This window comes from Corylus avellana, chromosome 5, assembly GCF_965113065.1.
Source record: "Corylus avellana chromosome 5, dhCorAvel1.hap1.2, whole genome shotgun sequence".
Classification (NCBI taxonomy): domain Eukaryota; kingdom Viridiplantae; phylum Streptophyta; class Magnoliopsida; order Fagales; family Betulaceae; genus Corylus; species Corylus avellana.
In genome coordinates this window covers 10,369,573-10,513,751 of record NC_142494.1, presented here as the reverse complement: position 1 = coordinate 10,513,751, position 144,179 = coordinate 10,369,573, and the positions used below count along the sequence as shown (strand labels likewise).

Genomic DNA, 144,179 nt, shown 5'->3' with positions numbered 1-144,179 from the left:
TTTGTTTCAATCATAAGTGGTTATTTTAATTGATTATGCCTATGTAATTGAACTCCCCTTGTGAATGTGTCTCACCATTATTTGCTTGTGATTGGAATCTGTTAAATAGGTCAATTTAGATGATTGAATCTTGGGCTTAATAAAGTGACAAAGAATCTCATCACAGGTTCTTGGCTTAATCAACATGGGAAATAAGAGTAGATACCATGCCCTAGGACTCATGTGTTTGTTGATCTCCATAGAATTATGTTTCCTTAAAGAACAACTTAGTAGATACCATGCTAAATCCTTTGGGGAAGAAAAGAATTAGAGTAGATACCATGCCTAATTCGTTGCTTAGGGAGATTAATAGCTTAAGGAGTAGATACCATGACCTTAGGTTGACAAGCATTAAATATACCTTATGATTGGAACATTGGCCTAGTATTTTCTTAATTAGTCTGATTTGTGGTGGATATCAAAACCCTAACCCTTACATTATCTTTATATCTTTTCAACATTGCAAATCTGTGACAATTTAGCAATATAATTTGGAAAATCAATTCTAAATAAAAACAACAATCCTCATGGGAATGATCTCGTACTTGAACACTATACTCATGTTTTGATCTCGTGCACTTGCGAGTAAAAAGTACTAAGTATTTGCCTATTAATTTAGGTAGGTATTTGGTATAACAGAAAGCTCCACACTGCCATTCTCTTAGCTGGCTCGGCTCCTCCTGCAGAAGTACCAGGTCCTTGAGCCCTCATCTTCTGATCCGTATACTCCGTTGCGTTCTCCTTCAGACTCTCCTCGTTGATTGAAGCCCGATCCCCCAGCTGGGAGAAATCGCGAATGTCAAAGCAACTAATCAAAATCCAAATATGAGAGTTCAGACCTAGCTCAAACTTCTTCACCTTCTTCTCCTCATTCAGAATGAGGTACAAGCCAAATTGTGACAATTACAGAAACTTCGTGGTGTATTCAATCACCGACATCCCTCCCTGAACTAAGTCTAGAAATTCTCACGCCTTCACCTCCTGCACGACTCTAGGGAAAAAGTGCCGATTGAGCTCAGGCTTGAAGATGTCCCGAGTGATGGTAGTCTCTGAACCCAAATCAGCGACTAGCACGACCTTCTTGTCTGGCCACCAACGCTTCCTCTCCAGTTATCTTATAAGTAGTGTAAGCCACCTTTTGCTCATTGGTGCACCCAGTAGTAGCTAACACCTTCTTTACATCATTCAGCCAGTTCTCCGCACTGATATGATCACCTCTCCCATCGAAGCTCTCCGAATGATGACAACATAAGTCCTTCAAAGAACAACTAGATCCTTCAGCTAGCTGCCTTGCAATCCTATCTTGATCTAAAGCTGACATTAGCTGGCCAATCGCATCCATCACTCAATCTCTTCCCAGGGGCACTGCCTCGTAGACTAGGATGTCCACAGGTTTGGTGTGAACATCGTTTGTAGGGCTCCTGATTTCTAGTGTGTTAGGTCCAGTTGCAGGGTTCCTTCGGGGTGGTATTCTCTGCAACAAAGAGCAGAGTTAGAACCGACTCGCCTAGAAACGAGTGACTAACCTAGAGGTTAAGTCCTAACAACATATCTATCCAATACTCAGGTGTGATCATAGCCTAGGTTCTTTTTTCCTTTTATCCCATAGTCCTTTTAGAGCATAAGGCTTCGATACCAACTGTAACGACCTGATGGGCAAATAACCTAACTAGTAATTGACCCCATGGTTCGTTTCCTAACTTTATCCCTTACGGGAGAAGACTCAGGGATCACAACCTCTCATAAGTGAGAGACCTTGGTGGAAGACTTTCTAAACTATAGGAATAGAGATTAATACTAAAGCAATCACACATTCATACACCAGAGTAAACATAATTCCTCATAATATAAAAGTGTTAAGTGCTAAAATATTCATATTTTCAGCCCTTAACTTACATGTTTTAGTCCTTTGGTTCTAGTTAATTAGCCATTTTAATTCCTTTTTGTGTTTTCCATACTTTTGTAGGCTTTTGAAAGAAAATGAGGTAAAATTGGAAGATTTGGGCTCAAAGAGAGAAATTGGGAAAAGTTGGAGCCCCTGACACTGCGATCGAGCGCATACCAGAGAAGACAAAGCATGAAGCGGCCATCTGCGATCAAGTGCCACACACACAGGATTGATCGCAGACTTGCGATCGAGCGCACCCGTGCGCAGGAGACACATTAAAAGCTGCGGCCAGAATGTTAGTATTTCTATATTTGGGTTTTCCAACTCCCAATTGTAATAGGTTTAAAACCCTATGAAAATTCCAAGGTTTACTAGTTTGTCTGATAAGCGCTAAAATATTCATATTTTCAGCCCTTATCTTACATGTTTTAATCCTTTGGTTGTCATTAATTAGGCCATTTTAATTCCTTTTTGTGTTTTTGATGTTTTTACAGGCTTTTGGAAGAAAGTGAAGTAAAACTGGGTGATTTAGGCTCAAAAAGAGAATATGGGAAAATTGGAGCTCCCTGGTACTGCAATCAATCCCAGGGTACCTGCGATCGAGCACAATACCAGAGAAGATGCTGCATGAGCCAGGCCAGGAGCGATCGAGTGCAGGCAAAAGAAGGATCGATCGCAGACATGCAATCGAGCGCACCCGTGCGCAGGAGGCATTCCAAGTGGCGGCTACAATGTCCCTATTTCCATATTAGGGTTTTTCAAACTACAAATTGTAATAGGACTAAAACCCTACGAAAACCCTAGGGTTTACTACTTTTCCAAGGACTTCTAAAGCGTATAAATAGACTCCTAAGCCTTTATAATAGGTAGGCTTGGAAAAGGGAGAAGAATAGGAGCTCTCAAGTCAAGTCTCGGGTTTATTCTTTCTTTTCTTTTCTTTTATTTTATGAAGATGTTTAACATCAACTCTATGTGTAGCTAATTTATTTAGTAGGGCTAGATTGAATCCCTATGTATGTTAAATTAATATTTCAATATTGGCGCTTTGTGATGATCATGTTGTGCTATTTAACTTGATTAATACCTGCTTGCATGAATTCCTCATATGTGTATGCCTGATCAACATGTGCATGTGGTATGGGCTTGTTAGTTAGATCAATTTGGATGGCCGAGTCCTGGGTTTAACTTAAGTAACAACAGAATTTACACCACGATTCTTGGGTTAATCAACATGGGGAACCGGGAGTATACACCCATGCCCTAGGCCCTGTGTGTTTGTCGATTTCCATAGAACATATGCTTTTCTAAAGAACAACTTAGTATATACCATGCTAAATCCCATAGGAAAGAAAAGAGTTAGAGTATACACCCATGCCTAACTCGTTGCTTAGGGAAATCAATAGCTTAAGGAGTTAGAGTTTAACCCTTAGGTTGGCAAACATTAAATATGCATAACTTGATCAAAGCATTGGCATATTGATATACTAGTTTAACATAATTAGTGGTGGATATCAAAGCCCTACCCTTTGTTATCATCACATGAACAATCAATCTTTAAGTTGCTTTTGCTTAAGGAATCTATTTTTTAAACATAAATTCAGCAATCCTCATGGGAATGATCCTGTACTTGCACCATATACTACCATGTTGACCTTGTGCACTTGCAGGTAAAACATAGAATTATTTACCTATTAATTTAGGTATATTTTTGCACAACATTGTCAAGGACTTCTAAAGCCTATAAATAGATCCTTAAGCCTTTAGAATAAGGAGGCTTGGGAAGGAGAAGAATTGGAGCTCTCAAGTTCCAAGTTTCGGGTTTATTATTTTCCTTTATGTTATTTTATTTTATGAAGATGTTTAACATCAACTTCATGTGTAACTAATTTAATTAGTAGGGCTAGATTGAAGCCCTAGTTATGTTTAGTTGATATTCAATATTAGCGCCCTTGTGATGATCTTGTTGTGATATCTAAATTGATTAATTCATGATTTCATGAATTCCTCATATGTGTGTGCCTGATCAACATGTGCATGTGGTATAGACTAGTTAGTTAAATCAATTTGGATGTCCGAGTCATGGGTTTAACATAAGTAACAAAAGAAATCCACACCGGGTTCTTGGGTCAATCAACATGGGGAACCGAGAGTAGACACCCATGCCCTAGGCCTCATGTGTTTGTCGATTTTCACAGTTTTATGCTTTCTTAAAGAACAACTTAGTAGACACCCATGCCTAATTCGTTGCTTAGCGAAATCAATAGCTTAAAGAGTAGACACCAATGCCCTTAGGTTAACAAACATTAGATATTCATAACATGATCAAAACATTGGCATATTGATATATTAGCTAAATATAATTAGTGGTGGATATCAAAGCCCTACCTTTTTATCATTATCAACTTAAATCCAATCTCTTGTTTTATTTTGCTTTAGGAATTGATTGTAGACAAGATTCAACAATCCTCATGGGAATGATCCCGTATTTGCACACTATACTACTATGTTGACCTCGTGCACTTGTGAGTAAAACATCCAATTATTTGCCTATTAATTTAGGTAGGTAATTGTGAACAACAAGTTTTTGGCGCTGTTGCCTGGAGTTGTGGCGAATTTTGTTTAAAATTATTTTCCTTTAGTTTTGTTATTTTAATTTTCAATTTTCAATTTTCAATTTTGTTTTGTTTTTCTTTTTATCAAAAATATTTTCTGTTGATTCTTAATTTTTATTTTATTTTATTTTATATTTTTTTTAGCATTCTGTGATTGCGATCGAACGTCAGCTGAGTGCGATCGAGCGCACAAACATGCGATCGAGCGCAGGTCCAGGGAGCATTCGGACCCGCAGCACTGAAGTTGCTTTGACTGAAGAAGCAACTCAATTGATGCAAGGTCGTCGATCTCAAGATTCAACCGTCGTTCCACTTGATCCTGAAATTGAGTGGACACTTCGACAAAGACCTAGAGACAAAGAAGAAATGGAAGAAATTGAGATGGAAGATTTGCAAGAGAATCCAATTGGGCCAAGACCACTAGAGGCAAATCCACCACCGGTGCGGAGACCGATGAAGCAGGCATTTGTTCCAGCAAACCTCCATCAACCCTCATGCATAGCATATGAACCGGAGGTGGAAGGCAGTTATTATATTTCTCCTCAAATCCTCAATGCATTGACTCACTTCAGAGGCACAGCTACTGAGGATCCCAACTTGCATCTTAAAGAATTTTTTGATTTATGCAAGTTGCAACATGTCCAAGGCCTAACTCCAGAAAGACTCAGGTTAGTTCTCTTTCATTTCTCTTTGAAAGATAATTCTAAATTGTGGTATAATTCTTTGCTTGCAAATTCTATCCATACTTGGGAAGAATTAGCCACCAATGCAGCTGTTTGAAACATTAAGTGAGCATTCCTAGCAATTCTGCTCTAGAGGAAGGAGAGGAGAGAAGAGCAAGGGCATGTATGAAGTAAACTTCAATGGGGGATCGCCCAATAAGATGACCGCTATGGAAAAGAAGTTGGACATGATTGTCAAGGCCATGACAGCTCAGAAAATTTCACCTCTGCAATAGGACACACCAATCCAGGTATGTGCTATTTGTTCCCATCTAGATCACACTACTGAGACGTGTCCTTTATTTCCATTTGTGTTGTGCCAAATACTACCTAAATTAACAGATAATATTTAGTACGTTTTAACTCGCAAGTGTACAAGATCAAAACAATAGTATAGTGTAGCAAGTACGAGATCATGCCCACGAGGATTGGTAAATTATGTTTAGAAGTAGTTTCCTATTTAATTAAAAGATAAAATTCAATTGTCACGATTGAATTTAATAAAAAGAAATAAAATAAAAGATAAATGAAAGCTAAAAAGGATTAGGGTTTTGATATCCACCACTAATTATATTCAGCTAATATAACAATATGCTAGTGCTTTGATCATGTTATGCATATCTAATGTTTGTCAACCTAAGGGCATGGGTGTCTACTCTAATTCTTTTTTTTCTTAAAGGATTTAGCATGGGTGTCTACTAAGTTGTTCTTTAAAAAAACATAAAACTGTGGAAATTGACAAACACATGAGGCCTAGGGCATGGGTGTCTACTCCCGGTTCCCCATGTTGATTAACCCAAGTATGGCGATGTGGATTTCTTTTGTTACTTATGTTAAGCCCATGACTCGGTCAACCAAATTGATTTAACTAACTAGTCTATACCACATGCATATGTTGGCCAGATAGACACATATGAGGAATTCATGAAAGCAGGTATTAATCAAGTTAAATAGCACAACAAGATCATCACAAAGGTGCCAATATTGAAATATTAATTAAACATAACTAGGGCTTCAATCTAGCCCTAAATAAAATATAAACTACATAATAAAAATATAATGTGGAAGAGAAGAAAACACGAACTCCTTTTGATTTAGCCTTCAGTTCCTTTCCACAGCTTGTGCCTCTTTTCTCCACACCTATTCCTAGAGGCTAAGAAGTTTATTTATAGGGCTTAGGAGAGTCCTAGAAGCCCTAGTAATCCTAGGAATTTTGGAGATTTAAGTCCAAGTCCAATTAGGATAAAGAAACCTAAGTCCAAATCGGAATAGGATTCGCCCAGAATTGTGGTCCCATCTTGCGGGGCGATTTTGGCCTTGCAGCGCTCCGAATTGGGGGGATGGATATTCCGGGAAAGGATTGAATCACAGAGACTGGGATGCCTATCATTTCACTATGATTTTTAGCATTTTGAGTTAGCTTTCCAATGCCGCTTGAATCACTTCAATCGGATATTTGAGCTGAAAGTTATGGTCAAAATACCGAGAGGTATGCATAATCCAATTTTGCCTCCAATCCGATTTTGACTCCAATTTGAGAAATTCCGATTTACTCCTTTCCTTTATTTGATTAAACTTAACCGTGATTGGCCAAGCTTAACCATATCTTCTTGGTCTTCCCAATTTGCCCTTTAAGCTTCGAATTTTTTCAGAAACACTTTCTTTTCTTCCAAAAACCTGTAAAACAAAGAAAATACAGAAAAGAAGTAAAATGACATAAATTAACCAAACTAAAGGATTAAAACATGTAAGTTAAGGGCTTAAAATATGAATATTTTAGCACTTAACAATTTACAGAGCAAGAAGAGGTGAATTATGTGGGTCAAAACAATTACCCCCACAAGAACAATCCGTACTCCAACACTTACAATCCAGGATGGCGCAACTATCCCAATTTTTCTTGGAGTAACAATCGAGGATAGCAGAAGGGGTCCCAACAAGGAAACCAACCAACTCAAGAGTCAAAGTTTAACCAACTGGAGAATATGATACACAACTTGGTGACCTCACAACAGCAATTCACGGCTGATAAAAAACAATTCAATACAAAGATTGATCAAGCCATTCAAAGACTGGAAGTGCAAATGGGGCAGATAGCAAAGAGGCTTAGTGAAAGGAAGTAGGGAGAATCCCAGCCCAAACAATACCTAACTTAGGGAGTCACCAGCAGCTAAAAGCAATCACTATGCTCAGGAATGGCAAAGTCATTGGAACTAAAGAGCCAGCCAAGCAACTCCAGATGAACCATCAACCTCTAAGGTAAACAAAATGGAGAAGGTAAATGCACCCCCCTTTCCTCAAAGGTTAGTCAAACCAAAGAAAGAAAAGCAACTCATGGATATCTTTGAGACTTTGAGGAAAGTAGAAATCAATATTCCCTTGTTAGATACAATTAAACAGATTCCTTCTTATGCCAAATTTTTAAAAGATTGTTGCACTAACAAAAGGAGATTTCAGGAGCCCGAGATTGTGGCCCTAACAGAAGAGGTAAGTGTAGTTTTGTTGAGAAAATTACCACCTAAGCTAACAGATCTGGGTAGTTTTACCATGCCTTGTAGGATAGGAGACCACCTTTTTGAGCATGCATTGCTGGATTTGGGAGCAGGGGTCAATTTGCTGCCTTACATGGTATATGAAAAGCTGGGTTTGGGGGAGCTTCAACCAACCTCAGTCCCCTTGCAATTGGCAGACAGAATCATCAAAAGACTAAGAGGTATACTTGAGGATGCATTGGTAAAGGTAGGTACATTTATTTTACCTGTTGACTTCATTGTGTTAGATGTGGAAGAATCTCCTATACCATCACCCTTGCCTATCATCTTAGAAAGACCCTTTATGAGAACTACTGATACTACAATAGGTGTGAAAAAGGACACTGTAAGTATGAAGGTGAATGGTGAGACAATAGAATTTAAAATATTTGATGCAATGAAGTTACCTCATGATGATTTATAATGTTTTGATGCTTGTATGATCCAAAGTGTTAGTGAGTCAGTTTTGTAGAATTCACAGGAAGATCCAATAAGGACCCCCCTCACTCATAAGTCCATAAGTCAGGACACTAGGCCAGTCTATGCATATGTTGCTGAAGATATCAATGGAGCAAAGCAACCTCTTCAAGCTAGTCCACCATACCCAAGTACCAAAAGACAGCTGCAACTGGATGAATGGGATGATAATAAGCTCCACAAGAAAAGACCCAAGGACCATTATCACAGAAAGCATATCAAGAAGGCGTCCTATGTGGAATTAATATTATCAACCTATAAAGAAAGTCCTGTTCCTGCACCACCAAGGGCACTTGAGCCACATTCTGTGGAGCTCGAGTGCAGTTCTCCACACTAGAGACAGTTCAGCTACAAGTAGAAGCATTTGAGTAGTCTAGGAACTCAGGCGCATCTACTCAAAACAGTGGTATTGAGGCCATTGAAGGCGGTACACTTTTTTTCCCTTTTTTTTTTTTTCATCATATCAATTTCTTTACTTTACAGGTATCTCACTTATCCTTTGTGTTTCTTTTTCATTGTTGTCAATTATGCAGCCAAAAAAAAAAAAAAAAAATTTTACATTTTGTTACTACGATCGATTGCAGAAACTATGCAATCGAGCATAGTAACCGAATGTTGGTCTTAAACATTCTGTTAGTGCGATCGAACACACCTTGGGTGCGATCGAGCGCACATCACCCACACACGCACACCCCTGGCCGAATGCGATCGAGCGCACTCGGACAGCAGGGCACGTGACCTATTTTAGGTCACTTTCCCCCTATTCTCTCTCACACTTTCCTGCACCGTACTAGTCCCCATCACTTGAACTCAAACGTCATCGGAGCACCACCACTTTCCCTCACCTTCATCGGCCTTGAACCACCACCACCACACCACATCTACAATTGTACGGCCCCATTCTACCCTCCGGCCACCACCATAACCACACAACCCATTCCCCATTCCCATCAACACCACATCTTTGATCACTCCCCCAACCTCCAATTTTTCTCATTCTTTTTGCAATTGTGGGTGTTCATCCACCCACATTGCCTCTGTGTTGGGAATTTCTTTTCTTTGCAGGGGTTTTGAGCGGTGTTGGCTTGTGTTGCAAGTTTGGCCATTTCCAGCGCACACTAGGTGTTTGACAAAAGTCCCCAATCAAGCACAAAATGCCAAGAACCCGTGCTTCATCATCCCGGGGGTCCAAGGCCCAAGCCATTTCTCCCCCGCCTACTTTTGGAGAGCGGGAGCTGCTGTTTGAGACCACCTTCGCCATTCGCGAAGACTTTCAAAACCATGAGGCGACTCAATGGGTGGTCGCCGAGTTCAAGCAAAGGGGGTTAAAAAAATTTTTCAAGCCGGTCACCTCGACTACCTACTGGAAGCTGGTGATCGAGTTCTGTGCCCGCCTATCCTATGATTGCGACAGGTTGGCAGTCCTCTCTTCCAAGGTGCAAGGCCAAGTTGTTGACGTGACACGAGCCGACATTACTGCTGCCCTTCAATGCAATGATGAGCATCCTCCAGAAACCGTACATCTTGTCGAGCAACCGCCCCGATACTATGTGGCGGAAATCATTGAGGACATGTACCAAGGGCAATATGCCGATGCCCATCATAATACCGGTAGCCGATCCAAGCTACCTCAACGGCTTTGGTTCGTGGACTCCGTATTGCACCGTAATGCCTTCCCTTTGGGACACAAAACTCAGAGGCGTGATCAATTTCTCCAGACCCTCTATGCCTTCCACAAAGATGCATGGTACCCCATTCCTGACATCATTTGGAACGAAATTCATAAATTTTGGAATGGAGTGCACATTGGAGGAGCAGAGTCCACTCACTCAAGGGGGTTGCCTTTCCCATACTTAATCATGTACATTCTTCGAAAAAAGGGCATCAAGGGCACCGCAGCTAATGAGCCAGTCACTACGACTCCAATATTTGGCATTCGCCAATGCAACAAGAGTTGCTCCTATATGCCCCGGGTACCCCCAGTGCCAGTAGCTGGTGAAGAAGAGAGATGCCGAGCTAATGGCCGAAGATGAACTGGCAGCTGAGCTGGCAGCAGCAGAGGAGGAGGAGGCCTCGATCATTTTTTGAGCCGCACAGTACCACTCACTTAGTGAAGAAATTGCGAGCCTTCGGAGAGAGTTGGGTGACCAAAGAAAGGAGGCTCAGGAAAATAAAGAATTGATGGACAAACGCCTCGGCGCCTTGGAAGAATTGATGCAGTCCATTCTCAGCCGGTTGCCACCACCATCAGCATGAGCATCTTCTTTAGGGCAGCATTGAGCAGGGACCACCGTCTGGCTGAAGACGTTAAACTTAGCGCTCATGGGAGGCACCCCATAGTCTATTATTTTATTTTGTTTTGTTTAAGTGTGTTTTCAGTTAATCTTTTTATTTATCTTTAGTTTTGTTTCTTTTTACTTATTTTTGTGTTTTCTTATTTTGCAGGGACAAGTGTGCTTCACTTCAAGTTTGGGGGTGTGCTAGGAGCCATGCTTTCCAAGATAATGTTGACCATCTCCCGGGTACACTGTTTCCTTTACTTAGACACATTAGGGACAATGTGTCATTTAAGTTTGGGGGTATGGGCACACATGTTTTGGGCACACATGATTGTTCACACACTTTGTCCCAATTTCAAGTTATTTGTTTGTGTGTTTGTTTATTAAAAAAAAAATAGAAATAAAAAATAAAAAACAATTGTATGCATGATCATGTTTGCCTTAAAATTTTAAGTTGATATAAAAAAATTGGGGCTTGAATTCATCAGCGAGCTTAAAATTTTGAACACATGATCTGATGAGTGAATTTGTCACTTTGGTTACTTGTTTAGGACAGTTGAAAAATCACATGTTTGATCTGGTCACACAATCACATTAGCACATAATCTATGGGGTATGACATGAGGTCTGATATGTGTGTTTCTGCATCTTGGATGAAATTGGATGACTTATTAGATGACACTGTGGCACATATATTGTGAAAAAAAAAATAAAATATAAAATAAGTGATCATTGATGGGCTTTTCACTGAGTAATTGGACCTCTTGCCCCAAAGCATTGAGTGTTCACGTCAAAAGGTGAAAATTTTGATTTCATCAATGTCTTGGTTAGTTTGGTTTTGTAGCCTCTTTGACTCGAGTTAGTAGGTCCTTAGGGGTGTCTCTACACCTAATGCCCTGAAACCATTTGGTTTGGGAGTCATTGACTTAACACTCGCTACAAGTGTCAATTAGAAAGCTTAAAGAACCAAACATTGCATAACCTGATGGAAAAAAAAAAAAAAAAAAGAAGAAGAAGAAAGAAGAAAAAGAAATATGCCATGGTTGTTCATTCTAATAGGGATTCTAGTGAGTATTGAAAGATGGAGACACTACATGTTGGAAAGATTTGGAAGTCATAATTTTGTGCTAATTCACTGTACACAAATTTCAAACTTGTGATGATTTAGCATGTCCTTTGTAAGTAATTGAACTTTGAGATTCCAATTCATTGTGGAGATGGAGTTTATCATTTTAAGCTTGCTAATGAATGAAAATCATGATCTTGAAGTGATACTTAATTTTTGGGGATAACATGAACTGTGCATGATGTTTGTGGGTAACATTTCTACAAAACCTTTACGAGACTTCACTCATCCTCTAGGGAATTCCTTGAGGTTTAAAAGGTTTGTTGCATATGCTACATGCAATCGTACATCCCACGAAAGATGGATTTATCTTTTTGTTCTCTATTTTTTACTTCTGGTTTTTAGTTGTCTATTGTTAAGGCACGAGCAATATGTAAGTTTGGGGGTGTGTTAAGTGCTAAAATATTCATATTTTCAGCCCTTAACTTACATGTTTTAATCCTTTGGTTTTACTTAATTAGGCCATTTTAATTCATTTTTGTGTTTTCCATACTTTTGTTGGCTTTTGGAAGAAAATGAAGTAAAACAGGAAGATTTGGGCTCAAAGAGAGAAATTGGGAAAAGTTGGAGCCCCTGACACTGCGATCAATTGCAGGCTCCCTGCGATCGAGCACAATACCAGAGAAGACAAAGCATGAAGCGGCCATTTGCGATCGAGCGCCACACACAAAGGATCGATTGCATACCTGGGATTGAGCGCACATGGGTTGTGATCGAGCGTACCCGTGCGCAGGAGGCACATCAAAAGCCGTGGCCAGAATGCTAGAATTTCCATATTAGGGTTTTCCAACTCCCAATTGTAATAGGTTTAAAACCCTATGAAAATTCTTAGGTTTACTAGTTTGTTAAAGACTTCTAAAGCCTATAAATTGATCCTTAAGCCTTTAGAATAAGGAGGCTTGGGAAGGAGAAGAATATGAGCTCTCAAGTTCAAGTTTCGGGTTTATTCATTTCGTTTCTTTTCTTTTCTTTTATGAAGATGTTTAACATCAACTTGATGTGTAACTAATTTAATTAGTAGGGCTAGATTGAAGCCCTAGTTATGTTTAGTTGATATTCAATATTGGCGCCATTGTGATGATCTTGTTATGATATCTAAATTGATTAATTCCTGATTTCATGAATTCCTCATATGTGTGTGCCTGATCAACATGTGCATGTGGTATGGACTAGTTAATTAAATCAATTTGGATGACCGAATCCTGGGTTTAACATAAGTAATAAAAGAAATCCACACCGGGTTCTTGGGTTAATCAATATGGGGAACCGGGAGTAGACACCCATGCCCTTGGCCTCATGTGTTTGTCGATTTCCACAGTTTTATGCTTTCTTAAAGAACAACTTAGTAGACATCGATGCTAAATTCTTTAAGAAAGAAAAGAATTAGAGTAGACACCCATGCCTAATTCGTTGCTTAGGGAAATCAATAGCTTAAGGAGCAGACACCAATGCCCTTAGGTTGACAAACATTAGATATTCATAACATGATCAAAACATTGGCATATTGATATATTAGCTAAATATAATTAGTGGTGGATATCAAAGCCCTACCTTTTTATTATTATCAACTTAAATCCAATCTCTTGTTTTATTTTGCTTCGGGAGTTGATTTTAGACAAGATTCAGTAATCCTCATGGGAATGACCCCGTATTTGCACACTATACTACTATGTTGACCTCGTGCACTTGCGGGTAAAACATCCAATTATTTGCCTATTAATTTAGGTAGGTAATTGTGAACAACAAAAAGTAATCACTAGATGTATCGGTCATCTGACCATCATCAAAATAAAAGATTACATTTGATAACATAATTGAAGTACAAAAGATCAATAGATCAAATCCTAAGTTTAAGCAATGCTAAAGAGATAATAATCTCGATCATCTCTGCCCGGGTGGTTCCTCCGTCATCCCAAGTGGACTTCAACCAAATTGAGTCCATATCCTCAAAAACAACTTGGAATAGGTCCTGCGCAATCACTCATGTCTAGTCTGAATGCATCCTCGTCTAAGCTAGCTAAATTGCGCAATTATTTGTATTGGAGGGGGAAAAACATAAAATAAGGGGAGTAAGTCTAAAGACTTAGTGAATGTTAATGCAGATAATACCCATGCTAGTTTAGTGATGAAATCTATTTTTATAAGGTATGCAATAGTTTAATCATGACAGCTTTCCATAGACGTGATATAGACATATGATATACGCATATGATTTAGAGTAACAATGATAGTTCAGCAGTATAGTCTACCGAAGATATTACATCTTCTTAGTAGGGTTGGCGTTGTCTCGAGGGACCTGTAATACAACACCGGTGCCTCGGATATTGGACGCTACTGTCCATAACACTAGCAGCGCGACCGAGTCCAACCTCGGGTGTCCCACGCAACTAATGGTGTATGTTGATGAGTGCAAAATATTGCATATTTGGACCCCTGTTAAGTGACAAAATATTCATATTTTATCCCTTAAACTTATATGTGTTAATTCCTTAGTGTTGTTAGTTTATGCCATTTTATTTCCTTTTTGTATTTTCTGTGCTTTTGTATGCCTTTGGAAGAAAAGGAAGCAAATCTGGAAGTATTGGGCATAAAGAGCAAATTTGGGACAAGCTGAAGGCTTTGGTAGTGCGATCGATCGCAAGGGACCTGCGATTGAGCTTACTACAAGTGGAATGACTAGACGAGTGGAAGGCATGTGCTCGTGTGCACACAAGGAGATTCGATCGCAAACCTATGATCGAGCACACACGGGCTGCGATCGATCGCACCCGTGCGAAGGAGAACAGTCAGCTGCGGCCAAAATTCCCATTTGTTCCATATTAGGGTATTCCAAGTCCCACTTGTAATAGGACAAAAACCTAAAATTTTTCTAGGTTTACTAGGGGTTCTAGGAGTTCTTTAGGCCTATAAATAGACCTCTTAGCTTCTAGGAAAAAGTGTTGTGAAAGAGGCACAAGCTCTGAAAAGGAACTGAAGGCTAGATCAAAAGGAATTTGGGTTTTTCTTCTCTTCCACCTTTTATTTTAGTTATGTAGTTTATATTTTAATTACGGCTAGATTGAAGCCCTAGTCATGTCTATTTATGATTTCAATATTGGCGCCTTTGCTACAATTATATTTTGGTGTATTTAACTTGATTAATTCTTTCTTTCTTGAATTCCTCATATGTGTTTGCCTGATCAACATATGCATGTGGTATGGATTACTTAATTAAATCAATTTGGATGTCTGAGTCCTGGGTTTAATAAGAGTAACAAAAGAAATTCACACCAAGTTCTTGGGTTAATCACCATGGAAAACCGGGAGTATACACCCATGCCCTAGGTTCTATGTGTTTGTCCATTTTGATAGATTTATGATTTCTTAAAGAACAACTTAGTATACACCCATGCTAAATCCTTTAAGAAAGAAAAGATTTAGAGTATACACCCATGTCTAATTCGTTGCTTAGGGAAATCTATAGCTTAAGGAGTATACACCCATGCGCTTAGGTTGGCAAACTTTAATTATACTGGTATGATTGCCGCATTGACATATTGTTATCTTAATTAGTTTGATTAGTGGTGGATATCAAAACCCTAATCCTTTTTAGTTTTAGTTTATCTTTTATTTTATTTCTTTATATTAAATTCAATCGTGACAATTAAATTTTGTCTTTTAATTAAATAGGAAATTACTTCTAAACAAAATTTAGCAATACTTGTGGGAATGATCTCGTATTTGCCTGGTATACTATCGTTTGATTTTGTGCACTTGCGAGTAAAATGTACAATTATTTGCTTATTAATTTAAGTAGATATTTGCACAACAACCCCTTAATTTGCATTTGCTAAGCCTTTAGCTTTATTATTTTATGATGTTTTGGTGTTTTAGTTTTTAGTCTTTTGTAGGTTGCCAAGGAAAAGCTGTGCCTTTAAAGAGAAAATCCATTAATTCTGGGGTTTAAGACACTTCAAGGAGCATTGGCAGTAAATTTGGATCGAGCGATGATTCGCACCTGACGACTCCCAATGAGTGATAGTAGCAACCCTTTCTTCACCAAGAACCTCCAGGCTCAAAGAAGCATAAATGGAAATGGAGAGGTTCAAAAAGTTCTACAGAAATAATACAGGTATTTATAGATCTGTAGCTTTACTTCTTTCTGTCTTAATGGGGATTTTCTTTCGTTTGGACGGGAAGGCCAAAATCTGATATTTTGAGCCATTCCCATCATAACGGGGGTTAATCTAGGATGCAAAGAGTAAAAAAGTAGATCTAGATACCCGTCACAAGCCTATAATAATGCATCAGCTAACGGGAAACCAGGGAGTCCAATTTTGGTCCCGTTACATGTCCCGTCCTAACGGGGTTGTTGATGAGAAAACAGAGGCTTCAATTTTGTTCTTATCACTTGTCCCGTTCTGACGAGCTTTTCTAAGGACAAATGCTCTCAGCACTTGTCCCATTCTAATGTTGTTCTTGATGAGAAATGATCTCATCATTTGTCCCATTCTAACAAGGTTCTTAACGAGAAGTGTTCTAGTCACTTGTCTTGCTCTTACGAGGTTCCTGACGAGAAATGCTCTCGTCACTTGTCCCGTTCTAACGAGGTTCCTAACGAGGAACCAGTAGCCTCTCGTTACATGTCCCGTTTTGACAAGGAAACAATAACTTCCCGTTACATGTCTTGTCCTGATGGGGTTCTTGACGGGAAACTAGAGAGCACTCCTTCAGTGCTATCACGAGCTGGTTTGATGCCCCATCTGACGGGGAAGGTAAAGAACTCTAACAAACATCCAATCTTCACCTCGACACTTGGGGAAGAATGGGAAAATACGAACAAATGTTTTGATCATTAAATAAGGCCAAACTAAACCTAACAAAAATATATACAATGTAACTAGAGAAAAGTCTAAGATAATAGCCCTAAGAGTGGGACGTTGAATGGGGGTCCCATCAAATGCCTTTAGATATTCAGGATCATGGTGTGATTTGTCACCGATACCACCTGGATTTCCCTGAACTATCGTCGTCAAACTCCCCATTGCCATGGTAAGGCTACCCACGGACTACTGGAGCTTGCTAAGCATACCCTGGATGCGCTTGAAAGTAGGGTGGCTCGCCTATGTGGATGAGGAGGCTCCACCTATCGCGCATCCTCTGGGTGCCACCCGAAACCTTGCCTCGGCTTTGCGAAGATCTGACTTTCTCGCATTGAGGAATCGGAAGGTGAACGGTCCTCTAGGCTTCCTCTAGGCTCTAGCAGTGTCTGGCTCTCCATGGATATTCTAGTGCACTCTAATATCTGGGTGACTAAAGCTCTATACGGTAGGAGGTGACCTGGTTGGCCAATCGTACTCCCATCAACGTCGAGAGCACGAAGGCGTTGAAGTCGATGGGGGTCCATGTTAGGATGGTGTAAAGGCAAAGAGCTCTCTCTTGTGTGACGGTGGCAAGGCTCTTGATCGGAAGAACCTGGCTAATCATGATGTGGTAGATGAGCCGATTGTTGTCCTTGAGGGTGTTAATCTAGAAGCCCCCCTCCCCCTCAATCTCCATCTGGTGGGGCGTCGGCAAAGCACTCGACCATCTGCCTGCGGTTGGGAGTATTGTCAACCGACCACAAAAATCCTTGGTTAGCCACCCTTGGCACCCCGATGATGCGCCTGATGAGGTCGGGAGTCACTATGATAGGCCTGCCTCTAAACCAGGTCATGAAGGAATCGCCTTTTTGGCTGTGAAAGTTTGCGTAGACCTAGTGAACTAAGTTCGGTGGCAGTTGACTGGTGGTCCTCAACCATCGAAAACCAACCCTGGGCATCAAGCAGCTCTCTTACCCTAGGAGTGTGGTTAGCCATGTCGAGCACATTCATCCCTTTCTCAACCACAATGTTTTGACGATCGTAGATGGGTCAGAATTGGTGCTTTGCCATGGCGATAGCGGTCGTAGAGGCGGTCAGCGTTGTTAGGTTTTAGTTTGGCCTTATTCAATGATATTTCTTGTATTTTTTTTTTGTTTAAAACTTTGGGGAATAACATTTCGGCTTTCAAGGGTTGTTTGAAGAGCTTACTATTTTCCCGCTAGGAGTGTTGTTAGAATGGAACATGTAAGGTGGAGTTATTGTTTCCTCGTCAGGAATGCCATCAGAATGAGACAAGTAACGGGGAATTACTATTTTCTCGCCAGGAGTTGCGTCAGGATGGAACATGTAACGAGGAGTTACTGTTTCCTGTTGTTCACAATTACCCACCTAAATTAATAGGCAAATAATTGGATGTTTTACCCGCAAGTGCACGAGGTCAACATAGTAGTATACTGTGCAAATACGGGATCATTCCCACGAAGATTGCTGAATCTTGTCTAAAATCAATTCCCATAGTAAAATAAAACAAGAGATTGGATTTAAGTTGATGATGATAAAAAGGTAGGGCTTTGCTATCGACCACTAATTATATTTAGCTAATATATTAATATGCCAATGTTTTGATCATGTTATGAATATCTAATGTTTGTCAACCTAAGGGCATTGGTGTCTGCTCCTTAAGCTATTGATTTCCCTAAGCAACAAATTAGGCATGGGTGTCTACTCTAATTCTTTTCTTTCTTAAAGAATTTAGCATGGGTGTCTACTAAGTTGTTCTTTAAGAAAGCATAAAACTGTGGAAATCGACAAACACATGAGGCCTAGGGCATGGGTGTCTACTCCCGGTTCCCCATGTTGATTAACCCAAGAACCCGGTGTGGATTTCTTTTGTTACTTATGTTAAACCCAGAACTCGGTCATCCAAATTGATTTAACTAACTAGTCTATACCACATGCATATGTTGATCAGGCACACACATATGAGGAATTCATGAAATCAGGAATTAATCAATTTAGATATCACAACAAGATTATCACAAGGGCGCCAATATTAAATATCAACTAAACATAACTAGGGCTTCAATTAGTAGGGCTAATTAAATTAGTTACACATGAAGTTGATGTTAAACATCTTCATAAAAGAAAAGAAAAGAAAAGAAAAGAATAAACTCAAAACTTGAACTTGAGAGCTCCAATTCTTCTCCTTCCCAAGCTTCCTTATTCTAAAGGCTTAAGGATCTATTTATAGGCTTTAGAAGTCCTTGACAAACTAGTAAAACCAAGGAATTTTCGTAGGGTTTTAAGCCTATTACAATTGGGAGTTGGAAAACCCTAATATGGAAATACTAGCATTCTGGCTGCAACTTTGATGTGTCTCTGGCACACGGGTGCGATTGATTGCAACCTGTGTGCGCTCGATCGCACGTCTGCGATCGAGCCTCTTTTGTTGTGCGCTCAATCGCTCGTGGCTGCTTCATGCTTTGTCTTCTCTGGTACTGCGCTCGATCGCAGGGAACCTGTGATCTATCGCAGTGTCAGGGGCTCCAACTTTTCCCATTTTCTCTCTTTGAGCCCAAATCTTCCAGTTTTACTTTATTTTCTTCCAAAAGCCTACAAAAGTATGGGAAACACAAAAAAGAATTAAAATGGCCTAATTAACTAGAACTAAAGGATTAAAACATGTAAGTTAATGGCTGAGAATATGAATATTTTAGCACTTAACACACCCCCAATCTTACATATTTTTAAACCTCTAGGAATTTCCTAGAGGATGAGTGAAGTTTCGTAAGGGTTTTCCAGAAATGTTACCCTCAAATATCAGGCACAGTTCATGTTATCCCAAAAATTAAGTATCACTTCAAGATTATGATTTTCATTCATAAGCAAGCTTAAAAAGATGAACTCTATCTTCACAATGAATTGGAACCTCAAAGTGCAATTACTTACAAAGGACATACTCAATCATCACAAGTTTGAAATTTGTGTACAGTGGATTAAAACATGTAAGTTAAGGGCTGAAAATATGAATATTTTAGCACTTAACAAACCCCCAAACTTACATATTTTTAAACCTCTAGGAATTCCCTAGAGGACGAGTGAAGTCTCATAAGGGTTTTCCATAAATTTTACCCACAAATATCATGCACAGTTGATGTTATCCCAAAAATTAAGTATCACTTTAAGATTATGATTTTCATTTATAAGCAAGCTTAGAAAGATGAACTCCATCTTCACAATGAATTGGAACCTCAAAGTGCAATTACTTACAAAGGACATACTCAATCATCACAAGTTTGAAATTTGTGTACAGTGAATTAGCACAAAATTATGAGGCTTCCAAATCTTTCCAACATGTAATGTCTCCATCTCTCAAAATTTACTAGAATCCCTATTAGAATGAACAACCATGGCATATTTCTTTTTTTTTGGTCAAGTTGTGCAATGTTTGGTTCCTTTAAGCTTTCCAATTGACTCTTGTAGCGAGTGTTAAGTCAATGACTCCCAAACCAGATGGTTCAGGGCTTTAGGTGTAGAGACACCCTTAAGGACCTACTAACTCGAGTCAAAGAGGCTATAAAACCAAACTAACCATGACATTGATGAAATCAAAATTTTTCACCTTTTGACGTGAACACTCAATGCTTTGGGGCAACAGGTCCAGTTACTCAGTGAAAAGCCCAGCAATGATCATTTATTATTATTATTATTATATATATATATATTCACAATATATATGCCACTGTGTCATCTAATAATTCATCCAATTTCATCCAAGATGTAGAAACACACATATTAGACCTCATGTCATACCCCACAAATTATGTGCTAATGTGCTTGTGTGATCAGATCATACAAGTGATTTTTTCAATTGTCCTCAACAAGTAACCAAACTAACAGATTCACTCATCATATCATGTGTTCAAAATTTTAAGCTCACTGATGAATTCAAGCCACAATTTTTTTAGATCAGCTTAAAATTTTAGGGCAAACATGAACATGCATATTTTTTTTTTTTGGCAAATAAAAAAACAAACACACAAACACACAAACAAATAACTTGAAATTGGGACAAAGTGTGTGAACAATCATGTGTGCCCATACCACCAAACTTAAATGACACATTGTCCCTAATGTGTCTAAGTAAAGGAAAGAGTGTACCCGTGAGATGGTCGACATCATCTTGGAAAGCATGGCTCATAGCACACCCCCAAACTTGATGTGAAGCCCACTTGTCCCTGATAAATAAGAAAACACAAAAACAAGTAAAAAGGAACAAAACTAAAGATAAAATATTAACTTAAACAAAATAAAAGGATAGAGTATGGGGCGCCTCCCATGAGCGCTAAGTTTTACATCTTCAGCTAGACGGTGGTCCTATCTATGTGCTGTCCAGAAGCAGATGCTCCAGATGGTGGTGGCAAACAGCTAAGTATGGACCGCATCAATTCTTCCAAGGCAGCTAATCGTTGATCCATCAATGTTTTATCTTCCCTAGCCTCCCTTCTTTGATCAGCTAGCTCTTTCCGAAGGCCCGACATCTCTTCACTAAGGGAGCGGTACTGTGCGGCTCAAAAAATGATCGGGGCCTCCACCTCCTCTGCTACTGCTAGCTCAGTTGCCAGTTTGTCTTTGGCGATTGGCTCGGCCTCACTCTCTTCTTCACCAGCTGCTGGTGCTGGGGGTACCCGGGGCATATGGGAGCAGCTCTTATTCCATTGGCAAATGCCAAATATGGGAGTAGTAGTGACTGGCTCATCAGTTGTGGTGCCCTTGAGGCCCTTTTTCTGAAGAATGTACGTGATTAGGTATGGGAAAGGCAATCCCCATGAGTGAGTGGACTCCGCTCCTCCAATGTGCACTCCATTCCAGAATTTGTGAATTTGGATCCAAATAATGTTGGGAAAGGAGTACCAGGCATCCTTGTGGAAGGCGTAAATGGTTTGGAGAAATTGATCATGCCTCTGAGTGTTGTGTCCCAAGGGGAAGGCATTGCAGTGCAATATGGAGTCCACAAACCAAAGCCGTTGAGGTAGGTTGGATCGGCTGTTGGCATTATGGTGGGCACCAGCATATTGCCATTGGCACATGTCCTCAATGATTTCCGCGACATAGTATTGGGGTGGTTGCTTGGCAAGATGTGCGGTTTCTAGAGGATGCTCATCATTGCATTGAAGGGCAGCGGCAATGTCGGCCCCATTTCACGTGAACAACTTGGCCTTGCACCTTGGAAGAGAGGACAGCCGGCCTGTCGCAATCATGGGATAGGCGGGCATAGAACTCGATCACCAGCTTCCGGTAGGCAGTGGAGGTGACTGGCTTGAACAGCTTCTTGAGCCCCCGACACTTCCACTTGGTGACCGCCCATTGAGTCGCCTTATGGTTTTGAAAGTCTTCGCAAATGGCGAAGGTGGTCTCAAATAGCAGCTCCCGCTCTTCAAAAGTGGGCGGGGGAGAACTAGCTTGGGCCTCGGACCCCCGGAAGGATGAATCACGGGTTCTTTGCATTTTGTGCTTGATTAGGGACTTTTGTCAAACACCTGGTGTGTGTTGGAGATGGCCAAACTTGCAACACAAGGCAACACCGCTCAAAACCCCTTGCAAAAATACGAAAATCAAACACAGAGCGACAATGTGGGTGGATAAACACCCACACTGTGCTAAAAAAATGAGAAGAAAAGTGAAGGTGGGAGGGGCGTCGGAGTTGAGGAGATCGATGGGAATGGAGAATGTGATATGTGATGAAGGTGGTGGCCGTAGGGTAGAATGGGGCCGTACAAGTGCAGATGTGGTGTGGTGGTGGTGGTTCGAGGCTGGTGGAGGTGAGGGAATGTGGTGGTGCTCCGGTGACGTGTGAGTGCAGGTGATGGGGACTTGTATGGTACAGGAGAGTGTGAGGGAAAATAGAGGGAAAGTGACCTAAAATAGGTCACGTACCCTGTTTTCTGAGTGTGCTCAATCGCACACATGGTGCACTCGATCGTACTTGTGCAAGAATGTGCGTGAGTGGGTGAGGTGCGCTCGAACGCACCCAAGGTGCATTTGATCGCACTAACAGAATGCAATGAAACCACACGTAGAGAACTGTGCTCGATTGCACGCAGGTTGCGATCGATCGCAGTAACAAAATGTAAAAAAAGCATGACAAAAGACTTGAAACACTAAAACATCAAAGTAAAATAAAACACAAAGGAAAACCAAAACAAAATATAAGTAAAACAAAACAAAACAAAACAAATAACAAAACAAAAAGGATATGCTATGGGGTGCCTCCCATGAGCGCTAAGTTTAACGTCTTCAACCAGACGTTGGTACTTTAAACTTGAATCACCTATCTTTCCTTCTCTTGCACCAAAGGGAATGAATCTTTTCTGCTGCAAGGTGATTCCAAATGTCTATAGATCAGGGAGGACCACTTTGAGTTTTTTCAAATAGTTTCTCGTTGTTGTTTCATAATTACCCACCTAAATTAATAGGCAAATAGCTGGATATTTTACCCGCAAGTGCACAAGGTCAACATAGTAGTATAGTGTGCAAATATAGGGTCATTCCCACGAGGACTCCTGAATCTTGTTTTAAAATCAATTCCCAAAGTAAAATAAAGCAAGAGATTGAATTAAATTGATAATGATAAAAAGGTAGGGCTTTGATATCCACCACCAATTATATTTAGCTAATATATCAATATACCAATGTTTTGATCATGTTATGAATATCTAATGTTTGTCAACCTAAGGGCATTGGTGTCTACTATATAAGCTATTGAATTCCCTAAGCAACGAATTAGGCACGGATGTCTACTCTAATTCTTTTCCTTCTTAAAGGATTTAGCATGGGTATTTACTAAGTTGTTTTTTAAGAAAGCATAAAACTGTGGAAATTGACAAACACTTGAGGCCTAGGGCATGGGTGTCTACTCCTGGTTCCCCATGTTGAGTAACACAAGAATCTGGTGTGGATATCTTTTGTTACTTATGTTAAACCCAGGATTCGGTCATCCAAATTGATTTAACTAACTAGTCCATACCATATGCACATGTTGATCAGGCACACACATAAGGAATTCATGAAACTAGGTATTAATCAAGTTAGACATCATAACAAGGTCATCACAAAGGCGCTAATATTGAATATTAACAAAACATCACTAGGGCTTCAATCTAGCCCTACTAAATAAATTAGCTGCACATAGAGTTGATGTTAAATATCTTCATAAAATAAAAGAAAAGAAAGGAAAAGAATAAACCCGAGACTTGAACTTGAAGGGCTCCAATTCTTCTCCTTGCAAAAGTCTCCCTATTTTAGAGACTTAAGGGTCTATTTATAGGCTTGAGAAGTCCTTGACAAACTAGTAATTCTAGGAATTTCGTAGGGTTTCAAAACTTATTACAATTGGAAGTTGGAAAACCCTAATATGGAAAGAATGACACTCTGGCCGCCACTTGATATGTCTCTTGCGGACGGGTGGGATCAATCGCAACTCGTGTGTACTCGATCGCAGGTCTGGGATCGAGCTTCTTCTGTTTTGCGCTCGAAGGCTGATTGCCTGCTTCGTGCTGTGTCTTCTCTAGTCCTGCGCTCGATCGCAGGGAACCCGTGATCGATCGCAATGTCAGGGGCTCCCATTTTTCCCATCTTCTCTCTTTGAGCCCAAATCTACCAGATTTACTTTATTTTCTTCCAAAAGCCTACAAAAGTGTGGAAAACACAAAAATGAATTAAAATGACCTAATTAAGTAAAACCAAAGGATTAATACATGTAAGTTAAGGGCTTAAAATATGAATATTTTAGCACTTAACACACCCCCAAACTTACTTATTGCTAGTCCCTTAGCAATACAAAGCTAAAAACAAAACGGAAAAATAGAAAACAAAAAGATAAATCCATCTTTCGTGGGATGTACGATTGCATTTAACATATGCAACAAGCCTTTTAAACTCCTAGGAATTCCCGAGTGGACGAGTGAAGTCTCGTGAGGGTTTTCTAGGAAAGTTATCTACAAACATCACGCAAGAGTTCATGTTATTCCAAAAATTAAAGCATCACTTCAAGATTATGATTTTCATTCATAAGCAAGCTTGAAAAGATGAACTCCATCTTCACATTGAATTGGAATCTCAAAGTTCAATTACTTACAAAGGACAAAGGACATGCTAAAACATCACAAGTTTCAAAACAGTGTAAAGTGAATTAGCACAAAATTATGAGGCTTCCAAATCTTTCCAATATGTAATGTCTCCATATCTCAAATTTCATTGAAATCCCTATTAGAATGACACATTGGCATTTTTTTTTTCCTGGCCAGGTTGTGCAATGTTGGTTCCCTTAAGCTTTCTAATTGACCCTTGTAGCGAGTGTTAAGTCAATGACTCCCAAACGGGGTGGTTTTAGGGGATTAGGTGTAGAGACACCCCTAAGGACCTACTAACTCGAGTACAAAAGGCTACAAAACCAACTAACCATAACATTGATGAAATCAACATTTTTCACCTTTTGACGTGAACACTCAATGCTTTGAGGCAAGAGGTCCAGTTACTCAGTGAAAAGCCATCAATGATCATTTATTTTGCATCTTTTTTTTTTAATTAATTTATTTTTATTAACAATATATGCCATAGTGTCATCTAATAAGTCATCCAAATTCATCCAAGATGCATAAACACGCATATCAGACCTCATGTCATACCTCACAGATTATATGTTAATGTGCTTATGTGATTAGATCAAATATGTGATTTTTCAACTGTCTTTAACGAGTAATTAAACTAATAGATTCACTCATCAGATCATGTGTTCAAAATTTTAAACTCACTGATGAATTCAAACCAAAATTCTTGTAGATCAACTTAAAATTTTAGGGCACATGAACATGCAAATTTTTTTTTTTCAAACAAACACACGAAACAAACAAATAACATAAAATTGGGACAAAGTGTGTGTAAACAACACGTGTGCCCATACTCCCAAACTTAAATGACACATTGTCCCCAATATGTCTAAATAAAGGAAAGAATGTACCCGGGAGATGGTCGGCATGATATTGGGAGGCATGGCTCATAGCACACCCCCAAACTTGAAGTGAAGCACACTTGTCCTTGCAAAATAAGAAAACACATAAACAAGTAAAAAGAAACAAAACTAAAAATTGAACTTAAAACACACTAAACAAAATAAAAGGATAAACTATGGGGTGCCTCCCATGAGCGCTAAGTTTTACGTCTTTAGCCAGACGGTGGTCCCTGTTCAGTGCTGCTCAGAAGCAGATGCTCTATAAGGTGGTGCTATAGATTTGACAGATTGAAGTGCCAAATCTTGCGATGCCAAATCTTGTTCTCTTGGTGCAAAGTTTGTTTCAATGTATGGCTTGACTCTGTGTCCATTGACTTTGAATAATTGGTCGGTTTGGGGGTTGTGAACCTCCAAAGCTCCATGAGGGAATACTTGTGTAGCAATGCAGGGCCCAGACCATCTTGACTTAAGCTTCCCAGGGAAGATTTTCAATCTTGAGTTATAGATCAATACCTTTTGTCCTACTTGAAACTCCTTCCTGACCAGTTGCTTGTCATGGTATGCTTTGGTTCTGTCTTTGTAGAGCTTGGCATTCTCATATGCATCACGCCTCAGTTCCTCCAGTTAATTTTGTTGGAGCTTCCTTTTGTCACCAGCTTGCTTCATATCGAAGTTAAACTTCTTGATGGCCTAGTACGCTTTGTGTTCCAATTCCACTGGTAGATGACATGCCTTCCCAAAAACCAAACGATATGGAGACATATCGATAGGTGTCTTGTAAGCAGTCCTATAAGCCCATAGTGCATCATTCAAGCGTAGTGACAATCCTTCCTATTGGGGTTCACTGTCTTTTTAAGGATACCTTTGATCTTTCTGTTGCTGATCTCAACTTGGCCACTGGTTTGAGGATGGTATGGAGTGCCAACCTTATGAGTGATGCCATACTTCTTTATCACAGAGGCAAAGGCATAGTTGTTGAAGTGGCTCCCTCCATCATTAATGATTGCCCTAGGTGTCACAAATCTTGCAAAGATGTTTTCCTGCAAAAACTTCACAACCACTTTATGATCATTAGTCCTTGAAGGGATAGCCTCGACCCATTTAGACAGATAACCCACACCCACAAGAATATATAGATAACCGAATGAGTTAGGAAATGGTCCCATGAAGTCAATACCACAGACATCAAAGAGCTCTACAACTTGAATATTTCGCAGTGGCATTTGGTTTCTGGATGAGATGTTACCTGTCCTTTGGCATCTATCACAAGAACTGTAAAACAAGAAAGCATCTTTAAACACATTAGGCCAATAAAAACCAGATTGTAATATCTTAAGTGCTGTTCTCTTGGCCCCAAAGTGTCCACCACAAGCAAACTGATGACAGTGCTGCAAAATACTCAAGTGCACTTCATTTGAGACACACCTTCGAATGATTTGATCATGGCAGAATTTGAAGAAATTGGGTCATCCCAATGGTATTGTCTAGATATGGCTATTAACTTCTTACTTTCTTGGCTAGACATACCAGGAGGAAACACATTGGTAGTGATATAATTCACTATATCTGCATACCATGGGAGTTGGATATCAACTCCAAACAACTCCTCATCTGGAAAATTTTCATTCAATTGGAGCTCATCTCCTTCCTCCTCGTGGAGTAATATGGATAAGTGATCCGCCACTACATTCTCACTTCCCTTCTTGTCTCTAATCTCAAGGTCAAACTCTTGTAGTAATAATACCCATCTGATCAATCTAGGTTTGGCATCTTTCTTGGCAAAGAAATATCTCAATGCAGCATGATCAGTGAATACAATCACCTTAGAACCAATTAGGTACGACCTAAACTTCTCCGAAGCAAATATGACAGCTAATAATTCTTTCTTAGTGGTAGAATAATTTAGTTGGGCATCATTCAATGTTCTAGAAGCATAATAAATGGCATGAGGTACCTTCTTGATTCGTTGACCCAACACAGCTCCTATGGCAAAGTCACTGGCATCACACATGAGCTCAAAGAGTAGACTCCAATCAGGTGCCCACATGATTGGTGCAGATGTGAGCAGCTTTTTCAGTGTGTTGAAAGCAATCATGCATTCTTTAGTCCATTCAAACTTGGCCTCCTTCCCTAGTAATGCACAGAGGGGTCTAGAGATCTTGGAGAAATCCTTGATGAACCTTCTATAGAATCTGGGATGTCCAAGAAAACTCCTCACTCCCTTTACTGTCAAAGGTGGGGGAAGTTTGGAGATGATATCTATCTTGGCCTTATCCACCTCAATGCCCTTGCTTGAAATAGCATGACCTAATACAATGCCTTGATGAACCATGAAATGGCATTTTTCCCAATTGAGCGCTATGTTGCATTCTTCACACTTCTTGAGAACATTCTTCAAATGGTGGAGGCATTCATCAAAACTAGACCTAAAAACACTAAAGTCATCCATAAATACCTCAATGGTTTTCTCCACCATGTCTGAAAAAATGCACATCATGCATCTCTGGAATGTGGTTTGGGCATTGCATAAGCCAAATGGCATCCTTCTATAGGCGAATGTGCCAAAAGGACATGTGAAGCTGGTCTTCTCTTGATCTTCTGGTGCTATTGTAATTTGATTATAGCCACTGTACCCATCCAAGAAACAGTAGTGGCTATGGCCAGCTAGCCTCTTTAGCATTCGATTAATGAAGGGTAATGGAAAATGGTGTTTTCTGGTTACCATGTTCAGTCTTTTGTAATCGATGCATACCCTCCACCCAGTGGTTACTCTTGTGGGTATCAGCTCATCATATTCATTCTTTACCACTATGATCCCACTCTTTTTGGGCACTACTTGGACTAGACTGACCCATTTACTGTCGGAGATGGGATGGATGATGCCCACATCTAGCAGTTTTGAGACCTATACCTTAACTACCTCCTTCATGTGAGGATTGAGTCTTCTCTGTGCATCCTTGGTTGGCTTTGCTTCGTCTTCAAGGAAGATCTGACGCAAGCACTTAGCTGGACATATTCCTTTGATATCGGCAATGGTCCACCCCAAATCGTTTTTATGTTCTCTAAGAGTTCTCAACAACTTTTCTTCTTCCCCACAACTCAGATTTGCAGCATTGATGACTGGTAGTGTCTTGTTTTTTCCTAAGTATGCATATTTTAGGTGATCTGGCAATTGCTTCAATTCCAGCTTGGGTGCCTAGACAATAGAAGGAACAAGAGAGGTATTAGTAGGCTCAAGAATCTCAAAGGGAGGAGTATACTTGAGTATTTTGGAGAAGCCTCAAGGTGATGCACTGTTTCAATCATGTCATTAGTAACATCTTCAGGTTCTGGCTCAATGTCCTGCCTTGTGAAACTATGGGTGAGGGTGGCCTCCAATGGATCTTTATGTTGGTCCTACAAAACTGTCTCACTAACATCTTGGATCATACAAACATCAAAACATTCTAAATCTTCTTGAGGTAATTTCAATGCATCGAATATTTTGAATTCTATTGTCTCACCATTTATCTTCATGCTCACAATACCCTTTTTCGCACCTATTGTAGTGTCAGCAGTTCTCATAAAGTGTCTTCCTAAGATAATAGGTAAAGGTGATGGCATAGGAGATTCTTCTACATCCAATACAATGAAATTAGCAGGTAAAATGAATGTACCTACCTTTACCAAAACATCCTCAAGTATACCTCTTGGTCTTTTGATGCTTTTGTCTGCCAATTGCAAGGTGATTGAGGTGGGTTGAAGCTCCCCCAAACCCAGCTTTTCATATACAGTGTAAGGTAGCAAATTAACCCCTGCTTCTAGATCTAGCAGCGCCTTTTCAAAAGAATGGTCTCCTATCCTGCAAGGAATGGTAAAACTGCCTGGGTTTGTTAGCTTTGGTGGTAATTTTCTTAACAAGACTACACATACCTCTTCTGTTAAGGCCACTATCTCATACTCCTGAAACATTCTAATAAAGGAATGTTGATTTCTACTTTCCTCAAGGTCTCAAAGATATCCATGAGTTGCATTTCTTTCTTTGGTTTGACTAACCTTTGAGGGAAGGGAGGTGCATTTACCTTCTCCATTTTACTTACCTTGGAAGTTGAAGCTTCATCTAGAGATGCTTGAGGTGGCTCTTCTGTTCCAATGACCTTGCCATTTCTGAGAACTGTGACTGCTTTCAACTGTTGGTGACGCCCTGGATTGGGTATTGTTTGGGCTGGAAATTCTTCCTACTTTCTTTCACTCAGCTCCCTTGCCATCTACCCCATTTGCACGTCCAGTCTTTGGACAACTTGCTCGGTCTTTTGAATGGACTGCTCATGCTTGGCATTTGTTTGTTTTTGATCAGTCATGAACTGCTGTTGAGAAGTCACCAGGGTGTGTATCATATTCTCCAGTTGGTTCAATTTTGACTCTTGAGTTGGCTGGCTTGCTTGTTGGGGATCCTTTTGTTGTCCTTGATTGTTATTCCATGAGAAATCAGAGTGGTTTTGCCACCCTGGCTTGTAGGTGTTGGAGTATGGATTGTTCTTGTAGGGGTAATTGTTTTGTCCCACATAATGTGCTTGCTCTTGATCTGCAGATGAATATAAAGGGCAAGTTTCAGTAGTATGACCTACTTGAGAACATATGGCATATACCTGGAATTGGGTGGCTGGCTGATTGGGAGAGATGTTCTGAGTAGTCATGGCGTTTACAAGCATAAGGAATGCCTTCTGCATAGCAGCCATCTAATTTTGCACTCCGCTATTTTCTTCATTCCTGCCTTTGCTCCTTACAACTTGCCTCCTTCTGGATGGGAATTGTTGGGTGTGTTCACTCAACATCTCTAAGATCCTTATGGCTTCCTCACTACTCTTTTCCATCAGCATACCTCCACAAGCTGTATCCACAATACCCTTGTTAGTATCATCTAAACCTTCATAGAAAATTTGTACCTGATCATCTTGAGGGATGTTGTGATGTGGGCACTTTAGAAGCAATGAATTGAAGTGATCCCATGCCTCGAAGAACAGATCTCCATCTCGTTGTTGGAACATTTGAAGTTCGCTTTTAAGTTGTCTTGTCTTCTGGGCTGGGAAAAACTTCTTCAGAAACTTGGTGGTTAATTCTTCCCAAGTATGGATAGAATCTGCAGGCAAGGAATTGTACCACAGTTTAGCATTATCGTTCAAAGAGAAAGGGAAGAGGACTAACCTGAGTCTCTCTGGAGTTAGGCCATGGATATGTTGCAACTTGCATAAATCAAAGAATTCTTTAAGATGCAAGTTGGGATCCTCAGTAGCTGTGCCTCTGAAGTGAGTCAATGCATTAAGGATTTGAGGAGAAATATAATAGTTGCCTTCCACCTCCGGTTGATATGCTATGCATGAAGGTTGATGGAGGTTTGCTGGAACGAATGCCTGCTTCATCGGTCTCCTCACCCATGGTGGATTTGCCTCTAATGGTCTTGGCCCAATTGGATTCTCTTGCAAATCTTCCATCTCAATTTCTTCCTCTTCTTCTTTGTTTCTAGGTCGTTGTTGAATTGTCTGCTCAGTTTCAGGATCAAGTGGAATAACGGTTGAGGCTTGAGATCGACGACCTTGCATCAACTGAATTGCTTCTTCAGTTAGGCAGCTTCAGTGCTGCTGGTCTGGAAGCTTCCTAGAATTGCGCTCGATTGTAGGTTGGTGAGTTCGATTGCACTGCGTTCGATCACACTTGGCTAACGATGGATTGCAAGCACAGAATGCTAATTTGCAACCTAAAACGGAAAACAGAAAACAAAAAAGTTAGGAAAAACGAAAAATCTTTTTGATTTTTGATAACAACTAAATTTAAAATTGAAAATTAAAATAACACAACTAAAGAAAAATAATTCTAAACAAAAATTCGCTGCAGTCCCCGGCAATGGCGCCAAAAACTTGTTGTTCCACAATTACCCACCTGAATTAATAGGCACATAACTAGACGTTTTACCTGCAAGTGCACGAGGTCAACATAGTAGTATAGTGTGCAAATACTGGGTCATTCCCATGAGGACTGGTGAATCTTGTTTTAAAATCAATTCCCAAAGTAAAATAAAGCAAGAGATTGAATTTAAATTGATAATGATAAAAAGGTAGGGCTTTAATATCCACCACCAATTATATTTAGCGAATATATCAATATGCCAATGTTTTGATCATGTTATGAATATCTAATGTTTGTCAACCTAAGGGCATTGGTGTCTACTCCTTAAACTATTGATTTCTCTAAGCAACGAATTAGGTATGGGTGTCTACTCTAATTCTATTCTTTCTCAAAGGATTTGGCATGGGTGTCTACTAAGTTGTTCTTTAAGAAAGCATAAAATTGTGGAAATTGACAAACACATGAGGCCTAGGGCGTGGGTGTCTACTCCCGGTTCCCCATGTTGATTAACCCAAGAATCCGGTGTGGATATTTTTTATTACTTATGTTAAACCCATGACTCGGTCATCCAAATTGATTTAACTAACTAGTCCATACCACATGCACATGTTGATCAGGTACACACATTTGAGGAATTCATGAAACTAGGTATTAATCAAGTTAGACATCATAACAAGATCATCACAAAGGCGCCAATATTGAATATTAACAAAACATAACTAGGGCTTTAATCTAGCCCTACTAAATAAATTAGCTACACATAGAGTTGATGTTAAACATCTTCATAAAATAAAAGAAAAGAAAGGAAAAGAATAAACCCGAGACTTGAACTTGAAGAGCTCCAATTCTTCTCCTTGCAAAAGCCTCCCTATTCTAGAGACTTAAGTGTCTATTTATAAGCTTTAGAAGTCCTTGACAAACTAGTAAACCTAGGAATTTCGTAGGGTTTCAAAACCTATTACAATTGGAAGTTGAAAAACCCTAATATGGAAAGAATGACCCTCTAGCCGCCACTTGATATGTCTCCTGCGCACGGGTGCGATCGATCGCAACCCGTGTGCGCTTGATCGCAGGTCTGCGATCGAGCCTCTTCTGTTTTGTGCTCGAATGCTGATTGCCTGCTTCGCGCTATGTCTTCTTTGGTACTGCGCTCGATCGCAGTGTCACAGACTCCCATTTTTCCTATCTTCTCTCTTTGAGCCCAAATCTTCCAGATTTACTTTATTTTCTTCCAAAAGCCTACAAAAGTGTGGAAAACACAAAAATGAATTAAAATGACCTAATTAACTTAAACCAAAGGATTAATACATGTAAGTTAAGGGCTTAAAATATGAATATTTTAGCACTTAATACTCGTCCGGTGGGGAATCATGAACTGGAATAAAATAGGAGGAAAACTCAGGGACCTTCTCTATCTTGATGTCCTCAAATTGCTCATCATATAGCTCCAACAGACTTCTCTGTTGGATTCTTAGTAATTCGGGAATAGGAGCTGAAGTTGAAGAAGTTTCAGTGCTTTCTTTCTTTTCCCAATGTATCTCCTCTTGACCTTTGGTTTGCTCCCCATTCCCCTCTTCCACTTGATTTTCAACCACCTCTTCACTCCTTAGTGTGACAGCTTGCGCATGATAGTAGGTGCATTCTTCCTCCACACATTGCTCATTAGGATTGGCCATCAACTGACCTTGACACTCTTCTTCTTCTTTTTCTTTAAATATATCTGATTTTTGCTTGAGATGGGCCTCCATCCATTCAAATGATTGCTCTCGTTCCTCCATGCTGCTGTATGTTTTGTAAAGTCAGCACACTGTTTTTCTAAGGCAGCAATTGCTTCTTCTAAGTCAGACCTTTTTCGAGGAGGTGGTTCTTCTTGATATTATTGAAGTGGAGAAGAATCCGAATGATCATATACGGGAGATGGCCCTTCTTCTTGGTATTGTGGTGGCCAATAGGTGGAAGAGGGCTTCTCTTGATATGCTTCTTCTTCTTTGAGACTGTTGCCTTTCGGTTTGAAGTAGGTCTTCATCTCCTCAGATGCTTGCTATGTAGTCTTAATTAATGTATTTACCATATCTATAAGAGAAGGTGGTTCAGCCTGACATTGCTATTGTGGAGCTGATTGAGAGGAATATGCATGATCATAGAATTGCTGATATGAGTGATGTTGCAATCCATGAGATTGTTGAGCATGAATTTCGGGAGCTTTAGCATGCCATGAGAGATTGGACTGTTGGTTCCATGTTGGTGTACAGGAATCAAAATAGCGGCCGTTCCCTAGTCTAGAGAACGATGCTTTCTTATGCCTAAAAATTTTGTTAGAAATTTGTCTTATTGAAGCACATTCTCTAACATGGTGATAAGTGTCGTGGCATAAAGAACATGGTCCATGGGGTGTCGGAACGCCTCCCCACATGTGTGAAAATAAATAAAATAACAAAAAGTTAAAATAAAAAGGAAAATAAACATGAAATTTAAAAAGAAAACTTACGAATATGCAGATTCGAATGACACTGCATGAAACAAAAGAAAAGAAAAAAAATCAGATCTATAGTTAGTGCAGTAACTGTGCTGCTCTCTAGATGTGCGATCGATTGAACTGTGAGGTGCGCTCGATCATACTCGTCCGCTTGATCGCCATTGTTGGGCGATCGATCGCACCTCAAGAGGCAGAACAGTCACTACAAGAAAAAGAAAAAATAACTAAATTAAAATAACACAACAAAAGGAAAATAATTCTAAACAAAATTCACCGCAATCCCCGGCAACGGCGCCAAAAACTTGTTGTTCACAATTACCTACCTAAATTAATAGGCAAATAATTGGATGTTTTACCCGCAAGTGCACGAGGTCAACATAGTAGTATAGTGTGCAAATGAGGGGTCATTCCCACGAGGATTGCTGAATCTTGTCTAGAATCAATTCCCAAAGTAAAATAAAACAAGAGATTGGATTTAAGTTGATAATGATAAAAAGGTAGGGTTTTGATATCCACTACTAATTATATTTAGTTAATACATCAATATGCCAATGTTTTGATCATGTTATGAATATCCAATGTTTGTCGACCTAAGGGCATTGGTGTCTACTGTTGTGTAAATATCTACTTAAATGAATAGGTAAATAATTGTACGTTTTACCTACAAGTGCACAAGGTCAACATAGTAGTATATGGTGCAAGTACAGGATCATTCCCACGAGGATTGCTAAATTTCCGTTGAAAAATAAATTCCTTAAGTAAAACAGAGATTGATTGAGTTGATAATAATAAAAAGGTAAGGCTTTGATATCCACCATTAATTATATTCAACTAATATAACAATATGCCAATGCTTTGATCATGTTATGCATATCTAATATTTGTCAACCTAAGGGCATGGGTGTATACTCCTTAAGCTATAGATTTCCCTAAGCAACGAGTTAGGCATGGGTGTATACTCTAACTATTTTCTTTTCCTAAAGGATTTAGCATGATATATACTAAGTTGTTCTTTAGAAAAGCATATGTTCTATGGAAATCGACAAACATACGAGGCCTACAGCATGGGTGTATACTCCCAGTTCCCCATGTTGATTAACCCAAGAATCGCGGTGTGGATTCTTTTGTCACTTATGTTAAACCCAGGACTCGGTCATCCAAATTGATCTAACTAACTAGTCCATACCACATGCATATGTTGATCAGGCACACACATATGAGGAATTCATGCAAGCAGGTATTAGCAAGTTAAATAGCACAACAAGATCATTACAAAGACGCCAATATTGAAATATTAATTAAATATAACTAGGGCTTCAATCTAGCCCTACTAAATAAATTAGCTACACATAGAGTTGATGTTAAACATCTTCATAAAAGAAAAGAAAAGAAAAGAATAAACCCGAGACTTGAACTTCAAGAGCCCCTCTTCTTCTCCTGACAAAGTATATCTATTCTAGAGGCTTAAGAGTTTGTTTATAGGTTTTAGAAGTCCTTGGCAAAGTAGTAAACCTAGGGATTTCGTAGGGTTTTGAGACCTATTACAATTGGGAGTTGGAAAACCTTAATATGGAAAGAGTGACACTTCAGCCGCCACTTGATGTGTCTCCTGCGCACGGGTGCGATCGATCGCAGCCCGTGTGTGCTCGATCGCAGGTCTGCGATCGATCCTTCTTCCGGCATGCGTTCGATCGCTCCTGGCTTGCTTTGTACTGTGTCCTCTTGGGTGCTGCGCTTTATCGCAGGTACCCTACGATTGATCGCAGTGTCAGGGAGCTCCAATTTTCTCCATCTTCTCTTTTTGAGCCCAAATCATCTAGATTTACTTCATTTTCTTCCAAAAGCCTGCAAAAGTAAGAAAAACACAAAAATGAATTAAAATGGCCTAATTAACTAAAACCAAAGGATTAAAACATGCAAGTTAATGGCTGAAAATATGAATATTTTAGCACTTATCACACCCCCAAACTTACATATTGATAGTCCCTTAGCAATACAAAACTGAAAACAGGAATGGAAAAACAGAAGTCAAAAGATAAATCCATTTTTCGTGGGATGTACGATTGCATTTAGAGTATGCAACAAGCCTTTTAAACCCCTAGGAATTCCCTAGTGGACGAGTGAAGTCTCGTGAGGGTTTTCGAGAAATGTTACCCACAAACATCATGCAAGAGTTCATGTTATTCCAAAAATTAAAGCATCACTTCTAGATTATGATTTTCATTAATAAGCAAGCTTAAAAAGTTGAACTCCATCTTCACAGTGAATTGGAATCTCAAAGTGCAATTACTTACAAAGGACATGCTAAATCATCACAAGTTTGAAAATTGTGTACCGTGAACTAGAACAAAATTATGAGACTTCCAAATCTTTCCAATATGCAATGTCTCCTTATCTCAGAATTCACTGAAATTCCTATTAGAATGACACACTGGCATATTTCTTTTTCTTTCTTTTTCTCTTTTTTTGTTTTTTTTTTTTTGGTCAGGTTGTGCAATGTTGGTTCCCTTAAGCTTTCTAATTGACCATTGTAGCAAGTGTTAAGTCAATGACTCCCAAACCAGGTGGTTTTAGGGTATTAGGTGTAGAGACACCCCTAAGGACCTACTAACTCGAGTCAAAAAGGCTACAAAACCAACTAACCATGACATTGATTAAATCCAAATTTTTCACCTTTTGACGTGAACACTCAATGCTTTGAAACAAGAAGTCCAGTTACTCAGTAAAAAGCCATCAATGATCATTTATGTATTCTTTTTTCTTTTTTTTTTCTTCTCACTACTGTATATGCCACAGTTTCATCTAATAAGTCATCCAACTTCATCCAAGATGCAAAAACACACATATCAGACCTCATGTCATTCCTCACAAATTATGTGCTAATGTGCTTGAGTGCTCAGATCAAACATGTGATTTTTCAACAGTCCTAAACAAGTAACCAAACTAACAGATTCATTCATCAGATCATGTGTTCAAAATTTTAAGCTCACTGATGAATTCAAATCACAATTCTTTTAGATCAACCTAAAATTTTAGGGTAAACATGAACATGCATAATTTTTTTTTTTTTTTTTAATTTTTATTCTTATTTTTTTTCAAATAAACAAACAACACACAAAACAAATAACATGAAATTGGGATAAAGGGTGTGTGAACATGTGTGCCCATACCCCCAAACTTAATTGACACATTGTCCCCAATGTGTCTAAGTAAAGGAAAGAATGTACCCGGGAGATGGTGGACATAGTCTTGGAAAGCATGGCTTATAGCACACCCCCAAACTTTAATTAAAGCACACTTGTCCCTACGAAATAAGAAAACACACAAACAAGTAAAAAGGAACAAAATCTAAAACTAAATAAAAATTGAACTAAAAACACATTAAACAAAACAAAATAAAAAGATAACGATGGGAAGCTGCCTAAGTGCACTCGGTCGCACGCATGATGCGTTCGATCACACTAACAAAATGCGTTGAACTCACAAATGGAGACCTGCGCTCGATCGTATGCTGGTTACGATCGATCGCAGTAACAGAATGGAAAACAAGACAAACACTAATAACACAAAAAAAAAACACCAAAATAAAATAAAAACAAAACATAAGTGAAACAAAACAAAAGGATATGCTATGGGGTGCCTCTCATGAGCGCTAAGTTTTACGTCTTCAGCCAGACAGTGGTCGTCTCTTAGTGTTGGCCAGAAGTAGATGCTCCATTTTGGATGGATTGGAGTGCCAAATCTTCATCTCTTGGTACCAATTTTACTTCATGATATGGCTTGACTCTGTGTCCATTGACTTTGAATGACTAGTCGGTTTGGGGGTCGTGAATTTCCAAGGCTCCATGTGGGAATACTTGTGTAACAATGCAGGGCTCAGACCATCTTGATTTAAGCTTTCCAGGAGAGAGTTTCAATCTTGAATTATAGATCAAAACCTTCTGTCCTACTTGAAACTCCTTCCTGATCAGTTGTTTGTCATGGTATGCTTTGGTTTGGTCCTTGTAGAGCTTGGCATTCTCATATGCATCATGCCTCAGTTCCTCCAGTTCATTTAGTTGGAGCTTCCTCTTGTCACCAACTTGCTTCATATCGAAGTTAAACTCCTTGATGGCCCAATACGCTTTGTGTTCCAATTCCACTGGGAGATGACATGCTTTCCCAAAAACCAATCGATATGGAGACATACCGATAGGTGTCTTGTAAGTAGTCCTTTAAGCCCCTAGTTCATCGTTTAAGCGCAGTGACCAATCCTTCCTATTGGGGTTCACTGTCCTTTCAAGGATGCCTTTGATTTCTCTGTTGCTACTCTCCACTTGGCCACTAGTTTGGGGATGGTATGGAGTGCCAACCTTATGAGTGATGCCATATTTCTTCATCACAGAAGTAAAAGCATAGTTGTTAAAGTGGCTCCCCCCATCACTAATGATTGCTCTAGGTGTTCCAAATCTAGCAAAGATGTTTTCCTGCAAAAACTTCACAACCACTTTGTGATCATTAGTCCTTAAGGGGACAGCCTCGACCCATTTAGACACATAATCCGCACCCACAAGAATATATGAATAACCGAATGAGTTAGGAAATGGTCCCATGAAGTCAATACTCCAAACATCGAAGAGTTCTACAACTTGAATATTTTGCAGTGGCATTTGATTTCTAGATGAGATGTTACCTGTCTTTTGGCATTTATCACAAGAGCTGCAAAACAAGAAAGGGTCTTTAAACATATTAGGCCAATAAAAACCAGATTGTAATACCTTAAGCGCTGTTCTCTAGGCCCCAAAGTGTCCACCACAAGCAAACTGGTGACAGTGCTGCAAAATACTCAAGTGCTCATCTTTTTGTACACATCTTCTAATGATTTGATTAGGGCAGAATTTTAACAAATAGGGGTCATCCCAAAGGTATTGTCAAGACATAGATATTAACCTCTTCCTTTCTTGGCTAGACATATCTGGTGGAAAGACCTTGGCAGTGATGTAATTCACTATATCTGCATACCATGGGAGTTGGATATCAACTGCAAACAACTGCTCATCTGGAAAATTTTCATTCAGTGGGAGCTCATCTCCTTCCTCTTCGTGGAGTAATTTGGATAAGTAATTTGCCACCACATTCTCACTGTCCTTTTTGTCTCTAATCTCAAGGTAAAACTCTTGTAGTAATAATACCCATCTGATCAATCTTGGTTTGGCATCTTTCTTGGTAAACAAATATCTCAACGCAGCATGAGCAGTGAATACAATAACCTTAGAACCAATTAGGTACGACCTGAACTTCTCCAAAGCAAATATGACAGGTAATAATTCTTTCTCAATAGTAGAATAATTAGTTAGGCATCATTCAATGTTCTAGAAGCATAATAAATGGCATGAGGTACCTTCTTGATTCTTTGATCCAAGACGGCTCCCACAGCAAAGTCACTGGCATCACACATGAGCTCAAAGGGTAGACTCCAATCAGGTGCTCGCATTATTGATGCAGAAGTGAGCAGCTTTTTTTAGTGTGTTGAAGGCAATCATGCATTCTTGAGTCCATTCAAACTTGGCCTCCTTCCCTAGCAATGCATAGAGCGGTCTAGAGATCTTGGAGAAGTCCTTGATGAACCTTCTATAGAATCTGGCATGTCCAAGAAAACTCCTCACCCCCTTGACTGTCAGAGGTGGGGTGAGTTTGGAGATTATATCTATTTTGGCCTTGTCCACCTCATTGCCCTTGTTTAAAATAGCATGACCCAATATGATGCCTTGTTGAACCATGAAATGGCATTTTTCCCAATTGAGCACTAGATTGCATTCTTCACACCTCTTGAGAACATTCTTCAAATGGTGGAGGCATTCATCAAAACTAGACCCAAAAACGCTAAAGTCATCCATAAATACCTCAATGGTTTTCTCCACCATGTCTAAAAAAATGCTCATCATGCATCTTTGGAATGTAGCTGGGGCATTGCATAAGCCAAATGGCATCCTTCTATAGGTGAATGTGCCAAAAGGACATGAGAAGGTGGTATTCTCCTGATCCTCTAGTGCTATTGCAATCTGATTATAACCACTATATCCATCCAAGAAACAGTAATGGTTATGGCCAGTTAATCTCTCTAGCATGTGGTCAATGAAGGGTAATGGAAAGTGGTCTTTTCTTGTTACCTTGTTCAGTCTTCTGTAATCGATGCATACCCTCCACCCAGTGGTTACTCTTGTGGGTATTAGTTTATCATCTTCATTCTGCACCACTGTGATCCCACTCTTTTTTGGCACTACTTGGACTAGATTGACCCATTTACTGTTTGAGATGGGATAGATGATGCCCACATCTAGTAGTTTTAATACCTCTGCCTTGACTACCTCCTTCATGTGTGGGTTAAGTCTTCTCTGTGCATCCCTGGTTGGCTTTACTCTGTCTTCAAGGAAGATTTGATGCGTGCACTTAGCTAGACTTAATCCTTTGATATCAGTAATGGTCCACCCCAAGGCGGTTTTATGTTCTCTAAGAATTCTCAACAGCTTTTCTTCTTCCCCACAAGTCAGATTTGCAGCATTGATGACTGGTAGTGTCTTGTTTTCTCCCAAGTATGCATAGTTTAGGTGCTTCGGCAATTGCTTCAATTCCAGCTTGGGTGCCTATACAACAGAGGGAACAAGAGAGGTGTTAGTGGGCTCAAGAACTTCAAAGGGATGAGTATACTTACCTGAGTATTTTGGAGTGGCCTCAAGGGTATGCACTGTTTCAATGATGTCATTAGTAACATCTTCAGGTTTTTGCTCAATGTCCTGCCTTGTGAAACTATGGGTGGGGGTTGCCTCCAATGGATCTTTATGTTGGTCCTGCAAAACTGTCTTACCAACATCTTGGATCATACAAACATCAAAACATTCTAAATCTTCTTGAGGTAATTTCAATCCATCGAATATTTTGAACTCTATTGTCTCACCATTTACCTTCATGCTCACAATACCCATTTTTACACCAATTGTAGTATCAGCAGTTCGCTTCCTAAGATAATAGGTAAAGGAAATGGCATAGAAGATTCTTCCACATCCAACACAATGAAATCAGCATGTAGAATAAATGTACCTACCTTTACCAAAACATCGTCAAGTATACCTCTTGGTCTTTTGATGCTTCTGTCTACCAATTACAAGGTGATAGAGGTCGGTTGAAGCTCCCCCAATCCCAGCTTTTCATATACAGTGTAAGGCATTAAATTCACCCTTGCTCCTAGATCCAGTAATGCCTTTTCAAAAGATGGTCTCTGATAAGTGTTAAAATATTCATATTTTCAGCCCTTAAGTTGCATGTTTTAATCCTTTGGTTTTAATTAATTAGGCCATTTTAATTTCTTTTTGTGTTTTTCATACTTTTACAAGCTTTTGGAAGAAAATGAAGTAAAACTAGGTGATTTGAGCTCAAAAGAGGAAATGAAGACAATTGGAGCTCCCTGGTACTGCGATCATTCGCAGGGTACCTGCGATCGAGCACAATACCCGAGAGGACACAACATTGAACAGGCCAGGAGCGATCGAGCACATGCCAAAAGAAGGAAAGATCCAGACCTGCGATCGTGCGTAGGAGACTTATCAAGTGGCGGCTGGATTGACATTATTTCCATACTAGGACTTTCCAACTCCAATTTGTAATAGGTTTCAAAACCCTACCAAATCCCTAGGTTTACTACTTGGTCTAGGACTTCTAAAGCCTATAAATAGACCCTTAAGCCTCTAGAATTGGGAGACTTGGGAAGGAGAAGAATAGGAGCTCTTCAAGTTCAAGTCTCGGGTTCATTCTTTTCTTTTCTTTTATTTTATTTTATGAAGATGTTTAACATCAACTTTATGAGTAGCTAATTTAATTAGTAGGGCTTGATTGAAGCCCTAGTTATGTTTTGTCAATATTTCAATATTGGCGGCTTTGTGATGATCTTATTGTGCTATTTAACTTGATTAATACCTGCTTGCATGAATTCCTCATATGTGTGTGCTTGATCAACATATGCATGTGGTATGGACTAGTTAGTTAAATCAATTTGGATGGCCGAGTCCTGGGTTTAACATAAGTAACAAAAGAAATCCACACCGGGTTCTTGGGTTAATCCACATGGGGAACCGGGAGTATATGCCATGCCCTAGGCCTTGTGTGTTTGTCGATTTCCATAGAACATATGGTTTCCTAAGGAACAACTTAGTATAAATCATGCTAAATCCCTTAGGAATGAAAAGAGTTAGAGTAGACGCCATGCCTAACTTGTTGCTTAGGGAAATCTATAGCTTTAGGAGTATACGCCATGCCCTATGGTTGACAAACATTAGATATGTATAATTTGATCAAAGCATTGGCATATTGTTATATTAGCTAAATATAATTAGTGGTGGATATCAAAGCCCTACCCTTTATTATCATCACTTCAACAATAAATCTTTGTTTTACTTTTGCTTCAAATCTATTTTTAAATATAAATTCAGCAATCCTCGTGGGAATGATCCTGTACTTGCATCATATACTACTATGTTGACCATGTGCACTTGCAGGTAAAACGTACAATTATTCACCTATTAATTTAGGTAGATTTTTGCACAACAAGTTTTTGGCGCCGTTGCCGGGGATTGCGGCGAATTTTGTTTAAAACTATTTTCCTTTAGTTTGTTATTTTAATTTTCAATTTTTAATTTAGTGTTAGCAAAAAATCAAAAAGAATTTCTTGTTTTCTGTTTCAGGTTGCGGATTGGCATTCTGTGATTGCGATCAATCGTTAGCCAAGTGCAATCGAGCACACTGCGATCGAACGCACCAACCTGCGATCGAACGTAGTTGCAGGGAGCATCCGGACCAGGCAGTACTGAAGCTGCCTAACTAAAGAAGTAATCCAGTTCATACAAGGTCATCGATCTCAATCCTCAACCGTTCTTCCACTCGATCCTGAAATTGAGCGGACAATTTGACAACGACCATGGGACAAAGAAAAAAAAGAAGTTGAAATGGAGGATATGCAAGAAAATCCAATTGGGCCAAGACCTTTAGAAGCAAATCCACCACGGGTTCGAAGACCAATGAAGCAGGCATATGTGCCAACAAACCTCCATCAGCCCTCTTGCATAGCATATCAACTAGAGGTGGTTGACAGCTATTATATCTCTCCCCAAATCCTAAATGCATTGACTCATTTCAGAGGCACAGCTACCGAGGATCCCAACTTGCATCTTAAGGAATTCTTTGACTTATGCAAGTTACAGCATGTTCGAGGCCTAACTCTAAAGAGACTCAGGTTAGTCCTCTTTTCTTTTTCCTTGAAAGATAATGCTAAACTATGGTACAATTCCTTGCCTGCAGAATCCATTCATACTTGAGAAGAATTGACCTCCAAGTTTCTGAAGAGGTTTTTTGTAGCCCAAAAGACAAAACAACTTAAAAGGAAACTTCAATTGTTCCAATTGCGAGATGGAGATTTGTTCTTTGAGGCCTGGGACCACTTCAATTCCTTACTTCTAAAGTGCCCACACCACAACATCCCTTAAGATGAGCAGGTACAAATTTTCTATGAAGGATTAGATGATACTAACAAAGGGATGGTTGATTCAGCTTGTGGAGGAACACTTATGGAGATGAGTAGTGAGGAAGTTGTGGAACTTTCGAGACATTAAGTGAGCACTCACAGCAATTCTGCTCAAGGGGAAGAAGAGGAATTCAAAGCAAGGGCCTGTATGAAGTAAACCTCAGTGGGGGATCAACCAATCAGTTGGCTACGATAGAAAAGAAATTGGATATGCTTGTCAAGGCCATGACTATTCAGAAAATCTCACCTCTGCAACAGGACCCACCAATCCAGGTATGTGCTGTTTGTTCCCATTTAGATCACACCACTGAGACGTGTCCTTCTGCAGCACAAGAAGAGGTGAATTTTGTGGGACAAAACAATTATCCCCACAAGAACAACCCATACTCCAATACTTACAATCCAGGATGGCGCAACCATCCAAATTTCTCCTGGGGCAATAATCAAGGACAACAGAAAGGGCCCCAACAAGCCAGCCAACCAACTCAAGAGCCAAAGATGAACCAATTGGAGAATATGATACACAACCTCGTGACTTCACAACAGCAATTTATGGCTGATCAAAAACATGTCAATACAAAAACTGAGCAAGCCATACAAAAACTGGAAGTGCAAATGGGTTAGATGGCAAATGAGCTGAGTGAGAGGAAGCAGGGAGAATTTTCAGCTCAAACAGTAGCTAACCCTGGAAATCACCAGCAGCTGAAGGCCGCCACAGCTCTGAGAGGTCCTACTCCTACAAGAGCACTTGAGCTAGATTCTGAGCTCAAGTGTAGCTCTTCACACTAGGAGCATTACAATCACAAGTAGACGCGTTTGAGCAGAACCTTAAGCGCATCTACTCAAAATAGTGGTACTGAAGCCACTGAAGGCAGTAACATTTTCACTCTTATCTTCTTCATCTTACTTTCTTTACTTCACATATGTTTCAATTATCCTTTATGTTTCATTTTTATTAACCTTTACTTTACTTTTCTTTTGTTTCCAAAAAAAAAAAAATTCTGACATTCTGTTACTACGATCGATCGCAACAGGTATGCGATCGAGCATAGTAACTGAAAGGTGGCTCGACACTCTCTGTAAGTGCGATCGAACGCACCATAGGTGCGATTGAGTGCATATGACCCACACATGCACATCGCTGGCCGAATGTGATCGAGCGCAGCAAGAGTACGATCGAGTGCACTCGGACAGCAGGGTGTGCGACTTATTTAGGTCACTTTTTCCCCATGGCCCACATCTTGTCTCCTGGCGCCGCACAGAATCTCCCCAACTCCCCACCTCCGACACTCATCCTCCTCCCATTTTTCACCTAGTTTTCACCAAATCCACTACACCACCACCATCTAAGACCCTTCTCCGGCCACCATACCATCGTCTTTCACCTAAAACCACTTCATACATCCCATTCTCACCCCAACCCTCAATATCTCCGAACACTCATCCAACCTCCAATTTTTTCAATTTTTCTTGCAATTATGGGTGCTTATCCACCCACATTGCCTCTGTGTTGGAATCTTGTGTATTTGCAGGGAGTTTGGGCCATCCTTGGCCGAAGTTGTCTTTGTGGTCATCAGAAGTGCACACCACCTGTTCGACAAAAGTCCCCAGTCAAGCTCACAATGCCTAGAGCTCGTGCTTCATCATCCCGGGGGTCTGACGCCCAAGCCATCTCTCCTCCACCCACTCTTGAGGAGCGGGAGCTTCTATTTGAAACCACCTTCGCCATCAGAGAAGACTTTCAAAACAATGAGGCGACTTAATGGGGGGTTGCCTGATAAGTGCTAAAATATTCATATTTTCAGCCCTTAACTTACATGTTTTAATCCTTTGGTTTTAGTTAATTAGGCCATTTTACTTTCTTTTTGTATTTTCTTTGGTTTTTTAGGCTTTTGGAAGAAAATAAAGCGTTTATGGAAGAATTACAAGCTTAAAGGTCAAATTGGGAAAACCTAGAAGATATGGTTAAGCTTAACCCATCATGGTTAAGTTTAATCAAATAAAGGAAAGGATCAATTCGGAATTTCTCACATTGAAGTCAAATCGGATTGGATGCAAAATTGGATTCTGAACACGTCTCGGTATTTTGACCATAACTTTCATCTCAGATATCGGATTAAGGTAATTCAAGCGGCATTAGAAAGCTGACTCAAAATGATACAATTCATTGTGAAATATTATTTGCCCAATTCGGAGCGCCACAAGGTCAAAATCGTGCCGCAATTTAAGACCGCAATTCTGGGCAATCTTACTCCGATTTGGACTTAGGTTTTCTCTATCCTAATTGGACTTGGACTTAAAACTCCGAATTTCCTAGGATTACTAGGGCTTCTAGGACTCTCTTAAGCTCTATAAATAGACCCCTAGGCCTCACAATTTAATTCATCCTTAAATCCTTAGAAGAGGCACAACTTGGGGAGAGGAATTTGGAGGCTACCTTTCGGTTCTTTCTTTTCCTTTTCTTTTTAGTTTTATTTTCATTATGTGTAACTAACTCTTAAGGAGGGCTAGATTGAAGCCCTAATCATGTTTATTTAATATTTCAATATTGGCGCCTTTGTGATAATCATATTGTGTTGCTTAACTTAATTAATTCATGTTTTCTTGAATTCCTCATATGTATGTGATTGGCCACTATATGCATGTGGTATGGATTAGTTAATTAAATCGATTTGGATGACCGAGTCCTGGGTTTAATAAGAGTAACAAAAGATATCTACACCGGATTCTTGGGTTAATCAACATGGGGAACCGGGAGTAGACACCCATGCCCTAGGCCTCGTGTGTTTGTCGATTTCCACAGTTTTTATACTTTCTTAAAGAATAACTTAGTAGACACCCATGCTAAATCCTTTAAAAAAGAGAAGAATTAGAGTAGACACCCATGCCTAATTTGTTGCTTAGGAAAATCAATAGCTTAAGGAGTAGACACCCATGCCCTTAGGTTGGCAAACATTAAGTACTCATAATATGATTGGATCATTGGCATATTGTTATATTATCTAAGCATGATTAGTGGTGGATATCAAAGCCCTGCCTTTACCTTTACTTTATTTTTATCTCTTTTTATTTTTTTTAATATCAAATCTGTGACAATTTGATATTTTAATTAATTCTAAATAAAATCACAATCCTCGTGGGATCGATCTCGTACTTGCTACACTATACTATTGTTTTGATCTTGTGCACTTGCGAGTTAAAACGTACAATTATTTACCTATTAATTTAGGTAGATTTTGGCACAACATCGCCGAGTTTAGGCGAAGGGGTCTCAAGAAGCTCTTTAAACCGGTCACCTCTACCGCCTACCGGAAGCTGGTCGTTGAATTCTATGCCAAGCTTTCCCATGACTGTGACAACTCGGCTGCTCTCTCCTCAAAAGTACGAGGGCAAATTGTTCATGTGACGAGAGCCGACATAGCCACAGCCTTGCAGTGTAATGATGAGCATCCTCCAAAAACTGCAAATCTTGCAGAGCAACCGCCCCGATACTATGTGGCGGAAATCATTGAAGACATGTGCCAAGGGCACTATGCGGATGCCCACCACAATGCCGGCAGCCGGTCCAAGCTACCTCGAAGGTTGTGATTTGTGGATTCCATCTTACACCGAAATGCCTTTCCCTTGGGACACAAAACTCAAAGGCGTGATCAATTCCTCCAAACTCTCTACGCCTTTCACAAGGATGCATGGTACTCTATTCCCGACATCATTTGGAACCAAATCCATAAATTTTGGAATGGAGTACACATTGGGGGAGCCGAGTCCACACATTCATGGGGATTGCCTTTCCCTTACTTGATCACATACATTCTGCAGAAGAAGGGCATTAAGGCCACCGCAGCTGATGAGCCAGTCACCACCACTCCATTATTTGGCATTCGCCAATGGAATAAGAGCTACTCCCATATGCCCCGAACACCTCCAGAAGAAGGGGAAGAGGCAGATGAGGTCGAGCCAACGGCCGAAGATGAACCGGCAGCTAAGCCAGCAGGTGAAGATGAGGAGGAGACCTCAATTGACGTTCGAGCCATCCAATACTGATCCCTTTGTGAACAAATGGATGGTCTTCGGAGAGAGCTAGCTGATCAAAGAAGGGAGGCTAGGGAAGATAAGGTCGCCATGGACAAACGCTTAGCTGCCCTAGAAGAATTGATGCGGTCCATCCTAAACCGGTTACCACCACCATCTGGAGCATCTACTTCTGGGCAACATTGAGAGGGGACCACCGTCTGGCTGATGACGTAAAACTTAGCGCTCATGGGAGGCACCCCATAGCATATCCTTTTATTTTGTTGTTTGTTTTACTTTATTTTGTTTGATTTATATCTTGTGTTTTCATTTGTGTTTAGTATTTTTGTTTTTTTTTGGTATTTTGTTGTTCTTTTCCATTCTGTTACTGCGATCGAGCACAGGTCTCCATTTGTGAGGCTACTGCACTCTGTTAGTGAGATCGAACGCACAACATGTGCGATCGAGCGCACTTGGCAGCATCTCATAGTTATTATTTATTTTTTTTCTGTTCAATTTTTATTTTGTTTTAGTTTTGTTCCTTTTTACTTGTTTGTGTGTTTTATTTTGTAGGGACAAGTGTGCTTCAATTCAAGTTTGGGGGTGTGCTATGAGCCATGCTTTCCAAGACTACGTTGACCATCTCTCGGGTACATTCTTTCCTTTACTTAAACACATTGGGGATAATGTGTCATTTAAGTTTGGGGGTATGGGCACACATGTTTACACACACTTTGTCCCAATTTCATGTTGTTTGTTTTGTGTGTTGTTTGAAAAAAAAAAAAAAATTATGCATGTTCATGTTTATCCTAAAATATTAGGTTGATCTGAAAGAATTGTGGCTTGAATTCATCAGTGAGCTTAACATTTTAAACACATGATCTGATGAGTGAATCTGTTGGTTTGGTTATTTGTTGAGGACAGTTGAAAAATCACATGTTTGATCAGATCACACAAGCACATTAGCACATAATTTGTGAGGTATGACATGAGGTCTGATTTGTGAATTTCTGCCTCTTGGATGAAATTGGATGACTTATTAGATGACACCATGGCATATATAGTGTTAATAAAAATAAATAAATAAATAAATAAATGATCATTGAAAGCTTTTCACTGAGTAACTAGGCCTCTTGCCTCAAAGCATTGAGTGTTCACGTCAAAAGGTGAAAATTTTGGATTTGATCAATGTCATGATTAGTTGGTTTTGTAACCTTTTTGACTCGAGTTAGTAGGTCCTTAGGGGTGTCTCTATACCTTATGCCCTAAAACCACCTGGTTTGGGAGTCATTGACTTAACACTCGCTACAAGGGTCAATCAAAAAGCTTAAGGGAACCAACATTGCACAACCTGACCAAAAAAATAAAATAAAAGGAAAAAGCAAAAAGAAGAAAAAGAAATATGCCAGTGTGTCATTCTAATAGGAATTTCAGCGAATTCTGAGAAAAGGAGACATTGCATATTGGAAAAATTTGGAAGCCTTATAATTTTGTACTAGTTCACTGTACATAATTTTCGAATTTGTGATGATTTAGCATGTCCTTTGTAAGTAATTGAGCTTTGAGATTCCAAGTCATTGTGAAGATGGAGTTCATCTTTTTAAACTTGCTAATGAATGAAAATCATGATCTTGAATTGATACTTTAATTTTTGGGATAACATGAACTGTGCATGATGTTTCTGGGTAACATTTTTGGAAAACCTTCACGAGACTTCACTCGTCCACTAGGGAATTCCTAGTGGTTTAAAAGGCTTGTTGCATACGCTAAATGCAATCGCACATTCCACGAAAGATGGATTTATCTTTTGTTTTCTGTTTTTCCATTCTTTTTTTTTTTTTTTTTAAAGTTTTGTATTGCTAAGGGACTAGTAATATGTAAGTTTGCGGGTGTGATAAGTGCTAAAATATTCATATTTTCAGCCTTAATTTGCATGTTTTAATCCTTTGGTTTTAATTAATTTGGCCATTTTAATTCTTTTTTTGTGTTTTTCGTACTTTTACAGGCTTTTGGAAGAAAATGAAGTAAAACTAGGTGATTTGAGCTCAAAAGAGGAAATGAAGACAATTGAAGCTCCCTGGTACTGCGATCAATCGCAGGGTACCTGCGATCGAGCGCAATACCCGAGAGGACACAACATTGAACAGGCCAGGAACGATCGAGCGCATGCCAAAAGAAGGAACGATCGCAGACCTGTGATCTAGCGCATCCGTGTGCAGGAGACTTATCAAGTGGCGGCTGGATTGACATTATTTCTATATTAGGGCTTTCCAACTCCAATTTGTAATAGGTTTGAAAACCCTATGAAATCCCTATGTTAACTACTTTGTCTAGGACTTCTAAAGCCCATAAATAGACCCTTAAGCCTCTAGAATTGGGAGACTTGGGAAGGAGAAGAATAGAAGCTCTTCAAGTTCAAGTCTCGGGTTTATTCTTTTCTTTTCTTTTCTTTTATTTTATGAAGATGTTTAACATCAACTTTATGAGTAGCTAATTTAATTAGTAGGGCTTGGTTGAAGCCCTAGTTATGTTTTGTTAATATTTCAATATTGGCTCCTTTGTGATGATCTTGCTGTTCTATTTAACTTGATTAATACCTGCTTGCATGAATTCCTTATATGTGTGTGCCTGATCAACATATGCATGTGGTATGGACTAGTTAGTTAAATCAATTTGGATGGCCGAGTCCTGGGTTTAACATAAGTAACAAAAGAAATCCACGCCGGGTTCTTGAGTTAATCAACATGGGGAACCGGGAGTATATGCCGTGCCCTAGGCCTCGTGTGTTTGTCGATTTCCATAGAACATATGCTTTCCTAATGAACAACTTAGTATAAATCATGCTAAATCCCTTAGGAATGAAAAAAGTTAGAGTAGACGCCATGCCTAACTTGTTGCTTAGGGAAATCTATAGCTTTAGGAGTATACGCCATGCCCTAAGGTTGACAAACATTAGATATGCATAATTTGATCAAAGCATTGGCGTATTGTTATATTAGCTAAATATAATTAGTGGTGGATATCAAAGCCCTACCCTTTATTATCATCACTTCAACAATCAATCTTTGTTTTGCTTTTGCTTAAGGAATCTATTTTTAAATATAAATTCAGCAATCCTCGTGGGAATGATCCTGTACTTGCACCATTTACAACTATGTTGACCTTGTGCACTTGCAGGTAAAACGTACAATTATTCACCTATGAATTTAGGTAGATTTTTACACAACAGTCTCCTATCCTGCAAGGAATGGTAAAGCTACCTGGATCTGTTAGCTTTGGTGGTAATTTTCTTAACAAGACTGCATTTACCTCTTCTGTTAAGGCGACTATCTCATACTCCTGAAACTTCCTTTTGTTAGTGCAACAATCCTTTAAAAACTTAGCATATGAAGGAATCTGTTTAATTGCATCAAATAAGGGAGTGTTGATTTCTACTTTCTTCAAGGTCTCAAAGATATCCATGAGTTGTTGTTCTTTCTTTGGTTTGACTAACCTTTGAGGAAAGGGGGGTGCATTTACCTTCTCCATTTTGTTTACCTTAGAAGTTGATGGTCCTTCTAGAGTTGCTCGAGGTGGCTCTTCAGTTCCAATGACCTTGCCATTCCTGAGAACTGTGACTGCTTCTAGCTGCTGATGACTCCCTGGGATAGGTATTGTCTGGGCTGGAGATTCTCCCTGCTTTCTCTCACTCCACTGCTTTGCCATTTGACCCATTTGCACTTCCAGTCTTTGAATGGCTTGATCAGTCTTTGTATTGAATTGTTTTTTATCAGCCAAGAATTGCTGTTGTGAAGTCACAAATTGTCCTAACTCTTCAGGTCTTCCTCTTCTGGGTCTTGGGCTGGTGGAACTGTTTGTTGGGAATTTCTTTGCTGTACTTGAGGGTTCCGGATGTTCCTACTGTTACTCCATGATGAATTGGAGTGGTTGTGCCACCCTGAACTATTAGTGTTGGAGTAAGGATTGTTCTTGGGAGGATAAATGTGCTGTCCCACATAATTGGCTTGCTCCTGATCTGCGGATAAATACAAAGGGCAGTTCTCAGTAACATGATCTAAATGAGAACATATGGCACATACCTGGAGTTGGGTGGTTGGCTAAATAGGAGAGATGTTTTGAGTAGTCATAGAGTTTACAAGCATATTTACTGTCTTCTGCAAGGCAGCTATCTGATTTTGTACCTCGTTGTTTTCTTCATTCCTACCCTTACGCCTTACACCTTGCTTTCCTCAGGATGCGAATTGTTGGGTGTGTTCACTCAACATCTCAAAAAGCTTTATAGCTTCCTCACTACTCTTTTCCATCAGCACACCTCCACAAGCTATATCAACAACACCCTTCTTAGAATCATCCAACCCTTCATAAAAGATTTGCACCTAGTCATCTTGAGATATGTTGTGATTTGGACACTTAATGATCATCGCATTAAAGTGATCCCATGCTTCAAAGAAAGGGTCTCCATCTCTTTGTTGGAACGATTGCAGCTCCCTTCTAAGTTGCCTTATCCTTTGAGCTGGAAAAAATTTCTTCAGAAACTTGGTGGTTAATTCTTCCCAAGTATGGATAGAATCTGCAGGCAAAGAATTGTACCACAGTTTAGCATTATCTTTCAAGGAAAAAGGAAAGAGGACTAACTTGAGTCTCTCTGGAGTTAGGCCTTGGACATGCTGGAACTTGCATAAGTCAAAGAATTCCTTAAGATGCAAGTTGGGATCCTCAGTAGCTGTGCTTCTGAAGTAAGTCAATGCATTGAGGATTTGGGGAGAGATATAATAGCTGCCATCCACCTCTGGTTGATATGCTATGCAAGAGGGTTGATGGAGGTTTGTTGGACCATATGCCTGCTTCATTGGTCTCCTCACCCATGGCGGATTTGCCTCTAATGGTCTTGGTCCAATTGGATTCTCTTGCAAGTCTTCCATATCAGTTTCTTCTTCTTCTTCTTTGTCCCTAGGTCGTTGTTGAATTGTCCGCTCAATTTCAGGATTGAGTGGAAGAACGGTTGAGGCTTGAGATCGACGACCTTGCATCAACTGAAATACTTCTTCAATTAGGTAGCTTTAGTGCTGCTGGTTCTGAAGCTCCCTGGAACTGTGCTCGATCGTAGGTTGGTGCTTTCGATCGATCGCATGTGGCTGACGATTGATCGCAATCATAGAATGCCAATCTGTAATCCTGAAACAGAAAACAGAAAAGTTAGGGAAACAAAAAATATTTTTTTGATTTTTGCTAACAACTAAATTAAAAATTTGAAAATTAACATAACAAAGCTAAAAGAAAATAATTTTAAACAAAATTCGCCACAATTCCCGGCAACGGCGCCAAAAATTTGTTGTGCAAATGTCTACCTAAATTAATAGGTAAATAATTGTACGTTTTACCTGCAAGTGCACAAGGTCAACATAGTAGTATATGGTGCAAGTACAGGATCATTCCCACTAGGATTGCTGAATGTCCATTTAAAAATAAATTCCTTAAGTAAAATAGATATTGATTGAGTTGATAATAATAAAAAGGTAGGGCTTTGATATGCACCACTAATTATATTCAATTAATATAACAATATGTCAATGCTTTGATCATGTTATGCATATCTAATGTTTGTCAACCGAAGGGCATGGGTGTATACTCCTTAAGCTATAGATTTCCCTAAGCAACGAGTTAGGCATGGGTGTATACTCTAACTCTTTTCTTTCCTAAAGGATTTAGCATGGTTTATACTAAGTTGTTCTTTAGAAAAGCATATGTTCTATGGAAATCGACAAACACACGAGGCCTAGGGCATGGGTGTATACTCCCGGTTCCCCATGTTGATTAACCCTAGAATCACGATGTGGATTCTTTTGTCACTTATGTTAAACCCAAGACTCAATCATCTAAATTGATCTAACTAACTAGTCCATACCACATGCATATGTTGATTAGGTACACACATATGAGGAATTCATGCAAGCAGGTATTAATCAGGTTAAATAGCACAACAAGATCATCACAAAGGCGCCAATATTGAAATATTAATTAAACATAACTAGGGCTTCAATCTAGCCCTACTAAATAAATTAGCCACACATAGAGTTGATGTTAAACATTTTCATCAAAGAAAAGAAAAGAAAAGAAAAGAATAAACCCGAGACTTGAACTTCAAGAGCTCCTCTTCTTCTCCTTACAAAGTATATCTATTCTAGAGGCTTAAGGGTCTATTTATAGGCTTAGAAGTCCTTGGTAAAGTAGTAACCCTAGGGATTTGGTAGGGTTTTGAGACCTATTACAATTTGGAGCTAGAAAACCCTAATATGGAAAGAGTGACACTTTAGCCGCCACTTGATGTGTCTCCTGCGCACGGGTGTGATCGATCGCAGCCCGTGTGTTCTCGATTGCAGCTCTGCGATCGATCCTTCTTCTGGCATGCGCTCGATCGCTCCTGGCCTGCTTTGTGTTGTGTCCTCTTGGGTACTGTGCTCGATCGCAAGTACCCTGCAATTGATCACAGTGTCAGGGAGCTCCAATTTTCTCCATCTTCTCTTTTTGAGCCCAAATCATCTAGATTTACTTCATTTTCTTCCAAAAGCCTGCAAAAGTATGAAAAACACAAAAAGGAATTAAATTGGCCTGATTAACTAAAACCAAAGGATTAAAACATGTAAGTTAAGGGCTGAAAATATGAATATTTTAGCACTTATCATCTACTCCTTAAGCTATTGATTTCCCTAAGCAACAAATTGGGCATGGGTATCTACTCTAATTCTTTTTTTTCTTAACGGATTTAGCACAGGTGTCTACTAAGTTGTTCTTTAAGAAAGCATAAAACTGTGGAAATCGACAAACACATGAGGCCTAGGGCATGGGTGTCTACTCCCAGTTCCCCATGTTGATTAACCCAAGAACCCGATGTGGATTTCTTTTGTTACTTATGTTAAACCCAGGACTCGGTCATCCAAATTGATTTAACTAACTAGTCCATACCACATGCATATGTTGATCAGGCACACACATATGAGGAATTCATGACATCAGGAATTAATCAATTTAGATATCACAACACGATCATCACAAGGGTGCTAATATTGAATATGAATTAAACATAACTAGAGCTTCAATCTAGCCCTACTAATTAAATTAGTTACACATGAAGTTGATGTTAAACATCTTCATAAAAGAAAAGAAAAGAATAAACCCGAAACTTGAACTTGAGAGCCCCAATTCTTCTCCTTCTCAAGCTTCCTTATTCTAAAGGCTTAAGGATCTATTTATAGGCTTTAGAAGTCCTTGACAAACTTGTAAAACCTAGGAATTTTCGTAGGGTTTTAAGCCTATTACAATTGGGAGTTGGAAAACCCTAATATGGAAATACTATCATTATGGCCGTAGCTTTGATGTGTCTCCTGCACACGGGTGCGATCAATTGCAACCCGTGTGCGCTTGATTGCAAGTCTGTGATCGAGCCTCTTCTGTTGTGCACTTGATCACTCCTGGCTGCTTCATGCTTTGTCTTCTCTGGTACTGCGCTTGATCGTAGTGTCAGGGGCTCCAACTTTTCCCATTTTCTCTCTTTGAGCCCAAATCTTCTAGTTTTACTTTATTTTCTTCCAAAAGCCTACAAAAGTATGGAAAACACAAAAAAGGAAATAAAATGACCTAATTAACTAAAACTAAAGGATTAAAACAAGTAAGTTAAGGGCTGAAAATATGAATATTTTAGCACTTAACATTTTGTCCATAGATTTGCATTAGGGCGGGGATGTAACGGGATTGAAGCTGAAGCTACTGTTTCCTCGTCAGGAACCTCATCGAGATGAGACATGTAACAGGACCAAAGTTGGGCTCCCTGTTTTCTCGTTAGGTAATGTGTTAAGACACGACATGTGACAAAGAAGAGACATTTGTTCTTCCCATCATAACGGAACTGCATTCTCATTAGGACGTGGAATTCTCAGATCTATGATTTTGTTCTTCCCATCATAACGAGAAAAGTATCCCCGTTAGGAAGTGAAGAGTAAAATGTGTCTCCGATAAAAGGTTTTCTTGTCACTGTTCATTCTAGACTTTTGGAAAATATTTTCTCTGTGTGCTGTTCACTCAATTCTCAATAGTTCTTTATGAGCACTTTGTCTTAAGAATTGTTTTGTTCAAGAGATGACGTGATAAAGCTTCAGGCTGTCCTGTGCTCTTTCTTGGCGTGTTGCCTGTTCATTCATCTACACAAAGATTGTTGCCATGGGTACTTGAAGAAAGAAGTCTACCAAAGGGTCGGTGAGGAGATGTACTCCATGAAGATGCTCAGGATGGAGACTAGCTAGGAAGCTTGTTGTTCTTACTAAGTCTAGAGGTCCTCAAGGTTGTGAGTATTGTCTAGTCTGTAACTCTAAATCTTCATATAGTGATTTCCTGGCTTTAGCTGATTTCCCGGGTTTTGCTACCCCGGAGTGGTTTTTACGTTTCATGTGTTCAAAGGGTTTTCCACTTTGTAAAAAAACTTTGTGTTGTGTTTGTGATGTTGCTTTAATTCCGTTGTGCATGCTTTACATTTGTTGTATGGCTTAGTTCCATATTTTCTTTATTTGATAATTCAAGGTAGAACTCAATCCTAGTAATTTTTCAATTGGTATCAGAGCCGGTTCGTTCCGTTTTTGACTCACGTCTTAAGCGTGTTCGTTGATCTCCTTGGTATGGAGCCAAATACTTCATCTTCTAATGCTGCTCTGATAAGTTCTAAAATATACATATTTTAATCCCTTAATTTATGTGTGTTAAACCTTTAGTTGTGCTATTTTATGGTGTTTTACTTCCTTTTTGTATTTTTGTCTATTTTTAGGTGTTTGAAGGAAAATGAAGCGTTTCTGGAAGTTTTGGGCATCAAGGGCCAATTTTGGGAAAAGCCAGAGTTTGGATCGAGTGCACCACACTTAGGCGCAAGTGCATTAGTGCTCGAGCACAACAAAGGACTGATCGAGCGCAAGTTGCGATCAAGCACAAGGAATGGCGATCAATCGCACTCGGGCAACCCAGATGCCGAAAGACTTATTTTCCACTTAAAACTAGGTTTTCCCAACCCTAATTGGACTAGGGTTTTGTTCTCCAATTTTTTTTAGGTTTCCTAGGGTTTCTAGGCCTTTCTAAAGCCTATAAATAGACCTTTTAGCCACTTAGAAAAACAAAAATTCCAAAGAGGAGAATTTGGAGGCTACTTCAAGAAGCGTTTTTCGGTTTCTTCTTTCCCTTTTCTTTTTAGTTTTAGTTCCACTATGTGTAACTAAACAATTGTTAGGGTTAGATTGAAGCCCTAATCATGTCTTTTTATGTTTAATATTATGTCTTTGTTTCAATCATATGTGGTGATTTTAATTGATTATGCCTATGTTATTGAATTCCCCTTGTGAATGTGTCTCACCATAGTTTGCTTGTGATTGGAATCTATTATTTAATTCAATTTAGATGACCGAATCTTTGGCTTAATAAAGTGACAAAAGAACCTCATCATGGGTTCTTGGCTTCATCAACATGGAAACTAGGAATAGATACCATGCCCTAGGATTCAAGTGTTCGTCGATCTCCATAGAATTATGTTTCCCTAAAGAACAACTTAGTAGATACCATGCTAAATCCTTAGGGAAGAAAAGAATTAGAGTAGATAGCATACCTAATTCATTGCTTAGGGAGATCAATAATTTAAGGTGTAGATGCCGTGCCCTTAGATTGACAAACATTAAAATGCCATGTGATTGGAACATTGATCTAATATTTCTTAATTAGTTTGATTTGTGTTGGATATCAAAACCCTAACCTCTTCATTATCTTTATATCTTTTCCTCATTGCAAATCTGTGACAATTTGGCAAGTTAATTTGAAAAAATCAATTCTAAATAAAATTAACAATCCCCGTGGGATGATCTCGTATTTGCCCAACTATACTACTGTTGGATTTCATGCACTTCTGAGTTAAAGCATGCTAAGTATTTGCCAATTAATTTAGGTAGGTAGTTGGCACAACAAGTTTTTGGCACTGTTACCGAGGGATTGTTTGCTTTTGTTTAGAATTTGTTTTCCCTTAGATAATTTTGTCTTGTTTAATTTTATTTTATTGTAATTTTAAATCTGTTTTCTGTTTTCTTTTAAACTGTTAAATTTTGTTTTAATTTAGATTTCTGTTTTTTGGTTTCCGTACTTGCAATCTTGTTCTGCAGTAGTGCGATCGAGCGCACCGCTGGTGCGATTGAATGCATTGCTACAAGGCATTAAATCTTTTGTTTTGTTTTCTGTGTTATTTGTGTTTCTGTTCTGCATGAACACGATCGAGCGTATGCAGTTGTACACTTGGTCGCACTAGTGCCCGTGCACTCCAACACGCACATATCTGCACAAGTGCGTAATTTAGGTTTTAACTCTTTTCCTTCGTAACATTACAAGGTTATTTATCTTAGAAGTGAATCAATTTTCCAGACCATCTAGACAAATGAAATGGCGGGAAGAGAAGAGCAAGATGTTGATAACCCCCCAGTGCTAAGGCCAATGAAAAGTTCATACATTCCTCATAGCTTTGATCAACCATCATGCATTGACTTCTAGCCCATTGTGCAGCGCAATTATAATCTCTTGCCACTGTAACACCCCTAAAATTAGCCTCAACTAACCTGGCAAGGTTACTGGCAATTGCCACAGTTAAACCAACCTGTGGCTAAATGAAGAATCGCCCCTCTAAGCGTTTCAGAGTAATGCATCGGAATGTGAAATACAATCTGAGAAGAACTATATATCATTATGGGACAAGTATATTCCTCAGAATTAAAGACATGGAGCAACTAATAATAATGTAAAACAAAACTGATAGCAGCATGAAGATCCTAAAGCAAGGTCCGTAGTGTCAATTTGTATTTTTTTTTTTTATTTTATAGGTTTTTGGAAGAAAAGAAAGTGTTTCCGAAAAATTTCCAAGCTTAAAGGGCAAATTGGGAAGACCTATAAGATGTGGTTAAGCTTGGCTCATCATGGTTAAGTTTAATCAAATAAAGGAAATGATTAAATCGAAATTTCTCAAATTGGAGTCAAAATCGGATTGGATTCTGCACATGTCTCGGTATTTTGATCATAACATTCAGCTCAAATATCCGATTGAGGTGATTCGAGCGGCATTGGAAAGCTAACTCAAAATTATACAAATAATTGTGAAATATAATTTTACCAACTCGGAGCGGCGCAAGGCCAAAATCGCCCTGTAAGATGGGACTGCAATTCTGGGTGAATTCTATTCCGATTTGGACTTAGGTTTTCTTTATCCTAATTGGACTTGGACTTAAATGTCCGAAATTCCTAGGATTAATAGGGCTTCTAGGACTCTCCTAAGGCCTATAAATAGACCTCTAAGCCTCATAATTTACGAGATAATTTGAAGGAGACAATTAGAAGGAGACAACTTTGGGGAGAGGAATTAGAGGCTACTTCTAGGAGCGCTTTTCGGTTCTTTCTTTACCTTTTCTTTTTCTTTTATTTTAATTATGAGTAACTAACTCTTAAGGAGGGTTAGATTGAAGCCCTAATTATGTTTATTTAATATTTCAATATAGGCGCCTTTGTGATAATCATATTGTGTTGCTTAACTTGATTAATTTCTATTTTCTTGAATTCCTCATATGTATGTGACTGGCCATTATATGCATGTGGTATGGACTAGTTAGTTAAATCAATTTGGATGACCGAGTCCTGGGTTTAACATAAGTAACAAAAGATATCCACACCAGATTCTTAGGTTAATCAACATGGGGAACCGGGAGTAGACACCCTTGCCCTGGGCCTCATGTGTTTGTCGATTTTCACAGATTTATGTTTTCTTAAAGAACAACTTAGTAGACACTCATGCTAAATCTTTAAGAAAGAAAAGCATTAGAGTAGACACCCATGCCTAATTCGTTGCTTAGGGAAATCAATAGCTTAAGGAGTAGACACCCATACCCTTAGGTTGACAAACATTAAGTATTCACAATATGATTGGATCATTAGCATATTGTTATATTATCTATGTAGGATTAGTGGTGAATATCAAAGCCCTACCTTTAGCATTTTCATTTGTCTTTATTATCTTTTTATTTCTTTTTCACAATATCAATTCAGTGACAAGTTAATTTTTTTAATTAATTCTAAATAAAATCACAATCCTCGTAGGAACGATCTCGTACTTGATGCACTATACTATTGTTTTGATCTTGTGCACTTGCGAGTTAAAATTACTAAATATTATCTATTAATTTAGGTAGTATTTGGCACAACACAACTGTGCCACTCCTGGGTTCTAGTGACAAACTTCCTAAATGGGTAATAACAGCGTAAGTCTAACGACTTAGTAAGTAAACCTCACAATTAGGTATGATTGAGCCCATTTAAGCAGAAATAAACGTGCAGTTTTAGTAATCATTTGAAAAGAGGTGTTGTCTTCGTTAATACACCATAAAAGTATTGTTTGGTTAATAAAGAGGGTGGTGTACTCCCGGCGGCAATCGCCTAAGGATTTTAATGCAGGAAAAACTAATGTTTTATTGGTCATAACTCTCATGTATGGTCTACCCGAGATATTACCCATTCTCAACAGGGTTGACACTGTCCCGAGGGACCTGTAGTACAATGTCAGTGCTCCAGCCATTGCACGGTCTACCGTACATAACATTAGTGGCACAACTAAGTCCAACCTCGGGTGGCCCACACCATTAATGATGTCTGTCCTATAGTGACCATCCATTGGGGATGGCTACATCTTTGTCACGAAACCATTGGATCCAAAGCCCACATAACAACACACACATTTGACCATAGAATGAAATCTATATAGTATGCCCATGACCATTATACTGCATGTACCGGTGTACCATGTCATACGATGCACCTTGTTATTGAGTTAATAAAGCAGTTACTAAGTAGATACAAAAATGTAGACATGCTCATACCATACTTGTGGTCAGTCAACTAACATATCTCACATTTTTAAGAAAATATTCGTAAGTCTTTACTTACCTCATACACTCGCTTGAATCCTCCAACATTGCTAAATCCTACTATAACGAAATATAATATACCATTATACAGAATACTAGAGGATCCTCATGAATAAAGTACTAGGCCTTCTCTAACCAAAGGCTGGCTAAACTCTAAAATATATGCAAACAAGGCTAAAGGCAAATGCCTGGCTCCCTGGCCGTATGTCCGGCCCGGAAGGCATACGTTCGGTCAATGAGTTAGGCAAATTGCCAAGGCTCGGATGGTACTTTAGGGTTACTACATTATTTCTAGGCTACTATATCACTTCTAAGCTAGTAAATAAACTCATACAATGTACGAGAACTTAACACCCCAAAGTTTAAGGAAGCTTTTGAAAACATTATTGTTTTTGCAAGAAAGGCTTAATAACAACTCTTTGGAAAACTACCATTTTTAAGCAAGCACAGAAACAGTAATGGAAATATAAAATGGGCACGAGGTGGCCACAAAATTAGGCAGGGACAAGAGCTGCTTCTCACCAAAAGCTCCCTCTCTCTTCACCACTCTCAAGAACACAATCTCTTAGAGTTTTGGTAGCCTAGGGGCCTGCCAATAAGTGGAAAATGGCATGTGGGGTGGAAGGGGATAGGGGGTATTTATAGGGGGAGGGGTGCTACCAACTCTGCAGAAAAGCAGAGAACGTGTACTAACCCTAGCGTACATCCGGTACTAGAGACAAGAGTATACGTCCGGCTAACCTAGCGTACTTCGTCTGCTAAATACAAGAGCGTACGTCTGGTTCCCTGAGCGTACATACGGTCAGAAATGGTAGGTTTGGGTTTTACTTCAAAGGCCTCATGTTTATATGTAAAGGCTATGGGTTATGCGAAGATGGCTTAGGGTTTTCTATTTAGGGCTGATTTAGAAGGCTATTAGCTCATTGAGTAAGGGATTAAAACTCTTTTTCTCTTTTTAAAACAATTTAAAAAGTCTGGGTATTACACTCTCCCCTCCTTATAAGAATTTCGTCCTCGAAATTCGGTTTTAGTAATAAACAAGATCCTCCTAGTAGAAAGGGTTTTTAAACCTTTAAAAGTTGGGATAGAAGAAAATGGTTTGAAAAGAAACATATGGTTTTGAAAGGATCGGTAAGGTTTAGGCATGCACAATTAAATCCAAGGAAATAAAGAAAAGAAAAAGTTGCATACAAACTACCAAACAAGTCATACATCGCGCATCGAAATTGCCACCACCAAGGTGGACTTGTAATGTAGCCAAAACATACAAAATTACCACCATCATGGTGGACTTATAAAAACAACAAGCAAGATCGCTCTAAGTGCAGGATCATCTCCTGGAGCTAGGCTATGCAGATCCTTGACCAGGGGTGCCCCTCGCATTCGGGTTCCCTCTACCCCTATTGATGCTCGGGCTATGAATGCTATAATCTCTGACGTCGAGGGATCCCATAAGGTGTTCTTGAAGTTGCACGAAAATAGCGTGGTCTGGCTCTTGAGTTGTGCGTAGGTTTCAGAGTGTTGCCTCAATACGGTCCAAATGCTCGCTCACCTCGGTGGATGACGATGCTCGATCAGCTCTGGCTGCTCTAGCTGCTCTTGGTGCTCTTAGTGGCTGCAGTGTTCGCTATGCTTGCTCGGCTAGGTGAGCATTGCTTGCATTGAGGAATCACGAAGTTATGATTCCCCTAGGTGGTGGTAGCTCCTTCAGTCCTTGAATTGACACTCTGGCATTCTTGGGGATAAAGGTAATCAGTGCTCCATTCGGTAGGGCAGTGATCTGGTCTACTAGCCGTACTCAAATCATCATCGTAGTGACCAAAGTACCAAAGTTGATGGGGGTCTTAGTCAAGAGGGCGTAAAGGCAAAGAGCTCGCTCCATGGTGATGGATGTAAGGCTCATTACCGGGTAAATCTGGCTGACCATGAGGCAGTAGATACAACGGTCACCGTTGTTCTTGAGGTCGCTCATCATAAATCCTCCTTCTCCCTCCATCTCCATCTAGTGGGGATGTCCATTGGCGAAACACTTGACTAGCTAAGCACAGGTGGGGAGGCTGTCGACTGGTGATGCGACTAATGAGGGTAGAGGTCACTATGATCGATTTGCCTCTAAGCCAAGCGTGGAAAGAATCGCCGCACCTCATGTGGATATTGGCGTAGAACTCATAGACCAGTTCTTCGATCCTAGGATGGTGATCTACTGCCATATCGGTCCAACCCTGGGCATCTAATATCGTCCGTACCCTTGGAGCTCTCTTGGCTACGTCAGCCACATCGATCCCTCTGTAGAAGGCCTGATATCTACGCTGGGCTTTATCAATCTTGAAGCAGGTGCGGTCATAAGTGCAGTCAGCGTTGTCGCTACTAGTGCTAACGCTGACCTCTCTCACTGGCCCCTCGGGCTCTGGACTACTCATTGGTGAGACGTCGGGGGTGATGTCCTCCATATCTCGAAGTTAGAACAGAACCTTGGGTCCTAGACATCCTGCATCATAGTCTTGATCCGACGAGATCGTGGCGCGAAGAAGATGAGGCGGCCGCACTGGCTTTCATTCATGGCATCATCCTCATTTTAATCTTCAAAAAGGGGTGAAAACCTTGGAATTCCTTTGGAGAATTGGCCGAAAATTGCTATGAAAAAGTTTGGTTTGAGGGAGAATGAGAGAAAATTGAAATGAATAGGGTTTAAAGGACGTTCAGCAGTTTTTAAAGAAGAGGCGCTTGGGGTTTTGGGCATACGTGTGGTCACGAGAGCGTACGTCCTCTCAGAAACCAATTTTTTCGTTTTAAGAAACAACAAAGAGGCATAAAAATTTGGCAAGGTTTCAGTGTGCAAACAGATTTCATAAAACTCAAAGCGTGAGTGAAAATTAATTTTCCTTTGAAATTCCTTTTTTTTTTTGTGAAAAACACATGGATACAAAACGCACTTCTAAGCACGGTTCATAACCCAACTACCTAGTGCCCTACTCATTGAAAAGCTACCCGCCTCCTAGGTCTAGTGTTCTTCGTCCGTTTCTTCAGACAGGTCTTCTTCATCCTTAACTAGTGCCTCGTAGTCCTTATCGATACTTGAGAGGAAAGCGGTTTTCTGGCGATTGGATCCTTCTCACAAAGCTCCAGCCTTCAACAATTGAATCTCTACTAGCTCCATTTGAGCATATTCATCTGCAATCTGGGTCATTCGAGGGTGCAACTCCTGTCTCTCCTTGGTGCTAAGGTAAGGGTTAAACCTCCTGAGAATAGGTGGATAATCTCGTACTGCTGAAACACTGCGGCGCTTCCACTTTACGGTAGCCAAGTCAACCTTCTTGGAATCTGCTAGTGCCTTCTCTCCTTGGATCGATGCGGGGGATGGCAGGGATTTCGCTTCTTGAGAGGGCCGGGTCGAAACAATGCGCTTCCCAAGGCGAGGCTTGTACCCAGGCCCATAAGGCCCGAACTCAGCTGGCCATTCCCGAACAGTTGCCCAGTGCCGACACCCATCACGCATCTGAATGTGAAGCAGGATCAAGTGCCTGTAACGCAGAACAGGCGATCCCACTCAACTCTTAAACTAAACAATCGATAAGGCTGTTACTATAGCCCGCACCTCAATCGAACAACAATCGAAGGACCTAGGTATATCCTATGCTCCAATATTTAAGATTTACACCTGGGGTAATACATCCTATTCTCAGATTGTTTGCTACAGTCGGCAAGACCGTACGCTCTGATACCATACTGTAATGCCCCCAAAATTAGCCTCGGCTAATATCGCAGGGTTACTGGCAATTGCCTCAGTTAAACCAACTTGTGGCTAAATGAGGAATCACCCCTCTAAGCATTTCGGAGTAATGCATCGGAAGGTGAAATACAATCTGAAAAAGAACTATAAATCATTATGGGACAAGTATATTCCACGGAATTAAAGACATGGAGCAACTAATAATAATGTAAAACAAACTATTGCACAAATATTTGCCTAAATTAATAAGCAAATGATGGTACATTTTACCCGTAAGTGTACAAGGTCAACATAGTAGTATATGGTGCAAGTACGGGATCATTCCCACGAGGTTCGCTAATTTTGCTTAAAATAAATTCCGTAAGTGAGACAAAACAAAGATTGACTTTGAGTTGATAATAATAAAAGGTAGGGCTTTGATATCCACCACTAATTATATTTGGATAATATAACAATATGCCAATGCTTTGATCATATTATGCATACTTAATGTTTATCAACCTAAGGGTATGGGTGTCTACTACTTAATCTATTGATGTCCCTAAGCAATGAATTAGGCATGGGTGTCTACTTTAATTCTTTTCTTTCTTAAAGGATTTAGCATGGGTGTCTACTAAGTTGTTCTTTAAGAAAGCTTAAATTTGTGAAAATCGACAAACACATGAGGCCTAGGGCATGGGTGTCTACTCTCGGTTCCCCATGCTGATTAACCCAAGAATCTGGCATGGATTTCTTTTGTTACTTTTATTAAACCTAGGACTCAGTCATCCAAATTTATTTAACTAACTAGTCCATACCACACGCATATATTGATCAGGCAAACACATATGAGGAATTCATGAAAGCAGGAACTAATTGAGTTAAGTATCACAACATGATCATCACAAAGGTGCCAATATTGAATATTAAATAAACATAATTAGGGCTTCAAACTAGCCCTACTAAGTAAATTAGTTACACATGAGTTTGATGTTAAACATCTTCATAAAATAAAATAGAAAGGAAAAGAATAAACCCGAAACTTGAATTTGAAGAGCTCCAATTCTTCTCCTTGAAAGTTGTCTCCCTATTCTAGACATTTAAGGGTCAATTTATAAGCCTTAGGGATACTCTAGAAACCCTAAAAATTGTAGGCTTTGAGCCCAAGTTCGCACAAAGCTACAAAACCCTAAGATCACACTTACCATATCAAGGATGGTGGCTGGCTTGCTCCTGACGCACGGGTGCGCTCGATCGCAGCTCGTGTGCGATTGATCGCAAGTCTGTGATCGATCCTTCATGCTGGGGCTCGATTGCAGGTGCGCAAGGCTGCCTCTAGTGCGCTCAAGCACACACCTTGCGCTCGTGGTCTTCGGCTATAGTGCGCTCGATCGCAACTCCACTATGATCGATCGCACTACCAGAGCCTATATTCTTTCTCAAAATAACTCTTTAAGCCCGAAACTTCTGAGATTGCTTCCTTTTCTTCCAAAGACCTACAAAAACAAAGAAAACACATAAAAGAACTAAAATGACATAAATTGATCAAAATTAAGGAATTATCAAATGTAAGTTAAGGGCTAAAATATGAATATTTTGGCACTTAACACAAACCTGATAGTAGTATGAAGATTCTAAAGCAAGGTCTGTAATGTCAACTGTGCCACTCCTGGGTTCTAGTGACAAACTTCCTAAAAGGGTAATAGTAGCGTAAGTCTAACGGCTTAGTAAGTAAACTTCACAATTAGGTATGATTGAGCCCATTTAAGTAGAAATAAACGTGTAGTTTTTGTAATCATTTGAAAAGAGGTGTTGTCTCCGTTAATAAACCATAAAAGTATTGTTTGGTTAATAAAGAGGTGGGTGTACTCCCGGTGGCAATCGCTTAAGTATTTTAATGTAGGAAAAACTAATGCTTTATAGGTCATAACTCTCATGTATGGTTTACCCGAGATATTACCCCTTCTTAGCAGGGTTGACGCTGTCCCGAGGGACCTATAGTATAAAGCCGGTGCCCCAGCCATTGCATAGTCAACCGTACATAACATTAGTGGCACAACCGAGTCCGACCTCGGGTGGCCCACACCACTAATGATGTCCATCCTATAGTGCCCATCCATTGGGAATGGCTGCATCTTGGTCACGAAACCATTGGATCCAAAGCCCACATAACAACAGACAGATTTGACTATAAAATGAAGTTTATATAGTAAGCCCATGGAGATTATATTGCATGTACTCGTGTACCATGTCATACGATGCATCTTCTCATTTAGTTAATAAAATAGTTACCAAGTAGATACAAAAATGTAGACATGCTCATATCATACTCGTGGTCAGTCAACTGACATATCCCACATTTTGAAGAAAGTATCTGTATGTGTTTACTTACCTCGTACGCTCACTTGAATCCTTCGACATTGCTAAATCCTGCTGTAACGGAACATAACACACTGTTATACGTAATACGAGAGGATCCTCACAAATAAAATACTAGGCCTTCTCTAGCCAAAGGCTGGCTAAACTCTAAAATATATGCGAACGAGGCTTAAGGCAAATGCCTGGCTCCCTGGCCGTACGTCCGGCCCGAGGGCGTATGTCCAGTCAATGAGTTAGGCAAACTGCCAAGGCTCAGATGGTGATTTAGGGTTACTACATTATTTCTAGGCTACTATATCACTTCTAAGGTTGTAAATAAACTCATGCAACGTAAGAGAACTTAACACCCCGAAGTCTAAGGAAGCTTTTGAAAACATTATTGTTTTGCAAGAAAGTCTTTATAACAACTCTTTGGAAAACTCCCATTTTTAAGCAAGCACAGAAACAGTAACTGGAATATAGAATGGGCATGAGCTTACCTCAAAATTAGGTAGGCACAAGAGCTCCTTCTCACCCAAAACTCCCTCTCTCTTCACCACTCTCACACTACAAAGGCACACCTTTTGAGGATCCATACTTGCACACTAAGGACTTCTTTGATCTCTGCAAGACTCAGAACATCCAGGGCTTAAATGCAAAAGGAATCAGGTTAATTCTTTTCCATTTTCCTTGAAAGATAATGCTAAACTTTGGTTGAACTCTTTGGCTGCAGGATCCATTCATAACTGGGAAGAATTGGCCACAAAATTCCTAAAAAAGTTCTTCCCAACCCAAAGAACAAGACAACTAAGGAAGGAGATTCAAACCTTGCAACAAAGAGATTGAGATTTATTCTTTGAAGCATGGGAGCATTTTAACCAGCTATTTCTCAAATGCCCACACCACAACCTATCTTAGGAGGATCAAGTAAAGGCCTTTTATGAGAGTTTAAATGAATCTAACAAAAGCCTTGTTGATTCAGGATATGGAGGTGTACTTATGGAGAAGAACAGTTAGGAGGCTAGAGAACTTTTTGAAGCATTGACTGAGAATTCTCAACAATTCTAAACTAAAGCAAATCAAGGACTCAAAGGGAAGGGTGTGTATGAAGTGAGCACTACTGGTGAAGTGCAGACCCAAATGGCAACTATGGAGAAGAAGCTAGACAAGATCATGAAGGCCATGACAAATCATAACTTTGCTCCAGTTCAACAAATAGCACAAGTTGAGGTATGTGCGATATGTTCCAATTCTAAACATACTATTGTGACTTGTCCTATGTCTTCAATTTCAAGATAGGAGCAAGTAAATTATGTTGGGCAAAACAATTACCCTCCAAAGAACAGCCCATACTCCAACACTTATAATGCAGGATGGCGCAACCACCCCAACTTTTCTTGGAGTAATAATCAGAATGTTCTGAATCCTCAAGGCCAGCAACGAAACTTCCAACAGTGAAATAACTACCAGGCTGCACCATAAGCTGCCCAATCAAATCCTGAGCCGAAAAAGAATGATGTTGAGAGTGCTATACTCTAGTTCTTGAATGCGCAACAACAAACCAACACCCAAACCAATCAACCCATTCAGAAATTGGAGACACAGGTAGGGCAGTTAGCTAAAGACCAGAGTGAGAGGAAGAAAGGAGAGTTTCCATCTCAGACCATACAAAACCCAAGAGGACAAGAGGAGCTCAAGGCATACACAACAATGGGGCATCTTCTTCGGGGCAATAGTGAGAGAAGGACAACAGTCTGGCTGAAGACATTAAACTTAGCGCTTATGGGAGGCACCCCACGGCATATCCTTTTTATTTCCTGTTTTTCATTTTTCTGTTGTTTAGTTGATATTTCTTTTGTTTTCCTTTTAATTTTAGTAGTTTGTTTTTAGGGAACAAGTGTGCTTGTGTTCAAGTTTGGGGGTGTGCTATGAGACATGCCATTCCAAATAGTTCACCCATCTCCTAGGTGAGATCTTTCCATGCTATATACACATTGAGGGCAATGTGTAATTTAAGTTTGGGGGTATGGGAGACACATTATACACACACTTTGTCCTTGTTTTGTTAAGTTTTTAAAGAAAAATGCATGTTCACGTTATCTTGAAAATTTTTGTTGATCTGAAAAAAAATTGTGATTTGACTTTCATTGGTGAGCTTCAAATTATGAACACATGGTTTGATGATAGAGTTTGTGAAATTTGATTACTTACTTTGGGCATATGAGAATTGACTTGTTTAATTAGAATTAACACAAGCACATAAGCATATCTTTTGTGAGGTATGACATATGATCCTAATGTGTATGTTTGATATCTTGGGAGAAGTAGGTGACTTGTTAGATGATACTGTGGCATATATACAATAAAAAAGAAAAAAAAATAGATCAATTTTAAGTTCTTCACTGAGTAACTAAACCTCTTGCCTCATTAAGCAATGAGTGTTCACGTCAAAAGGTGAAAAGTTTAAATTGATTAATGTCATGGTTAGTTTAGTTCTGTAGCCTTTTTTATTAGAGTAATAAGTCCTTATGGGTGTCTTTACACATAATGCCTTAAAACCATATGGTTTGGGAGCGCCATTGGCTTAAAGCTCGTTACATGGATCAATTAGAAAGCTTAAGGGAAATAAGCAAAGCCTGAACAAAAATAAAGAAAATAAAATTATGCCTTAGTTTTTCATTCTGATAAGAATCCCAGTGAACGTTAAAATATTGAGACATTGCACATTGGAAATTTTTAGAGGCTTCATACTTATGTGCTAGTTTACTTTACATAGTTTTGAGCTTGTAATGCCTTGCCTGTCTTTTGTAAGGTGGCTTTAGGGCAGTAGATGTAAAACATCCCTAAAAGCTTATTAACTTAAGTCAAAAAGGCTACGAAGTCAGATTAGTCATATCATAAATCAACACTGAACTTCACACCTTTTGACGCGAACACTCAATGCTTAATGAGGCAAGAGGTCCCGTTACTCAACGAAAAACTCAACATGATCTTTCTTTTCTTTCTCCTTCTCTTTTTTATTTATTTATTTTATTTTTTATTTTTTATTTATTTTTATATCTTGCAAGCCAATGGTTATTCATCAATAGGTCATCCAACAAATCTCAAAGAGAACAAGCTTAAGCTCAAACATCATACCTCATAGAAAACATGCTAATGTGCTCATAAAAATTTATCTCAAAACAAGTGAAATATCTTTTACCCAAAAATAAGTCAAATGACTCAGACTCTTAATGACATAATGATGTGTTCAACCCTTTAAGCAAGCTAATGAAATGCAAATCACAGTTATAGTTTAACTCAAACTTGACAACAACATAGAACAATTTTATTATTATTATTATTATTTTTCAAATTTTTTAACACAAAATGACAAATAAAAATAAACAAATAAGAACAAAAATAATCAGACAAAGTGTATTTTCATACTCCCAAACTTGAATTACACATTGCCCTCAATGTGTAGTATAGAAATACATTGCCGGAAGTAAGGAAATCTAAGTGTGAACAAGGCCAGGGCGTCCCCCAAACTTAAACACCAAAACACCTGTCAACAAAAACTAATAGCAATATTTTCATAGAAACAAACATCAAAAGATTCATTGCGGTTAGAAACAAAAACAAGTAAAAAAGAAAAAAAAAAAAACAAAATGTAATGAAAAAGGAAAGAAAGAATTTGTGGAGTGAAGTGCAGAAAATAAATTGGAGGAGAAAACTTTACAGTGCTTCCTCCTATCATGCAAATGTCCAACCAATCCCTTCCATCCCTTCTTCTTCAAAACTTCATACCCCTCTGGAAGGATGTTTTGCCATCTTATGTAGAATTGCTTGCTTCGAAGGATCTTCTTAGGAAAGTGGTTCCTAGATTTGTGTGCTTGTCATAAGATGGCTCTTTGAGACATTCAGGCTAGGAAGCTTTGGGCTCAAGAGGGACAGTGATGCAGGCATGAGCTTCAATACTCACTTCCATGTCACTGGGCAGATAAGGATCCTTTGGAGGCTCACTATTCTCATGGTGCCCAACTTGTTTAGGGTACTCAACTTCTTCTTCTTTTTCTTCCTCCTCAATGTTATCCACAATTTCTTCACTCTTAAGTGTGGTGGGGACTTGGGCATGCTCATGATAAGAATTTTTGGAATCATTCTTATCAATCATGTAGTGCCTTTCAGCCATCAGCTGACTTTGAAGCTCTTCTTCCTCTATTCTATTGAATTCAGCAACTAGATGACTGAACTGTCCTTCCAATCTTGACATACCTTGATGAGTGAAGTTCTTAAGTTCTTGTATATCTCTGCTATTGGCCAGGGTGGAGTTCTTCAGCTCTTGTATAGCTTGGGAGTTGGAATTCTTGAGCTCTTGTATAGCTTGGGAGTTGGAATTCTTGAGCTCTTGTATAGCTTGGGTGTTGAGCGAGTTAGCTTTTTCGGTTGACTCTATGAATGCTTTCATCATGTCTTCCAATGATGACTATGGTGCAGGCTATGGCACTTGAGTGGTAAACTAATAAATATGAGGTTGAACTTGATGATCGAACTGTGGATATTCTGAATGGTGCAATTCATCAAATTGGTGAGCATAATTTCTTGTAGCCTGAGCTGACCACAAGAAATCAGATTGGTTGCTCTAGTCCGGCTTGTAAAAATTGGAATTTGTTTCAAACCCCGGGCTGGAATAATTGATGTTCATTTGTTCATATGAAAAATTAGATCTAACTGCTTTGATTTGATCTAATTTGTCCCATAAGTCGTTGATCTCAGCTCCCAGATCTAGACAATTGTTTTCCTTATGATAAGGATTGAAACAATCTGAACATGGTTTATGTGGGTAAAATTTTTGATGGTAGTTGGTAGGAGCTGGTGTCCTACAATGAGGAGAAGCATGTTGTATAGAAAAATTATTAAAATTATTAAACTGAAAATTCATACTTCACCCTCACTCTATTGGCATGCAGATTTCCCACATAACACATTAACCATTGTTTTTTAAATAAAAAAAAACTTAAAAAAAGGACTAACTACCTAAACAAATAAAACTAAAATTTAAAAACTCGCAAAAAGGACCAAAAATAAATTTTTGGCAAAGATCTACAGAACTGCTGCAATTGCTGCCTTCGCTGTGAGTGGGCTCGATCGCGCTGATGTGCGCTCGATCGCACTTGAGTGAAGATGCGGCAGTTAACGAGTACAGGTGCGTTTGAGCTTGTTGTCTTGGCTCCGAGTGTGCTCGATCGCACTAGCAGGGGTGTGCGGAATGAGCTATTGCAAAACAGTAAAACAAGCCAAAAAAACAGAAAACAAACAAAAGAAAAATCTCTTTTTTTTAAAAAAAATATTTTTTTATCAGTAACAGGAATAAAACAAAACAAATTGCTGAAAAATAAAATCCTAATTATAACTAGGAGAAGAATAAAACTAATTTAGAAATAAGTTGGTTTCAAAAATTGAACAATTCCCAAGCAACGGCGCCAAAAACTTGTTATACAAATTTTAATACTTGCAAGTGCACGAATCATTTGTAATTTAATGGATTGCAAGTGCAAGGTCGAACTCACAAAGAATTGTATTTTTGAAAGAACAACTTATATCTAAACTAATTTTACCCAAACCTAGTTCTGAAAAAAGTTTGAATGTTGAGTTTTGAAAATTAAAGGATAAACATAAATTAAATAAAATCAAACAAAAGATAAAGACTAAGGTTTGGGAATCCACACTCATCGAATTATAACAGCATACTCCATGTTCATCAATATTCATCCGAAGTTTTCACAATTAAAATCTTAGATATGTTTTACTATGCTTCAACAGTTAATCAAAATCATCCCATGTATCCAATCATTGCACAAATCACAAAAGGAATCCAATATCAAATAAATCATCAGATGTATCCGTAAATCATAAAAGATATCCAATTTTAATTGAAACACCTAATGTATCCGTCAAACAAATCACAAGGGATATCCAATATTTAGGCGAAGAAAATCAAGCAATTAATTTGACTGAATTATCTCAAATCACCAAGTGTATCCTTGAATCACAAAAGATATCCAAGAATTATTCAATCCAATTGAAAAAAGGTAAAACTATTGAAATATAAAACTCAATAAAATCGGATAAATAAAGGCTTACATAAAAGTGATGTCGTTCTTCATCGGTGAGGCTTCATCCCCAACCTTAGTTGGAAATTTAGCTCCACATAAAAATAAAATCTAAACCTAAAGAAAAACTAAACTAAAGAAAAAAGTTGTAGAATTTTGCTCTCTGAACTTGTGTATCTTTTCTTGAATGCAAAGAGGTCTATTTATAGGCTTAAAGAAGTCTTAGAAGCCCCGGTAAACCTAAATAATTTAGAGGTCAGTCTCTCAGTCAAAATAGAAGTCTGAAATCGGAATAGGATTTGTCCAAATTTGTGTCTTTTTATTGCGAGGCAATTTTGGCATACTAACCATCCGAATTAGGAAACTTCTATTTCACCATGAACTGTAGTATTTTGAGTTAGCTTTCCAATGCCACTTGAATCACCGCAATCCAATACTTTAGCAGAAAGTTATGATCAAAAGACTAAGAGGTGTGCAGAATTTGAATTTGAATCCAATTCGATTTTGACTCCGATTAGAGAAATTTCACTTTAATCCTTTCCTTGATTAGGTTAAACTTAACCATATCATCTAGATCTTCTCAAAGTGTGCTTTCTTCGAAACTTTGCATTTTTCCTTTTAAAGATGCAGTTTCTCTTTAACAACCTACAAAACACTAAAAACACAAAACTAGCACAAAACATTAAATAACGACACAGCTAAAGGATTAACTAATGTAAATAAAGGGGTCCAAATATGGAATATTTGGCCCTTATCAAAAAGCAGTAGTCATCTTGTGTCCCATGACGCCCTTGTCAGAAATTGCACATTTGCTAGGAAGAAGTGCAAGGAACTCTTGAAGCAACTGACTGCAGCTAAAGAGGAAAACATTTCTCTTCAAAATCTATTTGACTCAGCATACAAGACTAAAAAATCTCTTAAGGTAGAAAATAATTCCATGACTACCAAATTGTTTGACGCTAACAAAATTTGTGCAAGTTTGCAGGATGAAAATCAGTTCTTGATGAACAGAATGGATGCAATCAAGCGATAGAAAGATGCCCAGAAAGAGAACTCCTTCAATGAATCCCCTTCTTCTAAACTGAATACCATTCTAAGCATGCAAAATTCGTTCGGTGACAAACATGAAATTGGATATGATCAAAATGCCTCTACTTCAAGAAGTGTGGTAGCTCCGAATAAATTGATAAGCATTGTACCTGCTTCACATGATTAACATGTTGTGTTTAGTAGAGTTGAGAAAAATGACAAGAATAAGGATAGAATTAATCACATGCCTCCGATGTTTTTGGGAATAAGAGGGACCAGTGAACAAATCTCTCATGCTCTTATGAGGAAAATTCATTTTCAAAGGAAAGTTCCCACTTGTCATTTCTGTGGCAAAATAGGTCATATCTGACCACACTGCAACCATCTCTCTCATAGATCTCCAACTAAGAGGAACTCTAATGCTTATGAGATTGAGACACACAATTGATAAGTGCTGAATGTTAGACATTCTAGCCCCTTAATTTACATATCTTAATCTCTTAGTTTTGTTTTTATGTGATGTTTTGTTTTGTTTTTGTGTTTGCTTTAAGTTTTTGGGTTTTTGAAGAAAATCAAGCATTTCGGGCAAGTTCTAAGACAAAAAGATAATTTCTAGAAAAGCTGGAGCTTCGGGATCGAGTGTTCCAACGGCTAAGCTCGAGCACATCAACGCTTGAGCGCACTGATGAGTCCCAAATATTACATATTTGGGCCCCTTAATTTGCATTTTCTAAGCCTTTAGCTTTATTATTTTTTTATGTTTGTTTTAGTTTTGGTGTTTCAGTGTTTTGTAGGTTGTTAAAGGGAAATTGGGGTCTAAGTGTGAAAGTTGCAAAGAAATGGAGGAAAGCTAATTTCTGGAAGAGACACGATCGAGCACAACACACAAGTGCTCGAGCAGGACCACTGCAGCGCCACTTAAGAAGATCTCATGCACAAGTGCACTCGAGCGCACCCGTTTTGGGATCGAGCGCACCCACACCGAACATCAAGTCACCAACACGCATAGCGTGCCACAGAAGAGCTGAAACACGCACGAGTACGCTCGAGCACCTAGTGTGTGATCGAGCACACTCGTCCGACCTGGCAGCGCCTAAACCCTAATTAAACATTATAAATATCGACTTTTTATTGTAAACACACCAAGGGGGAGCTGTTCACTGTAGTTTTTGGCTTTTTGACATCTTTGTAAGCTCCGAACTCATTTCTCCCTTGTATGTTTTAGTTTCCATAAATTCATTTATCAGAATTATGATTTGTGTAGTCATGAGAGGCTAAAAATCTTCAACTAAGGTTGAAGATGAAGCCTCACCGTTGATTAGCTTTATATTTCTCATGATTGTTCGTACAATCCTGACTTTTATATATGTTGTTCTCTTTCAATTCGGATATTAGATTAAACCCCTTTTAATTGATTGTTTGATTATTTTATTTGATTAAACATTGGATATTCGATTTGTTTCTTCCAACAGATATATCGAATCTTTCGATTGAAATTGGATATCCATTGTCTCTCGTAATTCCAGCAGATACATTGGATGTGTTGGTCTCAATTGGATATTCATTGTGATTTGTATTTTAGATGTATTCATCGAATGTTTCAATAGATTAATTTTATAAAGACATAGAGCATGCATAGGGCTTAATTGCTTGTCGCTGGTATGAACAAACATGAGAATGTATGCTTTCAATTTGGTGAGGTGAATTCTGAAAACCATAGTGCTTTTTATCATTTGTTTTAATCATTTTCATTTAAGTTTATATTTTTGCACGACAAAATCACATCAAATTTGGAACTAAGTTAAAATAAGATTAATTTAGATAGAAATTAAATTTCACGACACAATTCCTTGTGGATCAACCTTGCACTTCTGTTATCTGTATTGCATATGACTCGTGCACTTACGAGTATCATTTTAAAACTCACAATATGCACAAGAGCGCACCAATCTGGGATCGAGCCCACTCAAGCGCCCTGCATCCTGTAGAACCTCTTTTCCAAATCAAATTAGGTTTTTAGTCTCCTATTTTAACTAGGAGACTGACCTACGGTTTTACTAGAGTTTTTAGGGCTTCTAGGGGTTTTCTAATTCTATAAATAGGCCTCTATACATTGAGAAGATATAGAATTTTAGAGAGGAGCTTTGGGAGAGAAATTCGAGGCTTAAGCAAGAAGCGTTTTTGGATAAAATAACAATATGCCAATGCTTTAATCATGTTATGCATACTTAATGTTTGTCAACCTAAGGGTATGGGTGTCTACTCCTTAAGCTATTGATTTCCCTAAGCAGCAAATTAGGCATGGGTCTCTACTCTAATTCTTTTCTTTCTTAAAGGATTTAACATGGGTATCTACTAAGTTGTTCTTTAAGAAAGCATGAATTTGTGGAAATTGACAAACACATGAGGCCTAGGCCATGGGTGTCTACTCCCGGTTCCCCATGTTGATCAACCCAAGAAACCGGCGTGGATTTCCTTTTTTACTTCTTATTAAATCTAGGACTCGGTCATCCAAATTGATTTAACTAACTAGTCCATACCACATGCATATGTTGATCCGGCAAACACATAAGAGGAATTCATGGAAATAGGAATTAATCAAGTTAAAAATCATCACAAAGGCGCCAATATTGAAATATTAAATAAACATAATTAGGGCTTCAATCTAGCCCTACTAAGTAAATTAGCTACACATGAGTTTGATGTTAAGCATCTTCATAAAATAAAATATAAAAATGAAAAGAATAAACCCGAAACTTGAACTTGAAGAGCTCCAATTCTTCTCCTTGGAAATTGTCTCCCTATTCTAGAGGTTCAAAGGTCTATTTATAAGCCTTAGGAATACTCTAGAAACCCTAAAAAACGTAAGGTTTGAGTCCTAGTTCGCACAAAGCTTCAAAACACTAAAATCACACTTTTCATAAAGAGGCTGGCGACTGTCTTGCTCCTCACGCACTGGTGTGCTCGATCGCAGCCCGTGTGTGATCAATCGCAGGATTGCGATCGATCTTCTGTGCTGGACGCTCGATCGCAGGTCAGCTGTTGCTTGTGTGCAAGAGCGCACGCCTTGCGCTCGTCTTGGTCTTCACCTGTAGTGCACTTGATCGCAGCTTCCCTGCAATTGATCGCACTACCAGAGCCTCCAATTTTCCCCAAAATAACTATTTAAGCCTAAAACTTTCGAAATTGCTTCATTTTCTTTCAAAAGCCTACAAAATCAAAGAAAGCACATAAAAGAACTAAAATGGTAGAAATTAATCAAAACTAAAGGATTAACAAATGTAACTTAAGGGCTAAAATATGAATATTTTGGCACTTAACACACCCCCAAACTTACATATTGCTAGTCCCTTAACAATACAAAACTAAAAATTAAATGGAAAAACAGAAAACAAAATGATAAATCCATCTTTCATGGGATGTATGATTGCATTTAGCATATGCAACAAGCCTTTTAAACCCCTAGGAATTCCCAAAAGGATGAGTGAAGTCTCGTGAGGGTTTTCCAGAAATGTTACCCATAAACATCATGCAAGAGTTCATGTTATCCAAAAATTAAGGTAAACTCAAGACCATGATTTTCATTCATTAGCAAGCTTAAAAAGATAAACTCCATCTTCACAATGAATTGGAATCTCAAAGTTTAATTACTTACAAAAGACATGCTAAAGCATCACAAGTTTGAAAATAGTGTAAAGTGAACTAGTACATAAATATGAAGCTTCCAATTACTTCCAATGTGCAATGTCTCAATATCTCAAAGTTCACTGAAATCCCTATTAGAACGAATAACTATGGCATATATATATATATATATATATATATATATATATATATATATATATATATATTTTTTTTTTTTTCTCCTTTTTTTTTTTTTTTGGTCAGGTTGTGCAATGTTTAGTTCCCATAAGCTTTCTAATTGACCCATCTAACGAGTGTTAAGCCAATGACTCCCAAACCAGGTGGTTTTAGGGAAATAGGTGTAAAACACCCCCAAGGCTTACTAACATGAGTCAAAAAGGTTACAAAACCAAACTAACCATGACATTAATCAAATCAAAATTCTTCACCTTTTGACGTGAACACTCAATGCTTTGGGGCAAGAGGTCCAGTTACTTAGTGAAATGCTTCTCAATGATTTTTTTTTTTTATCACATATATATATACGAAAGTATCCATCTAATAAGTCATCCAGTTTCACTCAAGACATAAAAACACACACATCAGACTTTCATGTCATACCCCATAAATTATGTGCTAATGTGCTTGTGTGATCAAATCAAACATGTGAATTCTCAACTGTCCTAAGCAAGTAACCAAACTTAACAAATTCTATCATAAGATCATGTGTTCAAAATTTTAAGCTCACCAATGAAATCAAACCACAATTCTTTCAGATTAACCAAAATTTTAAGGCAAACATGAACATGCAATTTTTTTTTTTTTTCTAAATTTTTTAACAACACAACAAACAAAGCAAACAATATGAAACTGGGACAAAATGTGTGTAGAGTGTTGCCATACCCCCAAACTTAAATGACACATTGTCCCCAATTTGTCTAAAACATGGAAAGAATTTACCCGGGATATGGACAAAACGGTCTAGAAGAGCATGGCTCATAGCACACCCCCAAACTTGAATCGAAGCACACTTGTCCCTGTAAAATAAGACACGAAAACAATTAAAAATGAAACAAAACAAACTAAAGATAAACATAAAGATTAAGTGAAAAGCAACTAAAACAAAAGAACAAGATAAACTATGGGGTGCCTCCCATTAGCACTAAGTTTAACGTCTTCAGCCAGACTACGATTCCCCTCTTAGTGCTGTTCCGAAGAAGATGCTCCTGATGGTGGTGGCAATTGGCTTAAAATGGACCGCATCAGCTCTTCTAAGGCAGTTAATCTTTGATTTGTCGAGATTCTATCCTTTCGAGCCTCCCGTCTTTGATCTGCTAACTCTCGCCGAAGTCCTGCCACTTCTTCACTGATGGAACGATACTGTGCTACACGCAAAGTGACAGTTGCCTCCTCTTCTACTGCTTCTTGCTCAGTTGCAGGTTCGTCTTCTGCCATAGGCTCTGCCTCGAACTCTCCTACGTTAGTTGCTGGGGCTTGAGGTACCCTGGCATGCAGGAATAGCTTTGGTTCCATTGGCGAATGCCAAACTTTGGGGTCGTGGTGACTAGCTCATCTACGGAGGTGCCCTTGATGCCCATTTTTCGGAGGATGTAAGTGAGTAAGTATGGAAAAGGCAGCCCCCATGAGTGGGTGGACTTAGCTCCCCCGACATGTACCCCATTCCATAACTTGTGAATTTGGTTCCATATAATTGCAGGAATGGAACACCAAGCACCTTTATGAAAGTCGTAAAGTGTTTGTAAGAATTGATCACACCTTTGAGTCTTGTGTCCCAAGGGAAAGGCATTGCGATGCAGAATAGAGCCCACAAGCCATAGTTGTGGAGGCAGCTTGGACCGGCTGCCGGCATTATAATGTGTGTCTGCATACTGCCCTTGGCACATGTCTTTAATGATTTTCGCCACATAGAATCGGGGAGGTTGGGTGGCAAGCTGTGCTTCTTCGGGAGGGTGCTCATCATTGCACTGTAGCGCAATGGCAATGTCAGCCGGAGTCATCTCAATAGCTTGGTCATGAACTGTGGAGGACAGAGCATCTGGCCTGGTGTAATTGTATGATAGATTGGCATAGAACTCTGCTACCACTTTTTTGTATGTAGTGGAGGTGACTGGCTTGAACAGTTTCTTCAACCCTCGGCGTTTGAATTTCGCAACTGCCCATCGAGTAGCTTCAAGATTTTGGAAATCTTCTCTAATGGCAAAAGTGGTCTCAAACAGCAACTCCAGCTCCTCACAAGTGGGTGGGGAGGAAATGGCTTGGGTTTCAGAGACCCGAGAGGATGAAGCGTGAGCTCTAGGCATGATGCAACTTGAGTTAAGAATTTCGTCGAACACTTGGTGTGCGGTGTCACTAGGAAAATTGCAAAACAACAGCAAAAAATGGCCCAACCCCTTGTAAAACAATGAAAACCTACCCCAGAGGCAAGTGTGCGTGGAAAAACACCCACAGATTGCCCTAAAAAAAAAAAAATTAGGAAAAATGTAAATGGGGAAAAATGGGATGGAGATGGGTGATGGGGGAATTGAGTGTGAGTGCTATGTGGTGGTGAGTGGTGGCTGGAGGTTGCAAGGTGTCATGGAGGTGCAGTGGTGGTGAGTGGTGGCCGGTGGAGGTGAGCTTGGTGATGGGTAGTGATGGTGGGGTAAGGGTTGAGTGCTAGGTGGTGTACGGCGCAGGGAAGAAGTAAGGGGAAATGGGGAAAGTGACCTAAAATAGGTCAAGTGACCCTCTGCCTGAGTGCACTCAATCGCGCGCAAGGTGCGCTCAATCACACTCGTGCAACGACATGCGTGTGTGGTGGTGGTGGTGCGCTCGATCGCACTAACAGAATGTAAAACACACTTTTTTTTCATTATAAAAATGCAAAATGAATAGCAACTTACTAAATAAAGAAAAAAAAAAAAACAGACACAAAATATAAGTAAGAACACTAAAAGTACTACGGAAAATTAGGAAAAAAATTTGACACTATGGAAAGGAAATCAAGGGATAGAAATTTGTACCGCATACAGTGGCCTCAGTACCACTGATCTGAGTAGATGCGCTCGAGCTCCTGGATTGCTCAAATGCTTCCACTAGTAGCTTCAGTGCTACTATTTTAGGGAGATGCACTTGAACTCCACTGACTGTGGCTCAAGTGCTCTTGGTGGTGCTGCATATTGGACAGATTGGAGTGCCAAATCTTGTGATGCCAAATCTTGATCTCTTGGTGCAAAGTTCATTTCAATGTATGGCTTCACTCTGTGTCCATTCACCTTGAATGACTGATTTTTCTGTGGGTTGTGAACCTCCAAAGCTCCATGAGGGAATACTTGGGTAACAATACAAGGTCCAGACCATCTTGACTTAAGCTTACCAGGGAAAAGTTTCAATCTTGAATTATAGATCAATACCTTTTGTCCTACATGAAACTCCTTCCTGACCAGTTGCTTGTCATGGCATGCTTTGGTTCTTTCCTTGTAGAGCTTGGCATTCTCATGTGCATCACGCCTTAATTCCTCCAGTTCATTTAGTTGGAACTTCCTCTTGTCACCAGCTTGTTTCATATCAAAGTTAAACTTCTTGATGGCCCAATACGCTTAGTGCTCCAACTCTACTGGTAGATGACATGCTTTCCCAAAGACCAACCGATATGAGACATACCAATAGGTGTCTTGTAGGCAGTCCTATAGGTCCATAATGCATCATTCAAGCACAAAGACCAATCCTTCCTACTGGGATTCACTGTCCATTCTAGGATGCCTTTGATCTCTCTATTGCTTATCTCCACTTGACCACTGGTTTGGGGATGGTATGGAGTGCCAACCTTATGTGTGATGCCATACTTCTTTATCAAAGAAGGAAAGGCATAGTTGTTGAAGTGGCTACCTCCATCACTAATTATTGCCCTTGGCATCCCCAACCTAGAAAAGATGTTATCCTGTAAAAACTTCACAACCACTTTGTGATCATTAGTCTTTGAGGGGACAGCCTCGACCCATTTAGACATATAATCCACACCCACTAGAATATATAAATAACCATATGAGTTAGGAAATGGACCTATGAAGTCAATGCCCCATACATCGAAGAGCTCTACCCCTCGAATATTTTTCAATGGCATTTGATTTCTGCATGAGGTGTTACCTGTCCTCTGGCATCTATCACAAGAGCTGTAAAACAAAAAGGCATCTTTAAACGCATTAGGCCAATAGAAACCAGATTGTAATACCTTAAGAGCTGTTCTCTTAGCCCCAAAGTGTCCTCTACAAGCAAACTAATGACAATGCTGCAAAATGCTCAAATGTTCTTCTTCTGAGACACACCTTCTAATGATTTGATCAGGGCAGAATTTGAATCATCCCAATGGTATTGTCTAGATATAGACATCAACCTCTTCCTTTCTTGACTAGACATACCTGGAGGAAAAACCTTGGCAGTTATATAATTCACAATATCTGCATACCATGGAAGTTGGACCGCAACTGCAAACAACTGCTCATCTGGAAAATTTTCATTCAATAGAAGCTCATCTCCTTCTTCCTCATGAAGTAGTCTAGCCACCACATTCTCACTACCCTTCTTATCTTTAATCTCAAGGTCAAACTCTTGCAGTAATAATACCCATCTGATCAATCTAGGCTTTGCATCTTTCTTAGCAAACAAATATCTCAAAGCAGCATGATCAGTGAATACAGTAACCTTAGAACCAATTAGGTATGATCTAAACTTCTCCAAAGCAAATATGACAGCTAATAATTCTTTCTCAGTGGTAGAATAATTTAGCAGAGCATCATTCAATGTTCTAGAAGCATAATAAATGCATGAGGTACCTTATTGATTTTTTGACCCAATATAGCTCCCAAGGCATAGTCACTGGCCTCACACTTGAGCTCAAATGGTAGATTCAAATCAGGTGCCATCATTATTGTTGCAGGTGTGAGCAGCTTTTTCAGTGTGTTGAACGTAGTCATGCATTCTTCAGTCCATTCAAACTTGGCCTCCTTGCCTAGCAATGCACAGAGGGGTCTAGAGATCTTGGAGAAATCCTTGATGAACCTTCTATAGAACTCGGAATGTCCAAGAAAACTTCTCACCCCCTTCACTGCCATAGGCGAGGGAAGTTTGGAGATGATGTCAATCTTGGCCTTATCTACCTAAATGCCCTTGCTTGAAATAGAATGACCCAACACAATGCCTTGTTGAACCATGCAGTGGCATTTTTCCCAATTGAGCACTAGGTTGCATTCTTCACATCTCTTGACAACACTCTTCAGATGGTTGAGGCATTCATCGAAACTAGACCCAAAAACACTAAAATCATCCATAAATACCTTAATGAATTTTTCCACCATATCTGAGAAAATGCTCATCATGCATCTTCGGAAGGTGGCTGGTGCATTGCATAATCCAAATGGCATCCTTCTGTAGGCAAATGTGCCAAAAGGACATGTGAAGGTGGTCATCTCTTGGCCCTCTAGTGCTATAGCAATCTGGTTGTAGCCATTGTACCCATCCAAGAAGCAGTAGTAGCTATGGCCAACTAACCTCTAACATTGGATCAATTAAGGGTAGGGGAAAATGGTCTTTCCTTGTCGCCTTGTTCAGTTTTCTGTAATCAATCCATACCCTCCAACTAGTGGTTATTCTTGTAGGTATCAGCTTATCATCTTCATTCTTCACCACTATGATCCCACTCTTTTTTGGAACTACTTAGACTGGACTGACCCATTTACTGTCTGAGATGGGGTAGATAATGCCCACATCCAACAGTTTCAATACCTCGGCTTTGACTACCTCCTTCATGTGTGTGTTGAGTCTTCTTTGTGCATCCTTGGTGGGCTGTGCTTCATCTTCAAGGAAGATTTGATGCATGCACTTGGCGGGACTTATCCTCTTATGTTAGCAATGGTCCATCCCAAGGCAGTTTTATGCTCTCTAAGAACTCTCAACAGCTTTTCTTCTTCCCCAAAACTCAGATTTGAAGCAATTATGACCGGTAGTGTTTTGTTTTCTCCTAAGTAGGCATATGTCAGGTGTTCTAGCAATTACTTCAATTCCAATCTTGGTGCCTGGACAATAGAAGGGACAAGAGTAGTATTAGTAGGCTCAAGAATCTCAAAGGAAGGGGTGTACTTACCTGAATATTTTGGAGAGGCCTCAACAAGGTGCATAGTTTCAATGATGTCATCAATAACATCTTCAGATTCTGACTCAATGTCTTGCCTTGTTAAACTATGGGTGGGGGTGGCCTCCAATGGATCAATGTGATGGACCTGAAATACTTTCTCAACAACACCATGAATCATACAGACATTAAAGCATTCTAGATCATCTTAAGGTAATTTTAATGCATCAAATATTCTAAATTCTACCTTCTCACCATTTACCTCCATACTTACAATACCCTTTTTCACACAAATTTTTGTATCAGCAGTTCTCATAAAGGGTCTTCCTAAAATGATAGGTAATGGCAATGGCATAGGAGATTCTTCCATATCTAATACAATAAAATCAGCAGGTAAAATGAATTCTCCTACCTTTACCAAGACATCCTCAAGTATAACTCTTGGTCTTTTAATGCTTCTGTCTGCCAATTGCAAGGTGATAGAAGTTGGTTGAAGCTCCCCCAAACCTAGTGTCTCAGATATAGTGTATGGCAGTAAATTGACCCCTACTCCTAGATCTAGTAATGCATGCTCAAAAAGATGGTCTCATATCCTGCAAGGAATGGTAAAACTACCTCAATCTTTTAGCTTTGGTGGTAGTTTTCTTAACGACACCACACTTACTTCCTCTGTTAAAGCCACTGTCTCATGCTCCTGAAACTTCCTTTTATTAGTGCAACAATCTTTTAAAAATTTAGCATATGAGGGAATCTGTTTAATTGTATCTAATAAGAGAATGTTGATCTCTACTTTCCTCAAGGTCTCAAAAATGTCAAGAAGTTGTTTTTCTTTCTTTGGCTTTACTAACCTTTGAGGTAAGGATGGTGCATTCACCTTCTCCATTTTACTTACCTTCGATATTGAGGCTTCATCCGGAGCTGCTTGATCTCTTCAGTTCCTATGACCTTGCCATTTTTTAGAATTGTGATCGCTTTTAGCTACTGATGAGCCCCTGGATTGGGTATTGCTTGGGATGGAAATTCACCCTGCTTTCTTTCACTCGGCTCCTTAGCCATTTGCACCCATTTGTACTTCCAGTCTTTGAATAGCTTGCTCAGTCCTTTGAATGGACTGGTCATGCTTGGCATTGGTTTATTGTTGTGCAATCACAAATTGTTGTACAAGACTCTCCAGGTCATTCTTCTTTGGCTCTTGAACTAGTTGGACTGCTTGTTGGGGACTCCTCTACTACCCTTGAGGATTAAGAGCATTTCGATTGTTACTCCATGAGAAATTGGGGTGGTGCGCCACCCTGGATTGTAGGTATTGGAGTATGGATTGTTCTTGGGAGGATAATTGTTTTGTCCCACATAGTTTGCCTCTTCTTGATCTGCAAATGGATACAAAGGACAAGTCTCAGTGGTGTGATCAAAATGAGAACATATGCCACATACCTGGAATTGTGTGTCTTGTTGACTATGTGAGATGTTCTGAGCAGTCATGGCTTTGACAATCATATCTAGCTTTCTTTCCACAGTAGCCATCTGATTTGGAGATCCACCATTTAGGTTCACTTCATACATGCCTTTACTTTTTACTCCTTGCCTCTGGAACAGAATTGTTGGGAGTGCTCACTTAGTGTTTCAAAGAGCTCCATGGCTTCCTCATTGCTCTTTTCCATAAGTGCACCTCCACAAGCTGAATCAATCATCCCTTTGTTAGTGTCATATAACCCTTCATAAAAAAATTTGTACCTGATCATCTTGAGGGATGTTGTGATGTGGGCACTTCAAAAGCAATGCATTGAAGTGGTCCCATGCCTCGAAGAAAAGATCTCCATCTCTCTGTTGGAACGTTTGAAGTTCCCTTTTAAGCTGCTTTGTCTGATGAGCTAGGAAAAACTTCTTTAGGAATTTATTGGCTAACTCCTCCCAAGTAGGGATGGAATTTGCAGGCAAGGAATTATACCACAATTTAGCATTATTTTTCAAAGAAAAAGGAAAGTGGACTAACCTGAGTCTCTCTGGAGTTAGGCCTTGTATGTGCTGAAGCTTGCAAAGATCAAAAAATTCCTTAAGATGCAAGTTAGGATCCTTAGTAGCTGTGCCCCTGAAGTGAGTCAATGCATTAAGTATCTGTGGGGATATATAATAATTTCCATCCACCTCCGGTTTATAGGCTATGCATGATGGCTGGTTGAGATTTTTCGGGATGAAAAAAGCCTGTTTCATCGGTCTTCGAACCGGTGGTGGATTCACCTCTAGTGGTCTTGGCACTAGTGGTGGGTTCTCTTGCAAATCTTCCATTGTTTCCTCAACTTCTTCCTCTTCTTCTATATCCGAGTTGTCTCTACGCCGTTGCCGAATTGTCCGCTCAATTTCAGGATCGAGTGGAAGGATGGTTGAGTCTTGAGATCGACGACCTTGCATAAGTTGAATTGCCTCTGCAGTCAAAGCAGCTTCAATGTTGCTACCCGGGTGCTCCCTGGAAATGTGCTCGATCGCAGGTTATTGTGCTCGATCACACTGCGCTAGATCGCAGTGACAGAATGCAAGTGCCGCAATCTGAAACCAAAACAGAAAACAAAAAATTAGAAAAATAGAAAATATTTTTTGATTTTTGATAAAAATTTAAATTAAAATTAAAAAATAACAAAGATAAAGGAAAATAATTCTAAACAAAATTTGCCGCAATCCCCGGCAACGGCGCCAAAAACTTGTTATGTAAATATCTACCTAAATTAATAGGCAAATAATTGTACATTTTACCTGCAAGTGTACAAGGTCAACATAGTAGTATATGGTGCAAGTACGGGATTATTCCCACGAGGATTGCTAAATTTTGCTTAAAATAAATCCGTAAGTAAAATAAAACAAAGATTGATTTTGAGTTGATAATAATAAAAGGTATGGTTTTGATATTCATCACTAATTATATTTAGCTAATATAACAATATGCCAATGCTTTGATCATGTTATGCATACTTAATGTTTGTCAACCTAAGGATATAGGTGTCTACTCCTTTAGCTATTGATTTCCCTAAGCAACGAATTAGGCATGGGTGTCAACTCTAATTCTTTTTTTTCTTAACGGATTTAGCATGGGTGTCTACTAAGTTGTTCTTAAAGAAAGCATGAATCTGTGGAAATCGACAAACACATGAGGCCTAGGGCATGGGTGTCTATGTTGTGCAAATTTATTTAACTCGCAAGTGCACGAATCAATTGTAGTTTAATGGATTGCAAGTGCGAGGTCGATCCCACAGAGAATTGTATTTTTGAAAGAACAATTTAAATCTAAACTAATTAAACCCTAACCTAGTTCCAAAAGGTTTTGCATTTTGATTTTAAGAATTAAAAGATAAACATAAACTAAATAAAACAAAAGATAAAGACTAAGGTTTGGGAATTCACACTCATCGAATCATAACAACATACTTCTATGTTTATCAATATTAATCTGAAGTTCTCACAATTAAAATCTTAAATATGTTTTACTATACTTCAAACAATTAATCAAAACCATCCCATGTATCCATTCATTGCACAAATCACAAGAGGAATCCAATATCAATTAAATCATCAGATGTATCCGTAAATCACAAAAGATATCCAATCTTAATTGAAACACCAAATGTATCCGTAGAACAAATCACAAGGGATATCCAATTATTTAGGCAAATAAAATCAAGCAATCAATTATGTGAAATTATCTTAAATCATCAAGTGTATCATTGAATCACAACAAGATATCCAAGAATCATGCCACATATTGAAAAGAAGTAAAACAATTGAAATATTAAACCCAATAAAATCAGATAAATAAAGACTTACATGAAATTATTGATGTTCTTCATCGGTAAGGCTTCATCCCCAACCTTAGTTAGAAATTTAGCTCCACATAAAAATAAAATCTAAACCTAAAACTAAAGAAAAACTAAACAAAAGAATTTTGCTCTCTGAAATTGTGTCCCTTTTCTTGAATGCAAAGAAGTCTATTTATAGGCTTAGGGAAGTCCTAGAAGCCCAAGTAAACCTAGATAATTCAAACGTCTGTCTCCCAGTCAAAATAGAAGTCTGAAATCGGAATAGGATTCGTCCAGATTTGTGTCCTTTAATTGTGGGGCGATTTTGGCATAGAAACCGTCTGAATTACGAAAATCCTATTTCACAACAAATTGTAGTATTTTGAGCTAGTTTTCCAATGCCGTTTGAATCACTTCAATCCGATATTTGAGCGGAGAGTTATGGTCAAAATACTAAGACGTGTGCAGAATCTGAATTTGAATCCGATCCGAAATCTTATCCAATCTGAACTTTAATCTGATTTAACCTTTTTCTTGGATTTGGTTAGACTTAACCACACAATCTAGGTCTTCTCAAAGTATTCTTTCTTCCAAACTTTGCACTTTTCCCTTTAAAGCTGCAGTTTTTCTTCAATGACCTACAAAATACTAAAAACACAAAACTAACACAAAATATTAAATAACGACACAGCTAAAGGATTAACTAATGTAAATAAAGGGGTCCAAATATGCAATATTTGACACTTATCAAACACCCCCAAACTTACATTTTGCTAGTCCCTTAGCAAAACAAAACAAAAAAATAAAATGAAAGCAAGAAACATAAATCCTCTTTCGTGGGAGAGACGATTGCATTTAGCATATGCAACAAGCCTTTTAAACCCCTAGGCATCCCTAGTGGACGAGTAAAGTCTCGTGAGGGCTTAACAGGAATGATACCCACAAACATTGTGTACTATGTTGTTAACAAGAGAGAAGTTTCACATAAACCATGGTTCTTATTCATGAGTAAACTTAAAAAGACAAACACCATCATAACAGTCAAAAGGAAATCCAAAATCAAATTACTCATAAATGGAAAATTGAAACCTCATATGTTCTGAAGTGTGTAAAGTGTAATTAGCACATAATCATGAAGCTTTCAGTTTAAACTCAAGATAAGTTCCATAAAATTTGAAAGAATCCCTAACAAATGAAACAACCAAGGCAAGATATGCATTTTTTTCACTTTTTTTTTTTTTTTTTTTTTTTAAAGAGGCTCTGCAATGTCTAACTCCCTTAAGCTTTCTAATTGACCCATGTAACAAGTGTTAAGCCAATGACTCCCAAGCCAGGTAGCTTTAGGGCACTAGATGTAAAACATCTCTAAGGGCTGAGTAACTTAAGTCAAAAAGGCTACGAAGCCAGACGAGCTATATCTTAAATCAATATTGAATTTCACACCTTTTGACACGAACACTCAAAGCTTAATGAGGCAAGAGGTCCGGTTACTCAGCAAAAAACTCAACATGATCTTTCTTTTCTTTTTCCTTCTCTTTTTTTTTTTATTTTATTTTATTTTTTTATTTTTTTATATCTTGCAAGCCAATGGTTATTCATCAATAGGTCATCCAACAAATCTAAAAAAAAACAAGCTTAAGCTCAAACATCATACTTCATAGAAAACATGCTAATGTGCTCATAAAATTTTATCTCAAAAGAAGTGAAATCTCTTTTACCCAAAAATAAGTCAAATGACTCAGACTCCTAATGACATAATGATGATGTTCAACCCTTTAAGCAAGCTAATGAAATGCAAACCACAGTCATAGTTTAACTCAAACTTGACAAAAACATAGCATAATTATTTTTTTTTTTCAAATTTTTTAACACAAAAAGACAAATAAACAAATAAGAACAAAAATAAATAGACAAAGTGTTTTTCCATACCCCCAAACTTGAATTACACATTGCCCTCAATGTGTAGTATAGAAATACATTACCAGAAGTAAGGAAATCTGAGTGTGAACAAGGCCAGGGCATCCCCCAAACTTAAACACCAAAACACCTGTCAACAAAAACTAACAGCAATATATTTTCTTTTTCACAGAAACAAAACATCAAAAGATTAATTGCTGTTAGAAACAAATAAAAAAGAAATGCAATATAATGAAAAAGGAAAGAAAGAATTTGTGGAGTGAAGTGCAGAAAATAAACTGAAGTAGAAAACTTTACAGTGTTTTCCTCGATCATGCGGATGTCCAACCAATCCCTTCCACCCCTTCTTCTTCAAAACTTCATACCCCTCTAGAAGGAGATTTCGCCATCTTTTGTAGACTAGCTTGCTTCGGAGGATCTTCTTAGGAAAGTGGTTCCTAGATTTGTGTGCTTGTGTGCACAAGTCTTTGAGTATCTTGACATAAGATGGCTCTTTGAGACATTCAGGCGATGAAGCTTTGGGCTCTTGATATGTCTTAAGAGGGACAGTGATGCAGGCAAGAGCTTCAGTACTCACTTCCATGTCACTGGGTAGATCAGGATCTGTTGGTGGCTCACTGTTCTCATGGTGCTCAACTTGCTCAGGGTGTTCAACTTGCTCCTCTTTCTTTTCCTCCTCTTTGTTATCCACAATTTTCCCACTCTCTAGTGTGATGGTGACTTGGGCATGCTCATTATAAGAATTTTCGGAATCATCCTCATCAATCATGTAATACCTTTCAGCCATCAGCTGACTTTGAAGCTCTTCTTCCTCTATTCTGTTGAAGTCAGCAACTAGATGACCGATCTGTCCTTCTATCTTGGACATGGCCTGCTTAAGTTCTTGTATGTCTCTGCCATTAGCCATGTTGGAATTCCTCAGCTCCTGTACAACTTGATTGGTAAAACCTTTTAGCTCTTGTATAGCTTGTGAGTTGGAATTCTTGAGCTCTTGTATAGCTTGGGAGTTGGACTGGTCGACTTTTTCTATTAATGTTTTCATCATGTCTTCCAATGATGACTGCGGTGCAGGCTGTGGCTCTTGAGTGGTAGATTGATAAATAGGAGGTTGAGCTTGATGATCGAACTGCGGATATTCTGAATGGTGCAATTCATCAAATTGGTGAGCATAATTTCCTGTAGCTTGAGCTGACCATGAGAAATTAGATTGGTTGCTCCAGTCCGAGTTATAACAATTAAAATTTGAATCAAACCCCGGGTTGGAGAAATTGGTGTTCATTTGTTCATATGAAAAGTTAGATCTAGCTGCTCTGATTTGGTCTAATTTGTCCCATAAGTCATCGAGCTCAGCTCGCAGATCTGGACAATTGTTTTCCTCGTGATAAGGATTGAAACAAAATGAACATGGTTTATGTGGGCAAAATTTTTGAGGATAGTTGGTAGGAGCTGGTGTCCTATAACTAGGAGAGGCATTAAAATCATTAAAATGAAAATTCATGCTTCCCCCTCACTTTTTAGCATGCAAATATCCCACATAAAGCATTAACCTCTTCCTTTTTTTTTTCTTTTTTTTTTTTTTTAATAAACTAAAAAAAAAAAAAAGACTAACAAAATTAAAACTAAGATTTAAAAAACTCACAAAAAGGACCAAAAATAAATTTTTGGCAAAAATCTACGAAACTGCTGCAGTTGCTGCCTATGCTGTGAGTGCGCTCGATCGCGCTAATGTGCGGAAGGTGCTGCGGTAGAACTATAAAACAAGCCAAACAACAAGAAAAATCTATCTTTTTTTATTTTATTTAATTTAATTTAATTTATTTATTTATTTTATTAGTAACACGAATAAAACAAAACAAATTGCAGAAATATAAAATCCTCATTATAACTAGTAGAAGAATAAAACTAATTTAGAAATAAATTGGTTTCAGAAAATGAACAATTCCTCGGCAACGGCGCCAAAAACTTGTTGTGCAAATTTATTTAACTCCCAAGTGCATGAATCAATTGTAGTTTAATGGATTGCAAGTGCGAGGTCAATCCCACAGAGAATTGTATTTTTGAAAGAACAATTTAAATCTAAACTAATTAAACCCTAACCTAGTTCCAAAATGTTTTGAATTTTGATTTTAAAAATTAAAAGATAAACATAAACTAAATAAAACAAAAGATAAAGACTAAGGTTTGGGAATTCACACTCATCGAATCATAACAACATACTTCTATGTTTATCAATATTAATTTGAAGTTCTCACAATTAAAATCTTAGATATGTTTTACTATACTTCAAACAATTAATCAAAACCATCCCATGTATCCATTCATTGCACAAATCACAAGAGGAATCCAATATCAATTAAATCATCAGATGTATCCGTAAATCACAAAAGATATCCAATCTTAATTGAAACACCAAATGGATCCGTAGAACAAATCACAAGTGATATCCAATTATTTAGGCAAATAAAATCAAGCAATCAATTATGTGAAATTATCTTAAATCATCAAGTGTATCATTGAATCACAACAAGATATCCAAGAATCATGCCACATATTGAAAAGAAGTAAAACAATTGAAATATTAAACCCAATAAAATCAGATAAATAAAGACTTACATGAAATTATTGATGTTCTTCAACGGTGAGGCTTCATCCCCAACCTTAGTTGGAAATTTAGCTCCACATAAAAATAAAATTTAAACCTAAAACTAAATAAAAACTAAACAAAAGAATTTTGCTCTCTGAAATTGTGTCCCTTTTCTTGAATGCAAAGAAGTCTATTTATAGGCTTAGGGAAGTCCTAGAAGCCTAAGTAAACCTAGATAATTCAAAGGTCTGTCTCCCAGTCAAAAGAGAAGTCTGAAATCGGAATAGGATTCGTCCAGATTTGTGTCCTTTAATTGTGGGGCGATTTTGGCATATAAACCGTCTGAATTACGAAAATTCTATTTCACAACAAATTGTAGTATTTTGAGCTAGTTTTCCAATGCCGTTTGAATCACTTCAATCCGATATTTGAACGGAGAGTTATGGTCAAAATACTAAGACGTGTGCAGAATCTGAATTTGAATCCGATCCGAAATCTTATCAAATCTGAACTTTAATCTGATTTAACCTTTTCTTGGATTTGGTTAGACTTAACCACACAATCTAGGTCTTCTCAAAGTATTCTTTCTTCCAAACTTTGCATTTTTCCGTTTAAAGCTGCAATTTTTCTTCAATGACCTACAAAATACTAAAAACACAAAACTAACACAAAATATTAAATAACGACACAGCTAAAGAATTAACTAATGTAAATAAAGGGGTCCAAACATACAATATTTGACACTTATCAGTCTACTCCCGGTTCCCCATGTTGATCAACCTAAGAACCCGGTGTGGATTTCTTTTGTTACTTCTCATTAAATCCAGGACTCGGTCATCCAAATTGATTTAATTAATTAGTCCATACCACATGCATAAGTTGATTAGGCAAACACATATGAGGAATTCATAAAAACAGGAATTAATCAAGTTAAATATCACAACATGATCATCAAAAAGGAGCCAATATTGAAAAATTAAATAAATATAATTAGGGCTTCAATCTAGCCCTACTAAGTAAATTAGTTACACATGAGTTTGATGTTAAATATCTTCATAAAATAAAATAGAAAGGAAAAGAATAAACCCGAAAGTTGAACTTGAAGAGCTCCAATTCTTCCCCTTGGAAATTGTCTCCCTATTCTAAAGGTTTAAGGGTCTACTTATAAGCCTTAGGAATACTCTAGAAACCCTACAAAATGTAGGGGTTTGAGTCCTAGTTCGCACAAAGCTTCAAAACCCTAAAATCACACTTTCCATAAAGAGGCTGGCGGCTGTCTTGCTCCTCTCGCACAGGTGCGCTCGATCGCAGCCGGTGTGCGATCGATCGCAGGACAACGATTGATCCTCTGTGTTGAGCGCTCGATCACAGGTGTGATCGAGGCTGTTGCTTGTGCACACAAGCGCACGCTTTGCGCTCGTCTCGGTCTTCACCTGTAGTGCGCTTAATCACAGCTCCCCCGCGATCGATCGCACAACCAGAGCCTCCAATTTTCCCCAAAATAACTCTTTAAGCCCAAAGCTTTCGAAATTGCTTCATTTTCTTCCAAAAGCCTACAATAACAAAGAAAGCACAAAAAAGAACTAAAATGGTAGAAATTAATCAAAACTAAAGGATTAACAAATGTAAGTTAAGGGCTAAAATATGAATATTTTGGCACTTAACATGTCCTTCGGCCATGGTCTCAGTGGGACGCTCTCTTACCAAATTAGAATTCCTTTTAGATCTAAGTTGTCAAAGAGTGCGTTCAATGTTAAGGTCGCAAGAAATTAAAGGCAATGATAAAGAACCATGACCCAACATAAACTAAAGAGAAACAAAAAGAAAAACAAAAAATAAAAGCTCACAAATGGCCCTGAGATAGTAGCATAGCGTGCTTGATCTCCTGGGCAGCTTCAGACCTGAGCAAAATCAAAAACAACAAAAACAAAATAGAAAATAAGATTAGAAAGAAAAATAAAGAAAAAAAAATTAAGTTAGATTTAATCTTTAAAACTTAATAAGGCAACTGTTAAGCAGTCGACAGTAAAAGCGCCAAAAATTGATGCGGTCTTTTTGTGTGCAAAAATATCAATAATAAAATGACCACTCGCAATAGGACGAATCCTTGAAAGATAGGGTTATATAGAGGGTGTCGAATCTTAAGGACTGCACTGGTGTCGTTATCAAGTTTTTTAAAATTAAATATAACTCAATTAAAAGATGATTGTTGTTTTTGGATTTATAAAGTAAATGTATAAAATAAAGCAAAAGTAGATTGTGATGAGTGTTGTGAGTTTTAATGTTACTCGCAAGTGCACGAGTCGTTTACAATATAGCTTTTGCATGTACAAGGTCGAATCCATAGGAAATTGTGTTTGTGTAAATGGACTTTTATCTAAACTAATCCTATTTTAACCTAGTTCCAAATTTGTGTTAATTTTGTAAATTGAAAATAAACAAACATGAATTAAAACAAAATGAAATTAAACAATGGATAAAATACTAAGGTATTGGAATCAGCCCTCACAATCTCATAGCAACAACTTTCACGTTCATCAATATTTTCTGACGTTTCAAATGACACATTTTATGTATGTTTTACTTTTACAAAACAAATGTATCAAAACATCCAAAGTATCCGTTCTTTGTACAAATCACAAAGGATATCCGATGTAGTTCAAAACATCTAATGTATCCGTGCTTTGCACAAATCAAAAGGGATATCGAAAGTAAACCAAAAAATCCGATGTATCCGTTGAACAAAAGACAATGGATATCCAATATATAACAAACAAAACAAGCAATCAATTAAAAGTGATTAACAATTAATTGAAATAGAAATAGAACAATGAGAAATACGATTCTTATCAATGGAAAATATCAATGTACATGAAAATTAACTGTTGCTACTCATCTATGAGGCTTCATCCACAACCTTAGTTGAAGGATTTAACCTCTCATGACTACAAACATTATATAATTGATAAATGAATTCACGAAAACTAAAAGCTTTCAAAGGGAAACAAATTCAGAGCTACAAATGCGAAGAAATCGTCTAAATTATACTGAACGACGCCCCTTGGGCAGCTTCCCCCCGTTTCCCTAGAAAACTATGATATTTATAAGCTAATTTTAGGGTTTCAGCATTTTCAGGTCAGATGAGTGGGCTCGAGTGCACACTAGGTGTGCTCAATCGCACTTACGCAAATATCAGTTCTTCTTACAGTGCAACGCGCATGCACTAGTGTTGGCTTGTGGGCGTGGTTGCGCTAGAGCGCAACCCATTTGTGAACGAGCGCACATGCGCTTGAGTGTAGGGTTGTGCGCTCGATCCTTTATCCTTCAGATTGCTCTTTTTCCAACTTTCTTCAAGACTTTGTAACTTTTACCTTAAAGTTGTAGTTTTCTCTTAACAACCTGCAAAACGCTAAGATACCAACACTAACAAAAAATCAGAAAATAAAAAAACTAAAGGCTTAACACACGTAAATTAAGGGGCCCAAATATGCAATATTTGGCACTCAACAAATATCCCCAAACTTACATTTTGCTAGTCCCTTAGCAAAAAAAAAATGAAAAATAAAATCAAAACATGAAACATAAGTCCACTATCGTGGGAGAGACGATTGCATTTAGTATATGCAACAAGCCTTTTAAACCCCTAGGCATCCCTAAAGGATGAGTGAAGTCTCGTGAGGGTTTAACAATAATGATACCCACAAACATTTTTAGCACTATGCCATTGACAAACATGAACTTCCACACAAACACATGTTTTTTACTCATGAGCATGTCTAACAAATTGAACACCACAGTCACATCATCAGGACATCCAAAAATCATTTAACTTATAGATGGAAATTTGAGACAACACATGCTCCAATAAGTGCAATGTGAGATTAACATACAATTATAAGGCTTCAATTTTTCTCAAAGTTTTGTGTACTTTAAAATTCATAGAAATTCTCTTATATGAAAACAACCAAGGGTTAAATCAAAATATGCATTTTTTTTTTTTGTGTGTGTGTAGGCTGTGCAATGCTCGGCTCCCTTAAGCTTTCTAATTGACCTATGTAGTGAGTGTTGGGCTAGAAACTCCCAAACCAGATGGTTTCAGGGCATTAGATCTAAAAACATCCCTATGGGCTTAATGACTCAAGTCAAAAAAGCTACGAAGCCAAACTAGCCATACAAACAACCAACTTGAATTTCACATCTTTTTACACGAACACTCAATGCTTAATGAGGCAAGAGGTCTGGTTACTCAATGAGAAACTCAAAATGATTTTACTTTATTATTTTTTTTTTCAAGCCAAGGTTTCATCCACAATTCATTCTAGAAATCTCAAAATACACACTATCTAATTCAAATCTCATTCTTCACAGATCCTATGCTAATGTGCTCGTGATGATCAACTCGTACATGTGAAGTCTCTCAAAACCAAAAATGAGTCAAAAGACTCAGATTAATAACATGATGTGTTCAAGATGTTAAACAAGCCCATGAAATATAAACCACAGTCACAGTATAACTCATGCATAATCAACAACATAGCAATTTTTTTTTTTTTTTTTTTTTAAGCAAAACAAACAAACAGACACAGGCACAAACAAACAAACAGATAGTATGTTTTTCCATACCCCTAAACTTCAATGACACATTGTCCCCAATGTGGTAAGAAATACAATACTGTGGGATGAGGAAACCGGAGTGTGCAAAGGCCAGGACATCCCCCAAACTTGAACAGCAAAACACCTGTCAAAAACTTATAGCAATTTTTTCACAGAACAAGCATTATTAGATCAGTTTTCTATTAAAAAAAAAAAAGAAAAGAAAATAATGAAAAATAAAATGAAAAAGGAAAGAAATTATGAAATGGAGTGCAGAAATTAAAATGGAACATAAAATTTACAGAGTTTTTCCCAATCATTCGGATGTCCAACCAATCCCTTCCACCCTTTCTTCTTTAAACTTTCATAGCCCTCTAGAAGGATGTTCCACCATCTTAGGTAGCCAATCTTGTTGCTTAGAAGGATCTTCTTAGGATGATGGTTCCGACTTGCTCTCTTATTTGCATAGATCCTTGAGAATCTTGGCATAAGATGGCTCTTTGAGACATTGAATAAATGAAGCTTGGGGTTCATGATGTGTCTCAAGAGGGATTGTGCTGAAGGAATGAACTTCAGTACTCACTTCCTTGTCATTGGACAAACTTGGAGTTGACGAGGGCTCAATTTGCTCCTCTTTTTCTTCCACCTTGTTGTTCTTAATAATGAGAGGCTCAGCCGCTAATGAAGATGGGTTAGGGAAGGATATCTCAGTGGTTTCCCCATTATCAGTCCTCATCTTAAGAGCGGAGTCCAATAAGGCATCAGCTTACTCAAGTAACTTGTCATGGTCTAGGTCACATCCAAATTGAGCAAAGCACTCTCCCAATGGGTCCTCCAAACTTGGCTCGTTACCAGTCTCCTCAATGGTTTCCTCACTCCCAACTGTGGTGGTGGCTTGGACATGCTCATGATTAGAATTTCTAGTGTCGTCCTCATCAATCATGTATTGCCCTCTAGCCATCTCTTGACTTTGAAGCTCCTCTTCCTCAATTTTGTTGAATTCTGCAACTAGATGATCAATCTTTCCTTCCAACCTTGCAATTTCTTGAGTGTTGGCCATGGTGGCATCCTTGAGTTCTTGACTGGGTTGGTTGGCTGTTTGCCTAAACACATTGAGTGCATCTTCCAACGATAATTCTGATTGTGGCATTTGAATGGTGGATTGGCCGATTAGTTGCTTGAAGGATTTGAGAGAGTCTTCCAATAAGGATTGATAGTCGTAGGATCAAGGATGGGAAGATTGGTTGTTGAACTGTATATATTCAGGATGATGCAGCTCATTGACTTGGGGAGCGTAATTTCCCATAGCATGAGCTTGCCAAGAGAAATTAGAATGGTTGCTCCAGTCTGGGGTGTAAAAATTGGAATTTGATTCAAACCCCAGACGGGAGAAATTGGTGTTCATCTGCTCATATGAAAAATTGGAAAATTGTCCAAATGATGAAAAATTTCCAACATGATGATGAGGATTGGAGCAATACGAACATGGTTCATGTGGATTAAAATGGTGAGATGAGTTGATAGGAGCAGGTGTCCTACAATTAGTTGGAACATGTTGCAACCAATTAAAATTATTCAAAGAATACATGCTCACTCTCACGCTTGAAAATGCAAATATCCCACATAAAAGAATAACAATTTTTCTTTTTTGTATTTTTTTTGTAAGAAATAAAATTAAAAAAAAAAAAATGAAAACTGACATAGTAACACAAAACAAAATAGAAATACCAAAAATTAAAAACAGAAAACTCAAAAACTCACAAAACGGACCACACATATGTTTGGCAAAATTTTCGGTACTGGCCCATTTTGGTGCAGTCTGCAAAGGTGTGCTCGAGTGCAGACTAGGCGGGATCGAGTGCTGGCACGCTGATCCGTCAATGGTGCTGCCCACTGCGTACGTGTGCCCGAGCTTGCGCAACAATGGGTCGCACGCAGATGTACGGGTTTCGCTACCGGTGCTAGCTCTGCACAAGTGCGCTCGAGCGTAAGTGACTTGCGCTCTAGCGTACGTCTGCTGTGCGCTTAAGTGTAGGCACGAAATAGGTGAGCGCAAGTTCGGCTCACCTTGCTGCCTTGTGCTCGAGTGTGCTCGAGCGTGCTAAGGTGCGCTCGAGCGTACCTCGTTTGGTTCGTTCGGCAGGGACTGCAATAGAAACAAAAAACACCACAAAACACTCTTTTTTTTATTAGTAATTGCAAAAACAAATTAAATTAAATTAAAATTGCACAAAAGAAAAATAAAAGAAAAGTGCTAATTATAACTAGTAGAAAAATAAAATCAATTTAAACAAAAATCAATTTTCACAAATACAAACAACTCCCCCGCAACAGGGCCAAAAACTTGTTATGAGTTTTAATATTACTCCCAAGTGCATGAGTCGTTTGCAATATAGCTTTTGCAAGTGCGAGGTCGAATCCACTGGGAATTGTATTCATGTAAATAAACTTTTATCTAAACTAATCATATTTTAACCTAGTTCCAAATTTGTGTGATTTTTGTAAATTGAAAATAAACAAACATGAATTGAAACAAAATGAAATTAAACAATGGATAAAAGACAAAGGTATTGGAATCAGCCCTCACAAACTCATAGCAACAACTTTCACGTTCATCAATATTTTTCGACGTTTCAAACGACACATTTTATGTATGTTCTATTTTTGCAAAACAAATGTATCAAAACATCCAAAGTATCCTTTCTTTGTACAAATCACAAAGGATATCCGATTTAGTTCAAAACATCTGATGTATCCATGCTTTGCACAAATCACAAGGGTTATCCAAAGTAAACCAAAAGATCCAATGTATCTGTTGAACAAAAGACAATAGATACCCAATATATAACAAACAAAACAAGCAATCAATTAAAAGTGATTAACAATTAATTGAAATCGAAATAGAACAATGAGAAATACGATTCTTATCAATGGAAAATATCAATGTACTTGAAAATTAACTTTTGCTACTCATCTATAAGGCTTCATCCTCAACCTTAGTTGAAGGATTTAGCCTCTCATGACTACAAACATCATATTATTTATAAATGAATTCATGAAAACTATAAGCTTACAAAGGAAAACGAATTCAAGGCTACAAATACGAAGAAAACGTCAAAATTACACTAAAAGGCGCCCCTTGGACGACTTCCCCCGTTTCTCTAGAAAACTATGATATTTATAAGCTAATTTTAGGGTTTCAGCGCTTCCAGGTTAAACGAGTGCGCTCAATCGCACTCGTGCAAATATCAGTTCTGCTTGCGGCGTAGCACGCATGCGCTTGTGTTGCCTTGTGGGTGTAGGTGCGCTTGAGCGCAAACCATCTGTGATGGAGCCCACATGCGCTCGAGCATTGGGTTGTGTGCTCTATCCTAATCCTCCATATTGCTCTTTTTCCAACTTTCTTCTAGACTTTGCAACTTTCACCTTAAAGCCGTAGTTTTCTCTTAACAACCTGCAAAACGCTAAGACACCAAAACTAACAAAAAATTAAAAAGTAACAGAACTAAAGGCTTAAAAAACATAAATTAAGGGGCCCAAATATGCAATATTTGGCACTCAACAATGAAAGAGAAAATAGGGGGTTGATTTCACTACTAACCGTATAACAATGGTCAATCATAAATCAATAAGGAAAATCCATATTATGCATGATATAGGGCTCGTCTCACTCGAGTACTCAAGAAAATACCATAATTAAGAAATATGTAAAATCCATCTTTGGTTGGCACAAACCGTCTGCCTAACCTCTAGATGGGGTACGGTCCGTCTTTCCTAGGTATGGACTATCAAATATTTTAATAAGTTACACACAATCAATGCATAAGCATAACTGATCTTAGGTTAGTACTAATAGTCTACCTAAATTACACTAAACTAGGGTGTAGACAAATTCACCTTTCCTAGGCATGGTTTATCAAATCCTATTAATCATATGTCAATTAAAACTGTTGTGTAACAATCATTCATATAATCACATAAAATATGAATGATTGAGTTCAATCAATATAAAAAGTTTTCTAATATAAGAGAAGAATTTCATTATAATTAAATATAAGCATTAAAATCAATTCTCACAGTTATACAACCATCATTCATATAGAAAATTCCAAATTAAAATACAATTAAACCATTTTTCCTTGGAAAGGGCTACATCAACACCCTATTACGAGTTTAGCCGCTCATGGTGGTGTTGGGATGGCCTCCTGCCATGTTCATATGCTCTTCAAGCCTCCAAGAAGATATTTTCTGTCTAAAATTAAGTACACCTTCTTTTGAAGCTTAGGGGTCTATTTTTAGGGAGCAAACAAGTCTTAGAAGCCCTAGAAATCCCAAAAAAATTGTACTTCAATCTCCTAGTCAAATTAGGAAGCCATCCAAATACAAATCGGAATAGGATTCATCCAAATTTGCGTTCTTGTATTGCGGGACGATTTTGGCATAGAAAACGTCAGAATTTGGAAAATAATATATGAACAATGATTTGTAGCATTTTGAGTTAGATTTCTAATGCCGCTAGTTTCACCTTAATCTGATATTTGAGCCGAAAGTTATAATCGAAATATTAAGACGTGTGCAGAATCTGAAATTTAATCCAATCCGATTTTAACTCCAATTAAAGAAATTCCAATTTAATCATTTCCTTGATTTGATTAAACTTAACCACTTTATATAGGTCCTCTATTATGATTGGTTAAGCTTAACCACATCTTCTAGGTCTTCTCAAAGTTTGCTTTAAGCCCAAAATCAATGGAATTTATTACATCTTTATTTGAAACCTAAAAACATTAAAACAACACAAAATCAAACAAATAACAATGCTAAGTAATTAACACATGCGAGTTAAAGGGCTTGAATGTGCAACATTCGACGCTTATCAGTAACGAAGTGGAAACCTTTCGAAAAACTTTTTAAAAGTAAAACCACTGGAGGGTAGCCAAACCTAGGAAATCACTATAAGAATATTCAGATTATAGACACAAGGAAAGTTACAACCCTTTTGCATATCCTAGGCTCTGTAACATCAACAAGCTTCCCGCTTGTATCCTAACTTGACAATCTTCTTGTAGTGCACCTCCTTAATCGGAACCTCCGATTGGCTTCTTGATGTTGTTGACAATTTGTGATGAGGGCTTAAACTTTTACTCTAAGAGAGACTAACCTTAACACTCAATATCTTAAACACTCTCTTAGCACATGAGATTCTAATGTAGAAATCCTTAAAATTTCGTATATAACAACTCCCTATATATAGACTACAAGAAATCCTAATACAAGTTGAAATAGGAAGAAAACCTAGTACAAATCATAATATGATTCATCTAGTTTTGTGTCCTTATATTGGAGGACAAATTTCGCATAATAAACATCTGAATTACTAAAATCTTATTTCACAGATAGTTGTCTTATTTTGAGCTACCTTTCTAATTCCCTTGGTTTTACCTCAATCTAATACTAGAACCAAAAGTTATGATCAAAATATTGAGACGTGTGCAAAACACAAAATTTAGATTTTAACTCCAATTAAAGAAATTCCGATTTGTTCATTTCCTTGATTTGATTAAACTTAACCAGATCATATAAATCTTCTATTATGATTTATTAAGCTTAACCACATCTTAATCATATCTTGATCAAATTGTCCGCAAAACAACTTGCATCCAGAATTATTTTGTCATTGAATTAGCCAATTAAAAAACCTAACACTCCTTTGTTTTCTCATTTGGGACAGAATCTCTTTAGTTAGAATGTGAAATTTGCGTGTATTTTGGGGACTTAATCTTCAAGCTAGGCTTAAGCATTTGTTGTTGAAAATTGCTTGAGATATCTTACCCTCTAGGGCAAACATTAGTAGGTTTGGCTCAAGATGCAGAGGAGGCTTGGGTTTACCCGTTTTGTAAGGGTCCTTGGGAGATTCTTTGTCATATTGCTTGGCAAGAATCCTTTGGAGAAGTTCTCCTTGGCCCTTAATCATTGATGGTTTCTCTAATAAGCCTATAGTGGAATGGATTTTAGCTATTATTTTTCCTACTAAAACACTTGCTATTTCGTTTTCTGTTGTTAATAAATTTCAGCTGTTTGCAGCCATTACCTTGGATTATATTTGGAGGGCAAGAAATATTTTAGTGCATGATGGTGTTCAGCCCGTGCCTTCTAGTATTACTTTCCAAATTACCTCTTCCTTGGAGCACCATCTCACGGCTTGGAGAGATTCAGCCTCTCCTTCCTTTTGGTTTCCTCCTTCAATTGGCTGGCTTAAAGGGAACTTTGACGTTTCTATATGTGGCTCTATCTCTATTGCAGTGGGAGTCATTAGTGATGCTTCTGGAAACATTATCATGGCAGTTACTCATAAGTTACCCTCCACAGATGCTCTAGCTGTGGAAACTTTTGCTGCTCTTCTCACGTCTCGCATGGTTGCCTATCTGACCGGTGATAAATTTTGTATTGAAGGGGATGCTCTTTTGGTAGTGTTATCTATTAATAATCCCTCCCTTTTCTTTTTTTGGTCTTTTGCAAATTGTATTTCTGACATTAGCGTTACTTTATCCTCATTTTTCTAGCTGGAATGCTTCCAAAGTGTCTAGATGTGCCAATTATCATGCACATGGTTTAGCGAAGTGGACCGATTCCCATTTTTTTTTTGGAAGCATTTCCATAGGGTTTCCTATTCTCTCTTCCATTCAGATCGGAGGTGGAAAAAACACTCTCCTATAACCTTTTCCTTCATTTGATTAGAAAAGGATTTAAAAAAAAAAAAAAAAATTGCGTGTACTGGGGCTTTGAGTATTGACTGATTTTTTCTTCACTATTTTTGAATTGCAATATATATATATTTTTTTCATTATTGCATTAGTTTGTCCACGTACCTCACTTTAAGGGAACCCACGTAAATTTTGGTGTTCTTTTGTATGATTGTTTTGTTTTATATATTGTAATTGTGGTCTTTTGGTGAACAAGAAATAATATTATAATTTAGTAAATTTTACAAAATAACTTCCCCTATAAATATTTAAAAATAGTGAAAAGTGTACTTCTACTATACAATTTACAATGTCCTCTTCAAGCTTTCAATTGTAGGAATGTCATCTCAAACTATCATTGATGAGTTGTAATAAACTCCCTCTATACAAAAGAAAGAAAAAAAATGACAAAAATACAGTCCGTACAAAAATTAGAAAAAATTCATAAAAGACAAAAACAAAATAAGCAAAATATACTATAGAAATTTCCACATTTAATGACATTTGAATAGTGATGGTTTTTAGAAAATGTCACTAGAATGCAACTTCGTTTGAACAGTTAAAAAGTCGCATTTTAGTAAAAATGTCACTATTCAAATGTAATTAAATGAAAATTTTCTGTAATTAAATGCAAAATTTCTGTAGTAAAATTCAAAAAAATAAAATAATAAAAAAAAGGACAAAATTCAGGAAAAGTGATTTCTCTCCATTTTTTTTTTCCTTTTTTTGTTTTTTTTTTAATCTAGAATATTTTTGTTATTTTCTTTTAGTGAGGGACCTAAAAGATTTTAACCCACTGTTGTCCTTAACTGAAAAATACAAATTAAAAGTGCCAGCTGCTTTAAAGGCCTTTAAGAATGCGTCTCATAATTCAGTGGCGTAGTACTTCTTGAAATGTCATAGACGCCACACATAAATTTCTGCTCAATAATGCTCCTGCGTTCATATCCATGATCCGCCACCGTCTACATCCCGTAGCCTCTGCTTCATTGCAGTGGAACTGAAGAGAAAACTTTTTCAAAACTGATTTGTGTCAGCCATTAACAGGCACCATTTTTCATCTCAAGCTATAGATATATATATATATATATATATATATAGACGAGTGTGGACTAGTACTGGACAGGGAGGGAGGCGTGGGGATAAAGTTTTTGGCCATTAAATATTTAGGTCATTGTCATACAAGAGCCAAAAAGAAAACAAAAGAAGGAAATTCGGCGTAGCAGAATGTGGTCCATAAAACTGAAATAACTTTCAAAGATCCTTCCAAGATATTGAAGTGCAGATCATGGGGTTATCAGAAAACTTTCAGTGGATCAAAACTAATTAAAATTAATGGTGCAGTAAATGAAGTGGTAAAGAAGTGAGCAGATAGAAAAAAAATAAAAAATAAAAGTGACGATATTTGTGAGGCTGATATGATCTTCATGCTTTGCCTCCCAGATTTGCATATATATGCAGCACGTTATATGTAGCATGAATGGAAAGCTTTTGGTCACCATGAGTAATATATAAGCTATAGTCATAATTCTTCTGCTTTTTCTTTAGAAAAAATAAATTAAAAATCTCATGATTCTTTTTGCTTTCATGATTATTATTAGTACCTTATCCTACCCTTTTGTCTCAATTTCATCATGCCTGCACTTTATGAATAAGATTCAAGGTTTATATTCTCAAATTTGCACTTGTGTACGGGGGGTGTCACTATTTCTCGCAAGTAGAAAGCAAAACCAGATAATAAAATAGAAAAAATAAAAAAATAAAATCATCTCAGTTTCATACCACTAGCTAGGCCAATATGCTTAGAATAGACATGCATTTTTTATTTTTTATTTTTTTCTATAAAAATAAAAAAAAAGGAAAAAGAAGAGTAGCACGTGTCCCAACAGAAAGACTCGGGCGGCATACTATCAATTTTTTCATTTAAAGAATCGCAGGGAATTCAATGAAAAAGACAGTGGGCCTTTGCTTATTAGCGTGCAAGGAGGGAGAGAGACCTGTCGAAAGGAATTGTGGGCACTTCAAATATCAAGCCTTAGAAACCCTTTTGCATATCAATTTTCCCAACTTGCTTAGCCAATTGGTAGAGAGTGGCGACCTACCAAAACAACACAAATAAAAAAGAATACTAGGGAGAGTCTAGTGGCACACCTTGCTGCTTCTTTAGAAGCAGATGTTAATTACAATAAGCCCTTCTTCTTTTTCTATATATATATATATATGTGTGTGTGTGTCTTTGTATTGTGTATTATCTTAACTTACTTTTTAACTTTGATATGAAAATGGCCCATCAAAGGAGTAACAGATTGATATTCTTATTATTATTTTTTTTCTTTTTTCTTTTTTCCCACTAAAAGTTTCAGAATTTCTAGGAAGAATAATGATTCTGGGGGTGCAAAGCTGTAGCAGAAGATGGAAAGTGTAATAGAAGAAAGGATGTTTGTCCTTTGTTTTTAAGTGAAATCAATATATGTTACTGGTGGGAACTATAAAAGTACAGAGAGGAGAAAACCCGAAAAAGCTGTTAGATATCATTATCAAACCCTTCAAAAGTAGTGGGTGGAAGAGGTGGCTATTGAGAGTCCTCTCTTTATCAACCATGGCTCTAATCATAACTTATCTGCTTATAACAAAACAAGTCATTAAAAAGTTACAAATACACATAAAAATATAACTGTATGTGTAAAAAGAGAGAGAGAGAGAAATTGGGCAAAAAGACTAGGGTTAGAAAGATGAGTAGATGAGTTTGGTTTGTTGTTTACAATTTTTTGTGCTTTTTGATGACCAAAGCCAAAGCTATTAATCCCAACTCTGACCAAAACCTGCCACCCTTTGCAGAAGCATCAACAGCTCTCATAGGCCAAAGGTACGATTCTCTCTACCATCTACTATTCCACTTCCACCCTCTCTCTCTCTCTCTCTCTCTCTCTTCCTGCACCTTCACTCTTCTCATGCCAAGTACAAATTCCACAATATCATTCCGGATTTCAATTATAAAATAAGGTTTTTTTTTTTTTTTCTCTTCTTTTTTTTCGTCAGATTTGTGTAGTGATTATGAGCAGAAGTTGAAAGTTGTAATCTTTCATTATTTTCTAAACATATTTCTGTGCCCACATAGAGAAACCCACCAATCTAGTCCACTGCATGTCATTTTAGTACTGTCTGTAGAGATGCAGATGGATGGATGAGTTGGTCATAACTTTTATTATTATTTTTTTGTTAAAGTTGAACTAAATTTCTGGCTTCTTTCGTATTTTCAGTGTGGGGTTTTGTATTTATTGGTGTTATTGGGGTGTGGACTCCGGAGATTGCAGCGGCAGGATTTTTGTTTTTTTTGGGATCAGCAGAAGTATCAGGTTTCAGAGCAGATAAAGAAGAACAAGCAAGAGGCAGAAAAAGGAAGCAAATCAAAAAGTTGTTGGAAGAGGAAACTAAGAAGGCTAGGAATCTGGATTATCAGAGGAATCATCAACATATCGAGCAAATCCTCCAAAACGAATCCATAAATTCCTACCAAACAGAAGCACCCAACAAACAAATTTTTGGCGAAATCATAGAATATGCAGAGCATAGAAAAGCAATGGGCATGAAGAGCGCCGGAGGGGAGATAGTCCAAGTCCAAGGAGGCCACATTGTCCGATCCACCGGCCGGAAAGACAGGCACAGCAAGGTGTACACGGCGAAAGGTCCCCGAGACCGGCGGGTCCGGCTCTCCGCCCACACCGCCATTCAATTCTACGATGTACAAGACCGGTTAGGCTACGACCGGCCTAGCAAAGCCGTGGACTGGCTCATCAAGAAGGCCAAGTCGGCCATTGACAAGCTAGCGGAGCTGCCGCCGTGGCATCCAATGGGTAATTCTAGCGCTGCAGCAGCAGAAGAAGAAGACCCAAATGCAGGGTCGGCAGACATGGCAATAGCAGAGCAGTCAGAGTCTTCCGGCTACAACTTTCAGCTCCACAGGCAATTAGCTGAGAACCCAGATGAGAATTCAAACTTCATTTCACCGGCTTTAGATTCTGAAGCCATCACAGATACCATGAAATGTTTATTCCCGACAACCTCTGCAACCTCCTCTCTCAATTTCCAGAGCTACCCACCTGACATAATTTCAAGAAACTCCAACCACACCCAAGATCTTGGCCTATCTCTCCATTCTTTCCATGACCATTCAGCTCCAAACGACCAGAACCTTTTTGCAGGCTCCGCTCCGGTCGGATTCGATGCCAATTACCAGAGAATGGTTGCTTGGAACAGCGACACAAGCGCAGAAAACAGAGGTGCTTTTGTGTTCAACTCTCCAGCATTGGCACAACAAGCATTGCTAGGCCAAGGCTCAGCATTTTCACAGAGGGGACCCCTTCAGTCCAGTTTTGCACACTCAGTTCGGGCTTGGGATGATCTTTCTATTGCTTCATCGCACTACCAGAAAACACAGCCAATTCATCAATCTTCCATGTTCGGAGGCCGGTTCACCACCGACGGATTGCCGGGGTTTTGCATTCCGGCGACAATTCAGGGTGGGGAGGAGCAAAGTTCCAGTAGGCCATCCTCTACCTCTCCCAATTCCCACCAGCATTGATTGAACAAAAGCAGGACTAGTTTCCTCGCCATTAGGTACTCAACTTAAATTCCCGTTTCTTCTTCCTTTTAATGTTACTTCTGTTTGTTCCCGTGGAAAATTTATCTAAGAAAAAGTTCTTATTCCCATGTTTTGTTTCCCAAACAAAGAATAGTGCAAATAAATGAGAGTAATTTCTGTCATAACTTTTAGATGTATTGTTTTAATTAAACATTATCAGACAGCATTTTCCATTGAAACAAGCAGAGTAGGTTCAAGTTCCTCTCAAATTGAGGTTTTTTTTTTTTTTTTTTTAGGATTTTGAAGATTCTACTGTTGGATAATCGAATGGGAGGAAGAGATTGCAGTCAATTCAATGGTCTACCGTGGGAAGAAATTATCTGGTTGGATTCAACAGTTTGTTTTTTCTATGATTAATTTGAGTTATTTTATTTTGGATGCTCTATTGCTTACTACTAAGCATGCTGTTTTAGCTCAACTTTGTTTAATAGGTGCTTAAATTGTTTAAGTAATTTGACTCTCTGAGATTATGGTCCAAGTTCTCTTTGTTTTTGTTAAAACGCATGTGTTCAACCCATTGAAAAACACATATCTAGGTCCATTGTATATATCGGTGAGCCGGCGATACTTTAAAAACAATATTCAGTAAAAAACTGTTTCTGGTCATGCTCGACTGAGGTTAAAACAAAAACACCATTCTTTTGTTTTGTTTTGCTTTGTTTTTTGTCTCCAAGGTACAACTGTAATGGAACAGTACATGAACCAACGAGTTTCTTTTAACATTATGCTTCTGTTCAAACCATGTTTGTCAATATGCAGCGGGAGTAAGATCCTTTTCCATGTGCAATTTCAAAAACATTTTTCACCCTTTTTGGAAATCTATGTTTTCATACAAGATTTTCACGCCGGCTGATGTAACCTATATTTTAAGTAACCTATATTTCGCCACTTAAAACACATCACATCATGGTGTGAAAATCTAGTCCGAAGAGTGTTGGAATCCATGAGATATCAGACTCCCATATTGAATTCTCTGATATTAGATTCTCATATCTCATGGACCATGAACCAAAATTTCTTCCCATGAACCAATACTGTACTGATATGGTTGCAATGTCCATGAAACCTTATCATGTAGCTTCACTGATTCTGGAAAATTTTTTGTTTTTTGTTTTTTTGTTTTTTTGTTTTTTTTTTTTTCTTTTCTGCTGTTTCCATGAATTGAGATTTTGCAGACATCTGATCCTAAAAAGGGTGGAATTAGAAAATATTTAGAGAGGCAAAAATTACTTTTTTTACCGGACTTTTATTGGAAAATCGTCTGCAACTTTTATCCATGAACTTGGTCCTGTGTTGTGTGCCAAACTCTCTGGAACAGGGCTCTCTTATTGATTTCAGTTTTTTTATCTTCTCTTGCTTAAAATTTTGTTATTTGAAATCAAATCTTGGGGTTCTAAGGCAAACAGACACCCTTATGTTTTCCTATATCTGAGGAAAAAGGTTGTCTTGAGACTCAAATGTACTTCCTATCTGCTTGATTGTCTCAGTATATTGAAAACCAGGCTAAAGTTTGAAGTTAGCCTAGAGTAAGGGGCCAAAGGATTGAATGGAAACTTATTTAGGGTATGGAAGTAACCTCTAAATCGAGGGGCCCTTGTAGGTGATCTGCAAGCTTTAAAGGGTATGGAAAGGGCACTAGCTACCTTAATTAGTTACCTGGAAACTTTATTTCTTATTCTAGGCCTAGTATCTCCACAATCTTGAAGATCAAGTTATTATATAAATTTGTAAGCATTTGATATTTCAAATTCAAATTGAAATTGGGTTTAAGAAATTGACAGATCCTTGATTGCTGTATGTAATGAAAACATAATTTATAGCTGATATTTCATCATTGGCTTTCTGATACCTACGGCTAATAGAGTTCTGTTAGAGTGAAATGTGTCCTTATATGTAATTTCATAAGAATATAGGGAGTGATATCTAAACTTTCTAGAAGAAGGTTAGGTGTACCCTAGGGAGCTTCCTCTTGTAGCTGTTATATAATATTATTATATTTGGCTTTTCTATTTAATGAACGAAGGAGGAGGAAGAAGCTAGCTTTCTTTCCATTTCAATTTCTTCTGTCTCATTTCATTATTAAAAATACAAGTTCTGACCCCAATGCACATAAAAGCATGTATATATGCAGCAATTTTAACAGAAAATTGGCAATAGGAAAATTAATCCAAACCCACAAAGTAATAAACCCAATTCACAATTATTAACACATAAATTTCTTGACGAAAACCTTTGAATATCATATGACTATGAAGTAGGGAAATCCAAAAAATCAATTTATTAAGAAATATTCAAAGTACAAACAAAGTATACTTATAACCATCGTAACAACTTAAAATTCTATACGGCAAAAATCACCTCTACTTGCCTCCTACCGCAACAACTCCAGCTTTTTACTAGGCAATCTTTCTTCTTGGTCTGTGTTAGAGAGAGAAACACCAAGAGAGCCAAACAAGATTAAGTTAATATACATATTAAGATACAACTTTTAACTTAAAAGCCTAAACTAATGGGTTTGGGTCCACTTAAGCATATTAATCATTATTATTATTATTATTATTATTATTTATATTTTCTCAATGTAAGACATAAACCTCACAAGTGTATACACAACAAATATCATCTTCCCATAAGAATGCCACCCGTAATCCAAGAAAAATGACACTCTTTTTACTGGAGTCAAACCAAACGCTAAAAATCATGACACTTGTATTAGTAAGAGCAAAAGCTACCATGGCTTGTTACTAATTGTAAGTTACCATGGCTCTGATACCAATTTTTAAGAAAAGAAACATCAAGAAAGTCAAACAAAAGTAAATTAATATAAATATCAAGACACCACTTCTAGCCCAAAAGACCAGTGGGCTTAGGTCCGCCCAAGTAATAAACAACTTATATATATATTTTCTTGATGTAAAATACAAATTTCATAAGTGCACACACAACCGTCTCCTTTCCAAACTTAGACTTCAAAAGATTAATGAAGATGAAGCGAGGTTTAAATGATCACTCCAAGACAATTACACAACCAAAGCTCTCAACAAAAGCTTCTTTTAGCTCACCACATAGAATGAAGCTAAGTTCTCAATATGAAGTGCTTTGATAGCTTAGGCTTCGCACATAATCGTGCAACCACATCCTTATCTCAAGAAAGAGAAAGAAAAAAAAAGCCTAAGTTTGCAGTTTGCACGTTAAAATCCATTGAAAGTAATATAGGTCATCGAGCGGTGTCAAGATGTTTCCGTTCCTTTTTGTTTTGCTTTTGATCTACTCATCTACAACAAGTTTGAAGGATCCCATCTGTTCTTCCGAACCTGCGGCTTGGAAGTATCGGCGTCGTCATCACCACAGCCACATTAGTTGAATGACGCCGCCATTGCCACTGTTCCCTTCACCAAGGATTTGGGATTGAAGATTAAAATGTAAATGGCTCAAGGTAGTTGTGGGGTGTTGGTGTCGGTCAACTATGTTCTGTATGGTGTTGGAGAGAGTTGACGCTGGAGAAGATCGTACGTTGTAGTGATCTGTCGTTTGGGTTGCTATTGTATTGAAGTGTTAATGTCGATAGGGTGTACGGAGCTCTCTGTGTATCCTGGATGTGTGGTATGGGTGCTCGTGTGGTGGCAGGAGATAATTGCTTCTCTATGATTCTGTCGAGCTATAATGTTTTTTGTTTCTCCTGTGTGGCTTGGCTACCTGTCGGGTTGTGCCGTTGTGGTTTTCAGCGGAGTCTGTGGCCGCCGGTGGCGAAAGTTGAAGACGAACTATAGTTGCTCAGTGGTGGGGATATCATGATATTCCTATCAAGGATAAGGATCACACTATCCGAGATATCTTATTCCTACTCTAGCTTCTGGATCAAACTCAAACATTAGCCCAACCCACTTAACCCAAACAAATAAACCCGTTAAAAAAAAAACACTAGAAACATGCAGTCTCTAGTGATCTGTTGGTATTCCCTTTTTCTGCCGATCTCTTAGTCTGTTTGGCTAGTTTTGTTCATCTCACCAATCAGAATACCAACTTCGGCGGCGCTGCCTCATTTTGGTCGAATGCTTGGGTGGCTGTCACAAACTCACAGTACTTGCACCCCTTGTTATCTGTTGATATCTTAGTCTATGTGCTTCAAAGTTCTTTTTTAAGTTTGGCATAGTTTCGGTGGGAAGTAACAGTTCCTTGAACTGTTTTCTCTCTTTTGGTTGCTATTTCCTTTGTTTTAGGTCTTGGGTTACATTGGTTGCTATTCCACCCCATGAGATCCATCTTGGTGGGAGAGGCCTCTTTGATCACCTTGGGAAGGAAGCCCAAGCTCGATGATCTCACTCGCTGGGAACAAGAAAGATAATTAAATTGAGAATAATTTTTATAGGATTTTGGCACAAATTAAGACCTTTGTCCCCTCTTAGAGGGTGACACATTACACTATAACAAGAAAAGCAAATGTTAGCAAAATACTAGATCTGATCCTTCTACCACCCCTCGCCTACAAAAAATAAAAATCAAATTTATTTACCTAATCTCTCGCCTCTCTATGAGAGAAAAAGTGCACAGCTAGCACATAGGCGAAACGCTGCTCAGGTGAAACGCTGCTCGGGTGAAATGCCACCACCCATGACCCAACAATCATCTCATACCCACCATCGCCCCTATTTGTAACATACACCACTATTGCAGCCTGCTATTGGGAATGGAATTGCAAATCAATATTTTGGAAGCTACGGCATAGGCGAAACGCCACCTTGCACCGAATGCCACCACCCACGACCCAACAATCCCCTCATACCCACCATCGCCCCTATTTGTAACATACACCACCACTGCAGCCTGCTGTTTGAAATAGGACTGCAAATCAATATTTTGCACAGTGGAATAAATTGAATTCCTATACCAAGAATCCTTTATGAAGAATATGTGAAGAACGGTTGCTATTTAAAATTAAATTTCAAGAAAGAATAACACTTACTTGGATATCAACGACCACTTCTGGCTTTGGACAAAAATATTTTTACTTCTCCAAGAACATGTTCTTTCTTGTTCAAAAACATGAAAAATAATTTCTTCTCTTTTTCAAAAACACAACCAACACGTTTTTTTTTCTTCAAGAACACGGCAAATCTAAGGGATGTAGAGGCCTTTAGATCTTCTCACCAATGATTAATAACAACCAACACAGTGAGGACTCTTACTTAGCTCTTTAAATCTTAAACTTTTGTTTTTATGAGTTAACACAAAGAACTATTAATTCTTAGAGAGTTTTTGAGAATTAACTATCAAGAGAACTTGATAGAATGAGTAAGTGATTTGGGAGCCCAAGATCTTCTCTATTTATAGGCTTAGCAAGGAAGTAGAGATAGAGAAATAAGCAATGTTGGACAAATGAGTAGTTCTAATCCACATAGGACTAGAAGAGGCTAAACCTAGTAACAGTAGGAGTATTAATTCTTAGAGAGTTTCTGAGAATTAACTATTAAGAGAACTTGATAGAATGAGTAAGTGATTTGGGAGCTAGTAACAGTAGGGTTTAGAAACCCTAGCCTCCACTTATTTCAACCTCAACACATGGGCCAGAGAGATTTTCTTCATGGTCCATGCATCCCTTTTTTGGGATCTGGGCTTGGCTTTTATCGTAGCCCTTTTCTTCTATTGTCAACGCATAGGCCCAAGGAATTTTTCTGACCTTATGTGTTCCATTATGTTCATACGGCCTCTAGGTTTTATCACAAGCCCAATTGCATTATATCTCTCTAGCCCATGTTTTAAATAAATAAAACATTTAGCCCAATAAATAAGAAGGCCTTATTATGGTTAATGACATCGGCTTGGAGAGGGATTTAAAGGAAAAAAAATATTATTGGTTTAAATATATTTGTAATCATGTCTCCGTGACATTTGTTACGCAACAATATTTTAATCACAATTAATTCTACTAAATAATTGTGACTGCACTCTAATAAATATTTTTGATTAAAAAATTAATCCCTTTGACTTGCTTAATGTTGACTTAAGTTTCATCCATAAAATATTCCGTAGCAGAATTAAGGTTAAGGATACTGCCACTTAATTCTCTACCTCTTTATCTTTGAGTCACTAATTTTACGTTATTCTCATACATGTGAAAAACGCATTTATATATTTTGGTATGCCAACCAAAATGCTCCTGCCGAAGACTCTAAGAATAATAATCATAAAATCTATCTTAATGGAAAATTTCTTATCTTTTTGTTCACCGACAAAAGATTTTGGATTCCCTTTTGGAAAATGTTTTCCCACAATGTTTCATGCAATTACCCAATGTAATGAGGTTAATTCAATCGATGATAGGTATGATACATCTAAGTAATCTACATAAATGATAAAACATGTGAGTCCACAATTCAATTCCATCATAATTTATAATCAAAGTCTAAGTAGTCTTTGAGGAGTTATTGTCTTTCCTTAATATGCAGTATCTTAATGAAAAGACAACTTCTTAATTCGTTCAGTGCCTTAGGATCTCAACACACTATACATCAATCCCGAAGTTACTGCTTTGCTTGATCAAGGTAGATCACCAAGATTCGATGTGTAATAGTCTTACGCAAAATGAAATGTCTAGTTTCATTTACTCATTGCGAACTTTATACATCTAAGGATACAAGGATTATGGACTAAGACCTTGTGTGATAACTACTTTACTCACACCCATAGCCATATTCAATGTAATCCTAAGACTTTTCACATGCATAATAAATATGATGAACTTGGTAATTGGCATATGAAAGACATTTTATATGCCATATGCTCAAATCATTTAATCAGTGAATATAACATATATTCATTATAAACGTTTGAATGTCAACACAAATATAAAATCATTGGGATTTAGGGCACAATTCCTAACACTTATACCGATCTCATGCTCAGGTTAAACACCATAGACTCCATATACGACCTTGTATACAGCTTCCCTTCATAATCCACAAGCGCCACACCAGATGAGCACTTGATGTACGGCGTATGGGACCTGTTTGCAGCCTCCAAAGCCACGTATTGCAATTCACCGCCAACCCCACAAATGCCATTGCATAATGGCATCTAGCTCTTGCTCAAAAATGACAATTGTTATGGTGTGGCTCTAGGAGTAAATGTACATCGTCTGAAAACAAGTCATGGGGTCCGAACGAGTGGGAGAGGAAGTTTCACAAGAAGGGCGTAAATTGGTTGGAGCTAGAGTTGGGTTCATCGGTTATGAGAAGGTTGATGTTGGGGACGTCAGGGTCACAGACCTCCTAGAGAAACTGGTTGCAGAGGCCGCAGGGGGTGGAGGAGATGACAAGGTAGTTGAGGTCGGGCTCGGCATTAAGGGAGAGATTGGTGAAGAGGAACTGCTCTTCATGGACAGAATGGTGGAGAGGGAGACTGGGGAAATCAAGGTTGATCACACACGGCACCAACGTGGAAATAGGAGATGGGAGGGTGGGTGATGTAGACCAAAAAGTTAAGGATTCCATAAAGAAGAGCGATGATGTAGGAGGAAACTCTCACCTGGCGAGTTCTACTAAAAATGTCATATCTATAGTTTCTGATGTCGAATTGGAGCAAGCTTGGTGGCATTGGAAAGCTAATTTAAATATATATAAAATTATGTTTCACAGGGTTCAGCTAATTCCAACATTTACAAGATCAAAGCAAGCCATAAAGAGAAGACTAGAAAGTTGGGCAGAATTGTTTGTGTGATTTTGAGCTGAGGAGCCAACAAAGAGGCTTGATTGCAATCGCGTCTGGACAAGATTGTAGACAAGGGATCAGTTGGAGTCACAGAGGCTTGTTTGCAACCTTGTCCGAATGAGTTTGCAGATGCGCCTCACAGTTTTGCTGAATTCAACTTTATTTCATATTATTATTAGGTTTAGGGTTTAGAGGCCTATATATACATGTTTTATAGATCCTAAAACGTAGATTTTGATTATATGTGAGTTTTTATCGATTAGATTACTCAGAGTTGAGTTTCTTCATTATTTTTCTTCACACCCTAGAGAGTATCTAGCATTTAGAAAAGATTTCTTAGATTTTTTGATCATATCAAGATCTAGAAATATATCAGTTAGTTATTGTTGTTCTTCTTTACAGCCCGCTAAGTTGCGCTACATCAATGGGCAAGGCGATGGGCGAAGGAGACGAGCGTGGGGAGGAGCTGGAAGACTGTGAGGTTGGAGTCTTTGGCCATGGATTTGACTTTTGAGGCTAGGATGACAAATATGGGTTTGTCCACTTTCGTGGGGGTGGGGATTAAGGGAGATGAGAGAGCTCCGCATGGGCATGGGTGGTGGCGTTCCACCTATGCGGCTTTTGGCTTGTGTGTTGGTTGTGCAATTTTTCTCTCAAAGACAGGTTTGGGATTAGATAAATAAATGATACTTCTTTCTCCTTAGACGATCAAATCCAATGTTTTGCTAACATTTATTTTTCTTGTTGTAGGGTGTGATAAGTGCCGAATGTTGCACATTCAAGCCCCTTAATTTACATATGTTAATTTCTTCGCATTGTTATTTGTTTGATTTTGTTTTGTTTTTGTGTTTCAGGTCTTATTTGACAAACCATTGAAAATTGGGCTTAAAATGGCAAAAAGCTGAGTATTCTGGATCTAGGATCGAGCATAGCTACTCCTGAGCTCGAGCGCACCTGCGCTCGAGCATCTGCGGCCAGGGATCGAGCGCATAACAGCTAGGCTCGAGCGCACTGTGCTCGAGCACACAAAACTTCAGATCGAGCGCACTCGGGCGTGTATTGCATAGCAGCAATCCTTTTCCAGCGTGGATTTGGTTTTTAGTCTCCCAATTGGACTAGGAGACTGACCTCCGGTTTTCTGAGGGTTTCTAGGGTCTTTAGGGTTTTCCTAATCCCTATAAATAGGGCTCTAAACATTGTAAACAGACACACCGCTTCCTAGAGCTAGAAATCAGAAATTTGTCTTTGGAACTTAGAAGATCATGAGCGGCTAAACCCCTTCGTGGGGTGTTGATGTAACCCTATCCAAACACAATGGTTTGATTGTATTTAATTTCTAGATTTTCAATTTATGCATGTTGATTGTATAACTATGAAGATTGCTACAATTGATTTCTGTTCTTCATATTAAATGCAATTGTTCTTAAATTTCAAAATCAATATTTGTGAAATTCTTCTCTTGTCTTAGAAAGTATTTTACTTTTATTGAAATCAAATCATTCTTGTTTTCTGTGATTATGAGGATGATGGTTATACAATGGGTTTAATTGACATGTGATCAATAGGATTTGATAGGCCATGCTTAGGGAAGACGGTTTGTACTACACCCTAGTTTAGTGTAATTTAGGTAGATAGTCTGTGCCAACCGAAGTTGGGTTACACTTATTCATTGATTGTGTGTATCCTGTTAACAAATTTGATAATTTATACCTAGGGAAGACGGGTCATACCGCATCTCAGTGGTTAGGTGGACGATCCGTGCCAGCCGAAGATAGATTATGCTTATTCTTTAATAAGGTAGTTTCTTGTTTATTTATAACATGCATAGAATGAATTTCTGGGATTAATTATGATTAACCATTGTTGTGCGGATAGAGGTGAAGTCAATACCCTACGCTCTCTCTTATTTTAAATCTCTTTTATTTTCATGCACTTTAAGTTTTAAAGAAAATCAAATCAATTCTCTTTTTAATTAAGTTCTTTTTGATCTTTCAAACTTGATAATAAAACCCCTACAGTCCATGAGGTTCGACACCCTCTCTATAGCCATATCCTACTAAGATTCGTCCTATTGCGAGTAAATATTTTTATAATTGATATTTTTGGTCACAAAAATACCACATCAATTTTTGGCGCCGTTGCCGGGGACTGCTTAACGGTTTCATTATCTAAATTTAAGGATTGATTTTAGCTTAATAATTTATTTTTCTGTTTTAAGTTGCTAATTTTAATTATGTTGTGTGTTTGGTTTTTATTTTAGAATTTGCAAACAGGTCTGTAGCTGCCTTCTCTGTGACTGCGATCGAGAGCAGGTCGCGTGCGATCGAGCGCACAGACACATTCCAGCAGGAATCAAGCCAGCAACGCTCGAGCTTTCCCCTCCTATGCTCGCACCCATCTGTAGCAGTACGCTCGAGCGCACCCTTCCGTGCGATCGAGCGCACTTGTGGCAACCTACATCCAAAATCCTAGGGCATCTAATGGCTGTTTGTGAGCTTTACTTTTCTATTTTAGCTTAGTTTTTTTTTTCTATTTTGTTTATGCTCTATCGCCGTTCTTTGTCTTTTCCATTAATTTCTTGTGACCTTGAAATTGAACGCACTCTTAGACAAATTAGATCCCAAAGGACCCCTAATTTGCTAGAAGAGCGTTCCACTGAGACCATGGGAAACGGTAACCACGTAGCTTTACAAGATCATTATCTTCCTACCACTTACACTACTCCCACATGTCTCCGGCTGCCAGAAATTACGGCAACCCATTACGAAATTAAGCCCAGCACTATACGAAGTTTACCTTCTTTCCTAGGGCTTAGCATTGAAAATGCTTATAACTTCCTCAGTGATTTTGAAGCAATTTGTGATACCACTAAAATGAATGGATTCACTGAGGATGCCCTAAGGATGCGTCTTTTTCCTTTCTCCCTCAAGGAAAAAGCCAAACATTGGTTCCAGTCCTTGACATTCAACTCTATCACTTCTTGGGCTCAATTGTAGCAATAATTTCTTAAGAAATATTTTCCAATAGGAATGACCAATGACACTAGGAGAGCTATCACTACCTTCTCCCAATATGAGGGAGAAGATTTCCATGAGACTTGGGATAGGCTGCAGAGCTTGCTTAGATCATGTCCACACCACGCTGTCCCGAAATGGCAGCTAGTGCAGTATTTCTATGATGGCCTGACCGAGTCCAATAGAAAAATGGTGGATGCATCATGTAGAGGAACATTTATGTTAAAAAGCGAAGATGAAGCATGGTCTATGTTTGAAAATTTGAGTAACAATTCTCTTCAGCAGGTTTCCACCAGACGAAGGGCACCAGCACCTAAAGCACTCAAGCCAGAGAGTTTGTATGAAGCAGACCATTCCCCAAACATGGCCAACCAAGTAGTTGAGGCTATCACCAAGAACCTAGACCAATGGATGACTACTGGTTTTGCTCCTAATGCTGCTCACACGCACACACTACCTGAATCATGCTCATTCTGTTCTAATCCTATGCATCATGTAAATAACTGTCCTGTTACTGGAAATTATACTGATATTGCTAATGAGCAGGTTAATGCAGCTTTCTCTAGACCGGGTAATGATCCATATTCCAATGCCTACAACCCCGGGTGGAGAAATCATCCAAATTTCTCATGGAAGAATCCAAATTCGGGCAACTCAGCCCCAGGGCCACACAATCAAGCTCAATCCAATAGGCAGCCCTACCAACCTCATTCCACTTACCAGCCTCCACAACAGCAATTCCAGGCCGCACCACCTCCCTCAGATTTTAATTTTGAGGGTCGGATGCTAAAAATGATGAGTGAGCTGGTGGGCGAGATAAAGTAGACTGTCAAATCTCAAGAGAAAATAGTAAACTCACATTCCCAGTCCATTGCCAAGCTAGAAGCTCAAGTAGGACAACTTACCAATGCCCTCAATAGGAGGGATGAAGGAAAGCTTCCAAGTCAAACAGTGACCAACCCTAGGGGACTATACATGGTAGAAGAAAGCACGCCTCATCTAAAGCAAGTTCAAGTTGTCACCACATTGCGAAGCAGAAGACTGGTTGACAATCATGTGGAAGAAAAGAAGGATGAGCAAATTGAGGCCCCACATAATCTGCATCAGGACGAGGGTAAACAAGTATGCATTGAGGCATCTTCATCATCTGCCCCCACTCCTGAGGTACCATATGAGCCTAAGGTTCCATTCCCAGAGTGGCTTAAGGCACCCTCCCACTTCGGGAAACAAGGAGAGAAGATACAAGACATGATGGAAACCTTCAAGCAGGTTCAAATCAACATCCCACTCCTTGAGGCCATCAAGCAAATTCCAGCCTATGCAAAATTTCTCAAGGACTTATGCAATCAAAAGAGGAAGAATCAGAAGCACATTCCCAGGAAGGTCATTCTCACCAAGCAAGTAAGCTCTCTGATTCAGCATAACACTCCTCTAAAGTTCAAAGACCCTGGAGAGCCTACAATTTCGTGCATCATCGAAAACACTGAGATTGAGAGAGCTCTCCTCGACTTAGGAGCTGGTGTTAATCTGCTTCCATACTCAGTATATCAGAAACTGGGCTTAGGGGAATTGAAACCGACAAGTACTGTCTTGCAATTGGCTGACTGCTCGATCAAGAAACCCCATGGGATTGTGGAAGATGTCATTATCAAGGTGGACAAGTTCTACTATCCAGTTGACTTTATAGTTTTGGACACAAAACCGGTCTTAAATCCAGAGAAGCAGATTCCAGTCATCCTTGGGTGTCCTTTCCTCGCCACAGCCAATGCATGCATCAATTGCCGGACCGGAGTAATGAAGATCTCTTTTGGGAATATGAAGATCAGATTGAACATCTTCAATGCCTTCCAGAATGCACCCAATCAGAATGCATGTTTCTTCTTGGATGACATTGGAGAAACTGTTGAAGACCCACCTTCTGATCCTCTATCTGAAGTTCCATCATGGAGCAACCCACCGGAGCCTATGCCTCTCACTTCAAGTATTCCACCACCTGATGACAACCCCACAGGGGACACATTTCATTCAGAGGTTGCTGAAATGGATTTCATTGGGGTGGAAATTTTTTTGGCAAATTCCCTGACTACCACAGTTTTTGAGAACTCCCATAGAGACAAGAGGTTGATCATGAAACCAGTTCAAGACAAACACCCTAAACATAGCCACAGGGAGCATCAAGACCTATTAGCTGAGAGAAGCAGTTTTGGGATGTTAAGATGAATCCTCTTCCTTGTGGAGTGCTACATGATCATAAAGAAGAAGGGATGGAAGAGCTTGCTTGGACTTCTGAAGGATCGAGGTAAGATCCTTCGGGACTTGGACTTACATTGAGAAATACCTCATAGGATCAAGCGTAGGCCCTGTGCGCTTGACTCCTCATTCCACCAGGGTACATGATCTCCATCCAGGTTTACTTTATCCATTGTTGTTTCCTTCCTTGATTATGTTTTTGCAACAATGAGTGCACTTGATTGGTATTTGGTTGGAGTATCACTTTGTTTTTCAGGACATGTGATTTTGCATTCAAGTTTGGGGGTATGATATGCCCCTATCTGCTCGTTCAGGTATTCCTATACTCTTGATCTTATTCTTCAGTTCTATAGATACATTGGGGACAATGTATGATTCAAGTTGGGGGGTATGGAAAAACACAACACGGTCTATTTTTGTTGTTATGTCATTTTTAAGCATATGGTTGAGCTTTGATTCTGGTTTAAATTTCATTGATAGGCTTAAAGTTATGAACACATGATCATATGACTTAGGAATTTTGAGTCTTGTTACTTACTTTCGGCAAATGAGATGCTTCTTGTTTCAATTTAAATCTATCTTGAGCACACTAGCACATATTTGTGAGGTATGAATTTTGAGACCAATTATGTTTGTTTTCAATGTCTTGAGTTCTGTTGGGTGACATATTGGATGAATAACTTTGGCATGCTATACATGTATTAAAAAAAAAAAAAAAAAATCAAGTTTGAATTTTTCCCTGAGTAACCGGACTTCTTGCCTCATTAAGCAGTGAGTGTTTGTGTCAAAAAGTAAAAATTTTGGGTTGATTAATAAAATGGCTAGCTTAGTTTCGTAGCCTTTTTGACTCGAGTTAGTAAATCCTTAGGGGTGTCTTCACACGGAATGCCCTAAAGCTATTTGGTTTGGAAGACATTGACTTAACACTCAATACATGGGTCAACTAGAAAGCTTGAGGGAGATAAGCATTGCAAAGCCTACAAAAAAAAAAAAAAAAATGTATGCCTTGGCTGTTTCATTTGATATGAAGTCCAATGAATTCTGAGATGGTGATTCATTCATCTTGGAATTATTTTGAAACCTCATGACTATGTGTTAGTTCACTTTGCACTAATTGAAATATATGTATCTCAATCTGCCATTTGTAGGTGATTTGACTTGTAACTTCTTTGGAATTTTGAAGATGGAGTTTATAATTTTAAGCTTGCTAATGAATGAGACCCATTATTTTTATGATGTTTTATCCTTTTGAATGACATAATGATGAAAATGTTTGTGGGTATCATTCTAGAAAACCCTCACGAAACTTCACTCGTCCTCTAAGAAACTCCTAGTGGTTTAAAAGGCTTGTTGCATATGCTAAATGCAACCGTACATCCCACGAAAGATGGATTTATCTTTTTATTTTTCACTTTATTTTCTGTTTGTATTGCTAAGGGACTAGCAATATGTAAGTTGGGGGGGTGTGATAAGCGCTAAATGTTGCACATTCAAGCCCCTTAATTTACATATGTTAATTCCTTAGCATTGTTATTTGTTTATTTTGTTTTGTTTTTGTGTTTCAGGTCTTATTTGACAAACCATTGAAAATTGGGCTTAAAAGCGCAAAATGCAGAGCATTCTAGATCTAAGATCGAGCGCAGCTACTCTTGAGCTCGAGCGCACCTGCGCTCGAGCGTCTGCGGCCAGGGATCGAGCGCATGCTTGCGCTCGTGTGCATAACAGCTAGGCTCGAGCACACAAAACTTCAAATCGAGCGCACTCGGGCGTGTATTGCACGGCAGTAATCCTTTTCCAGTGTGGATTTGGTTTTCAGTCTCCCAATTGGACTAGGAGATTGACCTCCGGATTTCTGAGGGTTTCTAGGGTTTTTAGAGTTTTCCTAATCCCTATAAATAGGGCTCTAAACATTGTAAACAGACACACCGCTTCCTAGAGCTAAAAATCATAAATTTGTCTTTGGAGCTTAGAAGATCATGAGTGGCTAAACCCCTTCGTGGGGTGTTGATGTAATCCTATCCAAGCACAATGGTTTGATTGTATTTAATTTCTAGATTTTCAATTTATGCATGTTGAATGTATAATTATGAGGATTGTTACAATTGATTTCTGTTTTTCATATTAAATGCAATTGTTCTTAAATTCCAAAATCAATATTTATGAAATTCTTCTCTTGTCTTAGAAAGTATTTTACTTTTATTGAAATCAAATCATTCTTGGTTTCTGTGATTATGAGGATGATGGTTATACAATGGGTTTAATTGACACATAATCAATAGGATTTGGTAGGCCATGCCTAGGGAAGACGGATTGTACTACACCCTAGTTTAGTATAATTTAGGTAGACAGTCTGTGCCAACCGTAGATGGGTTGCACTTATTTATTGATTGTATGTATCATGTTAAAGAATTTGATAATTTATACCTAGGAAAGACGGGTCGTACCGTATCTTAGTGGTTAAGTGGACGATCCGTGCTAACTGAAGATAGATTATGCTTATTCTTTAATAAGGTAGTTTCTTGTTTATTTATAACATGCATAGAATGAATTTTTGGGATTAATTATGATTAACCATTGTTGTGCGGATAGAGGTGAAGTCAATACCCTACACTCTCTCTTATTTTAAATCTCTTTTATTTTCATGCACTTTAAGTTTTAAATAAAATCGAATCAATTCACTTTTTAATTAAGTTCATTTTGATCTTTCGAATTTGATAATAAAACCCCTGCAGTCCTTGAGGTTCGACACCCTCTCTATAGCCATATCCTACAAAGATTCATTCTATTACGAGTGGTAATTTTTATAATTGATATTTTTGGTCACAAAAATACCACATTAGTGACATGTGACTCTCTCATTAGAGGGTACAAAATTCTTGGTTTGTGCCAAGACCTTATAAAAGTTATTCTCAATTAGATTATGTCGGACTTGCAACTTCTCTATTTAGGAGAAATACACCGACCTTTTGCTTCGATATATGGAACACAACAACGAAGAGACAAACATTGTTGTGCCGCATGGGCACTAAAAAAAAAATTGACTCTTCTCTTTTGTTAGTTATTTTCTTTCGTGTGAAAATGAGATTTAGGAAAATTAGAGCTTTAGGCTTTGAGTGATTTCCTCCCTACTACTCGTTGTACTCCATATTTTGATAATAAATTTTCTCTAGATCACCTGCTTGTGTATGTAGGTGTGTTAAGCCGAATTAGTACATCTTGTCTACTTCTTTGGAAATCCTAAATTTATATTTTGTCACAACAAATTAGTATTAGAACTTTGATATTTATTTTGCGGAATGGCTACTGCAAAATTTGAAGTAGAAAAATATGACGGTCATAATAGTTTTAGCCTTTGGCACATCAAGATGCATGCCTTGTTCGACAAGGCCTTGCGAAGATTTTGGATGGTAAGGCGCCATCAACATCATCAAATGAGGAAATTGCAGAACTTGAAGAATTCAATTTTATTGTCTCTTTTAAATAGAATATTGAAAGAAGAAACTACTGTTTTGTGTTGTGGTGTGACTTTTCAACCTTCAATGAAATCACGTTGTCCCACTAGCTCTTCCTTTTCCTACTTGGTTTCAGATTCATTGTTGGTCTTGTATTTGGAAAAGTAGCCGACTTTGAGTTGGTTTTGTCTTTGTCCTTATGGGATTGCAGTAGAAGTTTGAAGACTTACAGTCTTCTTAAGTGCACTGCCTCTACCTAATGTATAAAGCCATATTGTGTGCAAACTAGGGCTCAGTGTGGGCGACAAATTGAGTGAGATCAAAAGTTTATTTAAGGGCAGCAAACGTTGTTTTCTTCTGGGGTTTTTGGACGAGCCACAAACAAGAAATAAGAAGAAATATGTGGTGCAAAGTGAGAGAAAAACTAGAGATCAGCTGACATTTGTCTTTTGTATTCTAATTTGAAAATAATCTCTCTTGAGTGATAATGATATTTGGGTATATTGGGACTTTGAGTTCTGAATGATTTTCTCTCTATTATTTTTGTACTCCATCTTTTGATAGTGAATTTTCTCCGAGTTGTCTCTATTAATGGATGTAGGCTTGTTAAGCCGAACCACTTAAATCTCGGTGTCGTATGTGATTGCGCAAGCGCTCTTAATTTGGGACGCCTGCTATCCAATCGCCCTTAATTAGGGGCGCCTGCTAGCTAGGCGCCCTTAATTAGGAGTGTCTGCCAGCTAGGCGCCCTTAATTAAGTGCGCCTGGCAGGCAAGCACACTTAATTAGGGGCACTTGCCAGCCATACGCCCTTAATTAAGGGCGCCTACCAGCTAGTCGCCCTTAATTAAGGGTGCTTGGCTGGCAAGTGCCCTTAATTAGGGGTGTTTGCCAGCCAGGCGCACTTAAATAAGGGTGCCTGGATAGCAAGCGCACCAAAATTATTTTTGTTAGTGCGCGAGCTTAATTTTCCTAGCTCTCGCCTAATACTTTCCCCTTCAATATTTTCCCTCTCCCTGTACAGTGTCTTTAATTCAAATAAATCTTATGAAATTTTTTGTTAATTCTAACCCAACGCCCACCCACTCACCACCGAATCCCTACCTATGAACTAGTCACACGTACGTGATGGCCAGTTGATCCCGTCCGACTAAACAACCTTGACCAACGGAATGTGGGTTTTGGTACCGAAAGGATATAGTTTAATTTGATGGCCGTGGTCGTAATGTAAAGTTAGTAGTTGATGGAGATATATGGTAATCGAGTGGTCGCAATTCATTGGGCGGAAATGATAATTACCCATAAAATTTACAAATTAATTTTTTATTTTTTATTTTTATTTTATTTTTAATTTTTAAATATGGGCTGGTTGCTGGTTGGTAGCCACCCCCTTTGGGGGAAGGGGTGGCCAAGGAGCCACCCTGGTGTCTATTTCTGTCCGGCCACCCCCTCCCCCGCCCTCATTTTTTTTAATATTAAAAATAATTTATATATTTAATATATTTATTTACTTTTAAATAATAATGACATGTATCATCATTCTATTGGTGATGACGTGATACACTAAGGGCATCTCAAGCAGTGTAGCTAAAATTGAGATATTAGCTATACATTTAGCTATTTTTGCCATTTTTTTTGCTCCAACAGAATAACTTCATATTAGCTATTATACCTTAATTAATACAGTGAATAGCTTCATATTGCTATTCACTGTAGCACACTAGATTGTTGAATATATATAATATTATTTCCACATTATTTTATCTCTCTTCTCTCTCTCCCTCAACGTTTCTCTCTCTTCTCTCTTCTCTCCCCCCTCAACGTTTCTCTCTCTTCTCTGTTCATGAATTTATGACACAAATTCAAATATTTGGAATCACTAAAAACTTCCTAAAAAAAATTGCAGAGCTGGCCTTGGGGGGTTTGGGTTGAGAGGGAATAGCTGGTCATGGGAGGTTTGGGTTTGGGTTGAGAGGGAAGAGTGAGAGAGAGAGAGAGAGAGAGAGAGTCTAGAGAGAAAAGTGAAAAAAATAAAATAAATAAAGATTAAAAATATAAATTTTTTTAAAAAAATAGAGAATGATATAAAGAATCTATTGGAGTTGGTATTAAAAATTGAGTATAGCTAAAATAGAGAATTGTGCTTTTTGACTAGGTAGAATACCTCTTACTGCTGTAGATGCTCTAATGGAATCCGTTAGCTATTTGACAGAATTTAATTAATTACAAGAATTAAATTATTATTGTGGCCTATCCCGATAATTTTTGAATTAGTATTATTTTTGTTTTTATATCACATAGATGAATTTTTAATCTAGACAACCACATTAACTGATTTTGCATTTATATATTTTTTAGTTTAAGTCTCTTTTAAATGTTTTTTAATTTTTAGTATTTACTTTTTATTTTTATAAATAAATTTATAAGCTAGTGTTTTCTAATTTTAATAAATTTATAAGTGTTTTTAAATTTTAATACATTTATATTTTTTTGTTTTTGTGAGCGGGAACATAATTATGATTCCTCAGCTCCCGCTCTCCCTCAATATGTATTTTTCCTAACCTCTCCCCGCGCGCCCCGCCAGTCCCCCCCCCTCTCTCTGCATCAGGATAGATATATATATATATATATACGTGATATATATTTTCAATCCCTAGCCTCTCCCCTCTCCCTCAATATATATCGCTCCATATCTCTCTCTACTGCGCCAGTCTCCCTCTCTCAATCTCGATTTTCCTATCTCTCTCCGGCGCCCAGTGACCCGCACGGTTGGCCAACCCACCGGCCTTCTTCTCCAGTCGAAACCAGCCGGCCTCTCTCTACGTTCCTGTACTGGTGAGTCTCTCTCTGTCTCTGTCTCTGTCTCTGTTTTTCTTTGATTCTGTTGTCTCTTTAAGTTGTTAATTTGGGATTCTAATAGTTAGATTTTTGATTTATTATGATTTTTAGGAGAATTAGGGATTTTAAATTCAGCAAAGTTTTCTCTGCTTTTAGGGTGTAGTTGGTTTATTCGGTTAAGTATAAGTTCAAGTTGCTGGTCATCACAAGTTTCCAACACTTTCTGTACAACATAGTTTGCAAACTGATCTTTCATCATCGCCTAGAAAAGAAGAATGGGTCAGAAAAGTTCACGTAACCATGAAACCAGGGTGAAAAAACATTAGCAAATAAACTACCTTGCAGACACAGAGAACGGCCAAAAACTGTACAGTTAGGAAACCTTATGAACTGCTGATCTAAAAATTTAAATACCCAATTCACTTGAAAAAAAAATTAGGCATAACTACAAGAACACTTGAGATGAAGCTTTGGTGATGCCAAGAGACAAACACTATATTTACAGAAACCTTCAATAATCTAAGGTTCACAATTCCAATTGGCATGTTCGGCCCCATAAATCAGAAAATATCTGTTGAAATACAGGGGTATCCCAAACTAACAATGTACACCATGGAATAATGAGAGGCGTGGAAGGGCAGGGTTCTGATACTGACCTATTCTATTTAAAAGAATAATAAGAGAGATAGGATGGGGTTCTGATACCAGCCTATTCTATTTCAAATATTAATACGAGAGCTTTATTTAAAAGAACTTAATTCACCTTGACAAATATATGTAACAAAAAGCTTGAACAGGCTTTGTCATATTTAATGATAGGTAGGACTTGGACAATTAACAAACCTGAAGGGGCTCATTTTCATCAGTGGAACCAAGCATCTCATTAACCAGGGCCTGGCGTTCTGTTGGAGTTCCAAAACTTAAACATTTTTCTATAACATTGGAGGCAAACTTCTGCTGGCTCATCTGAACTATCTGACCAGTTAATTTAGTTGCTTTTGTAATTGATGTAGGATGCATTCATTACAAGGGTCAATCATGTTTGAATCTTTTAGCTTTTCTATCCTAAAAGATCCTTATATCTTACTGAATGGGCTGAGAACAGTTTATGAATGATTTATTTAGTTATTAAGTATAATGCAGCCTCTATGTTATCTATAGTTGCTATACTAACTAAAGCCCTGTAAATCCTAACTATTTTGGTTTTTTATTTCTCACTCTGTATTCCAAATATTTGTTGCTTGTGTTTGCATTTGGTTCTTCGTTGATTATATATGTTTTGCATTTGGCAATTTATGCCATGCAAGTGCTTTTTGAGCTGGAATTTATTCTTATGGCCAATGAAAGTGTGCAAGTCTGCTCATTGTTCAATAGATTTTCTTTTGCTTATTTCTTTAGATTTTATTTTATTTTATTGTGCGCAAGCCTTCTTTCATTTTAAGCTGAAAAACATATATGTACATGCAAATCACAATAATTCTGAACATGTACTGGTAGGTTGGTTTTTGCAGAACTTCTTTTAAAATTGTCTTTGTTATATGTTTGAATTGGTTTTGTATTATTCAATATTGCTTTCTCTGCATTATTGATTAACTCAAGTATTTGTGCTGTGATGTAGGGTGTATGCTTAGATATATTTATTTATTCCTCAAGTTTTATGATATTGAGCTGCATTGCCTAGGTATGTGATCTTTACATGTCATTAGCTGAAATAAAGTTCTTTATGATAACCGAATCATGTGCTATATTCATGACATATCATGTTTGACAATGATATTGCATACGTTTGGGAGTTTCTTGTTAATAGCTTTTATATAAGTATTGGTACTGATCATTGCACTTTTTAGTGTAATTGTTTTTCTCATACTTAAATAGTTGCCTTATTTGACTTTCAGATTCTCATCCTTATATATCTTTCATTCCATCTATTGAAACAACATTATTTGAAATCTTTGGAACCATGGATTAAGTTGGTCTTTAGACATCGCTTGGCCATTAACAGGGGTGGACCTACACTTACAACACTTGGGGGGTCCTTGGCAAGCCCAAAGAATATCAAATTCCTTATAAGAGTGCTATTTTTTATGCTAGGGCCCCGGCAATATGACTTTATGTCCCTGGCAATATGACTTTTTTTTCCCTTTCCTTTCTATTCTAATATTATGTCAATTTTATTTGTTTATTTAAAAAAAAGGGGGAACTTCACTTACCCCCCTCTACTTTCGCGCTTTTTGCAAACACTCCCCCATTGTTTAAAACCTCTCACTTTGGTGTATCCAACTTTCGTTTCCATTCACTTTGCCCCTTTCGTTAGGATTTTCTGTTAAATCCTAACGGAAAAGGTGGAAAATTACAATCGTGCCCTTATTTTTTATTAAAAAATAATTTTTTTTAAAAAAAAAATTTAGGGGTAGAAAGGTCAAAAGTTAGCGGTAGGGGGGTATTTGAAAGGAAACGAAAGTTTGATGCACCAAAGTAAGAGGTTTTGAACAATAGGGGGTGTCTGCAAAAAGCACGAAAGTATAGGGGGTAAGTGAAGTTTCCCCTAAAAAAAAAAACTAAAAATGTTCCTCTAATAAAACAAATTTAATACCTCGATCTATCATTATAACTTATAAATCTTTTATAATGTAGTCACGCTATGGACAAGAGTTGGATGACAAAGTTTAGGGGTTCCGTTGAGTATATGAATGGAGCCAAATCATTTGTAGAATTTGCAGTTAGCAAGTCTACAAATAAGGAGTACATAATCTGCCCATGTAAGAAGTGTAAATTCAACAAGAGTCTTAGTCCAGAGTTGGTTTACACACATTTAACTGGTGGAACAGGAATTATACCTGGTTACACCGAATGGGTGCTCCATGGAGAAAGGATGTGTGATCTTGTTACTCAAAGAGAACCAACAGTTAAAGGATCTTCTTCAACCCCCGTACCTGACGAGTCGAGAACTATGAATGCCATGCTCCGTGATGTTTTTGGCATGCACCCGTCAATAACAGACGAATTTACTGGTCACATGGAAGCGCAACCTAATGTTGTAGAGTCAGTGCATGACGCAGTTGATGATGAGAGTGCGAGAAAATACTACAACTTGCGTATGGAATCAGAAAAGCCACTACATGATAAAACCAAACATAGCAAGCTAGGTGCTATTATACATCTATATAATTTAAAGTGTATGGGTGGAATTAGTAACACTATATTCACATCGTTGCTTGAGTTCATCAATCAGTTGCTTCCGACGGATGGTGAAGCCTTGCCAAAAAATACATATGAGGCCAAAAAGTTTTTGAGGGACTTGGGTCTTGGATATGAGAAGATTTTAGCTTGTCGAAATAATTGTATGTTATTTTGGAAGGATACTGAGCATTTAGATTTGTGTACAAAATGTGGATTATCAAAGTGGAAGGACGATATTAGAGATGGGCAATCTCGACCATCTAAAAGACGGCCCATTAAGGTGTTGCGATGGTTTCCACTAATACCACGCTTGCAAAGGTTGTTTATGTCGCAGCACACCGCTATCCATATGAGATGGCACGCTGATGGGCGCACAAAAGACGGAGTGTTGAGGCATCCGGCGGACGGTGAAGCATGGAAGTCATTTGATGAGAAATACCCAGAATTTGCATCAGATCCACGCAATGTAAGGCTTGGACTAACATCAGATGGATTTAATCCATTCGGTAACATGAACTCAACCCACAGCACTTGGCCTGTCATGGTAATTCCGTACAACTTGCCTCCTTGGTTGTGCATGAAACAACCAAATTTCATTTTATCCTTGATTATTCCAGGCCCAAGTTCACCTGGAATGGCAATAGATGTATACTTACAACCCTTGATATCAGAACTACAGGAATTATGGAATGCAGGAGTAAGCACATTTGATGTATCGATGAAGAAGTCCTTTGTGTTGCGATCGGCATTGATGTGGACAATAAATGATTTTCCGGCCTATGCAGATTTGTCAGGATATAGTACAAAGGGAAAAAAAGCATGTCCAATTTGTATGGGTTCAACACGGTCTAAATGGTTAAAACACGGGAAGAAATGTTGTTATTTGGGGCATAGGCGATATTTGCCTATGGATCATAGGTGGAGAATGAACAAAAGAGCTTTTGACGGTACACAAGAACTGGATGGTCCGCCTGTTGTGCCAAATGGCGAGGACATCTTGAGGCAATTAGACGTATTATTTGAAGGTGAGGACCATGACGCACGTAGAGAGAAAAGACAAAAGACCGCCCAAGATATAGATGGTACAAATGTTGATGTTGGGTGGAAGAAGAAAAGTATTTTCTTCACTTTGCCATATTGGAAAGATAATTTGTTACGACACAATCTTGATGTGATGCACATAGAAAAAAATGTCATGGACAATATACTTGGCACATTGCTTGACATTACAGGGAAGACAAAGGACAACCATGAAGCCCGTAAGGATTTGCAAAAAATGGGGTTGAGAGAAAAACTTCATCCATTCACCGACAACAATGGGAAAATATATCTGCCCGCAGCTTGCCACACAATGTCTAATGAGGAAAAAACTAGTTTCTTGAAAGTGATTAGAGATGTACGAGTGCCGGATGGATATGCATCGAATGTCTCCCGATGTGTCAAACTTAAGGAACGTACAATAGTGGGTTTGAAGAGTCATGATAGCCACATACTCATGCAACAAATTATGCCTATTGCGTTGCGCGGATCCTTGACAGACAAGGTTGTCAGGCCTCTAATGGAGTTGTCGCTATTCTTTCGAGGCATATGTTCGAAAACATTGTCAGAATCAGACCTAAACCGGCTCGAGAGTGATATCATCATAATTTTGTGTAAGCTAGAACAAATATTTCCACCCGGATTTTTTACTAGTATGGTTCATGTTGTTGTGCATTTAGTTCGAGAATGCCGACTTGGTGGACCGGTAGCGCTTCGGTGGATGTATCCGGTTGAGAGGTATTCAAATATATAATATTATATATTTTTATATATATGTATAATGAATTACTTCCATGAGCAAGGTGATTAAATGTATGTAGGAGTCTTGGAGGTTTAAAAAATGACGTGCGCAACAAATCTGCACCTGAAGGGTCTATTGCGGAAGGTTACGTAGCGAGAGAACTGGTGTCATTTGTTTCAATGTATTTAAATAATGCACCAACAGTACACAATAGGCCTCAAAGAAACCCTGATGAGGCTAAAGGGGCGGTAACACGAGTTAATCTTGACAACCGCACTTTGGCACAGGTTCATCGATATATTCTGTTTAACTCGGACGAGTTTCATCAATTGCGGATGTAAGTTGTATTCTTAGCACACGTTACTTCATTTATTACAGTTATTGGTGAATCATAAAACATTTAGTTCTAATATATATATATGGCCATATAGGAGACACTTGGATATGCTTCGGCAAGGAAACAATAGGAGGCGAATGACTGACATTGAATTAGACACACAACATAAGGAGCAATTTTGTGATTGGTATCGCGACTACGTAAGATGCAAGACATGTATTCCAAATAATAACTTAAATTAAAAGTTTCAATAATATATTAAATATTTTTATTATTAATACTAAATCGCAGGTTAATCGAATGGATGCAACATGTCGCACTGAACTGGGGGTGAAGCTTGTATGCCATTCTAAAGGGCCTATTCAAAATGCTCTAGAATATAACCGCTACGTAGTTAACGGTTCATTGTTTCGTACTTTGGCCCACGATGAAGGTAAAAAGACTCAAAACAGTGGCGTGTGTGTGCCAACCATTGATGGCTATACATATTATGGGAAGTTGACTAGAATAATCGAGGTAGAGTACTACGACACCACTAGATATGTGTTGTTCAAGTGTGATTGGGCTGACATAAGAAGGGGTAGGGGCTACAAGGAGGACCAATATGGGTTCACGCTTGTGAATTTTAAAAACCTGATACACGTGGGAAAACAAATTACTGATGAGCCGTATGTGTTATCTTCGCAAGTATCACAAGTATTTTACGTCACTGATGAAAGGCACCCAGATTGGTCTTGCGTTATAAGGACTAAACCTCGAAACGTGTACGACATTGGTGAGGGCGAAGGCAATGATGATTCATATGCCAACTACCATGAGAGTGAGCCGTTAAACTTAAACATTACTCATGATCCGAACATTGTCGTTGAATGTTGCCGAAACGACCTACCTCCAGCCGACCTACCCATACCCTCCAAACGACCTACTTCCAAACGACCTACCTCCAAACGACCTACCTCCAAACAACTTACCTCCAAACGACCTACCTCCAAACGACATGGGTATGCGTTTTTTTCAAATTATTATAATTGTTTATAATTACAATAATTATATATATATATATATATATATATATATATATATATATATATATATATATATATATATATATATATATATATATATATTTGAATGTGATATCACCTTCCTTATTTATCTTGTAGGTGAAAAACATGTCAAGAAAAAGAACCTGGTCAAAGTTACCAGTACGAGATCAAATTTCGGCAATAATACCGCCGTCACAACAATCGGCTTTGTACGCCGACGATGATACACAGGGCCTGCAAGCCGGACTATACCGACCTATACCACTATACCGACCTATACCACCTCAGGATCAGGTTCATGATGATGGTGAATGGGCTAGTGATCATCATGTACATACTAACATAGAAAGGTTAATCGATCCACAATTTAATCCGTTCGATGGTGATGATGAGAATAGGCCTCACTCCACACATGGGTGGGATCATGAGTGCAATGCCACACAGGAGCCGGATGGGCAAGATCATGATACAGATGACACACAGGAGCCAGATGATCCTCTGTTAGCCCATAATGAGGTCCGAACAGTAGGTATGTATATGTTTTGTATTTATTTATGTTATAAAATCTTCTAATGATGTCGTTCATATGTTATATACATTATATATAATCTTAAACGTGATTCATATGTTACACAAATACAGATGAAGAAGGAAAATTTCATGTGCGGATTCTAAGTGGTCCGCTTAATATGTGGAGTATCCCAAAAAGGGAGAGGATTGTCGTTGAATTTAATAGTGTGGGTCAGCCTGTAGGTGTTAGCGGTCAGAAATTACGTAGGTGCGCTGGATATTATGTTCGTAACGGTGGTATTGTGGGCATAGGTGCACCTACTTGGAAGCAGGTTCCAAATGACAGAAAGGAAGAAATTTGGAACATGTTGATGGTATGTCTTTGATGTAATTTATTGTTGTTTTGTGTTGTTTTTTATTTATTTTTTGCATGTTTCTACCTGTTGCGTCTCTGCTTGTTGTAGATGAAATTCTATGTACCTCCTCATCTACAAATGGATGATATTAAACGATGCGCATTCATGGACTTCGGAAAAAAGTTGAGAAATTACAAGCATGTGGTGAAGAAATCTCTTAAACTCAAAGACGACGATACGAAGGAAAGCGTTCTACAGTCGACGCAACACTTTGGACAAGTCAACCCAGCGGAATTGGAAAGCGCCGTCAGCATATGGATGACTCAGAAGAATAAGGTATGTCATGTTTGAGTCACTTATCATACTGATGCAATCGTATGAAGACTAACATAATCATAATGTAATTTATGTAGGATATGGCTAAAAAGAACAAGGAAATACGAGACAAGTACAATATGCCACACTCGGCTGGCTCGAGGAGCTTTGCCTATATTGCACATGAGATTGTATGTTATTTTCAACATATATAATTGTATTAGTGTATATATCAGCAACACTAATAAATTTTATGTATTTTTTTTATTTTTTTAAGAGGAAAAAAGGGAAAACTCCTACGAGGGCGGTCGTTTACGATGTAACCCACACGAGAAAGGATGGTAGTTTCCTCAATGCAGACATTGAGGACAAAGTTGTATGTGATTAACTTGTATATTTAATTTGTGTACCATTGTGTTTATTTTTTCAAAAACACTGTAATATGGTAAGTCTTTATGAGTCGATTAGTTGGTGCGTAATATTTTTCCATATTCTATATAAATATAGGAGAAGATGAGGGCTCTAAGTTCACAGGACACTGCAGTAAGCTCAAGCTTGACACAGGGATCAATAAATTGGGCAACTGACGACGCTTATGCCAAGGTCATGGAGAATGCAGAATATACTGGTCGTTTACGAGGAATGGGACCTGGGCATCTACCAGTCAAAAGCAGCACACATGCAAATAAATCATCGATCTCAGCTGCACAAGTCCCCGCATTACTTGAGCGCATAAATGAACAAAAGCAACAGATTTCCAAACAAAACGAACAGATTGCCATGTTAACATCTGCCTATGTCGACGTCAAGAAATTTATGGAAAATTGTTTTGCGAGCCAAAGAACGAGCAACATAAACATGTGTACTCCACATGACACCGAGTGTCCCGGTGTTGTGAGAGCAGGATCATCAGTCGGTAATCGACCGGGTAATTAATTAACCTTAATTACACTATATTAGTTATATTTACATTTTCATGATTAAAAATGTTACTAAAGAACATATATATGATTGCATAATATACATTTGCATTTATTTATATATAGGTGAGAATGAATTAACAAATGAAGATGAGCATGCAGCTGATGCAGAAGGCGACCATTGTGGATCATCACAAAGTATGTGCAGTAGATCTTCATATCTTAGTCACTTGTAATATAATCTAATTATATATAGGTTTGCACTTTTAAAATAGTTAGATATAGGTTTGTAATTTAATTTTTTTTTTTTTGTTTTATCATTTGCAGGTAATCGTTAAGTGACGTACGTATACTTGACATTTTAGGTTGGGTATGTATTTGACGCCAAATGCTAAGCGAACTCGTTGATATATTTTATTTCATATGCAATATACAATTTTTGTACACTCTTTTAAGAGGTGGTACACTTTATGTTTATGATATCGTTTTGGATATTTTATTTCATATGTATGGTACAATTTTTGTTAACTCTTTAAGATGTGGTACACTTTGTGTTTATAATATCATCATTTTGAATTTAGATGTCTTATGAGATACAAGATTGTATATATGGATTAGATATGTATTGTGATATATATATATATATATATATATATATATATATATTGATGAATGGAGAAAATATTTATGGATTAATCTAATATTTATGGAGAAAATACGCAATACAATATTGTATTGTGTATTGTATATCAGGAGAAAATAAAAAATATATATGGATTGCATGGGAAAAATATTTTTTCTATATATTAATTATTGGATGCGTGTCGCACCATGCAAGCGCTCCCATATAGAAACAGGGGCGCTTTACACGCAAGCGCCCCTTTTTATGAAAGGGGGCACTTGCCCACCTGAGCGCCCCCTTTTTAGAATGAGGGCGCTTCCTAGGCAAGTGCCCCCTTTTAAAAAAGGAGGCGCTTCCTAGGCAATCGATCCCTTTTAAAAAAGGGGGCGCTTGCCTAGGAAGCGCCCTCATTTTCAAAAGGGGGCGCTTGATTAGGAAGTGCCCCCTTTTTTAAATGGGGGCGCTTACCTGGCAAGCGCCCCCTTTTTTAGGAAGTGCCCCTATTTAAAAAAGGGGGCACTTGCCTAGGAAGTGCCCCCATTTAAAAAAGGGGGCGCTTGCCTAGGAAGCGCCACCTTTTTTAAATGGGGGCGTTTTTCAACAAAGCGCCCCCTTTTTTAAAAGGGGGCGTTTTTCACCACTAAGCGCCCCCTTTTAAAAAAGGGGGCGCTTTATTCCAAACGTCCCTTTTTTAAGGCGCTTTTTAGTAAAAAAACGTCTCAAACTTAAATTCTAGTCGCCATAAAAACCGACGTGTCCCAAGTGTCTCTAATCAAGCGTTGCGAAATCAATAGGGACGGTTTTTTGGCCAAAAATGCCCCAAATAACCATGTCGCTAAACCTTGTTTTTTTTGTAGTGTGCCTAATCTTTGTTGTTTCACATTTTTCTTATTTTTCGCATCTTACAAGTATTGAGAAATATGATGAATTTTCTAACATTTTGGACTTTGGAAGAAGCTAGAAAGTTTATACATGAAGAAGTCTCTAATTAACCATTTGTATTTGAAGCAACAGTTATGTCCTCGAGATGTATATATGAAGGTACGCATTTTTATGATCATCTTGATAAATTTAATAAAATTCTTATGAACTTCAAAAATATTGATATTGAAGTTCATGATGTGCATCGAGCCATGATCCTCAAAAAGTATGGCATTATAAATTTGAATGTCCGAAGCTGAAAATAAAGAGAAATGTTATAAGCCAAGTTCCTCTTCACTAGTTGGTGTTGTCGAGGAAAAATTTTGAGGGTTCGGAACCTATCCTTGTAGTTGTCGTTTTTTTATGGTCATTTTAACAAGAAGTGCCAAGTGGGTCCTTGATATTGCCGGTACTGTCCCCTAAAAATGATTGGTTTACTGCATTTGAGTCCGTCAATGGTAGTTCAGTTTTAATGGAAAATAATGTTGCGTGCAAGATTGTTGGTATTGGTGCAGTCAAAATAACGTTGAATGACGAAATTGTTAGGATTTTGACAAATGTTGGACATATACTAAATTCGAAAAAAAAAAAAAAAAAAATCTTGTCTTTTGGTTTTTAAACTCTTTTGGATACAAGTACAAATGTAAAATATCGGCTGAAGTAAACAAATTCCCAAAAAAAAAACCGATCGAGAAGGAGTCGGCTAGGCAAAACCAAGAGCAAATTGAAGAGCAAAATTGGTGGGATCCACTGACTTGATTGGTTTAAGTCACCCAACTCAACAAAAACCTATTCCAAAAGCTGAAACTGCTTTACCAAGAAACTTGGTTGGTGTTAAGAGAAATGTACTACCACCTACAAGATTGAATGCCAAGGTCAAATGGTTATGAATAATAATATGAGCTCTAAAATAATGACAATGTGTTTGGTGGTTGATGCTTTGGGCAACTGTACCATTCGGCCTTGTCTCTACAATGCTGTAAGACTGCAGGCAGATAATTACTTGATGAGAAAAGAATTCGTGGGATCCAAGTGGTCGTTGTCGAGATATGATAAATTCAATTTAAAAGCTATTCAAACGGCTATAAAGATTGCCCAACAAGAGGGTCTTTTTGTGTACTTGGGATTTGGCCAGTTTTGAGATGGTTTAAAACCTTACAATCATCTCTTTTACAATTATTGGAGTCTGGGAAAATAGACATTTGCTTTTTCAAAGAGGAAAACTGTGATCCTAAGGTTGAGCTTGAATTTCTGGCAAACACTGCCAAGAGGCTATGGTGATGTTAGGCCTTTGATGGATACATTGCAAAGCATGGAAAAGAGATTGTCCAAGTTCCAACCATTGGGGATGCAAAGGATATTGTTGATGCTATTTGCAAGTGGATTTCATCTGGATTGGTAAAAATGTTACCTCTTTTTGAATTAAGAGGGAAGAATGTAACGGCTCTATTTTGCATGAAAGGGTTAATAGTTTAATAAAGAATAAGTATTAGTAGTAAGATCGGATTAAAGTCCTTGGCTACTTGAAGGGCATTGAAATTTATGTAAACTTTTGCAACCCTAATTGAGATATGGTTGTATAAGGAAATTAGGAATTGTAATAGTCATATATGAGCCTAGGGTTGTCTTTAAAAGAATCTTATTTAGTGTTCTCATCATCTTATGTGGATATTATTTTCTAAAAGCACATAAAGAAAAAGAAAAAAAAAAAAAAAACTTACCCCACTAATCCTACATATTTTTTTTTTAAAAAAAATATCCACCTGCATAAGATCAAGAGAATACTAGGAAAAATAAGTCAAGTTATTTGACTTATTAATTACTGATGTAGAACAAAAATCACTTTGGTTTGGAAGTGTGATTGAAGAAATTCTTAGTAATACTATTTTTTTTTTTTTGGATGAATTAGTAATGGATTACTTGCTAATATATTTGTTCGTTTTTCTTAATTATTTGTCGTTAAATAGATATATGGAAGAGAAAGTTTAGAAATGAGGAAAACTTGGTTGATTTTGGACATTTTTTAGTACTAAAAAATGTCCGATAATTAAGAAACTTACGAGTTCAAGAAACTTCTATCAAATAACAAAAACAAAATTTAAAACCAAATCCTGTTAGATTCCAGGCCATGGGCAGGCACTAGGAAAGTTGATCGACTTGATTTACTAAGTATATTAAACCATTAGGAAATTTTTTTTTTTTTTTTTAATGTCCCTTTATTCAACAGAACTTCCATTTTATTGAATTAAAACTTTCTTTTTCTTTTTTTCACTATATTTGAAATTCCCTTTTCTTCCTAATTTTTCACTGTAATTGGAATAGAGGAAAAGGAGGAAATCCATTTCATATATAGGTTAGATGTAGCTTATCTCTCTAAAAAAATAAAAAATAAAAAATAAAAAATAAAAATAAAAACTTCAAGAAACTCATCTGAACTTTCACGCGTTATGAAAGTACTCCAAAAGTTCAAAAACTCTCAATTAAGGGTATTGAAATTTCATTTTTTTTTCAATTACTCCATTCCATTAGAATTTTTCATTAAATCTTGTCAAAATTCTCAAAATACTCCTATTTTTTATTATAAAAAATAAAATACAAAATTGTAAAGATACAGGTGTAAAAAATTGTAATAAAAAAATACTTGCAATATTTTTACTACATCTTTGCAATTTTTTTTTATTTTATATATATATAAAGGAGTATTTCCAGCATTTTGACAAAAATTAACGAAAAATTATAACAAAATTAAGTAAGTAAAAGAAATTGAAAATTCGATACTCTTTATTGAGAGTTTTTACACTTTAAGAAATTGTATTAAAACAAGTGAAAATTCTGAAATTTCCAAAAAAATATCTTATAAAACAAAAAAATTTAGAAGGAACCCGACATTCATGATGCAAGAAACGTGGAAGTGTTAATGAGCCAAGCATTTTAATAGCAAATCTTGTAGCATGTGCATTTTAACATGCAACCCACCAGTCATTCATTCTTTTAATTCCCTTTTGGTTACAGAATACAAATTCTTCTCATAATGCTTTCACCAACAAGTATAAATTTCTTTTTCTTCTTCTTTTTTATTTTTTATTTCTTTTTTATTTTTTTATGAATACTAAAAAGTATGATATAATTAACCATATAATGTAAACAGGACTGGTCATGAGCTACAAGATTTTGAAAGTAATTGCTTAAAATGATAGATCGTATTGTGATTGTCATCTCAGCAGGTGCCAGGTCGTATTTTAGAGGACATGCCATCAGGCTGTTTCTAGTCCCTCCTTTTGGATTGTAAGGCCAGGCGTCGGAGGATAATTAAACTCGTTTGTCTGGGTAGGTAGTTTATTTAGATAAATGGGTCTTATATAGAATTTTTTTTCTTTATCTATTTAAATTGCTAACAAATTAGGACAAATTGTTTGAAAAAACTTCACAAAACTCTTCTGAAATATCACTCGTTTTAAAAGTATCCCTTTGAAGTTAAATTCTAAAACTTTCGATTAAGCGTATAGACCTTTGAATTTCTTCCATTACCCAATTTCGATAGAATTTCCTATTAAATCTTGTAAAAATTCTTAAAATAACCTTATTGTTTATTAGAAAAAAAATAAAATAAAAATTCTAATGATCCAGGTGTTTATATATATATATATAAAAAAAAAATTAAAAAAAAAAAAACATCTTTGCAATATTTTTGCAACATCGTTGTAATTTTTTTTTATTAAAAAAAATGGGTATTTTACTATTTTGATCAAATTTAACAGAAAATCCTAACATAAATGGGTAATTGAAATAAATTGAAAGTTCGATGCTATTAATTAAGAGTTTTTTTTAACTTTAGTGATAATATGAAAATTTATAATAATTTTGTAAAATTTTTCCTAATTGTTTTAGATTCAAATCCGGTGTTGTACTACTATATTGAAATAAGAATAGCTAAGAAGCAACGTCCACAACAAAAATACAAAACATGCTTTGTGTATACAAACTCTCTTGTTCCTTTTCATTAATTAAGAACGAGAAAATCAAAACGACAATGTCAATGAAACAAAAAATAAATATTATGCACTGTCCCATACACGATCATTCAAATTTAGGCCCTCTAATTAACAAACAATTCATGTACAAACACGTTTATTAATTAATTTAGAATCAATATTTAAATTGATAACTAAACTTAGAGATCATTAATCAGCCTGAATCAACTCATTTATAAAATCAGTGCTTGTTTCCGTTTTGGCCAAGTAAATCACCGCTTGTCTCAACTTGTATCATTCACGTCAATAGATCTTTTTTTTTTTTTTTTTTCATTCTATAAATTTAATTTAATGATATATTCATCTATTCACTATGGAAATGGTTGAAAAATGAATTTAATTCTATCATTTCTTATTAGAATATATTCTTATAATTATATCAAATCTCACACAATATATTCTAATATTTCTCTTCTCAAATATCTGATAATTAGAGTGCAATATGACAGATTACCAATAGATCACTCGACTTGATAGTCACCATGCATCTCAACCAAGTCGTGAAAGTTTAGCAGATAGAAAAGGGTAGACTTATTAGACGGAAAAAAATTAATTCCTACTTATGAGTCATGACGGAGCTAAGATTTAAGTTCATGGGAAGTAAGATTAAAAAAATAAAATTGAACAAAACTTTTTAAAAAATATTAAAGAATATAATTAATGAAATATGTAACAATATATATATATATTCATCAACAATTAATTTAAAAGAGTAATCTACATATAAAAAGTTAGACAATTTTCTTACTTAATAGTAAATTTAAAAATAAATCTATATAAAATTTGATTAAATAACATACTTGAAAATCTTTAAGAAATAAAGAAACTATTTGTGGGTTCTTGTTACTAGGATTTTACAAAGTTGCAAAGTTAGCCCATACAAACGAGTTTTGCAAACATGTTTTCCACTGCAAAACATCGCAAGGGTCATTCGTTTTTTTCTTTTTTCTTTGGGATAATTATCATTTTCCCTTATGAACTACCACTCGATTATTATATACTCCCATCAACTAACAACTATATATACATTACAACCTTATCAAACTACCATTTCGTTACCAAAACCTCCCTTCCGTTAATAAAGGTCATTAAGTTGGACGGTCAACTTATCACATGCCTTGAATGTGTATGCATTTTTTTTTTTTTGTAATTATCTTTTCCTCCCATAAACTACCACTCAATTACCATATATCCCCATCAACTACCAACTTTACGTGTACGTGATGGGTTGACCATCCAACTTAACAACCTTGACTAACAAAATGGGGTTTTGGTAACGAAAGGGTAGTTTGATGGGGCTATAATGTAAAGTTGGTAGTTGATGAGGGTATATGACAATCGAGTGGTAGTTCATTGGGGGAAAGGTTAATTACCCCTTTTTTTTCTATTCAGACTGGAGAAGGGTTAAAAGAGAGATTACAAGGAAAAAAAAATATTAAACAAACAAACAAAAGGTGGGTGTAACAGCCCGCTACAAGTGGTATGATATTGTCCAATTCGAGCATCAGCCCATACGGTTTTGTTCCTAGGTTTACCCCAAAAGGCCTCATATCATTTGGAGAGAGCATGCTCTACACAAACACATTCATTTTCTCACACCCATATAATGTGGGAGGCCACAATGTAACATCCCCAGCCAGTTAGGGTTAAGTTTGTTAATCCTTTTTTTTTTTTGTAAAGATCCATAAGGTTTGTCAAACATATAAGACTAGTATGAAATGAATGCATTAAAGTTTAGACTATAACTTCCTTTAAAAATAAACTGAAATATTCTTGTTTAACAACAATATGTCTCACAACGATAATGGTGATCCTTATTAAAATAAATTCGTCAATCTCTGAAAGAAAAATGTGCCAACGCACTTATTAACTTGACTAATATGAAATCATAAGAAATCCTAAAAATGCCTACCCTCATTCCGGCCTCCTAGTAACCTGATCACCACCTGAAACAAGAAATAAAACTGATGAGTCCAAAGGGGGCCCAGTAAATGAAATCCACAACCATAAACAGTTTTACTCCTTGTCCCGTTTTGAAAATTGGAAATCATAACTACGTATGTTCCCAATATATTTTTAAGGAAAGCAAAAGGCACATAAAATATGTTATCATCAATAAGATTGTTGATAGTCTTTATCTCGTACTAGGGCCTATGTATACTGTTACCCCCGTATACTAGGGTTGCGCAATTCTTGTGACTTGGGATGAGATACTGTGACCGCAGCTCCGTCCTCTTGGCCAATCGATTAACTCTGGGTGCACTCAGCATGGCAAAAAATATGATGGAACCACCTTCTAGTAGAACCTCTTTCAGCGGTTGCACCTCCATCCTTAGCATCGGTGCCGAGCTTCTCTCTTGTTTCTCTTGGGGCCAAAAATACACTCCTCCTTACACGTGCCCTTGCTTTATAACATTATTTCCTCATTTCTTATACTCTCTTTGTACTTCTCTAGATACATCGTAGGGCATCACGTAGGAGGATTTATCATCATTTTCTCAAAATTTCTTATAAACATCATTATTTTCATAATGTTTTTTTTTTTTTTTTCTCAAACTTGTCATGCATGCAGCATAGTTTCATAGTATAAACAAAATGATCATTTGAAATTTGAAAAAGAATTTCATAAATAGCACGGCATGATAATTTTTCTAGGAAGGATAGTAAATTCACTTACCTCTTGATGACAGCTAAGAAATTCCTCTGACTGCTAACTAATCTTCTGAAGGAAATACATACATGTTACTACCCTTATACATGTTACAGAAGAGCATTCTATTACTATTTTGAGTTGGCTTGCAAATCAATTGAGACTTATTTATGTCTTTAAGTATGCTTTCCAATAAAATTCCAGAAATTATTCTATTTCCTAGTACATTATATATATATATATATATATATATATATATATAGATGGCCGTGATTATTAGCAGGTCAATGGCTTGAGTGTAGGCAGAAACTATATTAAGATTTTACTAGGAAATCCTGCTTAAACGTTAACAGAGAGGGCTTGGGCTTAGTTCAAAATATAAGCATGGCATAGAATCTTAACTTGTTCCCACAGGAGACAAGGTAGGTGTGAGATATGGCAGCACGTGAAGGAGATAACAAAATTCTTTCTTTTTCTACTACAAGACAACACGGCAACCAAGGCAACAAAAAAATTAAAATTTTGACTCACACTTGTGCTCTGAAATGAATATATATATATATATATATAAAAGAAGATGAAAAGCAAATTGTGAGGCAAAAGAACCATACCTGACACACTC

At 38.0% G+C, this 144,179-nt stretch overlaps 2 protein-coding genes and 2 pseudogenes across 2 annotated transcripts; 2 read left to right on the top strand and 2 right to left on the bottom strand.

Moving 5' to 3' along the window:
• Positions 1 to 26,924: 26,924 nt before the first annotated feature.
• LOC148585757 (uncharacterized) lies at positions 26,925 to 97,393 on the bottom strand (annotated as a pseudogene).
• Positions 97,394 to 106,246: 8,853 nt separating this feature from the next.
• Positions 106,247 to 108,217, top strand: LOC132180998 (transcription factor TCP4). The gene is made up of 2 exons (XM_088516576.1): positions 106,247 to 107,603; positions 107,865 to 108,217. The coding sequence occupies exon 1, from the start codon at positions 106,567 to 106,569 to the stop codon at positions 107,566 to 107,568; it is 1,002 nt and encodes a 333-aa protein (XP_088372702.1). The 5' UTR covers positions 106,247 to 106,566; the 3' UTR covers positions 107,569 to 107,603; positions 107,865 to 108,217.
• Positions 108,218 to 112,141: 3,924 nt separating this feature from the next.
• On the bottom strand, positions 112,142 to 127,909 carry LOC132181821 (cytidine deaminase 1-like; annotated as a pseudogene).
• A 2,065-nt stretch (positions 127,910 to 129,974) lies between these two features.
• Positions 129,975 to 132,190, top strand: LOC148585756 (uncharacterized). The gene is made up of 2 exons (XM_088517034.1): positions 129,975 to 131,845; positions 131,929 to 132,190. Exons 1-2 carry the CDS (start codon positions 129,987 to 129,989, stop codon positions 132,188 to 132,190), a joined length of 2,121 nt encoding a protein of 706 aa, XP_088373160.1. The 5' UTR covers positions 129,975 to 129,986.
• Positions 132,191 to 144,179: the final 11,989 nt, after the last annotated feature.

Bases quoted from the DNA above. Each gene is read 5' to 3' on its own strand.
- LOC132180998 (XM_088516576.1), top strand. From the start codon at position 106,567: ATGGGCATGAAGAGCGCCGGAGGGGAGATAGTCCAAGTCCAAGGAGGC.
- LOC148585756 (XM_088517034.1), top strand. From the start codon at position 129,987: ATGGAATCAGAAAAGCCACTACATGATAAAACCAAACATAGCAAGCTA. The intron at 131,846-131,928 runs GTATTCAAATAT...AAATGTATGTAG, and splicing joins TGGATGTATCCGGTTGAGAG to GAGTCTTGGAGGTTTAAAAA.